Source organism: Ctenopharyngodon idella, chromosome 17 (assembly GCF_019924925.1).
Source record: "Ctenopharyngodon idella isolate HZGC_01 chromosome 17, HZGC01, whole genome shotgun sequence".
In the NCBI taxonomy this organism is placed as follows: Eukaryota; Metazoa; Chordata; class Actinopteri; order Cypriniformes; family Xenocyprididae; genus Ctenopharyngodon; species Ctenopharyngodon idella.
This window is the reverse complement of record NC_067236.1, coordinates 9,616,719-9,760,897: the sequence shown is the minus strand read 5'-3', so window position 1 is coordinate 9,760,897 and position 144,179 is coordinate 9,616,719. Positions and strand designations below refer to the sequence as shown.

Below are 144,179 nucleotides of genomic sequence, written 5' to 3'. Positions count from 1 at the left end.
GTGTAAAACTGCTGAGTCAGTTAGTGGTTGTGATGATAATCACATGCTATACTTAGAGACTGTCACTAATAACTGGTCTACTCAGGTCTGTAATTGATTAAAGGTGAAGTGTGTCATTTTTAGTACTAAAGTGAATTGTAAAAATAATTGTTTCTTTACATGTCTACTATTAGTCAGACAGACACAGCATCATTCAAAGATTTGGAGTCTGAGAATTTACGTTTTTGAACGAAGTATCTTATGCTCACGTAGGCTGTATTTATTCAATCAAAAATTCAGTAAAAGCAGTAATATTGTGAAAAAAGTATTAAAACAGCTTTCTATTTTAATATATTTTAAAATATAATTTATTGCTGTGAGGGCAAAGCTAAATTTTCAGCATCATTTCTCCAGTCTTCAGTGTCACATGATCCTTCAGAAATCATTCTAATATGCTGATTTGGTGCTCAAGAAGTATTTATTTTTTTATCAATGCTACATTTCTAATTTTTGTCATTGTTGAATAGAGTTGTTCTGATTAATAATTTTGTGGAAACCAAGATATTTTTTTCATGATTCTTTGATGAATAAAAAGTAAAAAAAACAAAAAACAAAAAAACAGCATTTATTTGAAATATAAATCTTTAGTTAATTTTCTTTATAAAGCACATTGCTTCTGCCTCAAGTGCAGCCCAAAGTGCTGTACAAAGCAATCAGCCAATTATAAAAGTCTTTACTGTCACTTTTGATCAATTTAATGCATCTATGCTAAATATAAGTATTAATTTCTTTTAAAGGATTAGTTCACTTTCAAATGAAAATTAGCACAAGCTTTACTCACCCTCAAGCCATCCTAGGTGTATATGACTTTCTTCTTTCTGATGAACACAGTCTGAGAAATATTAATAAATATCCTGACGCGTCCAAGCTTTATAATGGCAGTGAACAGGTTTCATGAGTATGAGCTTAAGAAAGTGCATCCATCCACATCCATCCATCATAAACATATTCCACACGGCTCCGGGGTAATAAAGGCCTTCTGAAGCAAAGCAATGCGTTTGTGTAAGAAAAATATCCATATTTAACAAGTTATGAAGTAAAATATCTAGCTTCCACCAGAACACCTTCCATATTCCGCCAGAAGCGTACGAAGAAAGTGTAAAACTCTTGCAGTTCACAAAGCTTATGCTATGTCCTACGCCTTCCCTATTCAACTTACGGAAAAAGTGTAACTGATGCAACGCAGTTAACACTTTCTTTGTAAGCTGAATACGGAAGGCGGTAAAACCCCATGATGATGGCCGTTCAAAACCCCAAACTTTTGAATGGCCATCATCAATCGATAAAGACGTTTTGGTGTAGTTACTGCATCTGCCAGCAGGGGCAAACTGGACCATGCTAACCAGATAACCCTTGACCTCTTGTGACCACGTCTTGCATTGTTTTTAGTCAGACACTTTTTTCGCAACAGTGTGAATCTGAATAAAAAAATGTTTTCATCAGACATCACCTGTGAATTCTAGAAAATGTCTTGAATGAGTAGATATGTTTGTATGTGGACTGATGTTATGTCATTTATTGTCAGTTATATGTATGATTTTATTTTTAATAATGTTCCTGGATTCCGCTACATTACTTTTTGTTAGAGAACAGCTAAGTTTATTTGTCAGGTTTTTTTTTCTTGGACTATTAACATGCATCCATAAATAGCATGTACACACAGTCAAATAACAGTAATACATTATAGCACATGTTCTGATTAGTTAGCATCAACGAGGAGTCCCACTTAGAAAAGTAGCAGGGGTCTTCTTGAAATCTCTGCTTCATGTAAAGCCAGCAGACCAGAGTAAAACGGGTCAAATCATACTTTTTTTTTCTAACGAAGATAGGTAATTTTTGGAATTATTGAATTTAGTTAAAGTGTTAGTATTAATGATTGGACAAAACGTACTTGGGGAGTACATTTTGAGTTCTGAAAGTTGCTGTATATCATAATAGAATATCATTTCCATCTTTTATCTCAAAACATCAATGACAATTTGATTCCATGGTATGAGGAACCTGAACTCATGAACATTTGTTGTGTTCCTGTCGGGAAATAGATGTGTGAACATGTCTCATGTATCCAGCAAAACTATTATTCCGTCTCTGGATGTGTGTATGCGGTTTGTCGTCGGTAACCTTAGAGACTAAGCAAGCAGAGACAGTTCTGAAATGACTCATTCAGGAGCAGAATGCATGTAAGCGGATTTAATCTTAAAGGAATATAGTTCATCCAAAAATAAATATGGAGGTTCTTTCAAATTTCCTTTGTTTGCACAGATATAACAAATAAAATAAAACAGCTTACATGTTTGGAATGACATGATGGTGGGTAAACAATGACAGAATTTTAGTTTTAGGGTGAAAAAATTCCTGTAATCATTAGCACTCTTTGATTCTTTGTCTTAGTAACAGCTATAGATTTAGAGATTTAATGTGGTGTTGATGGAATAAAGCTTTTCTATATTGAGGCTTGTGAACAATTTTCAAAGTGAAAGCCTCAGTTGACAGAGGAAGGATAGAGCGGTTTGAAGACAAACTATGTGGTAGTTGTTTATATAGGATTAAAAATTCATACATTTTTATTCCCAACTATCTTTTTGGAAGTACAAAAATCTTTCTATACGAGTATGGCATATATAAGAGGCTTTTTATATAGACCTCAACCCTGACAGTTTATTTAAAATTTTACTGAATTTTCACATTTTTAGCCTTAGAGCTGACTATAAGCAGATTAATTTCAGCCTTAAAAACAATGAATGAATACATAAATAAATAACACAAAATAACTGAAAGTAATTAATCATGATTATGCAAGAATCCACAATATTCATATATTTTCAAATACTTTAATTGAGGTATTGTAGTAATAGTGACTCCATTTTGCCAAAATTAATAATATAACCCAAAGTCTGACGGCACACAAATTTCTTTGTAATTTCTCTTAATTTTATTAAGCAGATTTACTTAATTTATAACACAAATTCAAAAAGCACTGTGTAATTTTTAGATTAGTTTTGCAGTGACTTTTGAAGCTCACAATGATACTTTGCCACCTGTTAATATTTCTCTTTGATATTAAAATTTGACGGCCTAAATAAAAGAGGGAATTCCTTTTGATCATTTATTAATGATGTACTGAGAGACTGAGCTCCAGTCTGAGAGGATATCCTTATGACGCTAACAGAGAAAAATGAATAGCAAAGAAACATACTTTCCACAGCACAAAAAATACCTGGCAATCAATTATCAATAATAATGTCTCTTACCTTCATCAGACCTGTTGGGAAATGCTCTGCTAATTATGTCTTCATGATATTCACTAGTTGTTTTCTATTTATCTTGAAATACCACTGGTTGAATTTGTGTTGCAATTGCAAATAAATATTTCTATTCTGTTCAATTAAATTCTCTACAAGCAGTAAGCGATAACGATACCTTTGCTAAGGATTTTGAAAGCTTACAAGGATTTCGAAAGCTTTACGATGGCATTAGCTAAAGACCATTAGTGTCATTACACACACTTTGTCTTGCCAAAAGCTGTAATGATAGACGTTAAACTCAGACACTTTTGCATACATTTTAAGCTCGTGATTCCTTAAGATCCAATGGAAACATAAACTTGGTGGATGTCAAATCACTACCTGAAGAATCACACGTACATGAGAATGTGGAGCCAAAATCAATATTTAAATTTTGATTGCAGGTGTCTGTAGCTTCCAGATTTCCAAATTCCATCCCCGCTGCTGTTGAGATAACATATTATCACTTCTTTGTTGGCCAACACACTGTGATGAATGCACTTACAGATGTGACACAAGCTCTGGTGAGTGAAACTGTAGTTTCTGGAGAGAAATCTATTGCTGTCTGCACGTTTCTTGTACTGCCAATGCTTTTCAATTCTATGATTCAAATAGTCTTGTTTAAGAAATACAACCATGGAATATCAAAGCTTTTTTTTTTTTTTCTTAAAAAAAATTGCAGTTAAAGGGTTAAATCATTTTAAGTTGACATCAGGAGCATGAAGCACTTAAGACAGACAGACACTACAGAGGACAAGACAAAAAAATGTGCATGGCTATTTAGCAAGACTAATACGTCTCTTATGCTACACCTAAATCTTTTGAGAAAGACATGCAATAGTGAAAGCTAAAATCACTCTGGGTGAGTAATTTTGACACCCCCCTCATGGAGACTTTAAGGTCATCTGTGCACAACTCCCTAGAAGTCATCAGAGAAAAGACACATCAGGCAATCCTGTGATGAAGAGCCTCATGCAGTAAATTCCTCTGTGATGTCCAAAAGCTGATTCATTCTTCAAATCTTTGGACTACAGGTGAGCATCTTTTGCTCAGTTAGAATGAGAAATATTTACATGAAAGCATTTGTATGGATTGTGACTTGAGGATAGGACTGGGATGAGAAGGCTGTTAATGGAGGCTGTCAGGAAAATGGTTATGTTGTATGTGTAAGTGATCTGAGTCAGCATCAAAATAGAGAAGGTTTAACAAAAGAGAAATATGTGCACTCACACTGCCTCCTACATCAAAAAAATGACAGGGAAAACCACTTTCATGGACTTAAAATGGGATTGGTTAAAACAGCACAAAATGTAAGCTAAAGATTTTACTGGGATTTATTTTTTAAGACCGACTGTCAAGAAACCAGGAACTTAATCTGTAAAGATAAGAGTTAAGGTTAACTTTGAATTTATACTATACCATCCATAAATTATGTCTTGGAAGAGTTTCCTTCCAGCTGAGGCCAGGCTGAAAATGAATCACTGGATTTTGAACCAGCTCCTGGTGGTGTGGTTCTGAAAGTTTATATAAGGCCACATAATTCTATGTGTAAAAGACATGACATACTTTTACTCACCTGAATGTGTTGCTGTATACAAAAGTTACTTCCTACCGCGTTCCAAAAGTGCACTGCACTGTGACTTTCACTGTATAAATGACTCCGCTTGTCTGTGTTTCACATTTCAGGCAGACTCTTGCTTTTATGTCATGTTGGAATAACCATAATTATGACGACAAGTCAGAATATTCTCAGAAGATTCCAAATTCACAAGTTGTTAGAAACAAGTTGTACCAGGACATGTACGCTTTTTTTTTTTTACAAATCAGAATCTCGTAATAAAGGTAATTCTGAACATGTTGTGAATGCACCAAGTGTGAGTATTTGTTGGGGAGTATTTTATGATTCTTCCTGCTAGTTAGATTGAATGAACAGGTTAAAGAAAATCACTTTTTGTCGCCACCTACTGGCAATAACTTATTGTCTTTAACAGGTTTGTTCAAAAACGTGGATTAATGCTGCCTTTACACGCAGCGACATAGCCTGTATTTGACTGAAATTCCAGAATAATCAGCAAGCTGACTATCTAGATAGCGTGGTGAATGTTTATATGGCTGTCAACAAATGGGACACTAAATATCATTTTGCCATCATTTTAAGATTTCCCCAATAAATAGGAAAGAATAAACCTGGTGTCCTCCATGATTCCTGTTCTTTCCAACAACAAAGCACTTGAACGTGAAAGCTCGTAATTCAGAAGAAGGAAGTAGTACATTTCTGATAGCATATGAAGGCAGGAAATCAAGTAAGACACTCTACCGATTCACTCAATGGGTAGGGGGATGGGTAGATTTAGATCCAGGGGGCGGAGACGGGTAGGTTTACGGAAATGTAAAGTGGGATCTAGCCCCGCCCCCTGGATATCGTGTTCTGCAGTATGGACCATCTCGGAACGAGGGATGCGTCTTTGAATCATCACAAGTGAGTCATTGAATCATTCATTCAAACAATTTGTTTAAAAACTCTGAGTCATTAAGGAACAAACCGCTGTTGTGTGTTGCTCAGAGACGCGCAATGGTTTAATTTGTCTGTGGCTTTGTTTGGAACTATTTTCATTAGCTGTTTCATTACTGTGTTACTCAATATTACCTTCTTTTTTATTAAACTGTTTTATAAAAAATGACACGCTCTAAATCTTGTTGTTGGTGTGAATATTAGTGTGACTGTGATTACCTGCGGCCAAAATAATAATATAAACATACAGTAGACACATAGGACTGTCAATTGATACTTGGTTTATTCAGTAAGGTATAACTCACGACTTTATATATAGAATTTGAAAAACTTTTTTTGAGAGGGGGTTGTGTTGAGAGAGTGGGCTGTGTGTCACACTGCGTTTGAAAATCTCCACCCATGGGACATGTTATGTAGGTGGATTTATTTGTCGCAATCACACCTCAGATCTCAGCTGTCCCCAATCTGCAGTTAGCTTTGAATGAACATGAGGGAATCCCTCTTGCTCTAAGATCAAAGCAAAAGAGCACCAAGCTGCAAGGCAAATCAGACTGGGAAACCCTCAGTTTACTTTAGCCAGTCAGGTCTTTTGATGAAAATTGTGAAAGTGGTTTGCATTTAAGAGTTATATTCATTTGTTTTTCACTTGCAAGTATAGCCTAGTAGAAGTTTACACATTGTACATAATTGAAAACTTGGATCAGGTAGGATCACAAAAGAATGGCTTTTTTGCAGCTGTTTTATAGTTATTGTTCACTTTATCTTTATTACTTTTGTATTTAGAGTTTTTTTTTTTTTAACTTGTACTAGATGCATTATTACTGGTAAATAATGAAAAACAGCTTATAAAATGTGATTGCTTAAAATGCATACCCTGAAATCTTACCAAATCTACCTTGTCAATTATTATTGGTTTATGAGGATTATAAGGATTCAGTTTTCTGAATGTAACTGATGTAGCTGCCAATAGACCCTTGACCAGACCTTTCTCAGGCTCATCATTTGATGTTATGAAATCTTGAAAGAATTTTTGAAATCCAGATTTGGTGATTTATTTCTTTTTACCATATATGACTTACAAATAAATATTGGAGGTTTTGCAAGACATAATAACAGGGAGGGAATTCAGTCCTCCTCATTCTTGAGCCTCATTCTGAACCTCTGTGCCGTGAGAAACAAGCTGAAGACAAAAACATGTGAAAAAGAAATGTTGCTCAGAGGATGCTTTTTTTTAAAAAAAAACCAGGAGTCTTAATGGAGTTTATAGGTAATTTTCAATTAATTGTTAACTTCTCAGATGCTCCGCCTACAAACTGAGTGCATGTGAAACCTCTGACTATTAATAGCAGATTTCATTTCAAATGGCAAATCAGAGAAACAGGAAACAACCGAGATTAAACAGAGCTCCTTTATGATTTTCTTTCCTATGGGAAAACATTAGCAAATCAGCCAGAAAATGTTTAGAAAAACTTGAGTAAATCTAAACCAATGGTTTATTTCTCAAACTGAAGTTATTGAATTGCCCTGTTGTCTGTAGGAAGTCATGTTGTTATGCTCTAGCATGTGTTTATTGACCTTGGCAAGCTCTTGTTTGTGTTTCTCTAGCCTAATATAACCTCTGCGAACAGAATTGCACAATTCAGGATTCCACCTGGTCATCCAGGCCTGATGAATCCTTCTTGGGGAGTGTGTCTATAGTTTATAAGACAGACCCACATCTTGGCTGCTACTGCAGGTATTACTTACTGCCCCATATCATCACTTACCAGCTGCACAGATGGCAGGCTAAAACAAAGCCCAGCTTTTGAGTTGTGTGTAGTGTGTATTTGTATTTCTTTAACCCTCTCAAGTTTTCTCTCCAGCTTTAACAGCCCAATGCTACATATTTATCTAAGCAGCTGAGCGTGTAGGGTTCTGGCACTTTACGCATGTTTGCAACTGCTCCTGCCATGAACTAATGTACTATCCTATTTTGTTTTTTGTCTTCTGTCTTATCTATGCCTTCATCGGGAACAACTGAAAATGCCAATGGAGATTACTGGCAGGATGCACCGCTGCTTGTGTTACAATCTCTGTTCACAATAATCAAACGGCAAGTGCCTTATACGCTACCGTTCAAAACTTTGCGGTCATAAAGTTAAAAAAAAAAAAAAAAAAAAATGAATACTTTTATTTAGCAAGGTTGCATTAAATTGATCAAAAGTGACAATGAAGATTTTTACATCATATTTACAGAAGATTCCTATTTCAGATTCTTTCACAACCAAATTATCAGAGCTATGCTGTCCACATTTAATTATATAGCTTCATAGTCTTATTGTATCTCAACCCTTCGCTCATTATCTTTATTTCTCCTTAGGGATTTTGGGAGAAACATTTGAAACAACTTTGATACTTAGTTATAACTTGTTTTGAGTAACAAAATGTTCTTCATGGACAAGAAGTATTTACACTGTGTGAGGTGAGATCTGAAGAGTTTCTGCACACTTGAGTTTGTGGATGAACTAATCAAACTGACAACCCATAAAGGGAGTTCACAGCACTGAATCTGTGATGTCAAAATCTGCAGCCAGCAACTGATTCCTTGTGCTGACATTTGTGCACACGCAATGTACAAGAGAGTGAACGTGATTCAAGACCCTCGTATACTCACGGTAAAGTTGTTTTTCGTTCGCTTAGAAGTAAAAAGAAGTTGGAAATACCTTTGCAGCAATATACTTTTAACGTCCATCCCTATACGCCGTCCATGCTGCTGAGAGTGACGTTTAGATGTCGGCTATATGTAAATATGTGCTCCGTGTTTTCCTCTCAATAACAAAATAAACATAAAAATGACAGTGGTGAGAAAAGAGCAGTCAAGAAAGCATCTGAACATAGCGATGTGGATATGTTTGCACCAGCTTTGCAATTCATAAGCATTATGTCGACAGATAAGGTAATTAAAATTACACTGTTATGATAGTTTGGTTACAAAGTATATTTGAGACAATAGACCATATAGATCAGGCAGTGTAGTTTGAATTAATCCCTTTTCTTTGCATGACACACAAAAAATTACAGTAAAGAATAGCTCTTTCAGCATTATCCTGAAGAGAGGCTCTCGGAAGCACGCATAAATGTCACATGATTTTGATTTTCCCACCAAAAAATGCCTTCACATAAAATCAGTTCACAGGCTTTCATTAACAACCTAGGAAATCTGCGAATGTCCTGTTTTTCAAACTTTCATTACAAGATGTTCACACATTGGCAATAAAAAAAGGAAAAGAGAAATACTTACATATAGCTCCTTTAAGGCTTATCTGCTTAAAGGGTTAGTTCACCCAAAAATGAAAATAATGTAATTTATTACTCACCCTCATGTCGTTCTACACCCGTAAGGCCTTCATTCATCTTCGGAACACAAATTAAGATATTGTTGATTAAATCTGATGGCTCAGTGAGGCCTGCATTCAAAGCAATGACATTTCCTCTCTCAAGATCCATAAAGGTACTAAAAACATATTTAAAACAGTTCATGCGCGAGTTCAGTGGTTCTACCTTAATATTCTAAAGCGACGAGAACAGATCACGTATCGAATCGGTGACTTGGATCTCCTATCAATTGGCTAAACTGCTGAAATCACGTGACTTTGGCGCTCCGAGTCGATTCTGATTTGATTCGCAAAGCTCCGAAGCAGTGTTTTGAAATCAGCCCATCACTATATTGTTGAAAAGTCATTATTTTGTTTTTTTGGCGCACAAAAATATTCTCGTCGCTTTATAATATTAAGGTAGAACTACTGAACTCACATGAACTGTTTTATATGTTTTTAGTACCTTTATGGATCTTGAGAGAGGAAATGTCATTGCTGTGAATGCAGGCCTCACTGAGCCATCGGATTTAATCAAAAATATCTTAATTTGTGTTCTGAATTTTCATTTTTGGGTGAACTAACCCTTTAAAGGGGACCTATAATGCCCATTTTACAAGATGTAATATAAGTCTCTGGTGTCCCCAGAATGTGTTTTAGCTCAAAATACCCCAAAGATCATTTATTATTTATAACTTGTCAAATATGCCCATGGGTAAGCAAAAACAGGCTGTTTTTGTGTGTGTCCCTTTAAATGCAAATGAGCTGCTGCTCCTGGCCTGCTTTCCAAAAGAGGTAATTACGAGATGGCAACCCATGACGTTCAACCTGGAGCTGTTCACGTCCTCAGATTCGGATTTTTGCGTTTCTATGTCAAGGCTATCAACGCTGAAATGAATCTGCATCAGTCAGGTGGTACGCGTGGCTTTGAGACATGAGGTAATTCACCACCATCTCTCATGACGCTTTGCAGACTGCTGTGTGCGTTAATGTCTTTTGGAGGAGGTGTGGCTTTGGAGACACTCTGAAGAGAGGGTGGGTATTCATGTTTCAAAGCTAGCTTGCTATTAGATTCCTAATTCAGCCTATTTACAATTTTTACCGCTTTTGAGATTTAGGAATCTGTTTACAGTTTGTACTGAAAAAAATCTAACCATTCTTCAGCTAGACCCAGATGCACGTTCTTGGTCCTAAAGATTGCATTAAATCCTTATCAGATCCCAGTTATTTAGACATTAAGAAATAATTCACACCTGTATGCTGGCATACCTCACAGTTCGCTGAGCATCATCTAACATTCCTGAATTCATACGCAGTTTATGTAATTGACTTTCAAGCTGTAATGGTCCGCATGACCTGTCAACAAAAAGTATCTGTATAATATATACTTTCAAAAGTTTCAAAAGATTTCTATTTCAAATAAATCTTGTTAAATATATATTCATCAAGAATCCCTGAAAGAATCTATGTATCAGATTTCTACAAAAATATTAAGCAGCACAACTGTCTAAAAAAGAAATCTATCCTGAGCCCAAAATGATTTCTTAATCATGTGACACTGAAGACTGGAGTAATGGCTGCTGAAAATTCAGCTTTGCCATCACAGGAATAAATTACATTTTAAAATATATTAAAAAAGAAGTAGAAAACAGATATTTTAAACTGTAATAATATTATTTCACAATATTACAGTTTTACTGTATTTTTGATCAAATAAATGCAGTCTTGGTGAGCTTAAGAACAAAAACATTAAAGTCCTTAACTTTGAATGGTAGTGTGCCTTCCTGCTTTGAGGCAATGTTGGAACATGGATGAAACATTTGTCTTTTTGTTTTTTTTTTTGACTCCATAACTACATTTCAAACTCTGTATCAAAATCCTACCATCATATCCTAATGTGTCTTGTAAAGCACTTGCTGTTTTTCCATGGTCCCATTCTTCAGCAAAATGTATCATAGGCAATGGCCCAAACTCTGAGGTTAAATCGGGCTGGGTTAAAGAGCAGCCCTCTTGATTGGTGGCCGGATAGCTAAATGTCACTTGTAGAGAGTGATGGATCAGAGGGCTGGAGATAGTGTAGGCGTAGTTTGATTAATAAGGTGCCTGAAGCAGTGACTCAGCCATGCAGCCAGAGCAGAGACCTCCATGATAGGAGCCCCTGCATATCCACCCATAATCAATAAGGCAGTCCAAGAGCTTTCCAGGTGTATCATAACCAAAAAAAAAAATTAATTAATTGAAAACAGGTTTTTAAGGTCTGCGCTCTCTGTTAGTGTGGTAATGGTTCCTGTGAATTGTTTTTAATCATTCAGCATTATGATTAATATTGGTAAAATGGACATTTTTACAATAAAATGTTACTGTCACAGTTAAGCACTGTTTTGCTTTCATTTTCATTGTTCAGTTCCTGTTGTGTTTGAGTTAGTTTTTCTTTGTTCTCAGTTTCCCGCCACAAGTTATAGTATATTTTATTTCCAGTAGGTAAGTGAATTTAAGCTGTTTATTACAATAAAACCATGACATTATTGAAATCTTTTTTTACATTCTTAATATAATTATAATGTACATGGTGCTTGCCGTGGCAAAACTCAGCACTATGTTGTTGGTAGTTAGTTGCAAGGGTGTTTCTATGCAGTAGCTAGGGTGTTGTGATTGCTAAGGTGTTATCTGTGGTTAATAGACAGTTGCTAGGGTGTTGCTATTCAGTTGCTAAGGTGTTCTGGGTGGTTACTAGGGCATTGCTAGGCAATTGCTAGGGGTGTCCAAACTCAGTCCTAGAGGGCCACTGTCCTGCACAGTTTAGCTCCAACTTGCCTTAATACACCTATCTGGAAGTTTCTAGTAAGCCTAGTAAGACCTTGATTAGCTGGTTCAGGTGTGTTTAATTTGGGTTGGAGTTAAACTTTGCAGGACAGTGGCCCTCCAGGAGCAGGACTGGACACCCCAGTGCTAGGCAGTTGCCAGGGTGTACTGGGTGATTGCTAGGGTGTTCTGGGTGGTTGCTAGGGGGTTGCTATGTGATTGCTATGAAATTCCATTTTGCCAGTTATTTCCTGTTATCCAAACCAGGTTGTCTCAGACCTCTCAATAATTTTGAAAATATTTCAAGTTTCTATTTGAGGCAAAAGAGAATGTAAATATCATAACAACTGCTAATGCTTGTATTGACCTTCTGTGCATCTTCCAACAGCCTGCTGGTTCATGTTCTCCTTTGAAGGTCAGATGTTACTATTGGAACGGAGTCGGTCTGTCTGTGTTTGATTGTGACATTATGAAACACAATCTGTCAATGTCTTCAAGTGCTGGGAAGATTTTTGCTTGTAAATTTGCACCAGTGTATTTATTGACAAAGGCAGATTATTTAGATGATGAAGTCATTGCATCCTCTTGTGTGTTGCAACAAATGCATGACAGATATAAATCATATAAAGCCAAGCTGACCAGCTGAAGGGTGAACTTTGGGAAAACTGAATGACAGATTTTAATAATTGCCGCCGTCTGCTTCTCATTTCTCTGATGTCTTTTTTTATCAAAGAGCACGCTCATCATAGACCAGAAGACTTTGGTGTTTATCCCTAACAAAAACACCTTGCTTAAATTTATTAAACAATATAAATTGACAGTAATTGAAATTGAATATAGGGAGCTGGAGGTAAATACCACATTTATCAGACAATATCAGTGGCAAGATGTCTTTTAATTAGATTCAGCTTTCTAAATTCAGCTTTTGGGAGGTCTAATAAATAATGGCGAGACAACGGAACACTGTGTGTAATATTGGCTTTAAAAAAAACTTTGACTTGAATTAGTTTAATGTTCAAAGAGAAACTTGATAAGATCAAAGTGAAAAATTTTATTATAATCATAATTTCTTATAAGAAATCTGCCTTCAGTAAGTCGATTTGAGAACAACAACAGTCTTAACAGTTTTTATGTTTTTGTTGTGCTTTATTTTAAAACTTTATAGTCTACAATGTGCAAGTGTATGAAAAAGTATATAATGTAAAAGTATATAAAGTATAAATAATAAATATACAAGTATAAGTAAATACAGAAATCTTATAAAATAATAAAAATAGGTTTCTTGACTCAGTTTTACAGAAACCTCTATGCAGAAACGTTCTATATAAGGAGAAAAGGGTAACACTTTACAATAAGTTTCATTAGTTAACTACATTAGTTAACAGGAACTAATAATGAACTGCACTTATACAGCATTTATTAATCTTTGTTAATGTTAATTTCAACATTTACTAATACATTATTAAAAGCTTGTTAACATTAGTTGATGTACTGTGAATTAACATGAACAAATAATGAACAACTGTATTTTCATTAACTAACATTAACGAAGATTAGTAAATACAGTAACAAATGTACTGCTCATGGTTAGTTCATGTTAGTTAATACATTAACTAATGTTTAACTAATGAACCTTATTGTGAAGTGTTACCGAGAAAAGTCTTAAATCATGTTTAACAGGTTATTTTATTTTTTCTAGTGATAAAGTATGTTTATGAGCTGTTTAATTCATAAAATGTAATTAAAATTAATTAATTAAAACTAAATCTATAAAATGATCCCATGATGGGAACCCCTTAAAGGTTCTATATATGAAGTGCCTGACAGAACCCTTTAAGGTTTTATATAGAACCTTTTCCTCTAAGATATTGAAATATGCATTTAATATTTAGCACAAATTACTGCTGATATATATTCATGGTAGCCAATGGTTGTCTAAAATGCCATAAGTTTTAAAATATGAGTAGAGAAGATGAGAAGAGTACTTTTTTCTTCCTCAGACTTTTTTGTAGTTCTTTATTATGACTTTTAGATTAAGTGATGAGTGTATTATTGTTAAGTCTGTAGATAATAACATAAAATGCTAATTTAATTTGCTTCATGTACTTTAGAATGACCTGGCACCTGTTAAAAAGAGTGTTTTCTTATCTCGTAACAGTGATCACAGCCCACCTATTAAGTCAAGTTCTACCACAGCACCTGTAAGGAGGAGAGTGCCAGCTGAATACACCCATGAACCCTTAATCTCCTTTGGTCCATAGATCACATTTCAGCCATACAACCCTGTCCAACGCCCTCTGATAAATAAAAAAAAAAAAAGTGTATTTTAAGTCTCAAACATTCCTATCTTTGTAACAGCTGTTCCCCTCCTTGCTGATGGCCATCTTGTTGGCTGACTTTTAACATCCCTCCCTTTGTTAAGCAACAACAAAATTCACTTTACAAATGACTAAAACTTATCTGGTGGCTTTCCATGCATAGACTTACACTAGAGCACAACGGTATGTTGCTGTGAATGTATACACTGACTCTGTCACGCTCACTCCTTTCCATGCTGTGCCTGCTAACATAAAGGCAATGAGGTGTGTTGTGTAAGTGGTGAATCTGAGGTAATGATGAAATGACTGGAAATGAACCTGTGGGGAAATCCCTGGCATGGTGATGTGGATTAAATTAATTAATTAGTAAAAATGGAACAACCCAGAAAACATCAAACAAGAATATTGTGTGTGGGAAACCAAGTTACAAGACACTGTCTTGAGTACTCTGCATTATTATCTTGATTTGGTATCTGAATATTTACTTTAAACTTGATACCCAGAGCACACTTCAAATCAGTAATAATAATAAATCATTCAGGTGTTTATATAAGCAATTCATTTAAATACATCCTCCTAGTTCTATATGGGTTCTTGACTCAGTTTGAAAGAACCCTTTATGACAAAAATGTTCTGAGAAATGTCTTAAATTATTGCATAATACTTTCATGTTTAACAGGTTATCTCAATTTTTTTCTAGTGATCTAGTTTATGTGTTGTTTAATTTATGAAATTGGAGTCTTTTAGTCTTTTTATTTAAAGGGATTAAATGAGGATTAAAAGGATTTAAAGGGTTAGTTCACCCAAAAATGAAAATTCTGTCATTAATTACTCACCCTCTTGTCGTTCCACACCTGTAAGACCTTCGTTCATCTTCTGAACACAAATTAAGATATTTTTGATGAAATCCAAGAGGTCCTCAATAAACAGCAATTTAACCACCACTTTCAAGTTCCAGAAAGGTACTAAAGACGTTGTTAAAATAGTCGACGTGACTGCAGTGGTTCAACCTTAATTTCATGAAGCGATGAGAATACTTTTTGCGTGCAAAAATGAAATAAAAATAATGACTTTATTCACCAATATCTTCTCTTCTGTGTTATTCTTCTATGCTGTTTTTGTCAAGTGCTTCCAGGTTGTACGTCAGAACGGCGGCTCAGTATTGGCCAACGCTGTTCACGTGAGCAGCACGACGCATGCGTGTGATGCTGAAGCAGGAGCCGGCTAATAATGAGTCGGCATTCTGACATTGAACCTGGAAGCACTGGACACAAACAGCATATGAGAATGACACAGAAGAGAAGATATTGTTGAATAAAGTTATTTTTGTTTCATTTTTAACACTTTAACGGGTTAGTTCACCCAAAAATGAAAATTCTTTCATTTACTCACCCTCATGTCGTTCCAAAGACTTTTGTTAATCTTCGAAACACAAATGAAGATATTTTACAGGAACTCTCCACTTTATTTGAAAATAGGCTCATTTTCCAACTCCCCTAGAGTTAAATAGTTGAGTTTTACCGTTTTCGAATCCATTCAGCCGATCTCCGGGTCTGGCGGTACCACTTTTAGCATAGCTTAGCATAGTTCATTGAATCTGATTAGACCGTTAGCATCTCGTTAAAAAATGACTAAAGAGTTTCAATATTTTTCCTATTTAAAACTTGACACTTCTGTAGTTACTTCGTGTACTAAGACCGACGGAAAATGAAAAGTAATATCATTGCGCCTACTGCAGCCATGGTACGGCAGCAAAGTTCCTTGATTATTACGCCGGAATGACAGTATAGTTCCTAGTCATATCGGCCTAGAAAATCGCAACTTTTAATTTTTCGTCGGTCTTAGTACATGATGTAACTACAGAAGAGTCAAGTTTTAAATAGGAAAAATATTGAAACTCTTTGGTCATTTTTTAACGAGATGCTTACAGTCTAATCAGATTCAATGAACTATGCTAAGCTATGCTAAAAGTGGTACCGCCAGACCCGGAGATTGGCTGAATGGATTCGAAAACGGTAAAACTCAACTGTTTAACTCTAGGGGAGTTGGAAAATGAGCCTATTTTCAAAAAAAGTGGAGTGTTCCTTTAACTAAATCTGAGATTTCTGTCCCTCCATTGACAGTCCACGCAACTACCACTTTGACGCTTCAAAAATTTCATAAAGAGACCATAAAACTAATCCATATAAATCGAGTGGTTTAGTCCAAATTTTCTCAAGAGACACGATTGCTCTAGGCCTATATGATGAACAGATTTCATTTAGGCTTTTATGCTTGTTTGACATGCGAGAACTATTGAGGTTCATTCTTGTGTGTTACGCAGCATGTTTGAGCTTCCGTAAGAACCAATAATGTTTGTTCTCACGTCACGCCAAGCATGTACAGTTGAGCTTGTTTGTGTTCACTGATCAATGTTTATATGTAAATAAAAGTGTAAATTCAATCTGTTAATCATATGAGTCTCTTCAGAAAATTTGGACTAAACCGCTCGATTCATATGGATTCATTTTACAATCTCTTGATGAACTTTTTGAAGCGTCAAAGTGTAGTTGCGTGGACTATTAATGGAGAGACAGAAATCTCTCAGATTTCATTCAAAATATCTCTTTATTTGGAACAAAATGATGGTGAGTAATTGATGACATTTCTTTCATGTTTTTTTCCATCTGGGATTAAAGAAGATAAAAATTCTAGGTCTAACTTTAGTTGTGAACTGAAGTAATCAATTTAAACAATTTGCAAATATTTTATTTTAAAATATACACATTCACTCTTATTCATAGGCCTATGTTTAATATCTCAAAAATGGACAATTTGGCAATTTCTAATTATTGTCCCATTCAATGCCTATGGTGGTTATGGCCCATAGGCTATAGAACCTTTTTATAGTGTACATAGATAATATTCTGTCTGTCTACATCTATCTGTATCTATATGTATTCATTTCTGTTCTCTTCGACAATGCTGGCACCTATTGGTGAACAAGTGGAAGTTAATTTCAGGCTTGAAATAGTTTTAGCAATATTAGCAAGCATTTCAAGTCTAGTTTATTCTTATGCAATTCATTTGTACAAAATTGTGAATACACATTATTTTAATAACAATATTTTTGTTCAATTCAAAGTCTAAATCCTGTTTAAAAAAATTTCTTCACATTACAAAAAAAGTGCAGAATAGTACAAAAAGTGCTGTTGAATCACATTTATGCTTATACAATGTATTTGCAACTTTCAGAAAGAAGAATAATAATTAAATCTTGAGAAACAATACAACTTATGATAACAAACTTAACATACTTTGTTCCACCTGTTCAGCATCACTATTCAGTTCACATCTTGTCATTGAGAGCACTCCACTCCACTGGCATAACATCCACAATACCATTATTCTATACTTACTTTATCCACCATATCAAAGATCAAATTCAAGAACTTCTCTCTTTGGTAAACATGTTTGGCCTAAGCCTGTAGAGTTAAATATTTTAATCAGTTGTGCATTTTCAGAAAAATATATGTAATTATGTGTAAATAATCGTAGTCAATCACAGCATCTAGGCCGACTTCGTATTTTCTTGTCAAAGGCAAATTATCTCAAAAATGTCTCTTCCTTGCCATTCTCTTTTGATAACAGTGACATATAAATAAAAATACACCTTTTGCACTTATAGATCATAGTTCGACATCACTGATATGGAAGTGCCTGCAGTAAAAATAGGGGTCCAACATTGATCAGTGTGCTACTCATAGTGTAACCGCCTGATCTCGAGTCATGTGTTAGACGTGAGATCTCGTTCTTTGGATGTCTGGCACTATTGTGGCAGCGACACCCAGTGGCATAGAATAGGCTGTGCTCAAGTTCTGCAGTCCAACCACTAAACACTTCCAACTGTAACGAAGAGCTTTCCCCACATTCTGCAAAAAAAATAAAAAAATAAAATTAATTAATTAATTAAAAAAGGGTGGATGAACAAAGATGAATAAAACAATACAGTATTCAAAATCCCCCCTACTTCTATTTTAATGATGATAAAGCAGCTTGTTTTCAAACTTTTTATGAAGAGAAACTATATTGTCAATAGATTAAATTAACCACATTGAAGAACTGTTGTTCAATAAAAACAACAGTTGTTGAGAAGACCAATTAAAATAAGAAATGTCTGCTTACATGTTTTAGCCTACGTATTTTAGCATTTTAATTAAGTTTAGTTTTTAGATTGCTTAGCCTACTATGCCTATACCCTAACCTTGTAAAAGACAAATATAGCAGGCCTATGACAAATAGGCTATTTTTCAATCAATAGCATGCTTTTGATTTTTTTCAAACATATGAAATAATGTTTAATTAATTTGTTATTATAGGCTATAGCCTTTTTACCGTCATGTGTAAACAATCATGATCATCAGACAAACAAAGAACTTTAACAGTTAACCACGTACTTTTCTTAAACTTTTACATTTGTGTTGTTTTTTCTTGATATTGTCATCTCGTGGTTGGTCAACAACATCCTCCTCAACCAGCGGTTGGTATTTCTCCGATAGAAAAGCGATGTGCACTTGTTTGGCGGACTTTTCTTTCTTGCTCACGCACTTCGTTGAGTCCAGTATATGAGGCTCGTCCTGAGCCTTGATTCCTTCCTTAGCTGATTGAGCGTCGTTCATAGGAATAATTTTAGATTTGTCCTCCTTTCTGTGTTTTGATTTCCGCTTGAATTTGACACGTTTTCGAGACATTTTCTTCACATCAAAAATACACTGTCCATTGGAATTAGCTGAACTTGTCAGGTGCGAAGTTCACTGAACTTCGACCGGAATAGTTTAGCGCATGCGCTGTCGGCGAACCTGATGTTATGTGTCATTTAGACTGGTTTGAGTATCACTTTTCATTTTGAAGTTGGTATTCAGTAAGTGATTACTTCCACTTACTGCAGGCTAAGTGTTATAGCCTACACTACTCGAGAGCCTGCTGCAACTTGAAATATAATTACAACATTTTAAACTAAACAGGACTTAAAGTTCAGCTTGAGATATGGTATAGGCTATGTGTGAGAGTAAGTGGTGGATTGTTTGATTTTGTCAAACAATAATAATAAAAAAAAGTCTTTTCTTTTTACATGCACTCAAACATTACACCCCTTTGGACATTGCGATCACCCATTGATTTATGGAGTTTACAGGTAGGCCATATGCCAGTTTGAGAAAGGAAATATGATAATATAATAAATCTTAATTTAAAAGAATATAGGCCTACAATATTTTAGTCTGCCAGGCCAAGTATGTGGTTAGGTTATTTCATTTTAGGTTTTGGCATGAAAATCTTTACATTTTGTTGCATTATCAATAAATATTGCCCATATTGAAGTATCTATATAACTATATAAACTGATAAATGCATTTTATATACATTTATTTATTTTTGTTTTATTTCAGACACCTTCTAGACTAAAACAGACTTTGACCACAAGACATAGGCCTATTTTTCACGCCAACTACTGGTTTACTATACATGCAAATCCGCATATATATATATATATATATATATATATATATATATATATATATATATATTATTTACATTGTGCATTGTGACAAAAAAGTTGCTATTTGATTAGGGGGTTTTAGCTTGAAAAATACTATTTGTTTTGTTTTGTAACTTACAAAAAAGACAATTTTCTTCTTTGTTGTCAAGAAGTTGAGTGTGAATATTATGCAACCCTCTTATGTTGTAACTTTGAAATTTACTTTACATGTTAACCTATCAGCTTGGACTCCTATACATTGTGCCTTATTTAACATATTGATTAGATTTGTGAATCTGGCCTTACGACATACTACCATTTAAAATAGGACAGTGGATAAATACAGTACAGTCAGAAAATTAAAATTTACTTGGCCATGAAACATCAGCTACTGAAACCTGTAAAATTTTCATTTTTACTCAAGTTTCATTTTGCAAGTGTATAATTGCAATTATACACTTGCAAAATTAAACATATGTAGGTGTATGCATGCTTGAAAGTGAAATGAAAATGAAAAAAAAGAAACATATATATGCTTGTGTTTTATGTTTTATTAGACAAAAATAGGTGCCCTGCAATTATTAACATATTTATTAATCATGTTTTTCTTGAGTTCTCCCTGTGTTCTCAAATAGAATATGTTCATGAACTTTGACAAGTCAGAGTTGTCATTTTGTGGTCTTTTGACTGATTGGAGGAGGTTTCAGTTGGAGGCTTAGGGGGTGGGGGTCATGCTATAAAGCTTCGGCTGGGTGGGAATATTTAAGAGAAGTTAGTGAAAAAACAGAAAGAAAGAGTTTTAAAATAAAGATGGACACTAAGTTGTGTCTATTACTCTTCCTCAGTGCACATTTATTTGCAGGTAAGATTATTTATATCATTTTTTTAAAAATTTTTTATAAAGTTCGTACTAAACATTTGTACTCAATATTTGTGCTATCTACATCTTCCCTTTTTACTATTACTCCTATTTGCCCAATTCACCCATTTTTCTTATTTTTCATCCTATTGTTATTCTTATTTGTATTATTAGTATATTTTTCTGTTACTCAAATGCCTTGTCTTATGAAAGTTTCTAGTATTTATTATGAAAACAAATGATAGAAATGTTAAGATATTGCAGTGCTTGAAATTAAAGTCTAGAGATTGTTCACTGTTTTTACATTTAAGTTTTATTTTCTGTCCTCCTTTCTTAAAACTGTGTAGTTATCATTTACTGAGATTTGCTGCGTTTTGCTAAACATAAAGTTGATTTAATTTATTGAGCTGCTACTTTTTCTCTGTCTCTGTAGAAGCATATGCTGAGGTAGTTGAGGAAGACAGTGGAGAAGGACAACCATCCATATGCCCGTGTAAGAAACCAATAAAAAAACATGTTGATTATCTTCTAACTAACCTTAGGTTAGTTGGTTGTGACATATTACTCTATCTTCAACCAATCAGGATGAGTTTCTTTAGTCTGGCCTGCCATGTTACTATCGGCTGCTGAAGATAGCAGCACTGAACCCTGGTACACGGTACATGTGTCTGTGTCAAGAATATTGAATCAGAGAGGTGCCACTCTGTCAACAAATGGTCCAAAGGTCTTCAGATCATCTGATTGCTTAGAACTGACTCTGAAATACTGCAGAAGTCATGAGAAACATTAAACAAGTGAAACCAAGCAATTGTGAAATAATTACAACAACAAATTTGTTATTTGTAATTGTCATTATTGTCAGTGATAAAATTATTATTATACAGTGACAATTATTGTCAGTAATAATAACAATTATTAAATGCTTTTTTCTTTTCAAGTGTCTGCAAGGTTCAAGAACCTCAGAAAATATGTTTATCAGTATACAGCCGAGAGCAAAAATGGGGTGACGGGTACAGCTAACCTCAGGAATGGGCCGAAGATCTCCTGTCAGGTAAAAAAAATCCTTAAAATGGCTTAACCTCTTTTTTATAAGCGTTCACTACCTTTTCTCCAAGACTGAATTTACATGATTAAAAACAGTAATATTGTGAATTATCATTACAATTTAAATGGCTATGTGTGTGTATATATATATATATTATGAGATATTATGATTATTATATTATTATACTGTGTGTACTGTATGTATATTCCCTGTCCACCATCAGGTTGAAATTGAGGTCCCACAGACCTGCAACTTTGTCCTTCACACAAAAGAATGTGTCCTGAGTGAGGTGTCAGTCATCGACGCACAGGGTCAACCTGTTTACAGACAGGCTGCTGGAGCAGAGGCCTTCCAGGTTGCTATGGAGAAGTATGTGGAACAGCCCTTAATATATGGGATATTCCTCCCCTTAAATAGAGGAAATACCCCCAGTTCCTTCAGTATTGATAATACAGTATCCTATTTCACTGAATAGTGATTTTTGATATCCCTTTCCAGGAACCCTCTGAATTTTGTGGTGGAGCAGGTAACCAGTGTTTCCATTTATCCAGAGAAGGATGAGCCAGATAACATTTTGAACATCAAAAGAGGAATCATCTCTGCTCTTCTTGTGCCAGTCCTGGAGGAAGAACACAATGAAAAAATGGTGAGATAAAAACAAAAATGTAGAGTAGACACACAAATGCTGTCGACACCATTCATTTTCCATGCGTTGTATTTCTGTCATATATAAAATAGACTTCTTTTATATACAGTGGTGTCCAAAAGTCTGAGACCAGTAGTGAAAATGCTTCTGCTTTGTGTTATTTTAAGTTAACATATTCATTGTCACAAATTTACTTTTGCGATTGATTAGTGACCTAGAAAATGTGCTGGATTTTTAATATTTTATTCATTTTACATCATAACTTTGTATATTTTTTTCATAATCCTAAAACTTTGTTTATCTCCAGGTTCAAATGGAAAAAATGCACATTTTAAAAGTGGTTTCAGACGTTTCAGACGATCCCGCTGTACACCTCTATAGATTTAATACAGATTTTCCCTATCTTCTTCAATGTTCTTAATTTTTAAGAGTACAGTCCACGGCATATGCAAGACTCGTGTCACAGTCAACTCACGGAAGGACATTGACACAGATGTCACTGTAGTCAGAGATCTGTCGGACTGCAGCCATTTCTCACCTCACAGTCTCCCAACCAGCCTCCTGTCTCTCTTGCCTGGCCTGGTAGGACACACATGACTTGTTTCTTTCAATATCCATTCTTTCATATACATCTCAGTCAAAAATGCTACTCATACAACTTAACTGAAATTTACTTTTGCAGAATGGTCCTATGTCCAAGCTAATTAGCAGTACTCAGACTTGCCACTATCAGTTTGACAACAGGAGAAAGCACATGACTGAAGCCCAGTGTACAGAGAAGCATCTCTTCATCCCGTTCTCACACGAGTGCGTATTCACTTCCCATAAAGGCTTTGTTTTGGATGCCTGGTTACTGACCTGATCAGAAATGGATACTCAAAAATTCTGTTAAACTCATCCTTGTGTCGTTTCAAATGTTGTTATGATTTCTTTTAACACAAAAGGTGATGTATCTAACTGTAGGCTGTTCACACTGTTCTTTTTCATACAATGAAATTGCCCAGCTAACAAATATGTTCTAAGAACAATTTGCTAATGTTCCCAATAAGTTATAAAAACATTTCTGAAAGTTCTCTGAATGTTCAAAATGTCCAGTTTTTCAAACGTACCAACATTAAGGGAACTTTAATTTATCATTTTGCAAACATTATGGGAATATTACTTTTGAGTATTCTCTGAACGCTATGAACATTAAAAAAAAACATTAGACAACTATCCAACTAAAACATTTCTAGAAAAGAAACAACGACAACAACAAAAAACATTTAAGAACATCACTAAAGACCAGATGACTCTGTTAATTTTACTGGAAGAATGTTTGCTCATGACTTTGAGAGAACCTTGTCAGAACTTCAGCCTAAGTTTTGAGAACGTTCCCTGTTAGCTGGGTGATTGGTGTAACTGTCAAGCTCCAAAAATGACAAAATAGCACTATAATTATAGTCCTATACTTGTTAAATGACTATATTGTGCTGTTGTATTATATTATTATTATATTATAGCTTTAAGAAAGTAAAATTAAGCCGTTATTTGCAGAAAGTCTTTCTCTACATCTTAGCTCTCTAAACTTTCAAATTTACGCATTGTGATTAGTTATTTAACACAAAAAAAATGAAGATGACATAATTGATGTCAAACCTGGTGTAACATAATCTTCATGAAAATCAATGTTATGATTTCTCCTACAGGGGGCAGTATGGTATCTCCTCAGAAGTAAAACAGAGTCTAACCCTACAGGATTCAGTGAAAATAAACAGCAGATATTTCAGCAAAGATGGTGAGTAGCCATCTACTTTGTATTTTGCTAGTTTTTGAGAGGTTTAGAGGTATGATAATATGAATAAATGAACAAATTTCCTCTGTCTTTGTCTTCTGAACAGACGCTCTTGAGAAGAAGCTCTTTTTAGAGGAGGTGGAGGACAAACTTCCTGTTCAGTCAAAGGATGATGTGCTTGCCACAATGAGAGAGCTGAATATGCTTAGCAGCTCAGGAAAGAGTCAACAGAGAGCCAGCCTCTTCCACAAGTTGGTGTCTGAAGTCCGTGGCTTGAAAAATGAAACGCTTTCTGGAGCTGTTGACGAGATGATGAAAATATCAGAGTGGCTTACATGGCAGACACTCTTCCAGTGTGGAACCAATGAATGTACCAGTGCCATCATGCAGATCCTCAGGACTTCTGATGAGTCAGCCAGAGAGGTGGATGCTATAGTTTATGCTTTGAGTCTCTTACCCCAGGCAAACCCTCAGAGGGTTAGAGATATGCTGAGCATGGCCCAAAACAAGCCCAGGAAAGCCATCATGTACGCTCTTGCCAACACTGTGAAACAGTAAGTGTCGGTGATGTTTACTCAGTTAGCTTCTCAGTTAGCATAGGTCAAGATTTCCTGTTTTTAAGTGAAATTTTAATGGATAATTCTATATTTTGCACCAGACTTCCTCAAGACCAAGCAACGTCAACACGTGAAGTGAAGGAAGTAGCTAAATTCATGGAGTTCATGCTAGGTGATTGCTCTGGAGATGAAGACAGCACTTTCCTTACATTAAGGGTATATGTCACATCTAACAAGACTCTTTATCCATCCAAGTGTCAATATATGATAAACATAAATTATTCATTATTAACCAGAGTATTTGTTGTACAGGTTATTGGTGTCATGGGAAAGTACATGGAGGGATTCCCATCTCTGAAGTCTTCTCTCCTAAATTGCATGGGCCAGACGTATGCTTCTCTGCCAGTACAAAAAGCAGCTATCCAGGCTTTCAGGCTCATGGAAAGGAATTCAGATGTAAATCAACTCTTGTTAAGATTTACAACATTTATATGATACTCATTCTAGTTCTCAAATGCATCGGTTACTCAAATAAAAGTTTAGTTCTTGAAAATAATTTAAAGTGAAAAACGGCATGATCTTGATTCATTTTAAAGCATTTGATATTATGATTTCTTGTTACTAGGTGAGAAGTGCCCTGATACAACAGTATGAGAATACAGAGGCACCTGCACAAAAACGCATCGCAGCATATCTGATGCTCATGAGGAACCCTGAGGTTGCAAACAAGGTGCTGAGGAAGCTTAAGAGTGAGCAAAACGAGCAGGTTAAGAGCTTTGTCTCCTCCCATATCGCCAACATATTGGAATCAGAAGATCCAAACCTGAGCACGTATGTACACTAATATTTCAAATACTAAATGTGTTTAATAATATGGCCTTGTAGTTCAGAATGATTTGTCTTGATGTTTTAGTTGGAAGCAGAAGCAGAAAATGTACTTATACAATGGATGTTGAAAAGTGTTCGAAGTTTTGGCCATGTTGTATTAAGATTGAAGATTTGTCTTAACAAATTAATCACAAAACACTCTAAACTAAAATTCTATAAGTAAATTTAGGCATCATAACATTATAAATTACATTAACAATGTTATTAAACCAAGGGTTTTTAATAAAGTGTTTAATAAAGCGTTTTTTAAAGTGTTAGATTATGGCAAATGTATCCACAATTGATATCCAATTAATCATCCACAATTGATATCCATTATAAGTATCTGATACTTATAACTTATAAAAAAAAAGAAGTCTAATATTAGCCTATGGCTGACATGGCACTGATATATTGTGTATCCATAATATTTTTTTGTTGTTATTTTTGTCTATGTTTAGAGCAAAGGACTACATTCTTAAAGCTGTACAGGGGGATGCAAGCTTTAACGCTATGGACTTCACTAAGTTCTCACGTAGCTACAAAATTGAAGTCCCTCTGGTTGGCTCAGTAGAAAGCAACATGATTTTTGACTCTGCCAATTACATGCCCAGAGAAGTCATGTTAGCCACCACACTTGACAATTTCAATGCAGAAATACTGGAGGTACTGTATAAGTTTATCATAAGGCTCTATATTTTTTGTGTCTATATTTTCTATTTTTATGAATGCATGTGATCACTTCTTTCTCAGATTGGTCTTGAAGGCGAAGGCTTTGAGCCGGCCATTGAAGTTTTCTTTGGTGAAAATGGTTTCTTCCCTGATACAATCTCGAAAGCTATGTACTGGGCCACTGACAAGATTCCACATCCCATCAAACGGGTTTTGGATAAGTGGATTTCCCCACTAAGAGGTGAAAGGATGAAAAGACAGGTAAATATTCTATTCTATCTTAAATCATTTGAGTGTATAATGATAATGCATCTAAATAAAAAATAATGCTTAAAAATATTCTCCCTTAAGGTCCCTCAGGACATTATGAGGAATATGGAAGAATACCTCTCAGAGTTCAAAAAACGCCTTGAACAGATTGAAGATGCTCCTAAAGGCTTGGCCTACCTACGGTTTATGGGAACAGAACTGGGATACTTGAAGACCAATGAGCTCAGTCTCATCATTCAGTACATTAAACTATACACAGAAACATTTAAGTCGATGTCTGTGAATGTAAGTGTTATTCATAGTGTTTGAAAGCATGGTATACTAATTGCATTTACCATAAAAATCTCAGTCTTCATCAACTAAATTTAACTGTAATTAAATTTAAGTGTGATATTCTCTTGTCATTGCAGTTAATGGGAAAGCTGATATCTAGCTTAGACAATGAGGTTTTCGTCCACTATATGTTCCTGGACAAGGCCTTTATACTACCTACAAGTGCTGGTTTTCCACTGAAGTTTTCCCTATCTGGAGTTCTGGCCCCTGGAGTCAAAGGAGGCATGACCATTGACCGCATGATGGTAATCCTTCTCACTAGTGTAAATTTTGTCATGTCACAAATAAGTAGCAAATTGTTAGTGTTTTTCTGTTTTATTCACAGCAACAGCTTTCATTCATGCCATCCGTAGGAGTGGAGTTTGTTACTCAAATGGGCGTTTATATCCCAGAATTTGTGGTAGCTGGGATTGAGACACACACAAACATGTACCATGAAAGCGCTGTTAATGCCAAAGTCACTGTAAGTGACAGTCAGATCAAGCTCTCTATCCCTGCACCACAGGGAAACATCCAGCTCTTCAGCATCAGGTAGGCCATCTAAACTCTCAGTATCCTCCATTTATTGTTTCTTGTCAGATGCTTTTTTATAATGCACTCATACTATTGCATACTCACAAGGGTCACTTTTTTTCTGTAGCATTGAATGAGATTAAAGATTTGAATGGAGCATAAAGAAAAATGTGTCTTCTTTCTCTTCCACAACAGTAACAAGTTGCTTTCAGTGACCTCCACTCAGACTAAGATTGTCCCCTCCATGGTAGAGGACAGGACTGACTCAACAGAGTGTAATCCCATCCTTCCTGGGATGAATTACTGCACCATTTTGCGCTATTCAAATGCTAGTTTAACCAATAATGCCCCGTACTATCCTCTCACAGGAGAGACAAGGTGAGAAACAGGTGGATGTACAGTATGCAAACAACTTATTTACTTCTATGGTGTATGCACTTAAAAACAATAATAGCAATAAATATTTTCTTTCCAGGCTTGCTCTGGAACTTCATCCTACAGGAGAAGTGCCTGAGTACACGGCAACCATTGCCTATGCATTACTCAGGGAGGGAAAGGAGGGGCGCCATAAAGTCGATTCTGTTAAAATTGTTCTCAAGGCTGAGAGTAAGTGTTCAAACAATTCTTTCTTATTTTATTTCTAACAGTTGCATTTAACATTTATGCTTTGAGGTCATCTACAGTATATGCTTGTGTTAAATGTTGTCAAAAGTTGTTTTTAACAGATCAAAAGATTTCGGTCAGTAAGATTTTTCTTGAAAGAAATTAATGCATATATTCAGTAAGAATGCATTAAATTGATCAAAAGTGACATTAGAGAGACATTTATAATGTTACAAAAGATTTCTATTTGAAATAAATCCTGTTCTTTTCTAAGTTTCTATTCATCAAAGAATCCTGGAAAAATGTATCACAGTTTCCCACAAAACTTCCAGCACAACTGGTTTCACTACTGATAATAATAAGAAAAAAAACAGCATATTAAAATTATTTCTGAAGGATCATGTGACACTGAAGACTGGAGTAATGGCTGATTCAGCTTTGCCATCACAGGAATAAATTACATTATAAAATATATTAAAATAGAAAATAGTTATTTTAAATTGTATTTAATAATATTTTATATATTTTACTACCACAGCTATTATTACTATTAATAAAAAAATTATAATATGTTTAATAGTAATAATGTTTCACAATATTACAGTTTTTACTGTATTTTTGATCAAATAAATGCAGACTTTTTTCAAAAACCTTTAAACTGTATGTTTAGTGTACATTCATTAAAAATGTACCACTCTACCTTTTGGGAAAATAGAGTAAAGATGCGAATGACTCATCTTGCACTACACAGATTTTGTCCAGTAAAATTCATCTGCGGTTTATAAAAATAACTTAATTATTCAGTCAAGATTGCTTGCATTTCAATGAATGAGTTGTCTAGTATATAAGAATGTGAAATCTGTCTAAAAATAAGTTCCTTTTATTTTAAGGTGCTGAACCAACTGAAGCCACAGCAGTTGTGAAATACAATCGCAATAAGAACGTCCTCACCACTGATTTTCAGATCCCTGATTATGACTTTGAAGCCGGCATCAAGTTGGCAGTTACAGATAGCAGTGCTAAAGGAAAAAAGATGCGTGGTATTACAATTGATGTAACTAACAAAGACATCCCACAGATTTCCCTAGTTGGGCATGCCAGGTACAGTATAAACAACTTTTTATTTTTTAAAAAATTATTTATTTAGTAAACACTCAGTACTAGTGGAGGAAAAATATAGGAACAATGCAGTCCCATCAGCGTTATGGCGACTTTTATTTTAACATGACATATACAGTACTTATATGGGCAGCGTCATATGATGCTAATCTGGATATGTTTGTGTTTCTGAGAAGGCTGGAGTCTATGAGGGATGGTCTGATTGAGCTTCAGTTGGCAGTGCCAGCACTACAGATGGACACCTCTGCCACTGCCACCTTAAAGAATAACAACGGGCTTGTCCTGCAGCTTGAAACAGCCTTTAACATGCCGGAGACAACATCTGTGCAGAAAGCCATACTCCGATATGGTAATGAAGCACACATTGCTAATGAAGCAAACATTCCTGAAATGAATTTGTCATTGAGTTTTTCATTATTTTCTCGGTGACTTTGCAGATAATAATAAAGTTGAACTTGAAATGAAGTCAGATTTAAACTCTGAAGTTGAGAAACTTTTTCCAAATATGGAGGAGTACCGTAGCCAGCTGCAGGCAAGTATTGATGATATCCTTGACCAGAAAGTCACCAAGACTGACATGAAACTTCGTCACATTGTTTCAAAAGGGTTAGAGGTAAGTGCATCAAATCAAACTTGAAATTTGTTTGAACTGCCTGTATTTTACCATTTGACTATTTTAATGGCTTTGTTGAAAATGAACATTTCATAATTAGTCCTTTTGTCCCTAGGCAGTGAATATTTGGCTGGAAAAATTAGCAGCAGGCAGTTCATTTGTGAACATACAGAGGAGCAAGAGAAGCACCCCAGAGCTCACCTTGCCATCTTTGCCGGAAAAAATATATCTTAAATCGTGAGTGACACTATTCGTTACTTTTTACATTAAAAAAAACGCTGATATAGGGGAGGCCGGGGCTAGTTGTCACATGAAGGGGTTTTCCCAAGGGTCTATATATAGACTACTATGGGGGCCTTTTGTCACAAAAGATCAATGTATTACATTAACATTAATATTTTATATAGTATAATGAAAATACAGTGATGTGTGTCCAAATTTTAGACTGGTAGTGTTTAAATGCAGGTATATTATATACGTTGATACTGAGCATAAACTTTTTTTCTCTTCGTGTTTTTTTTGTTATGTTCAGTGATGCACTGATGAGATACCAGTTCAACAAAGGCAGAATCTCCATTTCACTTCCTCTTCTCCTAGGAGGAAAGTCATCTGCTGAACTAAACATCCCTCCCACCCTCACACTCCCACAGATTCAAATTCCTCTCATTGGCCTGGATATTCCTGAGAACAACTATAAGATTCCATCATTCACAATTCCCCGCAGTTTAGACTTCTCCTTACCCATATTAGGTGTAGCAGAGGTGTCTGTCAAGATGAACAGCAACTTTTATGACTGGGAGGGTTCCATCTTAGGTGGAAACAACACTGTTGACGTTCCTAGTTACATTGCTAAGTACAAAGTGATGGCCAGCTGCCCTGTGACACCCCTGTCATACAAAATTGAAGGTATTTAAGTCATCAAAAATCACCACAAAGATGTCATAATGGCATCTTCTGTTTATTTGAATTTATTTTACTTCACTTAAATTTTTCTGTACATTAACACTTTGTTGTTATTATTATTATCACATTTTATTAAATTATTACTAATTATTATTATTCATTATTTATTAAATGTAATTTTTATTTTCTCTTCACATAGGTATGGGTATGATCACTGGTACAGTCGATGATACTCTGAAGTACATTGTAAATGGATCCTTCAGTCATTGTTTACTTGACGCCAGCCTGAGTATCTTTGAAACTATGAGTATGGCTGATAAAATCAGTGGTAGGACCAACTACAGGATTGAAGCATCTAGTCCACTTGGTCTAGACACCTCTGTGTATTATTCGGCTCAGTCAGCTTCCTCGAGTGATGAAGTCATTGGAGATGGAAACTTTGATGGATTTATCAGGATAGGCTCTCTCTATGCTAACTCCACCCTTAGCCAAACTTATATCTACAATATGCTCAAAAGAGAAGGAAAAGGAGAGTCCACATTGAAGTTCGACTCCTCAATTATCCAAGGTCAGAATGTGATCAAAGGATCCTACGTCAATGGAGAGCTGTCACTTTTGTCCAAAACAAATGCGCAAAATGATGTTCTGAAGCACGTGGCAGAGTTAAAGCACAAGAAAGGCCAGCTGTCTGTGAAGTCGGATGGTAGCACGACTGCACTTGGAAAAGCGCTCCGCTGTAAAGCTGAACTTGATGTCACGAGTGAGGAAGCCAGACTGAAAGTTGAATCCCAGGCAGATGATGCAACACATCATGCATACTCTCTCCTAACTGGATCCCTAAACAGTAACGGCCTTGAAATTAACACAGAAGGTTTGCTGAATTTTGAAGATGGACGTGGGACACACAAAGGCACACTTACTATTGGAGCAAATGGCTTGACGACCAGTTGCATGACAACCATTGATGGAGTCTCTTTGACTTTTGAAAATAACTTCAGTGGTGGTATTGATGGCGATGGAACCTCCATGTCCCTTGTATCAAAAGGATCAACACAGGATAACACAGTTGAGCTCAATGTGGAGGGAAAGATTTCACCCAAAGAAGTGTTTCTAACCAGTGTTTTTAAAGGGAATGCCTTTGATGGAACTGCAAGAAACACAATGAACTTTGGTATTAATAAGCAAGGACTGAGTCTGTCTAATACTATGATGGGTAACTTACAAAAAATGAGATCGGAGTGCACACATACCCTGACTATAACGTTATGGACCTTAGCTTTCCGCTCCAAAATGGACAGTTTCATCTGTGATGGAGCGTCCTACAATCACGACATTAAGATTAATATGAGGCCGTTTATCACATCGATAAGTGCCAATAACGAACTTGAGATTTTTGATTTTGGACTCAGTGGTGATGGTCACCTAAAGATGGAGCCATTTAAGATGGATGTAGCTGGAAGCCTCAGTGGGAAGTACGGGGAAGAGGATAATGTTAAGCACAGCTGTGAATTTACTTACGCAGATCTGGCTGGCACCATCAAATGCAATACAACAGCAAAAGTCTTTGATTCCCAGATAAGTAACAACTTCGACTTGGATTTTGCTGGACTGTCTTCTATTATGAACAGCAAGACACAAGTAAATTGCGAATCTTTACGTCTTGAAAATAACATTCGCACAATGGCCATGCCATTTAGCCTTACAATCGATGCCATTTTGAACAGTGATGGCAGTGTGAAGTTTTATGGTAAACACAGTGGTCAGCTCTACAGTAAGTTCCTCTTGAAAGCTGAACCATTGGCCATTGCTAAGTCCCATGAATGCAGAGCTTCTGCTGTACACATGTTGCCAAATGGAGAGTCACTTGAAACGCACATTGAAAACAAGTTTGACAGCATTCTGATACCTAATGAACAGTCTGTGGTATGGAAGGTTAAGTCAAAGCTAAACAATCATGCATACAACCAAGATGTCAATATTTACAACAAAGAAAATGAGATGGGGGTCCAGTTCTCTGGAGTGCTTCAAACAAATCTTTTGAACACTGAAACAATATCTAGTGATATTCCATTAGACAATCAAAAGTTTAGTGCTTCTGGGTTTGTCAAGTATGATAAGAACGGAGACTGTCACATTATTTATTTTCCATTCATCGAGAGCTTCCCTGCTGCCTTTGAAAGAATGAAAAATGCAATTCTTCATAAATTTGAATCCCTCCAAAACTACATCAACAGTTTAGATATCAATGGTTTGATAGGTCAGTTTAGAAACAAGTTGGATGAACTCCCACAAAAAGTGAATGACATCATAGTGGACATGGACCTAGAGAACAAAGTCAACAATGTCAAGAACCAGCTGATTTCCCTCATACATGACTACACTGTATCAATAGATGACCTTGATGCATATGCAGAGGAAATTAAGCAAGCTTCTGGAAAGAAAATTATTGATTTAGCAACAAGAATTAGGGATCTGATGATTCAAATCAAAGATGCCATTGAGAGTGGATCGTGGGCCAATTCTGTCTCTGACATTTTGATGCAGATTGGAGATGAACTTAAAGCTTTTGATGAGAAGTATGAAATAACCAAAACAATCATCAGAGGCATTGATGGTATTGAAGATATAATAAGACAGATTGATTTACAAAAGCTGCAGGACAGCAGTGCTGCTTGGTTGAAACAACTGGATGCAAAATATGAAATTAAAACCAAACTTCAGGAAAAGCTGAGCGAACTGAGGAAGATTGTTGAGACATTTGACATCAAGATGTTACTTGACGGTCTGAGAGACTATATAATCTCATTTGACTTGACTGAATATGTGGAAGAACTATCTGATCAAATCCCATATGAAGACATTGAGAGAGTGCTGGATTCTGCAAAGGATGTCATTGTCAACTGGATAGATGAATACGAAGTTCCACAGAAAATCAATAGAGTTTACTTAAATGCACAAGAGCTTATATTAAGGTATGAAATTGACAAGAAAATTGAAGTTTTTGTGCAGCAGGCCATTATATTAGTCAAGCAGTACAGAATCCAAGAGCTGGTGCAGGCTGTTGTGGATACTTTAAAATCTATCCAGTTTGAGTACATCTCGGATAAGGTTATGGAGGTCTTGGATAGAATTGTTGCTCTGTTAAAGATTATAGATTTCAAAAAGATTATAGATTATTTAAATGAGTACATTCTCTTGATTATAAAGACATTAAGAACCTTTGATTACAACACATTTGTTGATGAAGTAAATGAAAAAGTAAAGAACATAGTCAATTATATTAACAAGCAGATAAATGAAGTTTATGAAATCCCACAAAAAATAGAGGCATCCAGAGAGTTTATAAAAGAGATGCAGGTGACGGTTTTTGATTATTTGGAGAAAATGAAAAATACAAGGATAGCTGAAGTTTGCAAGAATATTATAGATGTAATTGACACTACTGCATATAAAGACATAAAACTGAAGATCCAAGACATTCTCGAGGATGCGAGGCAGAGAATCAGTGACATGGACATCAGAGATGAAATCTCACTTTACTTGGAAAGGGCAAGTGGTGCTTACGTCAACATGATTGAATACATCTCATCACATTTCATAAAACTCATTGATGAAATTAAGAAGATGGTTGAAGATAAGACGTTCCTCAATCAAATCACTCAAGCTGTGGAGGGAGTTCTCAACGCTCTAAAGATGGCAGAAATTGATGCGCCTACCTTTGTTCTTCCATTCACAACTCTTGAGGTTCCTGCCTTTAAGATTAAAATGGCAAGGATACATGATATTACAATTCCAGCAATGATAACAATACCAGAATTCACTATTCTGGACTTGTTCAGTCTTCCTTCCATCACAGTTGACTTTGAGAAAATCAAGCAGAGCATTATTGATTTCATTGACAAAGTTCGCCAGATAGAAATGCCAGAAGTGGTCCCTGAAGCCATCTTCGGGAACTTACGAGCTCTTTATCTTTCCGACTTGCCTGATTTTACTTTCTCAGAGATCACTCTATCAGAGATTAAATTCCCAGAGATCACTGTTCCAAAACTGAAACTGGATAGTTTTGTGATCACCATGTTGCCAATTCCTGATGTCAAAATACCTGAAATTCCTTTTGAACCATGCCTGCCAGCTTTCGGCAAACTTTATGGAGAATTCAAAGTAGATTCTCCTCATTATACAATGATGACATCAGCAGCTCTCGAGAACACAACCAGAACACCCAAATCTCCACAGTTTAAAGCTACTCTGAACTCAATGGGAAAGTCAAGCCTTGAATTTCTTAACTATACTCTGGATGCAATGCTTCAAATTGAAGCTCCAAAAATGAGAAAAATGGTTATTAGTGAGACTGTGAAAGTTAGTCACAAGGCCTTTGGAATTGACCATGAGGGTTCTGTTCTCTTAAGTGGTCCTTCAGCAGAAGCAACAGTCAAGACAGCTGCTAAAGTCATCACTCATATATACACAGTTGATTTGATTAACAATGTAGGCATAGCTTTAAAAAATGGAATATCTGCAAATATAGACACAACTTACACGCATAATCTGAACATACCCAACATAGATTTTTCCAGTCAGGCTATAATAACCAAAAGAGCAGAGGCTCGCTTTGAATCCGGGATTATATCCATGACCATTGGAACAGTGGGAAGTGGAAAATGGTCTCCATTAAGTCAATCAAGGACCATCAAGTCCATTGATGACTATTCTGATGAAATTACACACAAGAGCAATTTGGAGTTCACTGTCAACGCTGGTGCAGCAAGGCTCAATTTTGAAGGAGAAACAAATAGCAGAAACCTTAAGATGAAGCAGTCAGTTAATGCAGAGTCTGTCATCCTGAGCCACATTACTGTTGATGCCAGGGCTGAGACTGAGGCGCCTTTCATTAAGGGCAGTGTTTTGACGCTTAAAGGAAAGGCTCAAATGGAGGATGTCCGAATGGAAATAGGAATTTCACATAACGCTGAGCTCATTGGAAAAATGAGTGGAAGTATATCCAACGCATGTGAGTTCTTGGCTCAACCATTTGAGGTCACACTTGATTGCAGAAATAAAGGTAACTCTAAAATTCTCTTGCCTCTAAAGCTGACTGGAAAAATTGATCTCCAAGATGACTTTGGATTTACCTTGAACTCCAATAAGCAACATGCTTTTTGGGTAGGTCTGGCTCGCTTCAATCAGTACAAATACAAACACAACTTTACTTTGGATAACAGTGAAAATGAAGCTGGAATCTATGGTTTTGTTGATGGTGAAGCCAATCTTGACTTTTTGACTGTTCCACTCAGTATTCCAGAAATTATGATCCCATACCTGGGTATGAAAACACAAAAAATCAAAGAATTTTCTCTTTGGGAAGATTATGGTCTGAAAGATCTTCTGACCACTCCTCAGCAATCATTTGACATTGATTTCAAGCTCTTGTATCAGAAAAACCCAGACAAGCACATATTTGATCTAAACCTTGAGCCGATCTATGAAACCTTCAATGAAAATGCCAAGATCTTGAGTCTGCATTTTGAACTCGGACGAGACCACATTTTTGATGCCCTCACCAATTCCTACAACAAAGCCAGAATTCAGTATGAAAAGTACAAAATTGACACATCAAACCAGCCACCAAGATATTTCACTGTTCCTGGATACACCATACCCATACTAAACATTGAGGTTTCAGCCTTCCGAGCCGAATTGCCCGCATTTAGTTATTTCATACCCAAGGAGGTAAGCACACCAAGCTTTAAAGTTCCTTTGATGGGTTTTTCGGTGCCATCATACACCCTTGTGCTTCCATCTTTGGAGCTACCAGTCTTGTATGTGCCTGAGACGCTTCGAGACTTGACCCTACCCACATTTACAATACCAGAAATTCAGAATAACATCATGATACCTGCATTTGGAAATATGACATATGATTTCTCAATCAAATCTCCTGTAATATCTCTGAATGCCAATGGTGGCCTGTATAATCAGTCTGACATTGTCATCAAGTTTGATGTCTCGTCAACATCCGTGTTCGATGTCCTAAAAGCTAAACTTGATGGTAGTACCACCATCAATAAAAGGAGAGGTCTGAAGATGGCCACAAGTCTGTCCTTTGCACATATGAGTGCTGAATGTAGTCATGAAAGCACTGTGAGCCTCACCAAGAGGAATATGGAGGCTTCCTTAACAAACCTAGCAAAAATTAAGCTTCCAGTTTTTACGATGGACCTACATCAAGTGGTTCGTGGTAATACTAAGTCTAAACCAAATATAGCCTCTAATCTAATGTTTAAAATAATATATAATTTACCTGTAATCAAGATGGAAGGCACTGGAAGCATTGATCACAATTTTGCTCTCGAGGCGCTGTCATCCTATTTCTCTTTGGAGAGCACTTGGAACGGAAAAACAGATACAACCATCATGGAAAGTGCAAATCTTGCTGGATCTTTGGCCAATGAAGCAACTATTTATGTGAATGCCAATGGTCTTCGTTCCACACTGAAAACTGATGTAACATCTAAGATCTACCACCAAAAGGCTGGTTCCTTGAATATGGACATCACTAAGAACCTCGCTCTTGAGGCCTCTCTGCGGCGTATTTATGCTACGATGACTTACACAAGCACTAATGCAGTTAGTATTGCATCGTTTTCAACAAACGGAAAGCAAAATGTGAGGTTGACACTTGAGTTTGTTCCACTGACGACTTTGACAGCTAATCTTGATATTGACATATCACAGCCGAGTGACCTCGGTCATGCTGGTATGGTGCAGAATGCAGATCTTTCCATTACTTCAGACAAGCAAAAATTACTTTGGAGTGGCAAGGAACAACTAGCAACACTGATCCATTCCTCTGATCTGACACTATCAAACGATGAGTCTGAAATCCGCATGGAAATGTCTGAATCCATTGAGGGGGATGTTGCATTCCTGAAGTCCATCAAATTGCCAGTCTACCATAAGAGTCTATGGGACATATTTAAATTTGGTGAGGTCACCAAAACTGACCAATTACAGTTCCTCAATGTTTCAACTGTTGTGATATACACCAAGAGCATGGAGGGAACACTGTTTGCGCTACCAACAAGATTGTTTGAAAATGGCGTGACGTTTAATATCCCGCAAACAACAGTCAGCATTCCGAATTGGTTTAAAGAAATTCCGCAAATGATTAGGGAGGTTGATATGCGATTCGAAGAGCCTGACCTGCCTGATTATGTCTCAATACCACCAGTCATAGCTGTTCCGGAGTTTACTGTACCTTTCACTACTCTCCATGTACCGTCCTTTGTCATTGATTTGACAAATCTAGAAATCCCCAATGAGATCAGTACACCTAACTTTGATATAATTTTGCCTGGTTTACCAAAAGTGGAAATCCCTAGCATAAATGCTAAAACAAAATATCTGAAAGACAAGATGGCTCATTTGTTTGTAAGTTTGCCACAGTATGAAATTACCATCTCACCATTTAACCTTCCCAAAGCATTCGACATTGGCGAGTACCCAATACGTCTGGATGACATCACAAAAACACTATATCATTTTGAATTGCCAACTATTATCATCCCTGAACAAAAAATTGAAGTCCCAGAGATATCACTCCATCTCCCAGCTGGTGTGTTTATTCCAACCTTTGGTGCCCTGTCAGCCACTGTCAAAATGTCTTCCCCAGTTCACAACAATACATGGACTGGAAATATGGAAAACACAGAGTCAGGAATTGTTTGCACATTGAAGTCCACTTGCACGTCCACCATGGTTTTCCTGGAGTATAACTTGGATGGTAAGACTTTTGCTAGTTCATATGAATATTAGTGGCACTTTTTAATAACTTTAACAAACATAATATTACATTTATATAATTCTAAACAAACCAATAATTAAACATGGAGAGATATAATAATAAATAATATATATTGTGGATATATACAATTGATCTGTCAATATTTCTCAATTAATTTTATTAATTAATATTCATATTATATTTATTCCTTTTCACATTCCATTTTTAGTGATTGCCACCATCATTTTTGAGAATGGAGCTCTGGGTCTAGATGGAAAAAGCACCTTCACCCATCGTGATGTGAATATAAACTGGAAGCATGATCTCAGTCAGAATCTAAGGTAAGAACAACTCATCAGTTTCTCAAACCTACACATTTATAAAGTCTCCTGTCATAATTTCCTAATGATTTTTGTTGTTTCTCCAGAATGAAACGTGAAGAGTCTTCAGTTTCTAGGTAATCACTTGAATTTCTGTTTTACATACAGTAGGCCTTGTTTTGCTTTATGCATTGCAAAATTGCCATACTAATGTTACTGTGAATGTGTTTTTACACTACAGTCCTTCACGTCATACACTGGGCATTGATGTAGCAAGCCAGACCTTTGCTGACATGAGCTTTCGTTATGCATCGCACAACAATGGAATTACATCCTCGATATCCTCACCAGCAGCTGGCTTTATTGGGTTCCAGTTCACTAGGAGGTCACCATCTCAGTTTTATGCAAAACTGTTCAGCAGATATTTGGTAAGAGAGTGATAATCTTTTGTCAACAATTTATACAACTTGTTTAAATATCTTAACAAAATGTCTGCATTGTTTATCCAGTCAACCCCTGACAAGGACACAGACCTGATGAGTTTCAAGGTGACTTTGAAGAACTCTGAAAAGTTGAGCGTTCAGGTTGGCTATCATATCAATGGACTCTCAGACATGATTAATGGCCTTAAGGACAGACTTCCGTCTATCACAGCAGCTCTTCTCAAGTTTATCAACCAGTACCACATTGATCACTTTGGCATTGACCTGAACCGGGCTGTCCTAAAACTGAAGAACGCACTCTCCAATGGCATCGACAGAGCTTACCAGCAGATCCCGTCCTTGATTGATGCTCTGCAGACCTCAGTTGAGCAGCTCAGACAACATGGTAAAAATATGTGGAGGAGAACACTGGAGAACTTTCCCCAGATTGATCTTCAAGAGTTGAGCGGAAGGTTCTTCAGGAGTGCCAATGAACTCCTTCAGAAGTATGAGTCAAACATGCGGGTTCTCTTTAACGCTGCCATGAAGTTCTTGAGGGACACAAAATTCCATCTTCCAGGTCTGGAGGAGAAGCTTACCGGGCAGGAGTTGTACAATAGGATAAGGCAGTCCATTTCAAAGACGACTGATAGAATAACTACAGGGTTTTTTAGTCTCATGGAAACCATTGCTGACTACATTTCAAGTTACATCAACAAAGTAGAATTTACTCTTCCTGGTACCACTAAGGTTATTAGTGGGAAGAACATTTTGAAAGATCTAAGGTCTGCCATGAAATCAGCAAAGGATCAGATTATGCAGGCAATAGAGGGATGGGAAAACCTCAAATTGGAGACGGTGTTCCAAGACCTGTTAAACTCAGTCAGGGTTTACATCCAGAGAGCAGAAGAGTTCCTGAACTCTCTCAGGACTGAAAAACTGGAAGAAATTTCCTCACGTATCAATGGGTTTTACAAAGAGGCAGGGAACTTACAAGTTACACAGAAGATTCGTGAATGGATGCGGGAGGCTAAAAGAGGTTTATCTGAGCTCAGAGACTTTGCCAAAAGTAAAGTCCAAGAGCTGTACAATGAAATATCCATGGAGAAGCTCAACTCAAATCTGAATGATCTTCTCATGGTATTAGAATCGTATATCAATAGCCTGTTTAAGAGCTATCTTGCGTTTATGAAGTCATTGCCATCATATACAGAACCATACGTACGGGTTTCAAACAAAAAAACGGATGTAGATATTCCTCTTCCTTTCTATTGGAAATCTTTTAGCGAATGGCCCAGCATGGCGTAAAGCTTTTGTCTAAAAAGTCTTCATTAGAAACACTTTTTCTGTCTACTATTTTCTTCTGTCTGTTATTGTGTTCCTTTAAACACTGTATTATGAAGTTTGTATGTCATTTCTATATTTTAATCTTTAATTTAATTGTAGTAATTGTAATTGTAATATAGTAATGTAAGGAATGTTTGTCTCGGTGAACCATGTTTTAAGAATATAATTAAGCTAAAATGATTTTGGAAAATTGTATTTAAAGAAATATATAAATAAAAAAGCTGCAAGACATTACATAAATTGGAGTGAAAACCATATGCAATGTGCAAAGACTATTACAAAGAGGGAGTTTTTACATAAACTGATGACTTTGGAGTGCTTTTTCCACAAATCTTTAGAAATGTCCTTTACAGTTCTCCAAAGTTGGTAAAATACTGCATTGAATTTGTGATAGCGTTTACAGCTTTTGGTCAAAAGAGGGCGATGTCTTCATTGCTACAAACGACACACGGCTGTGGATTTCACTTCTTGCACCTTGTAAGATCATAAATGGTTAACCAGCCGTGCTGTTTCACTCCACTCAGTGCATGGCCACACCAGTCTAATATAGTAGGTTACATTCCCACCATATACTGCCCCTGGTTACCTGGTGGGGAACAGTTCCCTCCTGTTGTTATTTCATATAACCTCATCAAAAGAGCCCCAAAACAAATGTTGCTAAGCAGAGAGACTGCCACCTGTTTGGAATCTGGGCCTGTGCTGTGTTCAAGTGCGTGCTGCTTTTCCCACACCAGTCTTTTCAGACAAGGTTAGAGGTCATTAGCACTGGAGTGGGGGTGTAAGGGATAGGATGTAGGCCTCATCTGGCTCTTCTGCCACTTTTTTTTCCTTTTTTTTTGGTACCTGGATGAATGTAACTCATCCAGTACATCATTTTTTTTCTTCCAATTTGGCTGTCAGAACTCACAAATCCTTAGAATCACTCAAAACTAAGCATAGCCTGAGTGTATGGTGATGTTTAGACCCAAAACAGGTCTTATCACTCATCATGCATCAACACCTGTGTTCTTTAGGAACTTCCTGTTAATATTTATAACAGCTTTGCAGTGCAGTACACTGTATGGGACTAGATGATGCGTTTCTGTTCCAGAAACATTCAAATATTAATTTCTCCATCTAAATTTCATATAACATATGGATAACATATCTGCCATTGATAGCTGATGCAGAAATACTCTTTCTCTCACTCATGAATACTGAGAAAGCTGAAGTTTTCCAGTTAGGTACATGTGTAACAAAAGCATAAAAGCATTTCTATATCCAGTTCTTGATGTGACAATTAGTTTTATCTTGCCAAAAGAACTATCAGCATTACTGCATCTGCTCCTGGAATAAAGGGAATAAGGCAGTAGCCTGCTACCATATTCATGATGAAGTGCTTTCTTAGGAAAGACATTTTCCATTTCTCTTGGCATTCGTTCATTCACTTGTCAGAGGTTTAACGTAACACTCCGAAGAGTATGCCAGTTATTATTTAGCCATGGATACTTGGCAAAACAACTTAGGTGATGTTTCACAAGTAACTGAGTAGCACAGCATAGCTGTCTGCTGTTTTCCAAAGGATGTCCAAATGCAAGCAGCGAGCAAATTGGTCGCTGTCCATTTTCTCCCCTTACTGCTGGGGATTCCCAATCCCAAGATTCATATATAATATTTCTGCCTAAAGATTGGAAAAAGTATTGAAACAAATACAGTACACTGAAATATTGGCTGATGCTGTGAATGAAAGATAGTTTGTTGGTAGTTTTATTCATGGTTGTCCATCATTGTGGACCCCCGCCGTGTGAAGATGAACTTCAGGATATGGAGAATCAGCCTCCCAGTTGTGACCCCCAACATTTTTTTAGTGTGTGATCACCCAGACATAACATATTGCTTTTTCCTAAAAGACAGTGTTCATACATGGGGTTGGTTAAAAGTTCAGTGAAGATTCATTCTTTTTAAAGTGTGCATGAATTTGACCCTTAGGTAAATCACATTTTAAACAAACCTGAAAGAGCACAACATTTTAAAGGACATTGGTCTAAAACAACATCAGTAGTCATGTGCTATGTTAACTGATGATTCAGGAATAAATATTGAATTTACACTGATAAAAATTATTTAAAATTTTTGCATCAATGCTAAAAAAATCAATTTGTAATTAGTATTTTTTTTTCTTATTTTTCCATAAAAAATAAATAAATAAAAACATAAAATTTACCTGAAAAGCAAACTTGTGTATGATAATAAGAAAGTACCTTTAATTACATTATTTTTTTCTAATTGGCAAATAGTTTTGCCAACTTAATGGAGTTTATGCTTAAATAAATAAAATAACAATGAATTTTAAGAAATAAACTTAAAGGATTAGTTGACTTTAAAATGAAAATTACCCCAAGCTTTACTCACCCTCAAGCCATCCTAGGTGTATATGATTTTCTTCTTTCTGACGAACACAACCAGAGTTATATTAATAAGAAGTGTAAGCGTTTTGAACTGCGAGAAGCATTACACTTTCTTCGTAAGTTGAATACGGAAGGCAGTCTGGTGGAAGCTAGATATTTTACTTTATAACTTGTTAAATATGGATATTTTTCTTACACAAACACATTGCTTCACTTCAGAAGGCCTTTATTAACCCTCTGGAGCCGTGTGGAGTACGTTTATAATGGATGGATGCACTTTCTTCAGCTTCATACTCGTTGGTCCCGTTCACTGCCATTACAAAGCTTGGATGCATCAGGATATTTATTAATATATCTCCAATTGTGTTCCTCAGAAAGAAGAAAGTCATATACACCTAGGATGGCTTGAGGGTAAGTAAAACGGGGTAATTTTCATCTTAAAATGAACTAATCCTTTAATTCAAGATATATTCTCTGAAGTCTTCAAATAAGTCCTAATATCAACGCAACTCGTCATCTTGTTTTTAGGATATTTACATAAATATAAAAATACTGATATTTTGCAGTGAAAGGCTTGTTTGTGTTGCACATATAGCCAGATAAGTAGCAAAGTTATAAGCCTAAACAAGGCAGTGTGTTTGTCTGGTAGCTTCAGTAACTCAAGCACAGATGTTAACAAGACATATTTCATAACAGCATCCCTAATTGTCAAATATCCCTGAGCTGGTTCAGTGCCAGCCCTAAGTAATCTCATTTCTACACAGGAGAAGGCTAACAAGTGAAAACAAAATGTCAGTGATTTACAGGGTGCGTAAAAGGCAATAAAACACATGCTGCTCTACGCCGCTCCACCCCACTCCACCATCCAGACCTGCTACAGCTGGAAGAAGGCTGGAAACTGATAAAAATCACATGGACAGATGATTTCATACTCCTTAGCTGTTTTGCTTTTCACTTGACCTTCTTATAGATCAAATGCTGACAGTCTCTCCGCTATTCACTGGCATTTGGGTATCATCAGCTCCTCACACCAGCGTCATATTAATCAAAAGGTCATTCATTTTCTCCACTCCTCAGTGAACTTTTCATTCGATTGACAACAAACTAGAATTAAAGTTTTTGAAAGTTCCAAACCAGTTTACTTTCTTGTTTCAGCCAATCATGTGGCTTAAGGAGAAAGTTCACCCAAAAATGAAAAAATGCTGCCATCATTTACTCACCCTCAGATTGTTCCAAGCCTGTATGAATTTCATTCGTCTGCTGAACACAAAAGAAGATATTTTGAAGAATGTTGGTAACCAAACAGTTGATTGACCCCATTGACTTCCATAGCATGGGGGGGAAAATACAATGGAAGTCAATGGGGACCCATCAACTGTTTGGTTACCAACATTCTTCAAAATCTCTTTTTTTTTTTGTGTTCAGCAGAAGAAAGAAATTCATACAGGTTTGGAACAACTTGAGGGTGAATAAATGATGACAGGATTTCATTTTTGGGTGAACTATCCCTTTAAGAGTTAAACTTAATGTGAGTTAGAAGTAGAGTTCTGGGACAGAATCTTTTATTTATGTATTTTCCAATTTGCATGTCTTTTTCTGAGTCCACCAGAGAGTTTAAAAGCCTCTTTTATAATAATCTATGTTTTGTCTGTTCATAAATTAAAAAGGATTTGAGTCTTTTGAGGAAAGATCAGCAGGTGAGCAGTTTTCAAATTCCCCATCTGTACTATTTATCACATGCTCTCAACCTGAAGTTTTTTATTGCCTGTGTTTTGTGTCGATTTGTGTGAATGTCTACATTGCCTTGCATCAATTTGTAAACATTTTTTAAAAAAGCATTCATCTCAATACATCACCATTATGAGAGCATACAGGCCTGAATGACGTATTACCTTCCACACGTTGATGATTTTATGTGGCTCCTGACCATCTACTGACATTTCCAAGACATTTGGAAGCTAAAATAAGTAGCCTGTTTTACATTTCCTCTATATGGTGCTCAGTCAACTGATGAAAATTATACCATATAATATAAATACTCTCAAATTCAGAGTTTGAGAAGTTGGTCAGGGCTGAAAAACAAGCTGTTTTTATGGGCACTGAGGTTTTTAGAAATGAAACAATAAAAGTTATTTATTTATTTATTCATTCATTCATTTATGTTGCATAAAAAAAAATGCTTGAATGGAATGTTTTAAAATGTATAGATGATTTCAACACATCAAAAATTGAAATGGATGTATTATTATTTATATATTTGTTTAGATGTTGTTTTTAAAACAAATTAATATTTTTAATATGGACTTTTCTAGTTTAAGATTGAAAGTCTGGGTCTGGGACCAGGGTAAACAATGAAATCTACAATACATACAGTAATAGGCCTTTGAAAAGTAGAAAAAAAGTAAACGTTTTAATTCAAATCAACCCCTGAGACATAAAGAAAATACCCATGTGTCCTCATTGTTTTGGCTGCACGAGAATATTGTAATGGGCATCTCTATTTAGTTAACACATATTCAGATATATACAAAGGTTGGAAGGCGCATGCTGGCAGTGGTGTCAGTCTGTCAGTCATCTTGCAGCTGTGTGTTTAATTAATGGCAGCAGAAGGTGACCCTACACCAGTTTTCCACAACACCGACAGGGACCTGATGCTGGACAAGCCATGCCAGACAAAGAGCATTGCCAATGGTTTCTTTTTGAAATGTCAATAGTAATGAAATCTGGTCGGTGAATTTGTCACAAGTAACATGAAGGCAGGAAATGGCATAATTACAGCCCATAGACACACCGGTACAGAAAGTATGGCACTGTATATGGGCAGTGAACCAGACAGCAAATAATATTGTGATTTAACATTATTTAACATGATTTAAAGGTTACTTTTATTATTAAAGTTAAAGTTCTAGCTTATTCAGTTGTAATACTTTTGAGAATACCTATTGAATTATTAACATGCAAAGTGCTGCTTTGTCTGCAAGTGAGTATTTGCATGCATAAAAATATAAATGTCAATTCTTTAACAATAAATAGTTCCTTAACAAAAAATTCTGTATTATTCACTGAATAGAGGTACAGATGGTTGGATGGGGAATGTTTTTTCCTCAGATGTATTCAGACAGGATTTAGAGGTTGTAGTGATGACAAAGCTGTTTGATAAATGTCTCTTGAGTAGCAAAGAGAGAAAGAAGAAACTGATGTGATCAAATATGATGGGCCAGGTGCTAGAATGAACACCAGGCGCCCCCTCTTCCTTCTGACCCGTGCATGTGTAAATCACATCCTTCTCACTAATACACACACACACACAAACTCATGTTCTCAAGCACTAAAGGCCCCACAGGAGCAAGACACCATGGACTTTAACCGCACAGGGCACTTGAAGATTTGGGGTGCATCTGTTTCTAGCCATTTTGGCAACAGATTACGTGTGTGTGGGTTGTGTAGTGCCTCTAATGGACAGCAGTCTCCCCCATTTGAGAGCTCAGATTATGTACCTCAACCTGTTGGGTCTGTCATACATGTAAATCACTGCTGCAGGTTTCAAAGTGTCTCCCTAAATCTTGTGATGATTTACGACCAAGCTGGAGCATAAAACAACAGCTGGCCACTGACTGAGCAACATATTACAGATATGGCATACTTACGACAAAAGAGTTAATCCGTTCTGTGTGGTACTTGGAATTTTGAAACATTTCCTGGTGCTTTTGTGTGTCAAATTTGTGAAAGCCACTTTGAAATGAAGCAATGCCTTTCAGTGGTTAGCATTAGAAAAAAAGATAGCGTGCAAATAGAATTGAATTTCAATTCATTTCAGATTTATGTACTAATTTACAATTTTACCTATGACAACTAGTGGTGTGGATGCAGCATCGTAAAAGCAAATGTTTTCAGTCACAGATGGTCTATTTGCTGTGAACCATGATAAATTGATTTCACAAGCAAATTGCTTTATAACAGGGCAGTTACTGAGATAAATTGGTTAGTACTTGGTCTGTCATGGGATCCCAATATGGCCCCCATGAAGTGCTCCATGTAAAATCAAGCTGCTTTTATTAGGCTACTGATATTGTCCATTTTAAAAAGTAGTTTAATTTATTTATAAAAATTTAATGAGGAAATTGTTTCTTCCTAATTGTAAACTGAGAAACTGAGAACAAAGGAAACAGGTAACTAAAGAGAAACAAACTAAAAGTCCACGAAAATGAAACTAAACCGAGCATAACTGTGACAAAACACCCCCCTCCGGGAAAGGCATGACCTTGCGATAAAATGACGTGGTTCAGGAAGCGGACGAGGGCAGGCAAGAGGCCGGTGAAGGGCTGGAGACTAGAGATGATGGTGGCAGAAGAGATCAAGTTGCCGATGATGGTGGGTGGAGCCAGGAGCAGAGGTAGCCAGGTGGTGACCCAGAGAGCAGCCAGGACGATAACCCATGGTGTAGTTGATGGAGGGAGGAGCCATGGTGGAGACTTGGCTGACAACACCCTGGGATGACTGACAGAGATGAAGCCATTGAAAGTGGAGCCCTGGGCACAGATGGAGAGCAGATGGGCCCAAGCAACATTGATGATTCTGGAGACCAAGTCAGATCTGCAACGACAAGCATTCGATGTGGAGCCAGAGGAGGTGGAGCCATTGCGACTGAAGACCAAAGCGGGGCTGGAGGGAAGGCAGGGCCCGGTGAAGCTGAAGGGGTGTAGAGACAGAGCGCAGCGGATGACTTGTAAGGGACGAGGGAGCCTGGGGATCCGTAAGGACTGTGGTATTTGGTGGAGCCAAGGGAGGAAGGAGCCAAGGTGGAGCTGACAGATCAATGGACCAAGGTGGAGTGAAGGGATCATGAGGAGGAGCCGAGGGATCCACTTGCTTGGGGCCGTAAGACCAGAGGCTAATCCACACAGCATTGTGTTAGGAAAGATGAGGGGCTGAAGGGAACCAGCGAAGTCAGAGTTACCTGACTGGCTGAGTGAGGATGAGAAGGCGGGAGAGGGAGGCTGGGTGGGATTAACGATGACAACATAGACTCTGTACAGGGCGAAGAAACTGGCTTTATGCTGGGCAGGTCCAGTGGCGATGATAAAGGCACAGAAGATACAGTGCTGAACAGGGTGGGAAGCTCTACCTCCACTTCCCAGTCAATCAACCACCTCTCAGAGTCCATCTCCATTAATACTCCCACTGGCACAGATGTTGCCGGCTCATACACCTGGTCAGACTCATTTTGGCGCTCAGTCTCTAGGGCGATGGTAGGCACGGTCCTACTCTATGTCCAAAATGATAAGTTTCAACGGAAAATGTCATCTGAACAAGTAACATTTCTGACACTTTTGTTCTGACCAACTGAATAAGTTTTACAATAAATCTGCCAATGGTGATTAAATCTAACGATTGGAAAGTTAGCCCATATCATGTCAAACCTTGCAAATTATAACAATTATAACTACGTAGGCCAGTGAGATATCTGCAATGTGAATATAAATAATGAATTTTTAAATACTTGTTCAAAGTTATTTAATTCACTAATAAGAAGTAAGCCAAAGCCAAACACATTTAAATATGTGTTCTTGCATAAATTGCATAATTATCATTTCAATGGATATGAGAAGGAAACAATTTAAGGAAATGCTATTTAAATGCTATTTAATATTCTTTTATCTGTCTATGCTTTTAACCCTGGATAAAGCAGTGTTTCTCACCTGTAATTTATAAAACTTGGTTAGCACCAATAGCACCCTATACGCTCTCTTCTGGAGTTAGCAATGTTTTTATGTGGTTAACCCCGGATTGCAGGGTGTACAGAGTGAAATGATGCTGTGTTAGGGCCTGTTCACACAGAAGGATTTTTTACATTCCACAGCAATAATTTCATTATTACATGCGCTATATAGCAACATGGACGCATTTGACCGTCTCATTTCTTTTGCAGAGCATTCTATGTGAATGGCCAATCAAGCGAACAGAACTTGCCTAATATTCATGTTTCATATGTAAACTTCCACATGGTGTATTTTCTTTCCTTTCGTTTAAGGGAAAATCAATATTTCGTAGGCTAATTTAAGTGAAGAAGAGACCGCTTTGTTATAATGAGCTGAAAGGCCTATTCAAGACAGACAATACCATTATTTTAAAAAGTTGCGTGCTGTGTTTGTTCATTCAATGTTGGCACCACAAATATGCAAATACAAATGTTACATGAAACAAAAGTTGTGATCTTCTTTTCTTCTCTGTTGTGACGTATATGTGAAACAGGTGCTTGAATGAGAAAAAAGGTAGGACGGGTAAGAATTGATTGCATCACTGAATCATTGGAGGGAAAGCATTATTGTCCTGCCCTCACACCAGTGAAGACGTCATCAGAGAAGAGACATCTTGCAAGACGGAGGAGAAAATGATTAAAATTATTAGGGCACATCTAAAAAAAAATAATGATGTGCATTGATAAATCATTTATAATAAACATTGCAATACAAAAATGTCAACTTTCATGGTACCTTTAACCCAGGGTTTAGCTACAAATGTAAATAAGTTTGAAAAGCCTTTTAGAGTTTGTTTAAAACAGGAAGAAATAAGCTTAACTTTCGTATCTGGTGTTAAGATTGTCAGATCACCCCTGTTCCCCATTTTTGGTCCTGCCCATTCTTAAATGTATGCTTACGGCCTTGGTCTAAAGAGCATTGCTTATATACAAATGCCTGCGGTGAGTATGCCAAGAATTTCATGCTTGTGACCTGACATTCTCACATCTCAATCTAATCAATAATAATGATATTTTACTGGAAACACATGTAACATTTAACTAAACACACATACAATCAAACAAATTTTCACAGAGCTGTTTGAGGACAATAGGGAATATTTAGTGCACCTGTGAAAACACAGTATCAAAATATTGGTAGAGAGATCTGTTGTTTAAATATGAAAAAAAGAGAGATTATAATGTTAAGTATTTCCTGAATATAACTTGATGCATGACAATGTGAATATCATTCATTCATTAATAAATATATCTATTACACAGCTGTTTCTCTTGGTATTTTCCCTCTTTTTGCCTTTTTAACTAAAAGAATTAATCAAAAGCTTCACGAGCTTTTTTTCCCCAGATGTGTTCAGATGTTCAGTTCAGATGTAATTACAAGAAATCAACTCTATGTGGTTTTGATAATTAATTCATAAACAGAAAGAGGCAGAAACCTTGCTTTTGACCTTAGAAAGAAATGTCAGAAATGAATCAAGAGTTTCTAGATCCTATTGTAAACGTGATGTTTATCTAAGACAAGCTTTGATTGTGAAGGCCAAAACAATAACATTGATTTTATTGCAAAAAATATGAGCATGGAAGGCTTTTCATATTTAATTTGAGGGTGAATTTATTGATTTCAGGATAGAAGTGTTAAAGTAACACTGCTCAGTGTTCATATGGGAACCACCAGCAGAATGTTAAAAGTAATACTGAAACAGTGTTAGAGTGATTAACTGAGTAATGATTGTTCGATTATTGAAAACACCTGATGATAACAAGCAAAATCACTGAATTAAAGAGAAACACAAGAACTACAACTTTCAGCCACAGCCTTAGACAAAATCAACTGAAAAGATATTAAATCTCTCTCATTACAAACCAGACTGACTTTCTTTCTGTCATTCATCTACAGTTCTTTTTGAGAATTAACAGAGGTTTAAGTGTTGTTGTTTTATTGAAAATATTTGTCACTGTTATGACAATCAGTGTTTCATTTAGTTGGACAGTTTGACAGCAGAATCACAACAATGGTGACATTCTTCATGCATGATGAGAACCGCTTATACTGTGGTGGCTATCAGCATAAGACATGTCACCATTGTTGAGCTTCATATGCTGATTTTTAAAGTCTGTCTGAATGACGCATCAAAAAACCACCAAGAATCAGCACATGAATCTCAAAAATGATAATATGCCTCCTACTCCAACGTATAAAACTACCAGCTTGTGTTATAGTATGTAGTGTCACCATTGTTGAGATTCATATGCTGATTCTTGATGTTTGTGTGCCTGAATTTTTATTTTCTGCAATGTGTTTAAAAAAAATCAAAATCCAGAATGTTTGATCTGTGGCAAGAAAGTGTCATTGTTGAAAATCTATTAATATTTTTTTTTTGTTCATCATTGACCACTTTTCTGCAATGATGAGATTAGTCAATCATTTATTTTAAGATAAAGAAAACTCTATCACCTGATAGCCTTTATTTATAGCTTCTTTTACAACAAATTATGTGTTTTGGTTAACTCTGTTACAAAAACAACACACTGATGTAATAAAGCAAAGTGTCACCACTTAACTTAACACCTAAACCTCTATTAATTCTCAAAAAGAACTGTAGACAAATGACAGAAATAAAGGCAGTCTGGTCTGTAACAAGAGCGATTTAATATCTTTTCAGTTGATTTCATCTAAGGCAGTGGCTGGAAGTCAGTTGTAGTTCTTGTGTTTCCCTTTTCTTCAGTGATTGTGCTCGTTATCATCAGGTGTCTTCAATAATCAAACAATCATCACTCAGTTAATCACTTAAGTATCTAACTAACTCTAACACTGCTTTAGTGTTACTTTAACGTCCTGCTCGTGGTTTCCATATGAACACTGAGCGGTGTTATTATAACACCGGGGAATTTATTGTGTGAATGTAATGATAGACATAAGAAGGAAGTGAATGAAAATACAGAAAAACAGATGTATATTATTCAATTGAAATGTTTCATTGACATTGTCTCAACAGTCCGAGGATGTTAAAACAACTAATTAGTGATTAATGAATGCAATAGTTGCAATATAATCCCAGTGGTGAAAAATCACAATAGCTGAAGGTTCAGTCCAAAGATGGTTTGACAACCATAATTTCATTGTGCATTATGTATGTAAAAAAACAAAGTTAATTGATTGGAAACCAGGAAATATATAGCTTCTACCAACTTACCATTGATTACCATTCAAACATGTTTGTGCTACTACTCTTAGGGGGCGGTTTCCTGGACAGGGTTTAAATTAAGACAGGATAGGCCTTAATCTAGAATAGTTAATCGTGGTTTAAAAAATGGCTTTCTGAAACACAGATTAAGTACAGATTACTAAAACCTGGACTATGGAGCCCTGAATTAAAATAAACTAGATTAATTTAAAACCAACTGTGCTAATCTGAATTAGCATGAGAGAGATTGCCTAGAAAACATGGAATGAACCAACACTAAACAAAAGACAGTTCTTTTAAAGCAAGCAAAATATATCAGCTGTGAAAAAAAGAAATGCCTGGAAATCTGTCTGTAATGAATTCTATTTAAATAGATGAATTCTCTCTCTCTCTCTCTCTCTCTCTATATATATATATATATATACAATCCTATGATTATTAATGCTTTTGTTTTGTCCTTTAGCAACAAACTAAACATAACCATTTACACATGTGATAATCAGTGTTGGCAGTCTAGAAATGACACTGGTTTGATCCAAAGCACTATCATTAGTGGTTCATTACATTGCTTCATTACATTACATTACATTACATGACATGACATGACATGACATTACATTTACAAAAAAAAAAAAAAAAAAATCTTCTTAGCAGGTCCTCAACCCAAGCACAAGCTCAACACTTCACCACAACGGTAATCTCCAAAAAACACAAACATAACAAAAACTTTTACATAATAGAACATTAAACAGTAAGAAGTCTCTCCATATTCTCATCTTTCTAAAAAGTGCATAAAATAACACTTTTTCAACATTTACTCTCCCAATTCAGCCCGGTGCAAAGCATGATGGGAAGTGAAAGTCCTGTTTGATTAGGTTAGTTGACTGAAACATGTTATTTCAAAATGAAAACATCAAGTGAGTTCTAGTAACCATTTCAAGTCAATTTAACATAAAGCAATCACATTTGAAACAGAAAAAATGGTTTTAAATCAATATCAATATACACAGTGTATATCAATATCGATATATATCCAAGTAATACATGTGTCTTGTTTGAAACACAATGTTAATCTGAAGTTAAGCCTGCCTCCTGGTAGGTTTAATTTATGCCTCAATTTAGTCCTGGAGTAGCTCTAGTCTTCCTCCAGGAAATCAGTTTATTAAACTCTAGACTAGACTTAGTCTAGGACTATTTTAAACCATGACAGAGAAAGCAGATTTCTGTTAATCTGGTTTAAAGGGCCTTTTTATTCTAGGACTAGGCTTAATCTCTGTCTGGGAAACCGCCCCTTAGTTTGTTTCTCTTCAGTTACCTGTTTCCTTTATTCAAAGTTTCCCGCAACTAGTTAGTCTCCTTGGTTACACATTAATTAGATCCCAACTGTTTGTATTTAGTTTGTTATTCTCTGTATATATGCTCTCTGTTTCAGTTCCTCCTTTGTCTGGGGCTAAATGTGTTTGAGTGCACACTGTTTCGTTTATACACTTTTATGGATTACCTGATTGCCTTTTATTAGTCTGTAACTTTTTTTGGTTAAAAATGATCCAAATCATTTATTGAGCAAGTACATCAGCCAGTGTTCAAAACTATCTCCTTACCTTAGCCCAATTCACAATGGCAAGCTTGTAATAATGTTTTTTAATGTGAGAGGTACTGGTAGGTTTCCGCAGGAAATACGAGTTTGTCTTTGCATCATTACATCGGGTCTGTATACATAAAGAAAGAGTCTCGGACGCTGCGGGTGGTGGTCATTTGTAACCTCTTTTTACAGCAGCTGGAATAAATAAACTTGTCATTTTGATGGTGGATTGTAATGAAGAATGGTAAAAACAACCATCATCATTGACAACTGGTGAATCAACATTAGTAAAAAGAAAAAGACTTCGGACTGTGGAGTGGCCACAGCAAAAAAGGGAATGTGACCAGGCCCGTGCAAAAACAAGAATAAATATCGGCAGCCCAGTTGCAACTTTATGCTGGCCCAGATCCGGCCTAAATCTGCCACGCGTGGTATGATGATCTGGGCCACATGTGGCGTGGAATGAAGGCAGCTGGGCGGACTGCTCCTGTTTGCCCGATCTAAGCCACAAGCAGGCCATAGCAATGCCACATGTCAGCCAAGAGCAAAGAAATAAACCAGAACTGGACCTTATCTGAGCCACAAAATCTTTATATATTATTTATAGAATCATCTTAGCATTAACAAGCCTGTTAGCAAGCAGAATCACTGAAGGAAAGAAGAGAACAGAAAAAAGACTACAACTGACTTCAGCCACAGCCTTAATCGAATGAAATCAACTGAAGATAAAAAAAAGACATTAAATCTCTCCAGATCTCAGCAGAGGAGGATTAAACAACTCCACAAACAGCATTGCAGCTTCACATATTACTAATCAGACAATCAGATCAAATCTGGACAAAAAAAGCTACTAACAGCTACTTTGTTCAGTTACGAGATTTCTTTGTTTTGTTTAATTTCTAAATTTCAGTGACAGTCGTTTTGTTCCATTACGAGATTTAAATAACAGTTGGTTAAGTTCCTTTAGAAGATTTCAATGACAGTCGGTTTTCAGTGTCAGTCAAATTTTCATTTGTTCAGTTACAAGATCTGAATACAGTATGTTTTCTTCTTTTACGAGATTTTTCGATTATGAGATTTCAGTGATGGTCGGTTTTGTCCCATTACGAGATCTCAATGACGGTAGGTTTTTAGTGTCAATTGGCTTTGTTGTTATGAGATTTCAAAGACAGTCAGTTTTGTTCCTTTATTCTTTTATGAGATTTCAAAGACAGACGGTTTTGTTTCGATACGAGATTTCAATGATGGTCGGTCAGTTTTGAGATTTCAATACAGTATGTTTTGTTCTTTTACAAGATTTTTATGACAGTTGATTTCAATGATGGTCGGTTTTTCTTCCGTTACGAGATTTCAATGACGGTCAGATTTATTCGATTACGAGATTTCAATAATGGTCGGTTTTATTCAGTTATGAGATTTCAATGACGGTCGCTTTTGTTCTATTCTAAGATTTCAATGACAGTTGATTTTGTTCCTTTATGAGATTTCAAATAAAGGCCTTTTTTTTAATTACGAGATTTCAGTGCCACTTGGTTTTGTTCCCTAACATGATTTTAACAAAGGTCAGCTTTGTTCCCTAACAAGATTTTAATGACAGTTGCTTATGTTCCGTTACAAGATTTCAATGGCGGTCGGTTTTGTTCCTTTGTTCTTTTACGAGATTTCAAAGAAAGTTGGTTTTGTTCTGTTACGAGATTTCAATGATGGTCGGCTTTGTTTGTTTACGAGATTTCAATGACGGTAAGCTTTCAGTGTCAAATGTTTTTTTTTTTCTTTATACGATTTCAATGACGGACGGTTTTGTTTTATTACGAGGTTTCAATGACGACGATTTTGTTCGGTTACAAGATTTCAGTGACGGTCGGCTTTATTCGGTTATGACATGACTGTAGATTTTGTTCCTTTGTTCTTTTCCGAGATTTCAAGGAAAGTCGGTTTTGTTCTGTTATGAGATTTCAATGATATTCAGTTTTATTCTGTTATGAGATCTCAATGACGGTAGGTTTTCAGTGTCAAATGGGTTTTTTTCATTACGAGATTTCAATGACAGTTGGTTTTATTCGGTTATGAGATTTCAGTGATGACCAGTTTTATTTGGTTTCAAGATCTCAGTGGCGGTCAGTTTTGTTACTTTGTCTTTTTACAGAATTTCGAAGAAAGTCAGCTTTGTTCTGTTACGAGATTTCTATGATGGTCTGTTTTGTTCTGTTACAAGATTTCAGTGACGGTTGATTTTATTTGGTTATGACATCTCAATGATGGTAGGTTTTGTTCCTTTGTTCTGTTAAGAGATTTCAATGATTGACAGTTTTGTTTGTTTACGAGATCTCAATGATGGTAGGTTTTCAGCGTCAAATGGTTTTTTTTCATTACGAGATTTCAGTGATGGTTTTGTTCTGTTACAGGATTTCAATGACGGTCGGTTTTATTCGTTTATGACATCTCAATGACAGTAGGTTTTGTTCCTTTGTTCTGTTATGAGATTTCAATGATGGTCGATTTTGTTTGTTTACGACATCTCAATGACGGTAGGTTTTTAGTATCAAATGGGCTTTTTTCATTACGAGATTTCAGTGATGGTCGGTTTTGGTCTGTTATGAGATTTCAATCACGGTCGGTTTTATTTGGTTATGGGATTTCAGTAACGACCAGTTTTATTCGGTTACAAGATCTCAATGGTGGTCGGTTTTGCTCCTTTAAGAAATTTCAAGGAAAGACAGTTTTGTTCTGTTACGAGATGTCACTGACGGTTGGTTTTGTTCTGTTACGAAATTTCAATGACGGTCCGTTTTATTCAGTTATGAGATTTCAGTGACGACCAGTTTTGTTTGGTTACAAGATCTCAATGGTGGTCGGTTTTGATCCTGTGTTCATTTAAGGAATTTCAAAGAAAGTTGGTTTTGTTCTGTTACGTGATTTTTTTGATGGTCGGTTTTGTTCTGTTACAAGATTTCAATGACGGTCAGTTTTATTTAGTTATGACATCTCAATGATGGTAGGTTTTGTTCCTTTGTTCTGTTACAAGACTTCAATGACGGTTGGATTTATTCGGTTATGAGATTTCAGTAACGACCAGTTTTGTTTGGTTACAAGATCTCAATGGCTGTTGGTTTCGTTCCTTTGTTCTTTTAAGAGATTTCAAGGAAATTCAGTTTTGTTCTGTTACAAAATTTATATGATGGTCAGTTTTGTTATGTTACAATTTCAATGACGGTCGGTTTTATTCGGTTATGACATCTCAATGACGGTAGGTTTTGTTTCTTTGTTCTGTTACGAGATTTCAAGGAAAGTCGGTTTTGTTCTGTTACGAGATTTCTATGATGGTCGGTTTTATTCTGTTACGAGATTTCAATGACGGTCGGTTTTATTCGGTTATGACATCTCAATGACGATAGGTTTTGTTCCCTTGTTCTTTTTCGAGATTTCAAGGAATGTCGGTTTTGTTCTGTTGTGAGATTTCTATGATGGTCAGTTCAGTTCGGTTACGAGATTTTACTGACAGTCGGTTTTGTTTTGTTACAAGATTTCTATGATAGTCGGTTTTGTTCTGTTATGAGATTTCAATGAAGATCGGTTTTGTTTGTTTACGAGATTTCAATGACGGTCGGTTTCACTCAGTTATGACATCTCAATGAAGATAAGTTTTGTTCCTTTGTTTTTTTTTACGAGATTTCAAGGAAAGTCGGTTTTGTTCTGTTACGAGATTTCAATGATGATCGGATTTATTCGGTTATGAGATCTCAATGACGGTAGGTTTTCAGTGTCAAATGAGCTTTTCTTTACGAGATTTCAGTGTTGGTTGGTTTTGTTCTGTTAAGAGATTTCAATGACGGTCAGTTTTATTCGGTTATGAGATTTCAGTGATGACCAGTTTTGTTTGGTTACAAGATCTCAATGGCAGTCAGTTTTGTTCCTGTGTTCTTTTACGAGATTTCAAGAAAAGTTGGTTTTGTTCTGTTTCAAGATTTTTATGATGGTTGGTTTTGTTCTGTTAAGAGATTTCAATGACGGTCGGTTTTATTCGGTTATGACATCTCAATGACGGTAGGTTTTGTTTTTTTGTGCTGTTATGAGATTTCTATGATGGTCGGTTTTGTTCGGTTATGACATTTCAATGATGGTAGGTTTTGTTCCTTTGTTCTTTTACGAGATTTCAAGGAAAGACGGTCGGTTTTATTCGGTTATGACATTTCAATGACGGTAGGTTTTGTTCCTTTGTTCTTTTACGAGATTTCAAGGAATGTTGCTTTTGTTTGGTTACGACATTTCTATGATGATTGGTTTTGTTTTGTTAAGAAATTTCAGTGACGGTCGGTTTTATTCGGTTATGACATCTCAATGACGGTAGGTTTTGTTCCTTTGTTCTCTTACGAGATCTTAAGGAAAGTTGGTTTAGTTCTGTTACGAGATTTCTATGATGGCCGGTTTTGTTCTGTTACGAGATTTCAATGACGGTCGGTTCTATTCGGTTATGACACCTCAATGACGGTAGGTTTTCAGTGTCAAATGGGTTTTATTCATTACAAGATTTCAATGACGGTCAGTTTTATTCAGATATGACATCTCAATGACGGTAGGATTTGTTCCTTTGTTCTGTTACGAGATCTTAAGGAAAGTTGGTTTAGTTCTGTTACGAGATTTCTATGATAGCCGGTTTTGTTCTGTTACGAGATTTCAATGACGGTCGGTTCTATTCGGTTATGACACCTCAATGACGGTAGGTTTTCAGTGTCAAATGGGTTTTATTCATTACAAGATTTCAATGACGGTCAGTTTTATTCAGATATGACATCTCAATGACGGTAGGTTTTGTTCCTTTGTTCTGTTACGAGATTTCAAGGAAAGTCGGTTTTGTTCTGTTACGAGATTCCTATGATGGTCGGATTTGTTCTGTTACGAGATTTCAATGATGAACGGTTTTATTCGGTTATGAGATCTCAATGATGGTAGGTTTTCAGTGTCAAATGGGTTTTTTTCATTACGAGATTTCAGTGATGGTTAGTTTTGTTCTGTTATGAGATTTCAATGATGGTTGATTTTATTCGGTTATGAGATTTCAGTGCCAACCAGTTTTGTTCGGTTACAAGATTTCAATGATGGTCGGTTTTGTTCCTGTGTTCTTTTACGAGATTTCAGAAAAAGTCGTTTTTGTTCTCTTACGAGATTTCTATGATGGTTCGTTTTGTTCTGTCACGAGATTTCAAGGAAAGTCGGTTTTGTTCTGTTACGAGTTTTCTATGTTGTTTGGTTACAAGATCTCAATGGCGGTCGGTTTTGATCCTGTGTTCATTTAAGGAATTTCAAAGAAAGTCGGTTTTGTTCTGTTACGTGATTTTTTTGATGGTCGGTTTACGAGATTTCAGCGATGGTTGGTTTTGTTCTGTTACGAGATTGCAATGACGGTCCGTTTTATTCAGTTATGAGATTTCAGTGACGACCAGTTTTGTTTGGTTACAAGATCTCAATGACGGTCGGTTTTGTTCCTGTGTTATTTTACGGAATTTCAAGAAAAGTCATTTTTGTTTTGTTAAGAGATTTCTATGACGATTAGTTTTGTTCTGTTGTGAGCTTTCAATGAAGGTCGGTTTTATTCGGTTATGACATCTCAATGATGGTAGGTTTTGTTCCTTTGTTCTCTTACAAGATTTTAAGGAAAGTTGGTTTTGTTCTGTTACGAGATTTCTATGATGGTCGGTTTTATTCAGTTATGACATCTCAATGACGGTAGGTTTTGTTCCTTTGTTCTTTTTTTATTCGGTCGGTTTTATTCGGTTATGACATCTCAATGACAGTAGGTTTTGTTTCTTTGTTCTGTTACGAGATTTCAATGATGGTCGGTTTTGTTTGTTTATGAGATCTCAATGACGGTAGCTTTTCAGTGTCATATGGGTTTTTTTCATTACAAGATTTCAATGACGGTCGGTTATATTCGGTTATGATATCTCAATGATGGTAGGTTTTGTTCCTTTGTTTTTTATGAGATTTCAAGGAAAGTCAGTTTTGTTCTGTTACGAGATTTCTATGATGGTCGGTTTAGTTCTGTTGTGAGATTTCACTGACAGTTGGTTTTATTCGGTTATGACATCTCAATGACGGTAGGTTTTGTTCCTTTGTTCTGTTACGAGATTTCAAGGAAAGTCGGTTTTGTTCTGTAACGAGATTTCTATGATGGTCGGTTTTGTTCTGTTACGAGATTTCAATGACGGTCGGTTTTATTTGGTTATGACATCTCAATGACGGTAGGTTTTCAGTGTCAAATAGGTTTTTTTCATTACGAGATTTCAGTGATGGTTGGTTTTGATCTGTCACGAGATTTCAATGACGGTCGGTTTTGTTCGGTTACAAGACCTCAATGACGGTCGGTTTTGTTCCTGTGTTCTTTTAAAGAATTTTAAGAAAAGTCATTTTTGTTTTGTTACGAGATTTCTATGACGATCAGTTTTGTTCTGTTGTGAGCTTTCAATGACGGTCGGTTTTATTCGGTTATAACATCTCAATAACCGTAGGTTTTGTTTCTTTGTTCTTTTACGAGAATTCAAGGAAAGTCGGTTTTGTTCTGTTACGAGATTTCAATGATGATCGTTTTATTCGGTTATGAGATCTCAATGACGGTAAGTTTTCAGTGTCAAATGGTGTTTTTTCATTACGAGATTTCAGTGATGGTTGGTTTTGTTCTATTACGAGATTTCAATGACGGTCGGTTTTATTCGGTTATGAGATTTCAGTGACGACCAGTTTTGTTTGGTTACAAGATCTCAAAGACGGTCGGTTTTGTTCCTGTGTTCTTTTACGAGATTTCAAGAAAAGTCGGTTTTGTTTGTTTACGAGATCTCAATGACGGTAGGTTTTCAGTTTCATATGGGTTTTTTTCATGACAAGATTTCAATGACGGTAGGTTTTGTTTCTTTGTTCTGTTACGAGATTTCAAGGAAAGTCGGTTTTGTTCTGTTACGAGATTTTTATGATGGTCGGTTTTGTTGAAATCTGTTACGAGATTTCAATGATCGTCGGTTTTATTCAGTTATGACATCTCAATGACAGTAGGTTTTGTTCCTTTGTTCTGTTACGAGATTTCAAGGAAAGTCGGTTTTGTTCTGTTACAAGATTCCTATGATGGTCGGATTTGTTCTGTTACGAGATTTCAATGATGAACGGTTTTATTCGGTTATGAGATCTCAATGATGGTAGGTTTTCAGTGTCAAATGGGATTTTTTCATTACGAGATTTCAGTGATGGTTAGTTTTGTTCTGTTATGAGATTTCAATGATGGTTGATTTTATTCGGTTATGAGATTTCAGTGCCAACCAGTTTTGTTCGGTTACAAGATTTCAATGATGGTCGGTTTTGTTCCTGTGTTCTTTTACGAGATTTCAGAAAAAGTCGTTTTTGTTCTGTTACGAGATTTCTATGATGGTTGGTTTTGTTCTGTCATGAGATTTCAAGGAAAGTCGGTTTTGTTCTGTTACGAGTTTTCTATGTTGGTCGGTTACAAGATCTCAATGGCGGTCGGTTTTGATCCTGTGTTCATTTAAGGAATTTCAAAGAAAGTCGGTTTTGTTCTGTTACGTGATTTTTTTGATGGTCGGTTTACGAGATTTCAGCGATGGTTGGTTTTGTTCTGTTACGAGATTGCAATGACGGTCCGTTTTATTCAGTTATGAGATTTCAGTGACGACCAGTTTTGTTTGGTTACAAGATCTCAATGACGGTCGGTTTTGTTCCTGTGTTATTTTACGGAATTTCAAGAAAAGTCATTTTTGTTTTGTTAAGAGATTTCTATGACGATTAGTTTTGTTCTGTTGTGAGCTTTCAATGAAGGTCGGTTTTATTCGGTTATGACATCTCAATGATGGTAGGTTTTGTTCCTTTGTTCTCTTACAAGATTTTAAGGAAAGTTGGTTTTGTTCTGTTACGAGATTTCGATGATGGTCGGTTTTATTCGGTTATGACATCTCAATGACGGTAGGTTTTGTTCCTTTGTTCTTTTTTTATTCGGTCGGTTTTATTCGGTTATGACATCTCAATGACGGTAGGTTTTGTTTCTTTGTTCTGTTACGAGATTTCAATGATGGTCGGTTTTGTTTGTTTATGAGATCTCAATGACGGTAGCTTTTCAGTGTCATATGGGTTTTTTTCATTACAAGATTTCAATGACGGTCGGTTATATTCGGTTATGATATCTCAATGATGGTAGGTTTTGTTCTTTTGTTTTTTATGAGATTTCAAGGAAAGTCAGTTTTGTTCTGTTACGAGATTTCTATGATGGTCGGTTTAGTTCTGTTGTGAGATTTCACTGACAGTTGGTTTTATTCGGTTATGACATCTCAATGACGGTAGGTTTTGTTCCTTTGTTCTGTTACGAGATTTCAAAGAAAGTCAGTTTTGTTCTGTAACGAGATTTCTATGATGGTCGGTTTTGTTCTGTTACGAGATTTCAATGACGGTCGGTTTTATTCGGTTATGACATCTCAATGACGGTAGGTTTTCAGTGTCAAATAGGTTTTTTTCATTACGAGATTTCAGTGATGGTTGGTTTTGATCTGTCACGAGATTTCAATGACGGTCGGTTTTGTTCGGTTACAAGACCTCAATGACGGTCGGTTTTGTTCCTGTGTTCTTTTAAAGAATTTTAAGAAAAGTCATTTTTGTTTTGTTACGAGATTTCTATGACGATCAGTTTTGTTCTGTTGTGAGCTTTCAATGACGGTCGGTTTTATTCGGTTATAACATCTAAATAACCGTAGGTTTTGTTTCTTTGTTCTTTTACGAGAATTCAAGGAAAGTCGGTTTTGTTCTGTTACGAGATTTCAATGATGATCGTTTTATTCGGTTATGAGATCTCAATGACGGTAAGTTTTCAGTGTCAAATGGTGTTTTTTCATTACGAGATTTCAGTGATGGTTGGTTTTGTTCTATTACGAGATTTCAATGACGGTCGGTTTTATTCGGTTATGAGATTTCAGTGACGACCAGTTTTGTTTGGTTACAAGATCTCAAAGATGGTCGGTTTTGTTCCTGTGTTCTTTTACGAGATTTCAAGAAAAGTCGGTTTTGTTTGTTTACGAGATCTCAATGACGGTAGGTTTTCAGTTTCATATGGGTTTTTTTCATTACAAGATTTCAATGACGGTAGGTTTTGTTTCTTTGTTCTGTTACGAGATTTCAAGGAAAGTTGGTTTTGTTCTGTTACGAGATTTTTATGATGGTCGGTTTTGTTGAAATCTGTTACGAGATTTCAATGATCGTCGGTTTTATTCAGTTATGACATCTCAATGACAGTAGGTTTTGTTCCTTTGTTCTGTTACGAGATTTCAAGGAAAGTCGGTTTTGTTCTGTTACGAGATTCCTATGATGGTCGGATTTGTTCTGTTACGAGTTTTTAATGATGAACGGTTTTATTCTGTTATAAGATCTCAATGACGGTAGGTTTTCAGTGTCAAATGGGTTTTTTTCATTACGAGATTTCAGTGATGGTTAGTTTTGTTCTGTTATGAGATTTCAATGATGGTTGATTTTATTCGGTTATGAGATTTCAGTGCCAACCAGTTTTGTTCGGTTGCAAGATTTCAATGATGGTCGGTTTTGTTCCTGTGTTCTTTTACGAGATTTCAGAAAAAGTCGTTTTTGTTCTGTTACGAGATTTCTATGATGGTTGGTTTTGTTCTGTTACGAGATTTCAATGGTGGTCGGTTTTGTTTGTTTACGAGATCTCAATGACGGTAGGTTTTCAGTGTCATATGGGTTTTTTTCATTACAAGATTTCAATGACGGTCGGTTTTATTCGGTTATGATATCTCAATGACGGTAGGTTTTGTTCCTTTGTTTTTTATGAGATTTCAAGGAAAGTCAGTTTTGTTCTGTTACGAGATTTCTATGATGGTCGGTTTAGTTCTGTTGTGAGATTTCACTGACAGTTGGTTTTATTCGGTTATGAAATCTCAATGACGGTAGGTTTTGTTCCTTTGTTCTCTTACGAGATTTCAAGGAAAGTCGGTTTTGTTTTGTTACGAGATTTCTATGATGGTCGGTTTTGTTTTGTTACGAGATTTCAATGACGGTCGGTTTTATTCGGTTATGACATCTCAATGACAGTTGGTTTTGTTTCTTTGTTCTGTTACGAGATTTCAAGAAAAGTCGGTTTTGTTTGTTTACGAGATCTCAATGACGATCGGTTTTATTCAGTTATGAGATCTCAATGGCGGTAGGTTTACAGTGTCAAATAGGTCTTTTTCATTACGAGATTTCAGTGATGGTTACAAGACCTCAATGACGGTCGGTTTTGTTCCTGTGTTCTTTTACGGAATTTCAAGAAAAGTCATTTTTGTTTTGTTACGAGATTTCTGTGACGATCAGTTTTGTTCTGTTGTGAGCTTTCAATGACGGTCGGTTTTATTTGGTTATAACATCTCAATGACGGTAGGCTTTGTTCTTTTACGAGATTTCAAGGAAAGTCGGTTTTGATCTGTTACAAAATTTCTATGATGGTCGGTTCTGTTCTGATCTGTTTCAAGATTTAACTAATGGTCGGTTTTGTTCTGTTACAAGATTTCAATGATGATCGGTTTTATTCGGTTATGAGATCTCAATGACGGTAGGTTTTCAGTGTCAAATGTTTTTTTTTCATTACGAGATTTCAGTGATGGTTGGTTTTGTTCTATTACGAGATTTCAATGACGGTCGGTTTTATTCGATTATGAGATTTCAGTGACGACCAGTTTTGTTCGGTTACAAGATCTCAAAGACAGTCAGTTTGTTCTTGTGTTCTTTTACGAGATTTCAAGAAAAGTCATTTTTGTTTGTTCACAAGATCTCAATGACAGTATGTTTTCAGTTTCATATGGGTTTTTTTCATTACAAGATTTCAATGACGATAGGTTTTGTTTCTTTGTTCTGTTACGAGATTTCAAGGAAAGTCGGTTTTGTTCTGTTACGAGATTTCAATGACGGTCGTTTTTTTTCGGTTATGACATCTCAATGACGGTAGGTTTTGTTTCTTTACGAGATCTCAATGACGGTAGGTTTTCAGTGTCAAATGGGTTTTTTTCATTATGAGATTTCAATGACGGTAGGTTTTGTTTCTTTGTTCTGTTACGAGATTTCAATGACAGTCAGTTTTATTCGGTTATGATATCTCAATGACGGTAGGTTTTGTTTCTTTGTTCTTTTTTTATTCGGTCGGTTTTATTCGGTTATGATATCTCAATGATGGTAGGTTTTGTTCCTTTGTTCTTTTATGAGATTTCAAGGAAAGTCGGTTTTGTTCTGTTACGAGATTTCTATAATGGTCGGTTCTGTTCTGTTCTGTTACGAGATTTCAATGATGATCGGTTTTATTCGGTTATGAGATCTCAATGACGGTAGGTTTTCAGTGTCAAATGGGTTTTTTTCATTACGAGATTTAAGTGATGGTTGGTTTTCTCCTGTTACGAGATTTCAATGACGGTCGGTTTTATTCAGTTATGACATCTCAATGACGGTAGGTTTTGTTCCTTTGTTCTGTTATGAGATTTCAAGGAAAGTCGGTTTTGTTCTGTTACGAGATTTCTATGATGGTTGGTTTTGTTCTGTTACGAGATTTCAATGATGAACGGTTTTATTCGGTTATGAGATCTCAATGATGGTAGGTTTTCAGTGTTAAATGGTTTTTTTTCATTACGAGATTTCAGTGATGGTTAGTTTTGTTCTGTTACGAGATTTCAATGACGGTCGGTTTTAATTGGTTATGAGATTTCAGTGACAACCAGTTTTGTTCGGTTACAAGATCTCAATGATGGTCGGTTTTGTTCTTGTGTTCTTTTACGAGATTTCAAAAAAAGTCGGTTTTGTTCTGTTACGAGATTTTTTTTGTTCTGTAGGTTTTGTTCCTTTGTTCCGTTACGAAATTTCAAGGAAAGTCGGTTTTGTTCTGTTACGAGATTTCTATGATGGTCGGTTTTGTTCTGTTATGAGATTTCAATGACGGTCGGTTTTGTTTCTTTACGAGATCTCAATGACGGTAGGTTTTCAGTGTCAAATGGGCTTTTGTCATTACGAGAATTTCAATGATGGTCGGTTATATTCTGTTGCGAAATTTCTATGATGGTCGGTTCTGTTCTGTTACGAGATTCCACTAACGGTCGGTTTTGTTCTGTTACGAGATTTCAATGACGATCGGTTTTATTTTGTTACAAGATTTCAATGACGGTCGGTTTTATTCGGTTATGACATCTCAATGATGGTAGGTTTTGTTCCTTTGTTCTTTTTTTATTCGGTCGGTTTTATTCGATTATGACATCTCAATGACGGTAGGTTTTCAGCATCATATGGGTTTTTTTCATTACGAGATTTCAATGACGGTCAGTTTTATTCGGTTATGATATCTCAATGATGGTAGGTTTTGTTCCTTTGTTCTGTTACGAGATTTCTATGACGATCGGTTTTATTTTGTTACAAGATTTCAATGACGGGCGGTTTTATTCGGTTATGACATCTCAATGACGGTAGGTTTTGTTTCTTTGTTCTGTTACGAGATTTCAATGATGGTCGGTTTTGTTTGTTTATGAGATCTCAATGACGGTGGTTTTTCAGCATCATATGGGTTTTTTTCATTACGAGATTTCAATGACGGTCAGTTTTATTCGGTTATGATATCTCAATGATGGTAGGTTTTGTTCCTTTGTTCTTTTACGATATTTTAAGGAAACTCTGTTTTGTTCTGTTACGAGATTTCTATGATGGTCGGTTTTGTTTTGTCATGAGATTTCAATGACAGTTGTTTTTATTCGGTTATGACATTTCAATGACGGTAGGTTTTGTTCCTTTGTTCTGTTACGAGATTTCAAGGAAAGTCGGTTTTGTTCTGTTACGCGATTTCTATGATGGTCGGTTTTGTTCTGTTACGAGATTTCAATGACGGTCGGTTTTATTCGGTTATGACATCTCAATGACTGTAGGTTTTGTTTCTTTGTTCTGTTACAAGATTTCAATGATGGTCGGTTTTGTCTCTTTACGAGATCTCAATGACGGTAGGTTTTCAGTGTCAAAAGGTTTTTTTTCATTACGAGATTTCAATGACGGTCGGTTGTATTCTGTTGTGAAATTTCTATGATGGTCAGTTCTTTTATGAAATTTCAAGAAAAGTCAGCTTTGTTCTGTTACGAGATTTCTCTGATGGTCATTTTTGTTCTGTTAAGAGATTTCAATGATGGTTGGTTTTATTCAGTTCTGACATCTCAATGACGGTAGGTTTTGTTCCGTTTTTCTCTTTTGAGATTTTAAGGAAAGTTGGTTTTGTTCTGTTATGAGACTTCAATGACGATCAGTTTTATTCGGTTATGAGATCTCAATGACGGTAGGTTTTCAGTGTCAAATGGGTTTTTTTCATTACAAGATTTCAGTGATGGTTGGTTTTGTTCTGTTACGAGATTTCACTGACGGTCAATTTTATTCGGTTATGAGATTTTAGTGACGACCAGTTTTGTTCGGTTACTAGATCTCAATGACAGTCGGTTTTGCTCCTGCGTTCTTTTATGAGATTTCAAGAAAAGTCGGTTTTGTTCTGTTACGAGATTTCTATGATGGTCGGTTTTGTTCTGTTACGAGATTTCAATGACGGTCGGTTTTATTCGGTTATGACATCTCAATGATTGTAGGTTTTGTTTTTTTGCTCTGTTACGAGATTTCAAGGAAAGTCGGTTTCGTTCTGTTACAAGATTTCAATGATGGTCGGTTTTATTCGGTTATGACATCTCAATGATGGTAGGTTTTGTTTCTTTGTTATTATTTTATTTGGTCGGTTTTATTCGCTTATGACATCTCAATGACGGTAGGTTTTGTTTCTTTGTTCCGTAGGTTTGCAGTGTCAAATGTTTTTTTTTCGTTTCAAGATTTCAGTGACGGTCGGTTTTATTCAGATATGATATCTCAATGACGGTAGGTTTTGTTTCTTTGTTCTTTTACAAGATTTCAAGAAAAGTCGGTTTTGTTCTGTTAGGAAATTTCTATGATGGTCAGTTTCATTCTGTTAAAGGATTTCAATGACATTTTATTCGGTTATGACATCTCAATGACGGTAGGTTTTTAGTGTCAAATGGGTTTTTTTCATTACGAGATTTCACTGATGGTTGGTTTTGTTCTGTTGCGAGATTTCAATGACAATCGGTGTTATTCGGTTATGAGATCTCAGTGACGGTAGGTTTTGTTCCTTTGTTCTGTTACGAGATTTCAAGGAAAGTCGATTTTGTTCTGTTACGAGATTTCTATGAAGGTCGGTTTTGTTCTGTTTCGAGATTTCAATGACGGTCAGTTTTGTTTCTTTGTTCTGTTACGAGATTTCAATGATGGTCGGTTTTGTTTGTTTACGGCATCTCAAAGACGGTCGGTTTCAAGAAAAGTCGATTTTGTTCTGTTACGAGATTTCTATGAAGGTCGGTTTTGTTCTGTTTCGAGATTTCAATGATGACCAGTTTTGTTCGGTTACAAGATCTCAAAGACGGTCGGTTTCAAGAAAAGTCGGTTTTGTTCCTGTGTTCTTTTACAAGATTTCAAGAAAAGTCGCTTTTGTTCTGTTACAAGATTTTTATGATGGTCCGTTTTGTTCTGTTATGAGATTTCAATGACAGTTGGTTTTATTCGGTTATGACATCTCAGTGACGGTAGGTTTTGTTCCTTTGTTCTGTTACGAGATTTCAAGGAAAGTCGATTTTGTTCTGTTACGAGATTTCTATGAAGATCGGTTTTGTTCTGTTTCGAGATTTCAATGACGGTCAGTTTTATTCGGTTATGACATCTCAATGACGGTAGGTTTTGTTTCTTTGTTCTGTTACGAGATTTCAATGATGGTCGGTTTTGTTTGTTTACGGGATCTCAATGACGGTAGGTTTTCAGTATCAAATGGGTTTTTTTCATTACGAGATTTCAGTGATGGTTGGTTTTGTTCTGTTACGAGACTTCAATGACAGTTGGTTTTATTCGGTTATGAGATTTCAGTGATGACCAGTTTTGTTCGGTTACAAGATCTCAAAGACGGTCGGTTTTGTTACTGTGTTCTTTTACGAGATTTCAAGAAAAGTCGGTTTTGTTCTGTTACGAGATTTCTATGATGGTCGGTTTTGTTCTGTCACAAGATTTCAATGACGGTCAGTTTTATTCGGTTATGACATCTCAATGACGGTAGGTTTTGTTGTTTTGTTCTGTTACGAGATTTCAATGATGGTCGGTTTTGTTTGTTTATGAGATCTCAATGACGGTAGGTTTTGTTTCTTTGTTCTGCTACGAGATTTCAGGGTAAGTCGGTTTTGTTCTGTTACGAGATTTCTATGAAGATCGGTTTTGTTCTGTTTCGAGATTTCAATGACGGTCAGTTTTATTCGGTTATGACATCTCAATGACGGTAGGTTTTGTTTCTTTGTTCTGTTACGAGATTTCAATGATGGTCGGTTTTGTTTGTTTACGGGATCTCAATGACGGTAGGTTTTCAGTATCAAATGGGTTTTTTTCATTACGAGATTTCAGTGATGGTTGGTTTTGTTCTGTTACGAGACTTCAATGACAGTTGGTTTTATTCGGTTATGAGATTTCAGTGATGACCAGTTTTGTTCGGTTACAAGATCTCAAAGACGGTCGGTTTTGTTACTGTGTTCTTTTACGAGATTTCAAGAAAAGTCGGTTTTGTTCTGTTACGAGATTTCTATGATGGTCGGTTTTGTCTGTCACAAGATTTCAATGACGGTCAGTTTTATTCGGTTATGACATCTCAATGACGGTAGGTTTTGTTCTGTTACGAGATTTCAATGATGGTCGGTTTTGTTTGTTTATGAGATCTCAATGACGGTAGGTTTTGTTTCTTTGTTCTGCTACGAGATTTCAGGGTAAGTCGGTTTTGTTCCGTTATGAGATTTCTATGATGGTCGGGTTTACTTGTTTATGAGATTTCAATGACAACCAGTTTTGTTCGGTTACAAGATCTCAATGACGGTAGGTTTTGTCCCTGTGTTCTTTTACAAGATTTCAAGAAAAGCCGGTTTTGTTCTGTTAGGAAATTTCTATGATGGTCGGTTTCGTTCTGTTAAAGGATTTCAATGACGTTTTATTCGGTTATGACATCTCAATGACGGTAGGTTTTTAGTGTCAAATGGGTTTTTTTCATTACGAGATTTCACTGATGGTTGGTTTTGTTCTGTTGCGAGATTTCAATGACAATCGGTGTTATTCGGTTATGAGATCTCAATGACGGTAGGTTTTCAGTGTCAAATGGGTTTTTTTCATTACGAGATTTCACTGATGGTTGGTTTTGTTCTGTTACGAGATTTCAATGACGGTCCGTTTTATTTGGTTATGGGATTTCAGTGACGACCAGTTTTGTTCGGCTACAAGATCTCAATGTTGGTCAGTTTTGTTCCTGTGTTCTTTTACGAGATTTCAAGAAAAGTTGGTTTTGTTCTGTTCTGTTTTTTTAATTGTGAAATCTCAATGACTGTTCGTTTTTTTCAATTCTAACATATCAATAACAGTCGATTTTGTTCTTTTACAAGATTTCAATAACCAATGCCACTTGGTTTTGTTTCTTAACAAGAGTTTAGTGACTGTTGTTTTTTTTTCCATTATGAGATTTCTATGATGGTCTGTTTTGTTCGGTTATGACATCTCAATAATGGTCAGTTTTGTTCAATTGCGAGATCTCAGTGACAGCCGGGTTTGTTCAATTGCGAGATCTCAGTGACAGCCGGGTTTGTTCATTTGTGAGATCTCAATGACAGACAGTTTTGTTCCATTAAAATCGTTTGCGACAAGCCTCGAATCGGGCCATGCCCCTGATCATTTGGGGGTGCAGATCTTGCTTAAAATCAGGCTTAAAATCTTCAAGTGTGTGGCCAGCCTAAAGGAGCAAAACTGGCTGTCAATGAGATCAAGTAAAAGAACAAAACCAACCTGCTTGGAGCGGTTCAGACTGTTCAGAGAGGTTTTTAATCAAATAAATGCAGGCTTGATGAGCATATATGAGACTTCTTTCAAAAACATTAAAAAATAGTAATGAAAAAAAAAATAGAGTGCTTCCATATAAGTTGTAAGTACTAAATAAAGTATTATATCATTTGTGATGTGAAACTAACTAACTACCTGCATGGTATGTGATGTAATGTAGGGATTATTTTTGCCCCAGGGTTACACCCCTTATTTTCTGGGGTTTATTTTAACCCTTTATTCAGTACAGTTTATGGCGACTGTACTGGGGCGTTGGGCGGTATGTGATGTGATGTATGGACTATTTTATACCAGGGTTACACCCCTTATATTTTGGGGTTTATGTTAACCCTTTATACAGTACAGCTTATTGCGACTGTACTGGGGTGTTAGGACCCACTCAGGCCACGGGTTGATCAGACCTGCTGGCCTCTCTAACACCTCTTCCAGCAGCTACCCAGTCTCCCAGGAGGTCTCCCATCCAGATAGAAACCGGGCTCAACTCTGCTTAGCTTCAGTGGGTGTGCAGGTGAAAGCTTCAGGTTGACCGCTGCAGGCAGTCAACCTGGAGCATTTTTCCAACCATAGACCCTCTTGCGTAGCAAATATATATGGGAATATACTGCAGAATATAATGTGATATTTTACATAATACATTTCCATGTATGGGAAACAAGTGCTTGTATTTTTCAATGTACTGCAATATATACATTGACCATGTATGGCTATTGATACAATATTTAGACAAAGACAAAATAGCATTATATGTCAAATGTATAAAGTTTAATTTTGTTCAATGTTAATATAGGGGGAGATCTGTTAGTGTTTAATGTTCTATTATTTTGGAATTTAAAATGGTTTCTGGTATGTTTGAGTTTTTGGGGTTACCATTGTGCTGAAGAGTAGAGCCTGTGGTTAGGTTGAAATACTTACGAGCATATGTTATTTATGTAACATGAAAGATTATGATTGACTTTTTGGTGAATGGTTTTGTACATGCAGGTGTGTTTGTGCTATTGTTAACTAAATGTGTAAAACATATGTAATGTTAAAATTCACAACATATAAAAGATATAGTGCCATATGTGTATATACTGCTTATATCAGTGTTTTCAAACTCAATTCCTGGAGAGCCACAGCTCTGCACAGTTTTGTTCCAACCTGACTCAAACTCACCTGATACAGCTAATCAAGGTCTTTAGGATTACTAGAAACTTCCAGTAAGTGTGAATTGATTTTTAGACCAGACACAAGACAAAAAATACTAAATAAGAACAGCATTTTTTGCAGTGTAATACATTTGCATTACAAACCCTGTGTTACTATGAGATCTCTCTATATTGCAGAAATTATTTAAAAAAAATAAATAAAAAATATATATACGCTGACACACAAAGACATCAAGAATCAGCACATGAATCTCAACAATGGTGAAAATCAAAAGTGTCATGCCACAATGCATGCTGGTAACAATAGTACAAAACTCCCAGCATGCATCACAGCAGGAATAAATTATGCAGCTGAATTGTCCTATGATTTTCTTTAATTCTAACTATTTGCTTTTATTTTTTGATGTGATTTTTGTTCTGTCTTTTAGTAGCTTTTTGTAATGCCCAGAGTTGATCTGATTGTCTGAATATTTTGTTGCCACCATTGTTGAGATTCATATGCTGATTGCTCATATTTGTGTTTGTCATCGTTGTTAACTGTTTTCTGCTCATAGTGTTTGTTTACAATTTTTTTTTTTTTTTTTTGTAAATGTTTTCTGCAATACAGTGACATTTCATGTTCCAGTAAAATAAGGTTTGTGTTTTAAGTGTCTTAATGGCATGATTGCTATGTTCAAATGACATCAGTGATTCAGGCATCTTCATGACAAGTACAAAAACATCAGTAGTTAAAAATCATCATCTGGTTTTATTTCAGTTTACTTTGTTACTGCAAATGTGTTTGGCAAACACACTATCACAGCAGCCAGAAAAGACTAACGTATTAAAAGAGTTAAGATCAAAACTAATGGAAACACCAAACCCCATTATGGTAACCTCAAATGAAACAAACATGAGCGTTAAACTTCTGTTAATTCTCAATAAGAACTTCTGTAGATGTATGACAGAAATAAAGTCAATCTGGGTAGCATTTCCCAAAAGCATTGTAAGCCTAAGTTGATCGTAGCTCCATTGGTGGCAATGGTTCTCCGATCAACTTAGGCTTACTATGCTTTTGGGAAGTGCTACCCTGGTTAGTAATATGTGAAGCTGTAATGCTGTTTGTGGAGTTGTTTAATCCCCCTCTGCTGAGATCTGGAGAGATTTAATGTCTTTTATCTTCAGTTGATTTCATCTAAGGCTGTGACTGAAGTCAGTTGTAGCTCTTGTGTTTCTGTTTGTCTCTTTTCTCTGTTCTCTTATTTCCTTCAGTGATTCTGCTTGTTAACAGTCTTGTTAATTCTAAGATGATTCTATAAATAATATACAAAGATTTTTTGGCTCAGATAAGGTCCAGTTCTGGTTTATTTCTTTGCTCCTGGCTGATATGTGGCATTGCTATGGCCTGCTTGTGGCTCAGATCTGGCAAAAAGGATCTATCTGGGACGCTATCTGGGACATCGAGCAGGTCAATTGGCAACACTTTCTCTACTTTTTATTACTAACCTATATTACTATATTTTGTCTGCAAACATTTATCATGTCTAAACATTATTTTAGACATTAATATACTTTCCAGATATTCTCTGAATACTTTTAAATTATGTTGCTAGCCGACAATTTCTTAGTCTACTTACATCTGCATTTGCGGTATTGGACCTAATACATCAAACATGGATCTGGCTGTTGATTACATATGGGTTTACTTTCAGGTGAAAACTCACAGGACACCTGATTCTGTATAAGAAATCTGCATCTAAGCCCATGTCACAATGTCTGTCCAACATGAGAAAACACAGGTACCAATGTTATAATGTCAGATTGCACGCTCTTTCCTGAAACTAATCTTGATCTAATAAAATGTGCGTGGAGCTTTTTTCCCCTTTTGGCTCTTAATACGTTATTTTTACCAGTTCTAATCAGTTCATTTTCTTTTAGTGATTGACTTGTGATTTTGTGATAGTGTGTTGAAAGAATACTGAGATTACTGCCTGAGCCAGTATTGGAGCCTTTTGTGCTTTACTTGGATTTAGTGCTGACATTTTACTGGCCGTTAGAACTGCGGCAGAAAATCAGATTCAACATATTTCTGTACGAGAGTGGATTATATCCAGATATCACTGTGGAACTCATGATGGTTAAAAGTGATATTTAAAACAGTTGCCGTTGAGACAGCTTATACGTAGGCTATACAACAGAGGGCAATTTGTTTATTACTATGCATTCGTCTTTATGAAAGCTCACAGCATGTGACTAGATAAAGATCCTATTTAATATCCATATGTAATTGTGTTTGCAGAGCACTGCTGTGTGTGGTCATTATGACCCACAGGTTTGAGTCCTCACATCGGGGTGATTCAGAACATCTGCTGAAGATGACTCTGGGAGGTCAATGTGAGTGTTTGTCATATAATGTCATGACAGTGGCATAATGTCACCATCGCTTGAATTCACAGGACTGAGGACAAATTATATGCAGTATAATGTCTATGTAGTGGGCCATTCCCAGTTGTCCAGTCCTGAATACGTCCTGTCTCCTATCAAACTGGCATATTCCGTCATCTTTTTCTGTGCCTTATCTTTTGTTTTCTTTAGTCCCCCAGACCAAAATTTCAAAGAAAACTATTTTGTGATCTCTCTCTCTCTCTCTCTCTCTCTCTCTCTCTCTCTCTCTCTCTCTCTCACACACACACACATACACACACACACCATACAGATGATCTAATGGAGGTAAAGGGGACTTTCCAGCATAGTTAAGCTGATGATGCAAACTACTGAAGTGTGCTATATGGATCTGACCTGTTTTATCAACAATCAATGCATTATCACACATTGGCAAAATTAATGTTAAATGGGGTTACATTTTATTTAATAAATGGGTGAGATGGTTATGGTTAAGAATTTATGGTTCACAACATGTAACCTGCTCAGTGAAAAATCAGTAATGGATATTTAAATAAGGTACAAAGGACAACAACTGATGTTTAAAGGAGGCTAAAGTCAATGTAGAGGTAAGATTTTTTATATAACACTAAATGCCACTAAATTAATTATGAATTAACTGTGATGTGGTGGCCCAGTGGGTCGCACTGTCGCCTCACAGCAAGGATCAAATAAATAAAGACAAAAGAAAATAGAGCAAAATTCTCAACCCTTATATTTTTGCTTTAAAAGGTTAAATATTTAAGTTAACCCTCCTCTCACCAGCTAATAAATAAGCCTAGTGTAGATTAATCCGTACATACAGTACATTAGGTGGCGATAAGCTTCCGTTGGTTCGCGGATTTTAAAATATCAAGAAGAAGAAACAGTAAGAAACGATTCGCTCCTTTCGGTTTAATGATATCTGCTTTGGGAAGATTGCCGGTAAATGTCATTACATCTCTTCTTACAAACTTTCTACGCTCACAAACACTCAAAAGAATATCATCTTTTGGTAAGAAATACAATGTAGTCCTTCAAATGTGACAAGCTTTGAACTTTGCGTGTAAAGTCATAGGTAAATTGAATGAATGAGCATTATAAGCTACTTTAGTAGTGATTATAGACAATAGGCTAATTAATCTAGAAAATAAATTTATAGTTAATTTAAGAAATTATACATTGACAAGCTTTGTTTTAAAATAGTCGAAAGCTGATGCCTGGATGTAAATAACCCGTATTCTATTTTATTCTACCCTATTCTACTGTTTTGCTGTTTCTCTATTCATGTTGAGCCTGAACTGAATGATCTGACCAGAGGACTAAACAAGATAACAGATTACAAACTCCAATGTGCAGTGTGTTGCAAGCTGTCATTCAGTCATTAGATGTCAGAGGTTGACTTTCATCAGAGAGCAGAACCGCTGCATTCCTGCTTTTGCTCCAGCTCTTGTGCTAAAGTCCTATACTCCAGCAAGACAGCATTTATTAATATCATGGACAAAAGTTAAAGACCACTTGAAGTGTTAAAATCGTTCATTGAGTCAACTGATTGTAGGATATCTGGGACAGAGTTCCACAGCTTGTGATCATAATCACTAAAGGCTGATTCAACATTTTTCAGCTGTCTTTTACTGTACATTCAGTCAGCAAGTTGTAGTTGGATGAGCTGAGTAATCTATCTTGAATATATGTTTTATATCTCAAGTACTTTTACTTATAAATTACTGATAAAATTTTTATTAGTAACCTTCCCTTTTCACATTTATCCCTTGTTGGTGTTTTGGCTGTATTGTGGTAAGCTATATAGCAAGCCTATATATTGACTCACTGGTTTCTTTACTTAGGCCCAGAACTTTGTGGAGCTGATCTGGTTGATGTGATGTGCAGTCCCGGATCCAAGGGGCCCAGAGAGGATGCCTCTGTGGAGTATGTCTACTGTAGAGGTGCAGTCACTGAACTGCTCAAGTATGGACCAACAGACCTACATGCTCTCAGCAAAGGCCCAAACCCTCCTAAAATGCTCATCCTTGTCATTCCAGGTAGGATAGGTCAAGGTTCCTCTTGGCAAAAACAAATGCTTTTATATGTATTTTAAAATATTTATATTTTAAAATAGATATATATATTTTCTGTTTTATCTATATTTATATATTATATAATAATATTATTATATATAATATATATTCCATTATATATTAGATTCAAAGTTATGTTTCAATATATATTAAATATGCAAAAAAGTATTTTAAAATATACAATATACTATATTCAAAATTGTATTTTAATATATGTTAAGATACAAATAAATATATTAAAATATGAAGAAATATGAATGTCTGTTTTCCTAAGTTAGTACATGCTAGTCAGGGACTTGTATATTTGACATATTCAATATTATAACCTGAACCTGGTGTGCATAAGTTAATTTTTACAAAAGAAACACTTGACCTGAGACAGACCCAATAAAATTAGAACTGAGTCCGACCCGACAGCAATTTTTTTTACCCTGCCTGACTCGAATGTAAAAAGCAGCGACGTCTGCACAGCCTGCAGCCCTGCACACCAGTGTTGAGTGGTGACTTTTTCAACCGGGTATGACACAGACCAAAATCAGAGACGACAAATAAGAAACACTGTAAATTGTAAAAGTATGCTCGTCTTCCTACCTTATTTGTAGATGAAATTCATTCTCTGATCCTTCTTTGTAACATCTACTTTTTTAATCCATATGTTGCCAGATAATGCAGTGTATACTTTGTGTGTGTTAAAAATGTAGAATAAAAAGTTTTCCATGGATTTTCACAAAAATATACAGCTATGGTTTCATTTTTGTTAATTTGATTTAGGTGATTAGTTTGGCATCAACTGCATTTAGACAGTACATTGTTTTTCTGCTTGTGCGAGCAATTCCAAGTAGATAAACCGCTCATAAGTTTTATGTTGCACCTAAAATGAAAAGGAAATTGATATTTACGTTAATATTAAGAAGTGATTTAAGTGACTCAAGTATTGCAGAGTGCAGTTTACCAGTATGCCGGTGGGTTTGGTAATTTACACATGTAAGCACGGATTGACACAGAAGAAGGGGGATCATAGAATTATTGGTATGTATTTGTTTTAAATGATAAAATATTATTCATTTCAATATATCTGAAATGAATAATGGAAGTTTATTTTAAGAGAATTCGGGTCTACTCTGGTCCATTTGGTAAAAGCATATTTATTTTAAATTACACGAGGCTACTAATATCAGACCCAACCAGTTGTCAAGGCACTAGTCAAAGTTTTGGACCCGAACACGGTCTCAGGTCAGACCTCGGGTTTTTGGATCCTGTGGTCCTGTGAAGACATCTATTTTAGAGTATCTCATTTTGCCATTGCTATGTACACAGCCTGTTTTATGGTTTCTTTTGCAGTTGCTATATATATTGTTCTTGACGGTTACATTTTGAATGTCAGACAATGTTTGAACGAACTTTAAGACTTCAGGTTTTGCTCAGCCTCAAAGCCAATGACTTCACTTCCATAATTAAGACCAAGCACTAAGTCTTGTCTTGAGGCAAAATGCATATCTTAAACCGAGCTGTGTTCAGTTTTGGTTGCCAAGGCATTTATAAACATAACTAATGTAACTTGTGTAGCAGTGATTGGTACACAGGTGGGTGAGTGCGTCACAGCTATCTGAAGCACTGGACATAACACAGTCCAACAGATGCAAGGGACATGAAGAAAAGTTCAGCGCAGTCGAGAATCTACCTTTTTTTACACTTGGCCTTGGGTCAAGAGGAAAACCCCAGTGGAAAATGGCTATATGGGCCACCACTCTTCCCCTGACAGCAGCTTCTAGTGCGTTGACTTAATGGAAAAGCCGTGTAGCTCAGGAGCAGATGTTAAGCATTAAAAATATTATTCAGATTATTACACCTAGTCAGAAAGACTATGCTAGACCCAGCACTTTAGATGCAATTTTCTTATTTCAACTTTTTTAGTTGCTTAATTTCACCTTTCATTGGCTAGATTTACATATACTTTGGCTGAAGCTCTTTGAATTTCGAGAATTATAGAGATCATTCACTAGCAATGTAAATTCTGTCATCATTTACTCGGCCTCATGCCGTTATAAACCAGTATGACTTTCTTCTGTGGAACACAAGAAGATATTTTGATGAATGTACTAATCTTTTTTTTTTTTTTTTTCCTGATGCAATGAATGAGACTGGAGCTTTCAAGTATAATAAAAGCATTTTATTTCATCAAAACAGTGGTCCACAAAACTCTTACAATATATTTTTTCAAGTCTTCGCCATCCATTTCATAATAATTTGAACACTTTTCACTTTTCAACATCACTTAGCAACATCTTATTCATAAACAAATCATTCAAGCCATTTTTGCAAGTCGAATTGACCAATTAAAAAAAAACTCAAAAGTACAATTTGTTCAACTCTCATGAGCACTGTGTGCCAAGGACAGAAGCAAGGGCAAAAGATAATCAGTGAATAATTATAACTTAAATTTTGGTCTGTTCCTCACACAAAGCTATCATATAATTTTAGAAGACTTGGAATAAAATGGTATGGACCTCTTCTATGATGATTTCCAGTCCCATTCATTGGAATGGTATGGAAAGAACATCCAGTAAAATAGTTCTAAACATCATCTTTTGTGTTCCATGAAGAAAGTGATGACAGAATTAGGGTTGAATCCATTTGTATATAAAAAGAAACTCTTGAATTAAGTCAAAGTTATATAACTTTGACTTTTACTTGTCTAATGAAGCCTCAGATCTCTGTCATCTCTCATGATTATTGCAGTTATAGAACACCGTTTTCCGCAGATATAGCTGTTTATAGATGTTCATTACAAAGACAGCTTAGTTTTTCAGAAAGACGTCATGTGTTCATGATGAACACATGATTCATGATTCATTGGATTACTGGATGGCTCACGCTCTTACACATGTTCACTATAGTTGTCTTCTCATACCAGTTTAGCTGTCGGTGAAGTGTCTCATGTTATGTCACCAGATCTAAGACTTATGACCCCTTCTGTCCCAATGACTCTCTGTTTATCTCCATAAATAGAAGGGTTTCACTCATAGTTTCACTCATCTAAAACAGTGTCTTTGTTCTCATTTTTATGATTTTACGATTTAAAATACACTACTGTTCAAAAGTTAAATGTTTTAGAAGTCTCTGTTTGATCTAAAATACAGAAAAACAGTAATATTGTGAAATATTATTACAATTTTAAATAACTTTTATATTTTAATTTATTTTAAAATATAATTTATTATAATTTGCGTCACACGATCCTTCAAAAATATTCTGATATGCTGATTTGCTGCTCAAGAAAACATTTCTTAATATTGTTGAAAACAGTGCTGCTTAATTGTATTTATTTGTTTTTTAAAAAAATAATAGAAAAAAAAAATAAAAAATAAACTTTTCTATTAAAAAAAAAATAGAAACATCACAAGAATAGTATTTATTTGAAATGGAAAGCTTTTGTAACATTATAAATGTCTTTACTATCCCTTTTGATTAATTTAATGCATCCTTGCTGAAAAAAAGTTTTTATTACTTTCTTTCAAAGCAAACAAAATATCTTACTGACCCCAAACTTTTAAATGGTAACATACATATAGCACTTTTTGAGTTCCTGACGTAAACTGTTGAAAAAAAGATAAACCCCAACTGCAGATGTCCTAGAGAGAGAGAGCACGGTCAAACTGATGACCTTAAAGAGGGCAGCTTTTCACTGGGCTCTGAATGTCACTGAGCATTGTGCTCAATAGACTCTTTATGGGAAATGGGGAGCCCATACGCCGGCACTGTTATTGTAGAACCTGTGCCCTTTTCTCCAGAGATAACGGCAATAATCTGCGGTCTGGCCAGAGGCTCCCTTGGCTCTTATATCTGCCAGGGCCGGCACAGGTGCTGCTGTTTTAATGGACTCAGGCGGTGTTGTATTATTGAGACAAGCACACTGACTGAGCAAATTAAAGGATATAAACACAAACCATATTTTATTTGACAGAGGTAGATTGTTAACTCTATATAGTCTTATTTCACTAGCTTAGTGTAAATGATTCAAAATTTAACCTTTTTCTTGCATGGTATAACCAAGCAATCTACTTATCATACTTCCCTAAGTTAATTTTTTGAAAGATCTCGATTTATTAATGATTTTTAGTCTCTAATAGTTCTCTGTTGTAAGTCGTATTGTTTAAAATGCCAATCGTTTAGTGTCTTTTTCATATTATTGAGGCAGATATCTCCTAAAAAGATCAATCGAGTCCCGTTAGAGACAGGCACATTGACATTTGTGTGTGATATAAATGCCAAATCACCTCGGTTCACATAGCACACTAACCGTGTTAACTGACTAAACCACTGGATGGCAGCAGGTTTGCTGTGTTATTGCTGATTTTGTATGTCCCCTGCCGAACATCAAGTGTCTCATGATGTTTCCTATTTTGAAAGATTTACAAGTAACTTGGTATAGTATAGCACTGAAAATAGTCATAACATATTAAATGGTTTAGCAGTCTAGTTCAGCAATTATTTATGTTGTTTACTGTCTACTTGAAATCTTTATGATAGCTTTTAAATCAATTTCTAAAGGATCTTTAAATGTTATCTACATTTTATTTAGTTTATCTACATCAAAGTGTTTTTATCTAAATTTTCCACAATATAAAGAAATTTGTCGCATTTTCAACTCAAGTGCAACAGACTTAATGGTGATCTTCTCTAACCTTAATGAAGGTGTAATGATGTATAAATGCAAGGAAGGGTATTTTATACAGTATATTATGTTGTAAAAGAAAATTGTTAAGCCCTTTATCATTTTAAAAGAAGAAAAATGAATTATGATGAGTCCTATTTAAAGCACAGAGATGTTCAGTGGGTCAGGGATAGCTATCCAGATGGTTTTGATTTATAGGAACCTGCTGTGCAAAGCACTCTGCTTGTCCCTCCAGCTGCATCCAATAGCCCACAGTATCACATTGTTTGATAATTCATAATAATCTTACAAAGATTCCTCTTTCCTTTGCCATCTTTAGACAGTGTGCTGGTTTCCACTTGAGGTTGAGGCACATTTTGTTCACTTTAATCAGTGTGGACTTTAACTTATTTTACTAATAACATGGTCTTTTTTATCACCAAATGTTTCCAAGGGGATTCCCTCTCTTTTTGGATATGGAAACTAATATTTATGTCAGTTTTCATGGCTCATGCAAGGAACAACCCCACTCCAGCCAACTTTGCTGTCCACCTTGCAACTATATAAAATTATATGGACGTTCTGCAATTATGATTCTCTTGCTAGCATTTGCTGAGCAGGTGGATCAGGAGTTACGATGGGCTTGCCAAGAGAGGTTATTATTTTTGCTTTTTCATGCATTTCTTGGATTTCAGGCATAATTCTTTCAGGAATGTTACCCTGAGGTTGTATTTGATTGCTGGTCCAGCACTGACCTTTTACCTCCCCTCTAGTCTCGCGGGTCCTTTAACTCTATGGCAAAAGCCCACATTGCTTGCAACTTCTTGTGGGCATGAACAACCCACTTAGACAGGATGAGATTGTAGGGCTGACATGTAAAATGATCAACAGTTTGTTTCATTTTTATGTGTTTTTTTAGGCTGGTTTATCAAAATAGAATACCACAATATTAGACCTGTGTGAATATTATTTAAATTTCATATTATTTTTGATTACAGAATCAAATAACTGCAGTCTCATGCTCACTAAGACTGCATTTATTTGATCAAAAATACAGTAATTTTGTAAAATATTATTTCAATTTAAGATAACTGTTTTCTATTTTAAGATAGTTTAAAATGTAATTTATTGCTGTGATGGCAAAGCTGAATTTTCATCATCATTACTCCAGACCTCAGTGTCACATGATCCTTCAGAAATCATTCTGATATGCTGATTTTCTGCTAAAGAAACATTTCTTATTATTATCATTTTTGAAAACATTGTGCTGCTTAATATTTTTGTGGAAAACATGATAGATTTTTTTCAGGAATCTTTGATGAATATTTTTTTTTTTTTTTTGTAATATTATAAATTGTCTTTACTGTCACTTTTGATCAATTTAATGCATCCTTAGTGAATAAAAACAATTATTTATTTCAAAAATTGAACAGATCCCTAAACTTTTGAACCATATAGTTTTTATTTTCCATTTATAACAGAATTTCCTCTGACTTTTCACATGAAAGATGTTTTTTTTTTTTTTTTTGAAGTGTAGCATCAGATGTTGCACTAAATAACCTCTCAGTCTCTGCACAAGTGCTGGTAAATTATCTTTATTAGTGCGCTAATAATGATTTTTTTTTTTTTTTTTTTTTAACAACAATATGTTTCCTTAAGCTTAAGTGAGTTTTTTTTTTTTTTGTACTGTTTTTTCTTGTTTGTTTAAAAAGTGTATTGTTCTTAACCTACAAAAATACATTAAGGTGCATTTACCAATTGAGTTTAAACTGACTTTTATATTAAAAATACCTGTTGCTGTATTCTCTATTGATTCGTAAATTGTTCTTCATCCATCTAAGCTTTTCCACCTCCTGAGGTTGACAACTCCCCTACTGCCTTTTATCCTGGATTACAATACCTCTTGAATAGATTGAAACAACCCTCGGAGGGCAATCTGTTAGGAGATCTGGCTATAGTCACTCTTGTGTCTGCATGTTTGCCAGAGTCAATAAGCATTTTCACTTGTTCCTCTCCCTCTGCAGACTGGATCAGCTTTATGGCATGTTGGACCTAATAAGTTAAAGACAACTTCACACACTGTCTGCATGAACGAATTCCAGCACTTGCTAATGCCTTCCTTACGGCAGGTCACTTTAACCTGTTTGACTTGATTCCTGTTTTTGCCTGCACTTTAGTGCTACTAAAGGTGGTATCTATCTATAGACATTTTCTATGAAAGATTTAACTCTAAAATGTTCAGTTTAATTCAGGATTATTATAGTTAAAACTAAAACTACAACAAAAAAAATACTTGAAATAAAATAAACTTTAACTTATTAAATAAAATATTAAAAATATAGTTTTATGTGCTAAAATAACTAAAAATTAATAAAAATTATTTTGCCAATTAAAAAAAAACCTAATAATAAATACGATAAAAACAGACAACAACATTGGTAAAACTAATATTAGATTAAAATGAAAATGATTTAAAATAATAATTCAAAACTAATTCAAAATATTAATGTAATCTATAATAGTATCTCAATAAGAAAACAACATGGGTTTGCAACATTCACAGACTACACCAGAATAAAACTCTTTATTTGAGTGACAAATTTAACTCGATATTTCATTTTTTGATATCCAGTAGAGTCCTACATCACTGCTGGTGTTTATGCATTGATTTAGTGACTTCCCTCTTGTGTAATTGTGAATCAGTGTGGTTGGTAAGCAAGCAGGACGGGGTGTGTGTGTGTGTGTGTGTGTGTGTGTGTGTGTCAGAGGGAGAGACAAAGTGAGAATGTGTCCTGCACCTGCAAGGCTACGTCAGTGGTGTGGTAGTCCAGGCAGCCTTAGGGTCAGAGACAGCAGGCAGGGTATCTGTTTAATGTCCTGGTGAGCAGCCCTGAATTTATGAACTTGGGGAGAGGGGGAAATGATAACGTGTGGGAGAGGAGAGGATAGCTCATGCTTCTGTCGTCTTTTTCTGGTAGGAATGCCTCCTTTGCATTCTTTCTCCCCACACAGAGGCAAAGCTTTTAGTTTGGCCTCCCTATTAGTTCTGTGATGTCCATATAGAGAGGCTGTTGTATAGTTTTAACACAAGGATGGAACAGACACAGTTACAAAGGGGAGGAGACCTTCTGCTTCCTTGGTGTAATAAACACACAAATAAGAGGTCATTAGTAGGTATGTTCAGTGTCTCATTTTAATGTATTCAACACCATGTCCTAACCCGGGGCCAATTGCATAACCATAGCCATTATGTTAAAGATCTTGTATGATCAAATAGCGGTTAGTCAAGGGGCAACCAGTCTTACTTTTTAGTATCAAATTAGACCAATCTACGTTTTTAAGTAACTGACTTAAAACAGTTGTGAACAGTCTTAAAGAAAAATTGTGATGACTAACTTGTAAGACTAATCTTAGCAGGTTACCAGCCCCTGGTGTGATGCAAAAAATGTTAAAGGGAACCCCTGGCATTAAGACTTGTATGGCTTAATATAATGTAATTGATGTCTCTTGCTGAAATATGTCTTAGAAAACCCATGAAAGATTTACGTTATTTAAAAAATCCATGACATATTTGGACCAATGGGGGTCGCCATTTTGATTAGGTGCACAATGCGTTCTACATTGATGACGTCAAATGGTTGCACTCGGTGAGCTTAGTTTAGTTTGAGTTCACCAAAAATTAATATTCTGTCATTATTTATTCACCATGAATTTTACTGCATGTGAAACAAAAAGGGAGTTATTTATAGTGGAGTTTCCAAGCTGCTCTTTTCCGTATAATGAAAGTGAATGGACCATGGCTGTCAAGCAAGATTTTCAGTGAATAATCAAAATGTCGGTCTGGTACTCATAGTGCCTTTTTTGTAGGGATGCATGATATATTAGTATTGGTTATCAGCAAGGAGTTTTTTGTTTATTTACTGGAAGTAGTCAATACCAGATTATTAATAGTGCATTCATTTCCCTATTTTTTTACATTTAGTTTACCCTTCTTCTCATTGTTTCAAGTTCATCTTTAAAAACACCATTTTTAATAACACTGTTAAATGTGATCTTTAGCAAATCTCCCAGCAATTTCAGAAAAAATAACTTTACAATGTCCAGAAATCAATTTCAATAGTACATTCAGTTGAATTTATTGACCTAGAAGTCATGTTTAACGTGATAGTTTCATGCTTACATCTACTATAACACAATGTGTTAGTCTCGAGATTCTTCACGTTAGTGGATAAATACATAGATTCGCAGAGAGTACTTGTCTTCCTTGATGGTCTAGTGGTAGAACTTTTGTTAAGCGTGTCAGAGAGGTTCTGGGTTCTAATCCGCCCTTGTATAGTTTTTTTTTTTTTTTTTTCCTTTAAAACCAAAGTTGTTCATCAGTGAATGTATATCAAGAGCATGCATTTTGTTTCATGATTTCAACGGATTGAATAGAGAGTATCCGCAACAGCATTAAAAGATTGAAGCGCTCATCTGTGTGAAGACTGCATGAGCCGATCACCAAGAGAACACTGTTGCGCCACTGATAACAGCGGCAAGGAGCACTCAGCATAATTTAAAAAAATGGCACATTTCAGCACCAGATCGCTTCTTATTTAACACAAATGAACAAATTGCTAATCAAATGGAAATGTTTCTTTTGTATTTGGTACATCTGTGCTGCGAGATGTTTCAAAAAGTGGTGGGGACAATATCGACCCTGGTAAAAACACACACCCCCGTCCCCTGCAAATTACACCTATGATGGTGAGCATCATTAATATTTAAATTTCGGTCTGTTCCCCACACAAACTGTATCAACTGCTTCAGAAGGAATATGGTACGAAAGTTATGATGTTTTTATGTACTTTTTCGTTGTTTGTTGAGCTTTAGAGAGCTCCTGGTCCCCATCCACTTTCATTGTATAGAAGAAAGTCATCTGGGTTTGAATCGACATGAGGCCAGATAAATGATTTCTGTTTCTGTCCTTAACAGCTGCGTCATGTCAAGAGACAAGACATTTTGTTGGTTGCTTGGTTTCTCTGTCTGTCACATTAAGCTGAGTAATCCTGCCCACAATGAAATCTTACTGGTCCAGAATTGAGTAGTTAAATTCAACATCAAATATCTTCTTTATTGCTTTCAGTTTTGTGCAGCATTTTCCCTTTCAGCGTGAACAGAAAAATTGGAAAGCGGTGTAATTATCAGCTAGATCAAGGGTAGAGCGATGTTTAAAGCTGTAGAGCACTTGTCTCCTCTTCCACCTCCCCTGCCCCTATAGATGAAATCTATCCGTGGGCCCATGTGTGACAGTGCATTCTTTGATTCCATCTGCCTTTATAGAGCGAGAGAGCCTGTGACTTTATTGTGGTGACTGGTTGGGAAAAACCTGCCATTTCTAATAACACTGTCTTGAAGCAGTTCGGACTCTGAGCATGTCAAGTCCCATCTGAAAGAGATTTGGGAATGCTCAGCATGAATAAAAACATACAAATGGATTTAATCAGTTTGAAAAGAGCTCGGAAGGGCTGCTGTTGGCCCTCGTCGCTCATATCTGTGCAGCGTATCTCAGCGTACACTGCTCCTGCTGTGAGGACTGGGACAGTTGGGAGCTTTGCTTCACCAGCCCTGCTTTAACTCTATAAAGCCTACTGTATCATATTTGATACATAAATTTCTAAAGCCTCTAAATTATCAACATGATCAAAACTTTGCCGAAAAATCTGTTTCACATTGCATCTACTATATGCCTTCTGCCCTCTGATTTATAGTTCATACTTTTTAACAAGCAAAAATCCTTCTTCAGTTCGTGGTACAAGTCTTATACTTTATAGAACAATTAAGTTTTATATTGTTGTTGTTATTATTATTTCAAGATGAACATTTACTGCACCAGGACAACTTGGGTTTACTTGATTATCCATACATTTAAAAAACAAAACAAAAAACATGTTAGTGTCTAATATGAAATAACCGGCTTTTGAAGAATGTTTATTTATATCTCTTAATCATCATTATATTACATTGCATTATATGTTTTGTACATGATGGAGTCGAAGGAGGGAGGAGCCATGGTGGAGACTTGGCCGGCAGACCCAGGGGGACGAAAGATGGAGATGGAGATGGAGCCGATGGAGGTGGAGACCCAGGCGGAGATGAAGAGCCAAAGAGACAATGCAACACTAATGGATCTGGAGATCAGGACGGAACCGCAGCTACAAGCATCCAAGGTGGAGCCAGGGTGCCAGAGGACTGATGGGGAGCTGGTGGGACTGAGGATCAAGGTGGAGCCGGAGGGAAGGTGGAGCCCGACAGAGCTGAAGGGGTGGAGGGACAAAGCTAAAGGCCCGGAAGTCTGTGGCGCAGGCAGAACGACGTCTGACCAAGGTGGAGCCGGAAGGACGAGGGAGCCCAGTAGAGCCGTAAAGGACGATGGCCCAAGTGGAGCTGAGGAAGGGAGCAGCCAAGGTGGAGTGACGGGATCAGTGGCTGGAGGCGGAGCCAGGGGATTTTCTAGACAAGGCAGAGCTGGAGACTGGAAGACCCAAGGCAGATCCACACAGAAGAGTGAAGTCAGGAGCAGCCGAGGGACTGAAGGGAACCAGCAGAGGCAGGGCCGAGGAACTGGCTGTAATGGGCAGAGGAGTTGGGAGAGGAAGGCTGGGCGGGATCCTTGGAGACACAGGAGACTTGGAGCTGGACAAGATTATTGGAGTCACAGGTGACATGGAGCTAGGTGGGAACAGTGGAGATACAGGATACTTGGAGCTGGGTGGTACCAGCGGGGATGGGAGACAGGGAAATATTCCTCCATAATAGTAAACAGAGGCCAGCTGCAGCTCACCCTCAGCAATGGGAGTGTGGGCGTGGCCCCACTCCATGCCCTCGAACTCCATGAGGACACCCACAGTGACGGATGGTGTAGCCGGCTTGCGCACCTGATCAGACAATCCGTTGGGCTCCGTGCAGTGTGTGGGAGGCACCTGGCATGGGCTCTGGGTCCGGAGTGGGGCTGGTGATGGCCTCCTCGGCGGGGCAGATGTTGAACAGAGGTCCGTTATTCACCAGCACCCACTCCACATAGGTGGCAAAATCTCCCCGAGGACCAACACTGGGCAGGCGTGCCTTGGATTGCTCACTGAGGCTGAAAAAGTAGAACACACAAAGCAAGTGATCTAGATAGTGTGTGAGGCATGCCAGATCTAAGAAGTCCTTGGTGTGGTCCTCTAGATTTTGCTCCTTCTGCTCTAGGCAAGTCCAAACCCCCCCCCCCCCAAAAAAACGGGGAAAAAAAGCAGCAAGTCAAATTCGAGGTTCAGTATTCTGCAAAGTGTTAGACATGCATGAACAAAGATGAATCAAAAATACTTATTTATTAAACAAAGCGAAAACACCAGGAGATAGATATAGCAATAACACATTCACATAAGCAATACCGAACATGGAACAGACTGAACAAAAGGCTTAAATACACAAGGGAGCAATCTACGGAAAACAGAACAGGTGTAGAGCTAATTAAAAACCATGGAAACAAACAAGGAACTAGAACTGGTTTGTATCAGAGTACATTGTGTTTTGCATGTTAATATGAATTAGAAAAGAAAAGTTTTGTCCATTTACATAACTCGCAATAGTCCCAAAATTAGTTTATCTCCAGTAACGGGTGATTCTTTAACACTTAGCCATCGGTGTTAAAATTCAAACATTATTAATTAGACATTAGTATGATGTGTTTTTGTATCTCACCTCAGAGACACACACAACGTTATGGTAAATGAATCCGCCTGTGAGGCTGCGGCCCGTCAATACTCTTTTGAGCGAGAGAGTGAATTCCCTGTGACCACACAGTGTGCCCATTGTTCTGCACTAGAGGCAGCTGGGTATCAAAAATGCCATTTATCTCCTTATCTCCCTTTACTCACAGTTAACCTCATCTGTGAAGACCAACAGAGCTACGTCAGCAACTCTGGAACAGAACCCTGCTCTTGTCTAAACCAGGATTTTAGAAAACTCTTCTAAAACCTGATCAAGTTGTTTAGAGTTGTGAACTTTTTTTGTTTTTGTTTTTTTTTCTTTCCAATTTTTAGGAGGACAACAGGGCCACACATAAAAATGTATTCATATTTATATTAGAATACAGTAATGAATACATTCTCTCACCATACTTATATATTGAAGTGAGAAATATAAACATTTGTCTAAATTACGTTTTTACCTTTCCGCAGGTAACCCAGGTGTGGTGGGCTTCTACAAGACATACATGTGGACATTGTATCAGACATTCCTCCGGAGATATCCAGTGTGGGCTGTGAGCCATGCTGGACATTGTATGCCTCCAGAAACCTTCGATATGATTGAAGGTGGGACATCTTCCTCTTTTTATACACTACATGGGCAAAAAGTATGTGGACGTCACTTTCCAATGATCTAGATTTGGCTACTTCAGCTATAATATTACTGACAGGAGCATAAAATCAAGTATGCAGTCCTTCTAAAGGTGTAAACGTGATCATGAGTGACCTACATTGAGGCAAAAGGAGTACAGTCATGCAATTGGTTGACATACCGTATATTCCAATTCTGTGGGTTGTTCATGGACTTCTAAGTAGTTTGTCTTTTTAAAGGTTGACACAGATGAGTGCCAGCCTTTTCAAATGTGGACTATATTACAAATATCTGTGTGCAGATGGTCAAAATGATGTTATTTTCTTCTCATGAGCTAACATTTAAGCCTGTATTAACTTTTTGTGTTTACATAAATGTCATCGTGAAAATGTGCAGAGTGACATCATAGATCATCTGTAGAAACCACTGTCTGTTTGCTCTCCTCTGACTCAGCATATCATCACCACTGTTATGAGTCAGTAGATGGCAGCAGATAATTAAGTGTCTTCAGTTATTCAGAAGAATAATTATTTATCATTCTTTGCTCACCCCGCAACCTTTGAAGACACTTTTTTAGATGGTTTTGCCCTTTATTGCCGTTAATATTATTAATAATAAATAAAATAATTCTTCTTCTTATTATTATTATTATTATTTTAATCAATAGACTATTCCTGTATACTAAATCCTATTTATAATAATGAATCTTATTTATATTTATATATATATATATATATATATATATATATATATATATATATAGATATAGATATAGATATATATATATAGATATAGATATAATATATTGTTTTTTTGTTTTCGATTTTACATTTTTTGCATGATTATTATCAGTGGGACTAGTGGTATGTTTCTTTTTCTCACAAAATTTCAATGATGCTTCAGGTCTTTGTATATTTACCTAGCCTTGGATATCTCTAAAGCTCAATTGAATTTGTTTTAATGGTACCTTGGAAGCCACTCTGAAACCAGTTTACTTTGGAGTTGCTGTACCTTCATGCACAAACAGTACCTGTGATAGTTACTGATATAACTGATCGTTATAGGCACAGCCGTACTCTTAAAGACTGTTTTGACTGATATGCTGGTTTGTAGTGTCTGTCAGAGTACGGGATGCTCCTCACGGAATCTTTTCACAGAGCACACAGTAAGGTGGAATGCATTCGGGACTGACGAACGAGCCAAGTTGTGTCTCCCTCCTCTGCCTGAACCAGTATATGACAGTCCGGCATGTTCATCCATAAAGCAGCATGGACGTTTTTATTGAGCTTGGTACGTGGGAAAGACATTACCAAGCCCTCACCTGTAATAAGACAAACCACATGCAGATGGCTAGGTTTTCCAAAAACAGCACTTCTACTGGCTTGCTTGATGGATAGGAAAGTCTAGGTGAACACTGGTCACGTTAGCTGTCCGGATAAACAAGCTGCAGGGACCTAGTATGTTTTGTTGTGGTCTGTTTGCCACCTGATCAGCAGAAATTACCATAATCAAATCAGTAGATCTGCCAGAACAAAACTTCCTGAAGAGCATCTGAAATTTCCAGCAATCTGAAATGATCTCGTAGCTCATCCAGTATAGATTAATATTGTTACAATCTTAAGTATCAAACAATTGCTTTTTATTGTGAACACATGGAATACTTTTATCGGAATTATAGTCTTAAAGTATTCAGTGACAGACAGCTGATCTCTGGCTCACACAAAAGACGATGACATCCATTGCTGTTCATATCATGTCGTGCAATCACAAGCTGGATGATTAAAAGTCAAAACTCAGCAACGGATTCAAATGTGCCAAGAGTTGACAAGCGGCAGGCGTTTGCCAAGGCAGCACAGATGAAAGCAGGGACACAATTAAAAGTTAAATTTCATTTCCCCAGTCTCGCTATTTGAGTGACATTCTTGATTACCATCAATGGCTGTCTTAAGCGGGGCGGTATCAAATATATTGGGCTTTTCTTTCCACGGCACATTGTCTTGTTCATCTCAATGATCCATCCCTCATCATGTTCTGCCATTTGGTTCGCAGATGCCCCTGTCTTAGAAAATAGCTGCTTGTGTTGCTCCTCATTGCTGAGGATGTAGTATATCAGACTGTAATCAGCTAAAAACTGCCAAAAAGGTCTTAGAAAGCTTTTTTTGTTTATTTAATCATTTTTTTTTATGTTAGATTAAACTGTTTTAGTGATTTATAGTTTGGATTTTCCTGTGTTTCCTTCAGTAAATACTTAGATACTTAAAGGCTGAAACAGCAATGTTGGCTCAACAAATGGCATGGGTTGAGGGCGGGAGTATCTGTTTTGCCACCCAATGACAGATAGGGGTAAGTTCAAGAAACCTAGGTTCATTTTACTATTCTGTTTATGGACAGTACTGGCAAAAAATTTTAATTAATTAATATGCAGTTTGAATGAGGGTTATTATCGTATACTAAAAACTATTAAAAACTATTTTGTCAATTTCAATAAAGCTGAAATAAAATAAACTATAAATATTAAATGAAAAAATTGAAATAAAAAATAAACCTAAATTTAAGTTAATAAAATATGAAAACTAATTATATTAAAGTAAAAATGAAAACTATAAAAATAAAAGATAATTTGAAATATTAATAAAAACTATAATAGTATATAAATAATAGTAAAATAACATTGTTTGAATAAAAAAAAGTTAATTATTTTCAATTTAAATAAATGTACATCTTTAAATTACATTAAAATATGCCATTCAAACCATTTGAAAACATTGTGATATTTTTATTATTCACTATTATCATGTTCCATATTTTAAAAACTAGCTGATTGTAGAATTCTACTTGATGTTTTCCTTAAAACCGTGGCGTCACTGACTTGGGTGTCAGATCTGGTTTGCGGTTTCTTCTTCAGATGACCCTTCAAACAACTTCAGGTTTTCAAATCCAACTTCCTTCTCCAGAAATCACTGGTGGCTTTCCTTGTGAATGCTGCCCATTGATTTAATGCTGTTCAAAGAGCACTTGGTCAGCCAGCGGTCAGCAGCAGGCACAGCCATTCGAACCCACAGAAACCTCATTTCGTCCAGTCCAGCACAGCCATAGAGAGACTTAGAGTTCATTGATGAGATCTTAAACTCCCAGTGCCAAACACTTCAGTCCCTTTGGCAATAGAGGGCTGGATTTATTTAATGGCATATATTAAGTAATATTACATCCCTGTGTCTTGGAAACATAAACAAAAGCAGGGGGAAACGGTAGTGGGGTAAACATGCCAAATCTCTGTGGAGGAACTGTTTCTGTGGTTGGCGATTTGTGATTGATGCCTTTTGATTACAGTAAAAATATCTGTTAATGCAAACACAGGGAACATTTTGGACTCTGCCAATGTCAATAATCCTGCCCTGGGTCAAGCCGTCCTTCAGACCTACATATCTCATTCATTTTGTCAGAGCGTGTTAAGAGAGCTACTAATCAAAATCTACTTTCCCTTCTCTGATATGACTAAATTACCCTCTATTTATGCTCAGGCTATTAAAGTAGGCATAAAATAGGAATTTCCCTCGTTCTTGTAAGATTGCCTGGGGTATAGTAAAAGGGAAATAGATTGTTCTAAGCGGTTTGGTTGATGTGACCCTTTGTGACCAGTTGTAGTCAGGTTAGGTTTCATGTTTGTCTTGCTGATTGGAGGCATAGGCATTGGTGGGAAATAAATTGGCCCTTTTTAAACATTGCATTCAAAACAAAAGTTATCTAATAACTCTTTGTAATGGTTGTAACCATTAGTTGTTTTTCATTTTCTATGTTAAACATGGCATTTTACATTAGCTGCTTTTTGGTTGTCTTTGGCCTTAGAGACTGATGTAGGTCTTACGCTCTTAAGCATACATGCAAACAACATTCTCCTGTGTTTCATATACTTACAGTCCTCTTTTTTTAAGATCCTCTGATCATACTTAAAACAGCAAAAGGACAAGCCCTCGGTATCAACCCATTTTAATCAGTTACACCACTCTGTTGTGGTTTCTTTTGACATAAATATTCAGTAACTTGATCCCAGGATGAAACATGCACCACACATTTATTGTACATTTTTGAGAGGGGGATATAATCATTTAACAGCCTGTTCCCTATACATCGCTTGCTCTTGCCAACAGTTCATTATTTTTATTTTTTTGAGGAATTTGTGTTTGCCATATGTTGCATAAATGCTTTTTTGGATCCATTACAGGTTGTTTTAATTTTGTTCCTGTTCCATATCCAGAAGGATGTCCAAACTGACCCTATAGTTTCTCTATGCATGTTATTGGTCTTATTATGCATAATTCAACAGTGCACATTATCTAAAATAAAATCAAAATGTTACAATTAGACATATAGTTATTTAGTCGTTATATGCTACTTTTGTAGATACTGTAAATCAGCATTTCTGAAATATAATGGTTAATGTTAATATAATTACGATAGTAATAACATATATCAGTTGATTTAAAAAGAAGCATTAACATTGCGATATGTTGAAATGCTTTTGAAGATGAACTGGATTTTTAGCATCCTTAGGAATATGTTGTTTCATGCTTGCTTTAAACTGTTCTGAGTGATACTGTATTTGTTATTTGATTTATTTCTTAACACAATACAGGCAGCTAACAAAAACAACTAAAAAGTATTATTAATATTATAAAGATAAAAAAGAAGATAAAGATAAAAAATATATAATATAATATCAGAAGAAGAATTTTTTTTTATAACCATCTTTCCAACAGTTCAAAATTGCTTTTAATGTAGGTGAATTTAGGTAGGTCGTTGTAGCTGGATGTAGGTTTTGTATATTTAACGTGTAGGATAGTCTTAAATGTTCATGAGGTAATCCTGAGAGGCCACTCATTGTGTGAACTGGTCTCATTGGTGTTTGGGCTCTGAGCTCATATAGTGCCCTTCTGTGCTGGTAGATAAACATGTCGGGCCCCTTTGTAGGCAAACTTCAGTGGGAACCTTCGGAAAAAAAATCAAGATCAGATTTGGAAAATGGGAAATGAGGGGTAAGGAGTGGTTGGGGAGAGCTAAATGTGTGTGCATGCACAGGTCACTGACTTCTCGGCTCAGTGTCTGATCTCTCGCTTATATTCATGAATGAAAATAGCCCTGGATTGAGAGCCTGTCAGTACTTTTAAAAAAATATTATTGGTTAAATAGTTTTTCCTAAAATTATGTGTATGCTGTAGAGTTGATCCCCTTTAAGGTCCTACTCAGTATCCTAAAACTGTTACAATAACCAATAAATAGTAAAGACATCTCTTATGCTCACCAAGGCTGCATTTATTTGTAATAATACTTCACATCATTTTACTGTATTTTTGATTAATTTAAAATAACTGTTTTCTATTTTAATATATTTTAAAATGTAATTTATTCCTGTGATGCAAAGCTGAATTTTCAGCATCCTTACTCCAGGCTTCAGTGTCCTCCAGAAATAATTCTAATGCACTGATTTGGTGCTCATTTCTTATTATTTTTAAACATCTTAAACATGTTATTATTAAAACGTTTCTTATTATTATCAATGCTGAAAACATTTATTGAGTGTTTATTTGAAAAAGAAGTGTCTTTACTGATCAATTGATTAATGTGCCCTTGCTGAATAAAATGATTAAAATCTTTATCTTATCTTATCTTGATCTCAAACTTTTGAATGGTTGTGTGTATAACATCAATATTTTAGGCAAAACAGCTTCTGTCAGACAGAATGCTAGATAGAGCAAATTCAGACAGTGGTTTGTGAAATCATCATAACTCATAATACGTCAGCTGATTTGTTTGGTTTGGTGAACCTTTCTCATGTCAAAAACGTATCCATGTTTATGTTTATAAATTGTTATATCTTGTTTATAGCCACAGAATCCATAATCAAGTCATATTTTCTCTCTTTTACGTCACATGTCATGTGACCTTGATATGTTGATGTTTGGCAGTGAATTTGGCCTAGCAATTTTCCATCAAACCCAAAAATTAGCTTTAAACCGCAATGCATATGGCACACAGAGTTTTGAATCTTGTCTCAAGCCCCTCTTAATGTCTATGTCTTTTTTTCACCCTGTCTTATCTTATCATTCTTGTACATCCACTGGTATTTTATGCAATGAAAATGATTTAACGTTTTGAACTTCTTGAATGGGTTTCATTGGTTCCTCCTCTCTTCGGCTTCCTTTTTATCTCTCCTGCATGTTTCTGTACCTTAAGGTCATATGCACTCCTTTTGGTCTTAGTGGTTCCCCTCCTGCTACTCCAGCCCTCCCTTCTGTTTTTTTTTTTTTTAACTCCATTTTTATCTTCTATAAAGATGTGCAGGTCAGTGAAGGTAGCAGATCTCTTTTACTCTATTGAACACTTCATGAAAGCAATGAAAAAAATTGATATTCTTGCAAAAAATATAATTAATTTCTAAAATCAAACACTTTTTTTATTTAAAAAAAATAATAATAATATTTGGGAGCGTCCTTTTTCAATATGTTGCCTGTACAGCAATTTATAAAAATATGTTAATTTGTCTTTCAACAAGAGTCCAATCCGAGGTAATCTAAGAGACCCTTAGGATTTGTTATTCCAGCACTTCTCATCATAAAACAAGTCTAAGTAATTAGCCATGTGCAACTACGTCAGTTGAGATATCTTTATTATTTTAGAAAGAGGAGAAGATGCAGTGTGCTCCAGAAACCATATATTGTGAGATGTCTCATGAAGGAGCACTTTGTCTATTTATGTCTTGAAGCTAATTTGAGTTATTTCTCTCTCCCCTCTGGTACTCCTCTCTCCCCTTGTCTCATCATTAACAGTTCTGCTCTCATAACTCATCACAGTGATAAATGGCTCAGCCTCACCCCACCTCAGTCCAGCTTCTTCTCTCTTCTTCTTTCGTTCTTTTGTTTCTGCGCAGTCCATTGTCTTTCTAATTCTTGCCCTTTCTCAGGTTCATATGGGTGAATTCAGCACCTGTAGGAAGATATTAATATCAAAGCCTGCCAAGCATTATCAGGATCTCCAGTTACTGCGATTGTTCAATAGAGTGTAATTTTACTCCTTTCCAAAGAAATAATGAAGAACAAGATCAAGATGATGAAAGAAAACTTCTTATATTGAGCGCTTAACAATTTAATGTGCCTTCTGGATCCTTTACAGTTCACATTCAGCTGTGATCGGAGCTCCACAATCGATCAAACTAAGCAGCTTTGTCTAATTATATTATTTGCTGTATTTACTAGTTCTAGGTCATGATGAAAGTACTGGCAACGGTCCTGGCCACCATGAGATGATGTACAACATTGGGTGTATTATGAAAGCTTTATTCTGTTTTTCCCTATTTTTTCTTCAAAGATGCATCTGTGACGGAGAAGGAGGATGTTTTTGGGCTAGACGGGCAGATTGAACACAAACTGGCCTTCCTTCGAAAGCATGTGCCTCGGGGCACCAACCTGCTGCTGATTGGCCACTCCATCGGTTGCTACATCATCTTGGAGATGATGAAGAGAGACCCAGAGCTCAAGGTATAAGCGCCTGGACGAGAAAGTATTCACTGAACTAAAATGCGGCTAATGTAGCACACACCCTACAAGTTGCTGGATATGGTCTGTTATTTTTTATAAATAATTTTATAGAAATTAAATGTTGTAACACAATAAATGCATTCATCTGATTTGGAACTTAAACTGTTTAACTTAAACGAATTTAGAAATTTCAGCACAATTGCGTGAAATTATATCTCAAAATTACATGCATATTTTCCCTCATCTTAAATTCCAAATTAGATTTAATTTCATAAATTAATATAATCGTGTCTCTTGTGTCCCCCCCCCCCAAAAAAAAAGATTTGTTGCGATTATTCACACTTATTTACATCCGTAATAAACTATATTTTTGCTTACTAAGGTATTGCTCATTGTGAATTGAAAAAAGAGGTCACCAATGACCACTGACCACCAACCACAACATCTTTCCTGTTTCAGTGCCCTGTCAAAAAACTATCCACTGATTCTGTTTGATATACTCCACATTAAACAGTATGAATAAGTAGAACCACCACAGACCACCTGAGCTTTTTGTAACTTGGTGTTGTCACCTCAGCAAGACATTGCCAATCAGCAGCATAATAAAACACTTCTGTTCCCTTTACTTGCTGTGAAAAGGTCAGAAGATTAAATAACATGGAAAAGAACCTTGATTTTCTTTCTTCCACTGGGGTTTTCCTGCTCTAAGATGTGCTCCTTGTCATTTTTATTTTCAAGCAATTTCTCTACCCAGAAATCTTTTCCTCCTTCTCTCTTAACCTCTTTTTTTTAGTAATTCCCCTCACTGGTGGGGTGTGTTTTCCTCCTGGCAAAAGGAAATGGATTTTAGCTACATTTAATGGGGCCAGTGAAGTTATGTACCCCTTTTTTGCAGTGCGATAAAAATATGTTCTGATAGTTTTGGAGACAATCCACATCCAAACCACTTTTAGTGATTTAGTTTAGACCTAAGGCTAGTCTTTTTTCTCTTTAATGGTAACACAACCTCCTAATCACACTCATCGATTCAAAGGTCCTCTTTCATAATCTATGAAAAATATGCTCATTCCTGGTCATTAAAACATTGCCAACCATGTAGACCTTTTGTCTCTTTTAAAATTAGAATCTGTTCTTTTTAAAATATGGCTAATTAAATCCCTTTTACAATGTACAGATATGGCATGGCTCAAAGCAAACATGGACTAAAGGAGAAAAAGATTTCCTCTCCTTCCAGATTGCAGGCTGCCAACCTGGTGATTATGCCTGGTAACATATGATGTGTGATAATCAGAAACTGTTACTATGGGCTCTAGATATTTATTTTGGAATAGAAGAGACCAGTCAGAGTAAATGATGGTAGGGGCTTCTTTAGTGCACTTCTGGAGGAGAAGGTTTGCAGATTTCAGCCTCAGACCAGAAGCAGCATGAGGTAGGTTGGAAAACCTCCCTAAAACTTGAAGAAGTGTTTGATTCACTGCACATTGAGGTGCTCAATTGTTTGTCTCTGTCATGAGTCCAGTTCAAAAGTCTTCCCTCTTGCCTTTAAAGTACTTACTTGTTGTAACAAAGTGACACCATATATGTGCCAGTTGTTGAATAGACAGTCTAAAGAGAGCAGTTGATTTGTTGCTTAGATGTGAGGCCGCAGCAGGGATTGGAAATCTACAGGCCTTTTTCCAGCCGACACCTCAGCTTGAGGTAGAGCACTGGGGGCCATTAGGTGAGGAAAGTGCTTTATAACTGCTCCTGCAGCAGCCATCGTGCCATGTGCCCTGGGAAGGTGATGTCATTTCCTATGTTGTTTGCATAGATTTATTATTTTGTGTGTTACAGAAGAAAGAAAATCATAGAGGGATGAGTTTCCCAAAAACATCAACTATGGTGACAATTCTGTCATTACCAAGATGCTTCAACGATTCTGTGTTTTCCAAACTAATCAACGAACATCTCCAACCAATCTTCAGCGAACATTGGTAAACAGCATTGCGAAGTTGTGTGGTTGGACCTTCAGCCCTCGACCTTTGCCCCAATCAAAGACACCTGAACCAGCTAATCAAGCTCTTTAGGATCACACAGGCAAGTTTGGAAATAGTCTTTGCAGGGCAGTGGGTGTCCAGGAGCAGGGTTGAAGACCTGTGGAAAATTTCATGATAATATTCTTTCTGGATAGGCAGCTTGCTAGGTTTTGAGGTGCACACATATTTCAAAATATGTTTGCACCTTGATTTTTTTTGGATCCTTTCAGTCCAACAACGTGCAATCACTGTGCTACACTGTGTTGATGAGATACACGTCGATTCAGTGAGTTGCTAAACAAAATACTGGCTCATCTGAACAAGACGCATTCTGTGTGAGAGCCGAAGGGATTCTTGAAAATGCTTGCTAGGAAGAATACTTGATGAGTCCTGTCATTCTCCTAAGTGGACTGATGGCATACTCTAGTTCCCCTGACACAACAATGTGTCTTTCTCTTCCTGGATGTGAGGACTTGGATGTGTGGGTTAACTTGTGGCGAGTGTGTTTTGCAGTGTTCTGGGTGGGCCTCCGTTCAGGGAGCAGAGGTCAGACCGACAGTCCTGAAGTATTGGTGTGATTTCATACTGTACTCGAATAAAACATCGTTACAGTCACAGCTTGAGCCAAACACAAGCGTAAACATTACAGCACACAGCCCTGGCTCAGATTACCCTCACAACATCTCCAGATTTTAAAGCTCTCAGACGTGACCACGGACTGTCCAGCCCATTGGAGTCACACGGTTGAGAAAACACAAGATCATTTTTTGCTGTTGTTCGGTCTGGCATGCAAGTTGTAGCGGTTTCCCTCATCCTGGCAGAGTTTGAAGGACATGATGGCCTGGCCTGGTGCATTCATTCATCAAAATTAAAGTGACATCATGGGATTTCCCTTCTGGGATCTATGAGAAACTGACCAGTCTTTTTCAGGATTGTAGTGACAAGGTGGACTTTTCACACACTTCCAACAGAGTTCATTACAACTCCTCTCCTCTACCATGCCCATTCCAGTTGGGAGCCTGGCTGCAAGGCAGCAATCGTAGGGACGGAGTAGTGCTGACGTGAGGGTTTGCATCACATTACCATTGAGATACTCACTTAGTGAGTTGAAAGAGATGTGGTCTGGACTGCCGTATGATCCATCATGCTGTCTGAAGCTCCAGTAGATCTGTGCATCATTAACATTCCTCCACTATCAGATCGCACCCTCACATCACAGATCCGTGGAAGTCAGATTGTGACGTTTAAACTCTCTTCGCCCCTTCTCCAGATGCAGAGTGCTCCTTCCCCCTTCCTGACCTCAGCAGTACCAGAGAAGAAACCTTCTAGAAGTAGAAGTGTGTGTGTGTGTGTATGACTGGCCGTCTGTCTCTCTGATTAAAGAGCCACTCCCAGAGACTCTGTCAGATTGTTCTGTGTTCTCTGTTACATTCCTGTGACCTCCAGGAAGAGGAACTGCTTCTTGTCAAAAGCACTACTTGCACATCAAAGATCACCTGCTCCGCACACACTCCCTCTTCTTCACCTTTCCCGCTCTCTTTCATTGCCTCTTTCCTCTCTCTCTCTTTGTCTGACAAATGATAAGCATCAGGATGACCAGTGCAATAGCAGATGAAAAGCATTATGTGAGAGGGTTGTATGCTTCCTGTAGCCATATTTGGACTAGATGGTTTCGTATAGATTTATTAGTGGCTACTATCACTAATACTATTACTCGTACCTTAGCAGCTGCATAGTACACCCTAAAACACCCTAGAAACTGCACAGCAACAAATCATCTTAGCAATTGAATAGCAACCTGCTAAAAACTGCTCAGAACATCTTACCAACTGGATAGTAGAGTCTTAGCAACCACCATGTTAGCAGATTTTACAAACACCATTCACATTCACTCCAGAAAATGTAGTTTATAGTTGGGTAAACTGTATAGATTTTTTTTCTTCACACATATAAACAGAGCATCTAATTTGATCTCCATTCTGAAATTATCTCTATTGTAATTGTTATGACAGAGGAACTCTGGGATGTGAATCGCTCATCCATTTGGATTTTGATATCTTTCCCACTGACAGCAATAGATATTTTGCAGTTCCTTAAGGCCCATTCAGATGATAAATTCAGCGGCAGCAGAACTTTGCCTGTTCGCCTGTTGCCGGGGCGTGATGAAACCAGCACTCTTTCAGGATTGCAGAACTAGCTGAGTTTGAAGTTTAGTGGTTTGAAGTTGAATAGATTGCATTTGGCACTGCTGACAAAGAATTGTGCTGGCTATCACATATTTTACACAAGAGAATTGAAGATATTGCACTGTTTAGTTTCATTGAAAAATACTTGGCTGCAACTGCAAAGGATTGTAGAGACAGATGAAGCACATCCACTCTGTCTTACTCACTGAATGAGTCTAGCTGCCTTCTACTCAATGGCCAAACAGAGGCAGGTGTTTCCTGTTTCTGGAAGTCTCTCTCTTTCCTCTCTGTTCCCTCCTTCCCTTGTCTCTCCTATCGATTTCATAATATAGCGAGAGCACAGACATGTCATTTTTCATAGCTTTATAACTCTTAAGCATTGAAATTAAGACATGTAATTTGTTACGATTATAAGTGCTTGCGATGCTGTCATAAATGTAATGCCTTACATCTCAGTATGTAATATTTTGTTTTGCTGGTCTTGTTTTTTGACAATTACTTAACTTGACCAAATGTAAATGTGCCTAGAGAAAGCGCAGGAATTGAAATAGTTTTCCTGACCCAGGTTCATCTCAAAAGTCTCCATATGTACTTCTCATCCTTAGGTTGTAAAGGCAGTGATGCTCTTCCCCACGATTGAGCGCATGGCCTGTAGCCCTCAAGGCAAGGTCATGACCCCTGTGCTCTGTCGACTACGGTACGCCTTCTATTTGCCCATTTTCCTGCTCTCCCTCCTTCCAGAGAGGCTGAAGTTCAGCATGGTGCGTCTGGCCCTGAAGAATTTATACGCCGTGGACACCTCCATCATCCCATCCACCGTCAGCCTGATCAATGTAGACACTGCTGGTGAGTTTCCTTGTGTTCTCAACTGTAAACTATATATATATTTCTGTCACGACAACTGTCTGAGTGTTTGGCATGGTAATGTGTATGACAATGTTGATATGTTTGGTCTTGGTGGAATAGATCTGCTACGCTGCTGCTGCTTTTATTGTTGCTGCTGCTGTTGATTATTGCGGCTGCTGCTGTAGAGCAAGTACGGGACTTGCTACTGCCAATACATACACAACATGCTGCTGTGAGCAAGTAAGACATGCTGCTGCTGTACAATATAGCGTACATGAATTACCCGTAGCAGATCTATACAGGTGGAGCTGGGGAAGGTGGAGGGTTTCTGAAAGTGTGCTGCACTGCTAAGGCAAATGCTACTCATGTATTTAAAGGTTGAGCATGCAAGCTCATTGGCTACTGATACAGCAGGAACCAATCAGCTGTGTCCTATAGATAATGATGTGATTACGAGCAGGTTGAGTTAAGGACCTATTAGCCTGCGCATCTAGAGTTTCATGACAGAACTTTGTATGTATGTATATATATATATATATATATATATATATACTGTACTGTACTGTACGGCTCATAGCTTGGTTTAACACATTTTACCATAATTTATCGTTTATTACATAATTTGAATCCATTTCACAAATTTTCTGCAGTTTGCCCCCCTTAATCAGGTTTTTTGGCTCAGAAATATCTACTGGCATAGGTCATTTTTTTTCTTGTTGGGATGCATCTCAGCGTGTGATAATCTTTTGCAGCATCTGTAATATTTTGAGCACTAATAGACACTGCTAAAGTGTAACTCTCACACAACCTTTCTGTTCACCTCAGTGATGTCCCCTCAGGTCTCCATTTCCATCTCTCAGTTTGGACTGTGCTCCAAAGATCTAATCCTTGTTTCAATGAGGTGCTGAAACCTTTCAGAAGTTCATATGTTGGCATCCCTCCAAACCTTGACTGTTCAGATGCGTTGCTCTCTCTTTTTATCAGGCGTATATCACCACTTCAAAGATGATTCGGCCGATTTAGTTCAGATAAAGTCGAGGCCGTAGAGAGGGAAAACGCAAATAATATTTGAGTGGCAGCCAAGAGAGCAGTATCTCACAATGTTTTGAATAAAGTTTTATTTATCATAACTCATTTTTGATCTCCAGGGCTTTCTGTAGATGAACTAATGGTGCAGATGAAGTGTTGTGAGTAGGAGTAATTAAGAGGCCTCTCCAGCGAGCAAGAGAGCGAACGGACCGCTAACGTAGTCTCTCTCTAGGTGAAAGGCTGAGTGTTTTCCCTGTCTGTCCTGGGAGGAGAGTGATGGATGTTGTGATGGCCAGAGAGTCTCTGCCAAAGAGGCCTCAGTAGAGCCCAGAGGCATTAGTGTGAGCTCCACTCTCTAGTCGCTCTGAAGAACCAGTTTTCTCGCTCTCTCGCCTTCTTTTCTCCTTTTTGTCTGTTTTTTTATGCTGTCAGCTCTACCTTTAGTTTCCTTCTCCCTGTGTTGCGCAGGGATTTGGAGTTTCGCTTCTGACAGTGCTTGTAAGCATGCTTTTAATCATTAGCACTTCTCATGTAGTGTCAATTGGAATGGATTTAGCTTTTTTTTCATCTGAACAAAATGTTCAAGTGCAACATTCTTCCCCTTATTAAAAACTAACAAATGTTGGAATACTGCTGCAAGGAAGTTTAATCTCTTGTTATTCATCGAGAAGGCCAGGTGGTCCTGTATGTACACATGTGCATGCGTGCGTTTTGTACCATTGAGTGCTGGCCCGTGGCTGCATACGAAAAGCTGCTCTGACTCTCTGTCTTGCATTACATCCGTAATTAATGGCGAGTTGACAGACTTAATTAAGAAAGCATGTTGCTATTAGCTGGAACTTCCTGGGCACATTTAAGGATTTATTTGCTCAGAAATCCCTTTCCTTGAAACTGAGAATGTTGATATTTTGATGTTAACTGCATGTGGAGCATGCACACAATGTCTGTCATGCAGACATCAAGGTTCTGCATCTAGGAGCGTAAACGTCAATGAGGCGTGCCTGCTCGCAGATCCGCAGGGAAAACGGCTATGTAACGCTCTCTAATATGCTTTATCCTTTCAGTAGTCTGCAACACTCCACTTCACTTCACACAGCTTCTGTTTTCACTCACCTAACCACTTATGCCAGTTCTCATGACATGGTTTTTATGATTGAACACTTTTGCACTCTTCTATCCAAGCTTCTGTTGGCCTAATTTATGAGAAGCAGGAGATTTGACCTACCATCTTTTGGAGATGCAGTTTGAACTCCTGTCTTCAGTTCCTTTTGCTGTTCAGATCATAATTTGACTCACCTGGGAAAGCGGGAAAACAGAGCGTGGCGGCAAGTAGCTCTCTTTCCTCTTAGAGCGGAACAAAGTTAACATCGACCTGATTTTGGAACCTAGAGGCTAAACTCATGAACTTCTTATCTGCCACCTTACTTTTGAGTCATATTCACTTCCTCCTCCGGCCACCTGTTTCAGCTTGAGAAGTTGGCTAATATGTGGAGCACCTTTTCATTGGTAGAATTATAACTGAACAAAACAAAATTACTTGGCTGTTGATCAATTGTTGTTTCTTCCTGCAGTTTCTGTTCATCATAGATTTAAAAACAATGGGAACATCTAGCAGTGCATAACTGTGACTTCCTTCTTGTTTTTTCCATTGTGTCTCAAAATCTTAAAGGGTTAGTTCACCCCAAAATGAGAATTCTGTCATTAATTACTTACCCTCATGTCGTTTCATACCCGTAAGACTTTGGAACACAAATTAAGATCTTTTTGATGACAGAATGCTGTCAGATTTCTTTCCATAGATAGGCAGTTTAAAATAGTTGACTTAGATTTAAAAATTCTGTCATCATTTACTCATTCTCATGTTGTTCCAAACATGTATGATATTCTTTTTTTTTTCTGTGGAACATAAAATAAGATATTTTAAGAAATCCATGCAATGGAAGTCAGTGGTCACCATAACAGTTTGGTTACCAACATTTTTCAAAATCTACTTTGTGTTCTTTAGAATAAAGAAGATCATACAGGTTTGGAACGACATGAGGGTGAATAAATGATGACAGAATTTTTATTATTGGTGAACCTTATGCATCCTGGCAGTAGCCATTTGATATTTATGAGATAAGGCATGATAACCATAATGCTCTTCCAAGTCTAGGCATGATCAGTCTATTTACTTGCAAATGTTCGTATCGTTCAAGACCTTGAGAATCAATCAAATGGTGCATTTTGCTTGAACAAACAAAAGTTGTACATCGTCCTTCAGCTTTATAAATGACTGAGGCAGCCATACCAAGAAGTAACCTTGAAACAGTTTAGTTACCATGTCATGGAAGCTACAGTATGCTCGTATTTGCCTGCACATCACCATTAGATGGAGCAGGACACAATAAAAAGATTCAGGGCTCAATGTGGCACCTAAAGAAGGGCATCTTTGAGATACTCACTGTAAGAGTTATCCAAAACAAACAGGATCATCTTTTGATGAGACATCTCTTGGAACAAATTCTGTCCTTTTTTTAATTACACTTATATAATCTTGTTGCATCTGTTTTCATTGTTAGAGTTAAATTGCAATATATTTGGTTTTGACATTTTTATAAAGGTCTAAATGTCATCTATTGTGTTATGTTGTTGTCTGTTATGATCATAGAACTGATGAGAACTTGATGTTTGATTTTATTATCTGTTAAAGGTTTGAAGGATGAGGATTTTCACATACAACATTTACTCCATTTGAAAATCATTATATAATAAAATCGAGTGTCGGGACTTGATCATCTCAAAGCTAAACACATAGATTCCTGATTTTCCACACTTCGTAGAATGTTGTGCTGCCTGATATTGAAGGTTTGTCATTTTATGACATTGTGTCCATGGGCTAGTCATTTATATTATCTTTATATTATTATTTTATTTGAGATCCAAGAACCACATCTGCAGCTCTTTTGCTGGCCTAGAGGGTTGTAAAAATCCCTCAAAAATGTGTTTTTTTTTTTTCTCATCCAGTATGTAACAACAGTCATTTTCTCATTGTGGTTTTTGATATGTTGCAGAAGGTTGACCTTCCCTAATAATAGGGCCATGCTGAAATTGTAATTTCTTTAGAACTTGTTTACACAGTCATAAATACAGTAGTTACTGTATAGTTAATTTCATGACCTAGGCATCAGGTGTGATCTGTCATGAAAAAAGAACACAAGCCACCCCAAGTGTCGAATAGGAATATCCTGTTCATTAGGGGTATGAATGAAAAAGTGATGACATGATAATGCAAGGTTTGTTTATCAGAGTAACTCCCCAAAATTTCTGCTCTCCGAACTGGCAAATGACTTTACTTGAGATGCAATGGATCATGGCCACCCACCTTGTGTTCTTTTCAAAGTAATGAAAAAGAAACCTGTATTGTATTTCAGTTGATGTGGCTTTCTATTACGACATGTGTTATTGAATTGGAAGGGAGAATATAATTGTCACATTCATTTAGCCCTTTTAAAGGGAAATAGAATAAAGAGAAGCACATTGTGACTCTGTGGTCTGTGCAAATGATGGAGAAACTGGATGATACGCTGTGTTTTCTGTGTCCCTGGACTTCAGACAGTTTTGCTGTCATGAACTTGTCTTGTTTGTGTTACTAATGCAAAGTGACTGGAGAAAAGTAGTAAATAGATGGTTTTTGAACCAATAGAAGAGTGTGTGGTGTAAAATAAATATCAACAGGACAATTGGGAAGTAAATGCAAAGAGTAAAGAGGCACATTAGGCACAGTGGAAGAAGAAAACTTTTTGTTCCCCATCTGCATCTTGAACTGAACAGGATGAAACATTTAAAAGCTATTGTTTGTTTGTGAGGCTCCTTCTGCTCCTTGAATCACTACAGTCTTTGGCAATTGATTTTTTTTTTTATAAATCTTTGAAGATTAGACATTACTTTGATTAGTTGTTGAACATTTGGCTCAATAATACATTTTCGTCACAGCTTGAGATTGCACTGTGCATATGGTTAGTTGACATTAAATACATAAGGGAAGTTGACAGTTTCAACATATACATTTACTATATGGCAGCTTTTTTCAAAATGAATAAATTCATAATAACTTATGTAGCATTTATGAGCTACATTAATTGAAATCTTGATGTTAATGAAGAAAGTCCATGGACACGTTATGTGTCACCTGCCCATCTTGATTTTGTGCCTTGCCACATTGAGGCACCCAGGATGCTCATAGGAGACACTGAAATATCTGCACGCGTTTGTCTGTTTGCGTCTTTGTGTGTCTGTGTCTGCGTTTTTGTGCACAGATCACTGGGCTCTACCTCTCCAGTCAGTTGTTAACTAGGTGCATGTGTGAGGATGTGTAAAATTGACTGGAATGCTGTGCCCTGCCAAACCCCCCAGCCCGATACCCCCGTGGAGATAAGTGAGATAGAACAGGGGATGTCTCGCAGATCACTGCCCCAAGACTGGCACACCCATCTCCCTCAACAGATCTCAACCTCTCCATCTATTTTCCCCTACCTTCTCATGGGTTTTTCCTGCTAGCTGTCATCCCTCCTTTTTCGATTTTTACAACACTTTAATTTACAGAGTGTATTAAAGGACTGTAATGATTATGATGGACTTTCTGTTGATTAACTGTCATACAAATAAGGTTAAAATGATCTATTTTGTTCATGTCACTTACATTGTATGTTTACACACAACTTAAGTGGAAGTCAATTATTTACATTAAATTAGGAGACATAAAATGTTTGATTTAAGTGGTTTTCTAAACTAATATTTCATAGGTTTGAAAAACATGAATATAGTATTTAAATGTTAAAATTAAATGTTAAGTCCACTCTCCATTCACACTCTTGATTTTTTTTTTTTTTAAGCCCAAACACCTGAATATTAATAATAGTAATGTTTGTTTATCTATCACAGAATGATTCTGTTCTAACTTTTTTAAAGCTGCAGTCTATGGACCAGATTTACTAATAGCTTGCGTCAGCGCAAACCCTCTTTTGCCGTTAAAAAACTACTGTCGGGATTTACTAAAGACACGCAGTGCAAAATTAGCGCTGAAAAGGTGTGGACTGAGTTGTTTTTGCGGCTGACCTTGTTGCACATGCATTTGTAGGAGTTTCCCTTTCAGACGCAAAATTTATGGGAGGAGAATATTTAAATGAATCACGCAACGCGATTTACTAATATTTGCGACATGGCTGCAATTGTTGGCTGCAATTGTTGCTGCTAGGAGGAGACACGCAGAGAACAGAAAGCGTGTGGTAGAAGGGAGAAAATATTTTCCATTTGTATTTATTTCTTTGGAATGCCAGAGGAAGACGTTATCCGAACACATATATATATATATATAATATATATATATATATATATATATATAATAAATATATATATATATATATATATATATATATATATATATATATATATATATATTGGCAAACGATATTATATAGGCTACGTGTACGTGTACATGTTTGTCAGATTACATGTAACAAGTTGCGTCGCACCTGATGAGAGCATCAGCGTCAGGCATCATCTCTGCTTATTTGTGACCTAATGCTAATTTGTGTTGCTCTTGTTAGATTGCGTTGGTCATTATGTAAATGATTTGACTGTGTCTGTGTTCTTTAATTTGTGTTTCAGCAGTAGATCACGCGCAAAACTTGCCACTCCCATCAGTGCATTTGTGGAATTGCCCTATTTAGTAAATCTGGTCCTATAAGTTTTGCCATCTCTGTTTGAAACCTGCAATTGCAGTTATTTGCGTAATCTTTACGTGCGTTGTGCGTCGGCATGGCTCCTCAGCGCGAATGAATCTAATGTTTGTTGTCAGTTACCACATCGGTGATACTGTACTTCGGAATCACAGATTCTATGTCTTGGAAGTATGACCAAAATAAGAATTTTCACTGGAAAATGTCATCTGAAGGAATAAGTAACAAATCTGCCACTTTTGTTCTGACCAACTGAGAAAAAAAGCATTACAATAAATCGTGCTGCCAATGGTGATTAAATCTAACGATCGCTTAGCTCGGATCACGTCAAACCATGCAAATTATTATTATTGTTATACTTTGTTCTCAAATTGTTAATGTTAACAACATCAGCATTGCGTGACTATGTGTAGTGTGTATTAGCGTTACCTGTAGATTTCAGTCTGTAGCCACTCCACAGTCCGAAGTCTTTTGCTTTTGACTACGGATTAATCTCCAGTTGTCACTGATGATTGTCATTTGGACCTTTCTGGATTACAATCCACCATCAAAATAAGTTTAATTATTCCAGCTGCTGTGAGAAAAGGCTATAAATGATCTGCTATCAGCAGCATCCTCACATGCCATATAGCCTACTAGCTAAGACTCCTTCTTCATGTAAACAGACGTGACTGAATGGCGCAAAGACGAACGGTTGCATGCTCAAATTTCCAGTGGAAACCCACTCGTACCGATTTAATTATAGAACATTATTACAAGCTTACCGTTGTGAATCGGGCTAAGGTAAGGAGATAGTTTTGAACACTGGCTGGTTATGTACTTGCTCAAAAATTGATACTGGATCATTTTTAACCAAAAAAAAGTTACGGACTGCAGCTTTAAGTATTTTCAGCAATTCAGCTTTTTTCTCTTATTTATAAAAAAAAAAAAAATGTGTTTTTAATATGTTCTTCATTCAAAATCTAAAGAAATGCTCCCATCTCCTTTTTGTTTTCATTGCAATTCATTAGATTGTTATTTAATATAAAACAGAATTGCTCTGCATTATGCTCTGCATATTGGATTGCTTTGCACTCACAGTCACAACCTGCATGATTGATTTAGAATGAATCACTCTAAAAGTACCAGAAATATGTTCAACTTAGAATGTTCTTATTATGCAGTTATCTCACATAATCATGATTTGATCGAATAACTGCAACAGGCCAACCTGATTATTTACTAACATACAAAGATTCTTGTGTTTGAATCATAGGGTAAAGGTAGTGAAAATGAAGTGAACTTTACTCTTCTGTTAAACCCTCTAGTTTCAACATCCTCTGATCCAGTTTACCTCAGTGGGTGGAGATGTTTGTGATGTGTTTAGTGTAATAAAATTAGATGCCTTAGTAAGTCTTCTATGTGTTCATTGTGTTCTATGGTAAATATTTGTTTGCACCTCATCTCAAATGACTTATGTCTCCCTTTAGTACACATCAAAATGCAAAGGAAAGCTTACATATAACTTTAACATTTATTTAGAAGCAAACAGCAGCCAACCCAAACACTTAAGTGACTCTGCAACCTCTCTGATGCTGGGAATAAAGAAGACATTCTACCATGAGTCCCTCTTACTCACTTCTTTGAAATTTGACTGGCACACTCTGTTTTCTTTTTTGTGCAAAGGCATGCATAAGGAAGTTACAGATCGGAACTAAAGCTAGATTGGTACACTTTAATGATCGGTTGTCATGGTCTTGCTAAGGAGTTTAGCAACACAAACCACACCTTAAGTTGTTGTTTGTTTGTTTTTTAGCATGTTGCTAGGCTGTTGCTAGGGTTCTGGGGAGTTGTTTTACTGACTCAAATAAAAATAACTCGCCTCCAAGTCTCTATGATATTCTGCATGTGTGTAGTATGAATACAATCTGGACATACTACATCCGCCATGTTGGCATTGTCATGTGACCTACGACATCAGATGCACACTTCAGAATCTCAATATAAGCAGTATGTCATCTGGGTATTTTCACGCTTTTATGAATACTTTGGATTCAGACATGGTACTAATTTGATTTTTTGCATACTATTTAGTAGGGAAATATTCATACCAAGGACTGTAATAATTCTTTTCACAACCACCACTAATGAAATGTGGAAAATCCCTTAGTTTGCACAGAAGGCTTTCATTCAGTTTTCCCCATTTCCAAAAATCATTTCCTCTGTAAAATATAGTGCTGAATTAAACTCTCCAGTCTGAAAGAGAAAACATTAAGAATGAACTTACTAATGAAACATGGCATAACTTTAAATTATTTTAAACATTTTTTTTTTTTCTGCTTTGAGAAAGGGATAAAATTGATTACTTGCCTTTTCCCCCCTTTTTAGTATGTGGCTCTCAGTCTTGTGAAATGTGTTAACAGTGCTGGATGATATAGTACACAGGCCATGATTAATATGATAGTGTTAGAGCTGTGCGGATGTGTGATCATACCCACACTTCCTCTTCACTCAGTGGAAGCAAGTCATTTGAGGAGATTTTCCTTACACACACACACACACACACACACACACACACACACATGCTTTCTTCATGCACCCACACACACACACATGTACACACACACACATGCTTTCTTCATGCACCCACACACACACACACGTACACACTTCCTCCATAGTCTAAGGGTGAACAATCATCAACGGAATGTCCTGATGAGAAAGGATATTAACACATCTCTTGACCAAATGTTTGGCCCGCACAAGATCAGGATCAGTCTCTTTGAATAGTTGCCAAGGGCATCAAGGTCAAGCAGCTCGTATTTGCTCATGAATTTTAAGATTTTGTGTATGAATGGGGGTATGTATGTGATCCTTGTAAACCATACATTATGGAGATGGATCCTTGTCTTCGTGGGGACATTTTTGGTGCCCATGACGAAAACAGCCCATAAATCATACAAAGTGATGTTTTTTGAAAATGTAAAAATGCAGAACGTTTTTTTTTTTTTGTGTGTGTGTGTGTTTGAATTTTGATTGATTTTAGTGAATCATTTTGTTTTTGCATTGAGCAAGTAAATGTACTGGTTAAAAAGCAAATTATTTACATATTCAAGCATGTTATGTAGATTAATATACAGTCAAAATAATGCAAAATAAACAGACAGAGTGATCAAACCTATGGAGACTGTGGATAAAGGACACAAGAGCACAGCTACGCATGTAGATTTCCTGGATGAGCAGTACTTCATACAGCAACCTTCATTATTCTGAAAAATTTGACCTCTGAATGTCACGATTGACCAATCAGAATCAAGTATTACATAGAGTCGTAATCAATTAATTTCTGCTGTTTATCACTGTAGTCTTGATTCAATTCATATTCTAGTTTTCTTTTTTAGTTTGTTTTTGTCTGTTCAAGTGTGATTCAAGTTTGATTCAAAACTCATATATACAGCATCTGTCAAAAGTTTGGATTTTTAAATGTTTTTGAAAGAAGTCTCTTATGCTCACCAAGGATGCATTTATTTAATCAAAAATAGTAAAAAAACAGTTATATTGCGAAATATTATTACTAATTTAAAAAAATGTTTGAATAGATCTAAAATCTATTTTAATATAGTAATTTATTTCTTTGATGTCAAAGCTGAATTTTCAGCATCATTACTCCAGTCTTCAGTGTCACATGACCCTTCAGAAATCATTCAAATGCGCTGATTTGGTGCTTAAACATTTCTTATTATTATCAATGTTGAAAACAGTTGTGCTGCTTAACATTTTTGTGGAAACTGTGATCATTTTTTCAAGATTCTTTGATGAATAGAAAGTTCAGTGAACAGTATTTATTCGCATTTATTAAATTTATTTATTAAATTTATTAAAAAGTTTTTATTAAATAGAAATCTTTTGTAACATTATGAATGTCTTTACTGTTACTTATCAATTTAATGCATCCTCGATGAATAAAAGTATTAATTTCTCTCTCTTTTTTTAATCTTACCACAAATATTTGAATGATATCATTATTTCCACAAAAATATTAAGCAGCAAGATCTGTTTCCAACATTGATAATAGATAATAATAAATGTTTCTTGAGCAGCAAATCAGCATATTAGAATGATTTCTGAAGGATCATGCAACAATAAAGACTAAATTAATGATGCTGAAAATTCAGCTTTGTCATCACAGGAATATTCATCATATGAAATATTCACAAAAGTCATAGGTCATTTCGGTGCACAGAGTCTGAACCCTAAAACAATGAAATCATTGTGCATCATTAAACTGTTAGTAGGAGTGTACATCCAGTAAATATGAATAGGAACAGATCTAATCTTCATGATCTGGTTGCTGTTTCCGTGTTTGTACGAGCACTGGCCTTTGAGGTTGTTCCATTTTTGGATGTGTATTTCATTTTGATACTCTACGTGTTTAGTAAACTCTGCAGTGGCTGATGTGTAATGCAAATGTTTACAAAGTTCTGTTTACACTACCTCATTTATTGAAATTTTGTAACATGCTAATCCACGTGTTTGTCTCTGTCTCTACAGCCAATGGTATGTACATGGGAAGCCAAGAAATGAGACTGGTTGTAGAAAGAGACAACGCAACCATACGCCAACACCTCAGCAAGGTAATGAACAGTAAATTAGAGTGATGTATCAAATAAAAGCAGAAACTAAAAATTCAGGACACATGGCCAAAAACCGAAAGCACTCATTTAAAATTAGCCTTGTTTGGAATAACTATCAATTCTATTAATGTTATTCAGATTTAGTCATTTATTTTAGATAATAAGGAAAGATGAAAGGAACAATATTTAAAATGATGTTTGAATAAAATGACAGTCTAGGCAAAATGGTTTAATTATGCACATGTCATAATTGATCAAGTTATTTTAAACAAACTCTATTCTAAACAGTCTCGAACTGATTTGTGGCTAATACAAGAACATCTGTATCTTACAATGTATCTTATGAGATGTTGTGTTAGTCTACCACTGTCTCTATAATACATGCTTTATTAATCAGTCAATATACACAATTCAGTGACTCTTCTAGAAATACAATAAAATATGCATTATATTTAATATAAATAAATATTACAGTTAAATAGGGATTTTCAGTTTCTCAAAAATTCTAATTCTGTAAGTGAAAAATAGCCAATAAATATACTATTTTGTCAGAATAAATTACGAAAATAAAAATAAAATATGTAATTTCAATTGCTATTGTTATCACAACATTATAATGTACAGTATGAAAATGGATGTTTATTTTGAGATTTGCCAATGATTGCATTTAACAAAGTTATTAAATTAATCATGTTTTTAAAAATTAACTTAAAATATTAAGTGAGCGTTACAGGATGGCAAAGGTAATCTAAATGTAAAAAAGTGGAAACGAGCATGCACAATTAAATATGGAATATCGACTGATATACCAATATTGACTGTTACTGAATTTAATATATATATATATATATATATATATATATATATATATATATATATATATATATATATATATATATATATAGTATGGATATGTTGTGCATCCCTAAAATTATTAATCTCATTAACTGTAATTGTTGAAAGTTTCTTTCTTTTTTTTTCTTTTTTTTTTTTTTGTTAAAGGGGTCCTATTATGCTTTTTCAACTTTAGTTAGTGTGTAATGTTGTTGTTTGAGCATAAAAAAGATGCATATTTACAAAGCTCAAAGTCTAAAGGGTGCTCCAAAATATCCCCAAAGGGACTTTCTAAGAACTACAACGACCGACTCGTTTGGACTACAATGCATTTTTTTCTGAGTTTTGTGAAGTCACCATTAATCACAGTTAATCACAGTTAATAATCTCTGCCCACAGAATATGCAAAAAAAGAGGGGAGGTTGAGCTGCATTAGAGAAGACAGTGTTGTCGCTATGTCAGAGAGATGCTGTTTTTTCCACCCCGTTTCCAAAACTCATTTGTTTGACCTTCCTAAGGCTGATGAACATAGAGTAGTTTAAATTTATTTTATAACCCCAGCGTTTATCTTTGTGCTGCACATTTCATGGAGAACAGATTCTAGAACCTAAGAGAGTACAATGCATGATACACACAAAAGCTTCTCCTGAAATGGAGCAGTTCCCACTTTGTCGGGACAATCTGTTGTTTGTGGATCACAACTTGTAAGTATGTCTTAATTTTAGTTGTGTTTTTGATTAACATTTCACTCGCCTGCAAGCCACCATTAGTGTTGATATAGTGCTTACTGTAGCTTTTGTAAGCTCTCACTTTCGTAAGACTGTTCACCGCCCCATAGGAAAATTAATCATGGTTTTGTGATCGATTACTGTTTGTATTACCATAGTTTTCCAACAAATATCGTGATTAAATGGTGTATAACATCATATCTAAAATGTCTAAGAAGATTACAACAAAAAAAAATACCACTCTGAAACATCCCGTGAAATCCATGCTTACAAAGTCCATTTATGAAATCCGTTCTGCACAATGTTTTGGTAACATTGTTAAGTCTGAGTCAGGCTCGAATTGGTTTGGAATTGACGCCATCCTTAATTATTTACACCTGAGCTGAACTCGCGATGATAAGGTGCGTGACATTTCCCGAAAACACGCCAAGCGGTGCCATTCACAACACACTGAGCCAGCTAATCAATCACAGCACATTTCGTGTTTCGGAAGGAGGGGCTTCATTGAAATAGGAACTATTCGTCGCGTTCAAGCCAGAATGGGGAGAGAGGTGCTGTAATAATGTAAAATATGTGAAAAGTAATGGGTTTTTTTTTTTGAACAATCAAGCATGAAAGCATATTCTAGTACACCCCAAAAACAAAATCCAGACTTCGTAAAAGGGCGTAATAGGACCCATTTAATTTTCTTTGTCTGTGGCCCAAATGTTGACGCATCACTAGTAGATGACTGTAATAAGTAATTTGTAGCCAACCGCATTGTTCCCCATGCATGGGTATTTGTTTTTACTGAAACAATCAGATGACACAGCTTTCCTTAATTTCCTACATATTAAAGGCATTGATCAAAGAGATTCTGGAAACCTCTAAACACATTAGACGCAGATGAAATCCATGCTGACTAACCCTCAGAGAGCTGATAACCAATCACACGATATCAGATCTCAAAGCACGTTCCTCCAACCCACCCTTCCGTTTTCTCAATGGAAGCATGGGCGGAAGAACCATGTGTACCTTTCAGTACTGTGGTGTGATGCAAAGCAGAGACTGCGTACACATGCAGAGAAGCTGCTGATGGTCTATATCCGTCATCAGTTAAAAAGGTGATATCTTCACTGCTCTTAAGAGTCACATACTCGAGGCCTGCATCTTATGGTTACACATAGCACCTCGACTCGAAGAAATTCTTTGTCAAAACTTCAGAAATTCCCTTGAGTCTAGAAACTGATCAAATGTTTTCCCGGTTTGATCTGTTTATCCCACCCATAATTCCATGGAGGAAGGAAGCTCTTACTTTTCTCTCCATGTCTCTGACTACCATTGTCTGTTTGTCCGTATGGGTGTCAGAGTATGTGGCATTCTTTGGTATCAGCTTCACAGTCAGTCTAGCTTGCCAATAGCGATGCTAGAATAATTTTCTTCCGAAAAAGCTGAAGGTGAAGACAGGAGGTCATATGTTTAAACCCCTCTCAGCCTTAAACCACATGCATCTGACTCCTCTATTAGATTTATGGGCTGTGGTGAAATCGATCAGGCCGACAGATGTAGAACCCATCACGATTAACTGGTACAGTCGGCAAAGGCTAAACATTATGCAGTTTGTCAGAGAAATCATGCAAAGCAGTTGACAAGAGAATTTGATCTTTCTATTGTGTACGGCTCTCGAGGTCTCACCAATAAATAGCCTTTAGAAATCTGCACGGGTGGTTTTTCCTTTCACATTGATGTTATTGGCATCATTCAGCCGAGGTTACGGCAGCCTAACTGAAGGAAATACCCTTCAAGTGTCCACACTGGTGTCCGAGGGGACGTGGTGGACGTAGCGGATTTAATGTCAATCTTTCTTAAATTTTGTTTTATTGAAATGCAATCTTGATTGTTTTCCCATTTGGATCCTATATGAAGTTCTCAGTGTGTTAAAGACTTTCTCCAAGATTTCTTAAAGGATTAGTTCACTTCAGAATTAAAATGTCCTGATTTACTCACCCCCATGTCATCCAAGATGTTTATGTCTTTCTTTCTTCAGTCGAAAAGAAATTAAGGTTTTTGAGCAAAAACATTCCAGGATTTTTCTTCATATAGTGGACTTCACTGGGGTACAACGGGCTGAAGGTCCAAATTGCAGTGATCCAGTGTCTACAAAGTGAACATGCAAAGACTAAGTCAAACGCCCTTTACAAAAAAAGGTAAAACAACGATGTTGGACGATTTTTAATTTGGAGGAGAAAATGAGATGGAGTTTTTTGCCCCTACTGTGGTACTTCCACCTACGTCACCAGGCGTGACCTTTCCAACATGATTACGTGCGTGGCACATCGCAGAGCTAGTACAAGACGAGCATTTGTGGTTAAAAAGTATATACATTTTTAAAATGACCGATTGTTTCGTTAGATAAGACCCTTATTCCTCAGCTGGGATCGTGTAGAGTCCTTTGAAGCTACATTGAAACTACAATTTGGACCTTCAACCCGTTGAACCCCACTGAAGTCCACTATATGGAGAAAAATCCAGGAATGTTTTCCTCAAAAACCTTAATTTCTTTTCAACTCAAGAAAGAAAGACATAAACATCTTGGATGACATGGGGGAGAGTAAATCAGGAAATTTTAATTCTGAAGTGAACTAATCCTTTAAGTTATTCTGTTTTATAGATTTATGACACATGACGAATAGTCTACTGTGGTGTTTCATCTGCCAAATTATATTTGACTGATCATATCTGGAATCAAAATGAGAGTTTTTGACTAGGGCTGTGAATTTGTCTTAATTAGTAAAATTATATATATAAACATTTACTCATTTTTAAACCGTTTACAAATTTTTATTTATTTTTCATATTGTAATATTATTTTATTATATTTTATGATTTATTTTATTACATTTTATTTTATCCTATTTTTAAATAAATTCTTTAAAAAGATCAATAAATGTAAATTATCTCTTATTAGGGGCTTTTCTCAACAAATATTGATTTATGCAATTACTTATCAGTGTATAATGCAATTAATTTGATTAAAACTTTAATCATTTGACAGCCCTAGTTAAATTCTTTTCACAAAGAAAAAAAGTTTTAGAGCTTCAAATTATGACACATGTAATTCATTGATAGTTGCTTCTGACATCTTGAGGTGTGCTGGGGAATATGAAGGAGCACATACTACAAACTCCAGTGGTGGACTCCTATATGAATCAAATGCGAGGGTTACTAATTTTGTTAGACTTACATCATAGATTGTGACTTTAAAATGAAAGACACACCGGTTAGTAGTAGGTAGTAGTAGTCTCTCTCAAATGACTGTCAGAAAAACAGAAAAGCCTTGTGTTTATTGTTGAAGTTCTGCTCTCATTATGATGCATGGTCATAGTGGTGAATCCCACATGCACGGGAACAAACCTAAATCATGTTAATGTCTTAATCGGCTCTGGGTGTTTATTTTTTTTTTTCCTCTGTCAGATTGTTTTTTACTATGGAGCCACGGACCACTGGTGCCCTGTGCAGTATTACCATGATATCAGAAAGGACTTCCCTGAAGGGGACATTCGTCTGTGTGAGAGAGGCATCCGGCATGCATTCGTCCTGGATTCAGGGGAGGAAATGGCTAACATGACAGCTGAGTGGATATTTGATGACTTGAGGATGCTCTGACTACCAGAATAACATTTGTTTAACTTTAAAGTCTATCAGACAAAAATTCTAACTGAGCCCCATGTGTGAGTTTTTTTTTAATACGGCCATTATTTTAGAATGTATTAAGGCTAGTTCACACTGCACCAACAGATGCCGACCAACGCAGACAATCACCAGATTACAGTACGTCACTTGTCAGGCATTCCATGACCCTTCCATGAAGATGTTCAAATGACGATAGATGACGAGAGGGGTAATACACTGATCCAACAAAACCCGAAGAAGTGTCTGTTGCCGTTGGTCGGCGTCTGTCAGTGTCACATGACACTTCAGTCACAATGGAGTTGTATGACTGATGTATTGGTGACATTTCAACATGTGAAATATATGACATTTTAATTCTCAAATATGTGTAAGTAAATGTATTTGTCCTTCAACTTTGCAGTGCATTGCATTAATTATTTATTTTAGTTGAACACTGTTATTTTTCAAAATTTACTTAAACAAACAAGTCACTTAAGAACAAGATTCTTATATACAACAACAGCCTGGCATGACGATATTGTCCTCTAAATGAGGATTTTTTTTAACATAAAAAAAAGATATAGTTATATATATATAATTACAAAGAAGTATGGTGTAATTAAAATAGTTAACAAAAACTGTTAATAGAACATTTGCAATTAAATCAATAAAAGCTTGTAAAGTTTAGCATTTTTGCTGTTGATTTCTGTCATTGGGACAGAAATTTAGAATTTAACATTTCTATGTATTGCTATAATTTAATATAGTTAAATTACAGTGTTGATTGTATGAAACGCTTTGAATATTCTGATATTCAGTATTTGAGGAGGGAGGTCTCTTGAATCTCTTGAACCTTTTCTTTTTGCTTTTTCAATGACATGTTTTACACTCAGAACATGTTACATGTGATTTGATTTCTGTCTGAAGAGAAATGTATTAATATGGCAGGAAATGCCTGTACTGCACGGACCACAAAATTATGAATTTTAATGAAACTCAGGCTGACCCTGGTTTAAAGCTGAAAAATTATGCATGTTTGAGCTGTCTCCACATAAATGGACCTCACAATTAACCCTGGATCATTTTTATTCTCCAGACTGCATCAGCAGGATTCTGGAATAGTGTTTTACCTGTAAAGCTGCTATTCTCTTAGCTTGAGATCTGTTTGGATTCTTTAGGCCCCAACTTGGCTCCTGAGACGTCCCAAGAGTTTGCTTTATGGTGAATGGGGGAGCCAAAGCGGGACCCCTTATAAGAAAACCCGGCTGTAGGTTTGTTCTCCACTTGCATGGTTTCCTGGGGGTTACCAAGTGAAATATTTTGACAGTTTACCTCAACAGCCCAGGGACCCGTAATATTATTCAGTCCTCTAACCACCTCAGTCAATGTAACGAAACATCAAATCTCTCATACGTATTTTACTCTGATGCTCAAAGTGATGTCATTTCAAACCTGTGTGACTTATTTTTTTAATTTCTGAAGAATATCCTGTCCATATTTTACCATACAATGAAGATGAATGAGAACTGGGACTGTCAAGCTTCAAAATTAAATAAAAGCAGCATAAAAGTATCACAAAATGGTCCATATGACTCGAATGCTATATTCCACGTCTTCTGAAGCCTTGTGATGGAACAGACCAAAATTTTGATCATTATTTACTGAAAATTGTGAGATCCTCTGTAGTTTTCTTTTCTGCTTTGCTGAGAGAAGTGATATCCAATTCCTGAACAAATCATTCTTTTGAGTCAGATCTTTTCATCAAATCAGTTGATTCAAAAACCAGTCTGAATGATTTGTTTGCAAATCAGATCTTCGAGTTTTCAAGTTCAACTCAATCTTGTTAAAACGGTTAACAGCCCACAAGATGGGATGGTTATGAGTCAAAAACAAAATTTCACACTGCTTCAAAACATTTGGAATATAGTGCATAAGTCATTTGGGCGATGTTTGTGATACTTTTAGGGGCTTTTCACACAGAATGCATTTTTGCATTTAATAATAGAATCCAACTGCAGAAGCGCACTGCTGATGAATAGAAAGAAGGCAGGGTTTCAATATTTGTTTTGAACTGGAGCTTCTTTTAAAGGGTTAGTTCACCCAAAAATGAAAATTCTGTCATTAATTACTCACCCTCATGTAGTTACACATCCGTCAGACCTTCGTTCATCTTCGGAACACAAATTAAGATATTTTTGATAAAATCCGATGGCTCAGTGAGGCCTGTATTGCCAGCAAGATAATTAACACTTTCAGATGCCCAGAAAGCTACTAAAGACATATTTAAAACAGTTCATGTGACTACAGTGGTTTAAACTTAATGTTTTGAGGCGACGAGAATACTTTTTGTGTGCCAAAAAAAAACAAAATAGCGACTTTATTCAACAATATCTAGTGATGGGCGATTTCAAAACACTGCTTCATGGAGCTTCGAAACTTTACGAATCTTTTGTTTCGAATCAGTGGTTCGGAGCACGTATCAAACTGCCAAAGTCATGTGATTTCAGTAAACGAGGCTTCGTTACATCATAAGTGTTTCGAAATTTCAATGGTTCACCACTGGGGGGGCGTGACTTTGGCAGTTTGATACACGCTCCGAACCACTGATTCGAAACAACAAAAGATTTGTATAGCACAAAAAGTATTCTCGTCGCTTCATAACATTAACTGTAGTCACATGAACTGTTATAAATATGTCTTTAGTAGCTTTCTGGGCATCTGAAAGTGTTAATTATCTTGCTGGCAATGGAGGCCTCACTGAGCCATCGGATTTTATCAAAAACATCTTAATATGTGTTCCAAAGATGAACGAAGGTCTTACGGATGTGTAACGACATGAGGGTGAGTAATTAATGACAGAATTTAAATTTTTCGTTGAACTAACCCTTTTTAAGTTGTGATAGTGTTTTCTTCCTTATTGTGACACATATTTGAGAGAGACGGCTTCTCAAACAAGTAAAATTGTAGGGCGGGACTTGATTTTGTCCATGGGGAATTGATTGGATTGTTGTGGTTTGCTATTGGTCGATCTCATTTGAGTGACAGGTTGTCCCGCCCTTTCACCAGTAAACGCATCATCAAAAAAAAAAAGAGATGTCGTTGTAAGAGGGTGGGGAAGTTACTTTGATTGGCACATGAATTTAAAAAAAAAACATAATGATGTGCAAGGATTGAGCATTTATAATAAATAGCCTTCTGCAATATTCCATAAAAAAAAATAAGAATTGTCCATTTTGATTTCCTGCAAAAAAGTAGTGGTGCAATGGTCAAAAATGACAGTTTAGCACATTAAAAACATTATGAAAAAGACAATGATGTGGAACACAAAGTAACATTCTGTGCATTCCAGCCCTTTTTTTGGCATCTTGGAGCTTTATTAAATGGAAAAAAGTGGCAAGGACGTTCTTCAAAAATTCACTCGTGGGTAACTAATTGATGACAGAAATTTTCATTTTTTTAGGTGAGATATTCCTTTAGAAAAGGGGAACAAGCTTTGGCACAACACCACACAGATCCTCATCGAGTGCTGACACATGGCCCATCCACACCAACTTGTTCAGTTGATTTGAAATCTGTCTTTCTCAGTACCAGGACGTCCTGTATGTGGACCATTCCGGCAGTAATTGGTGCATCTTGTTGCAGAGTGGCTCAGCAAACTGAGAGTAAATATTTCCAGCTGATCTGTTTCCCGTTCTCTCTGAGAGTCGGGACTCTCCGTGTAAGCCCAGGTCTCTTTAATCTTCCTTTCCAGGCTTCTCAAAAAGAATGACAAAGCCCCTTAATTTGCTTATCCTTGATTTAAACCAGGAGGCAGGGCTAGTTCATAGAAGGAAATGGAGTAATCCTGCCCGGGTGGATTGAATTGTGGCAAAGCAAACAAGCTTTACTGTTTTACGTCTCCAGAGTGGTTTGGGTTCTCTTGTGGTGATGAAGAATCGTTCCAAAGACACTCTGGTATTTTCCTGCCAAATATCATCTGCTATAGATCATTTTCTTTTTCCCTGGTCTTTGTTATGTTTTGTTTTGACATTGCAATAGTTGCTCTTTGTTCCCCTCTCTCCCAATTTTTGTACCAACTTAACATCATCTGATATACACTCTGATCCGGGGTTAAAATTGAAATAGATCTTTTCTACTATATGTAAACCTACTGAATTTGGTGCTGTTGTGAGATTTGTCTTCCAAAAAAATTTTTCTTATTATAGCAGCACAGATACTGTAGCTATTAACTATTCATATATATAATTCAGGTCCTACATTCTCCTTCAATGACACAAACTGTGAGTGTAGGAAAAGCAAACAGTGCATCCCATCCCACAAGCCCGCTCTCACGGGAGTATTGAAAATGTTTTTCAGGTTGTGTAACTTACAGAGAGCCAGAATTGTCCCCCACGGTGGCCCATCATTGCTATTGATTCGGTTTATAGGGGAATTAGATCAGTTTAAACACAGCATTTACATTAATATCAGAGTGTAATAGTGGAATCATGTGCTTTAAGAAGAAGTGAAGTGAAATACAATGAGCAGAAATGTATGAAAATCTTAATGGGAAAAACACACTATAAGTCAAGCCAGCCAACCCTGAGTTTGATGCAATGAAACCTGCCTTTGCATTCAGCTATATTAAACTGCTGATAACCATGTGCATGAAACCAGAACAGTTAGTACTTTATGAGTCTTTAGTATTTTGTGGGCACCAGTTTCGTAATTACGTTCGGTGTAATGCTGTATAATGCATATAGTACATTCAGAAGGGACACATGAAACAGGTGTGACAAATTTGGCAAGCCGATTCCCCGTGCTGGAAAAGCTTTATGAAATAGTAAATGGCCAATTCTTTTGAGAAAAGTCGTGGATTTTATTGTGCAGTTCTAGTTTAAGTGCAAACCAAAATGTAACCTATTAGAGAATTGTTAGATAAATGGACGCAATCCTACAACATTTATTTATTTAGTTATTTGTTTGATATGTACTGTTACAACATGCACTGGCCATACTTATACAATATTATAAACTATATTTTAAAAATATATTTCAATAAAAATAATAAAATATGTAGAAAAGGATAAATGACATATAGGAATGCTGTCACTTATTAGCTAACTAAAAAATGATATAAATGTCTTTTTTGTTTTAACATTTTTTTTGTATCATACTGTATTTTGTATACTTTACATTGTTTTTATAATTTTTTTTTTCAGTGTTTTATTTTTATATTTCAATAAAAAAATTACAAAAATAATGTTTTTATAATTTTGTTTTTATTTTTCATTGTTTTATTTTTATATTTCAATAAAAAATAGAAAATGTGTAGCAAAAGATTTATTAGATGACAAAAACAGTGTCTTTATTTATATTTATTTTATTAATAAATGTAGCATATTTTATTTATTTTTTTATAATTTTTAGTATAATTTTATGCATTCATCTTTAAAAATAGCATTGATACCCACTGTCAAGTGTCTACATGAAAGATTCAGGCCAGTTGTACTACAGTATCTGACTATATTTGTCCCAAGAAAACATTTGGATGACAGCCTCATCATTTCCTCCATCTCAAACTGTCTATCAAATTTTGACCTGAATGAGATTTTATATGGGCCAAAGTGGCTCTCAGGAAAAGACATCTGAACCGATGTCAAAGTCTGGACACTTCAGTGCTTTTTTTTTTTTTTTTTTTTTGGTCTCAGTTGTGATTCTTCGACATGATTCAATAAAAAAAGAAACAAGCGTGTTTAAAAAGATCTTTCCTCTCTTAAAGAAAAACTGTATCCCCTCTAGTCATTGACTCCAGGCAGTTGTTCAAATATGTGGGGGTCAGTGTTCATTTAAAACCATTCCTAAAATATGGACTTGGTGAGGGGCCACCTATTCTCTGTCTCTAATAATTGTTTGATATACTGTATTATTGCATTATCTGTAGACTCAACAAAGGAAATATTAGTGACCTTGATTCAGATTAGTTTTTTGGTATCCATCAAAAACAGATTAACAGACGGCATAAACGTCTTTGAATAAGTTATCTCTGTTACTCCTTTTTAAATATTGGAGGTATTGTAATAAAAGTGAGTGATGAGCCGTCTCCTCCAGTTGCTCTTGCATCATAACCTTCTCTGGACAAGTGCTCAATGGCAGGGCACAAAGTCATTCATTTCGTTAAAAAAAATACCTCCACAGGGACCCTCCACACATTAGCGTTTCCTGAAGTTCAGCACACAATGCCGCACGGCTCCCCTACCAGCTCCGGACAATAACGTATCCCCCTCTTCACCCTGTGTTGTGTGGAATTTAGAATCACCTGGAAACTTCCTGAATACTTTCTGGCAAAAAAATGAGACAAAATACAAACCCAATAATGATTCCGGAACCGTGGGTGAGTCAGACAGTCACCGAAGGTTCACTTTCATGTGGATGTCTGGGAAAGAAGATTTGCTGCGGGAGTGCGGGAGTTTTTTTTTTTTTTTTCCATCAATACTTTTTTTTTAATATATATATACACAGTATATAAAATCATCTATACAAAAATGACAATGCAATATAGAAGTATGAAAAGATGCTAAGTGTGTTTACTTTTGGCCTTTTAAATTTAAATTTGTTTATATATATATTATACATATACTAATAAACATTGTTCAAAAAAGAAAAAAAAGAAATCAATATATTGCAGATAATTTACAATTGAATTATGTACACTTCTTTATCTAACAGTATACATACTCTTACATACACAGTGCATTTACAATGGAAACTCAACAACAACAACAACAAAAAAAGACATTCTCCCTTTTTTAAAACAGTTTTGGACATTATTCTTGGTTTGTACTTTAAAATGATAAGTTTCGCAGCCAGTTAAATACATAACACTAAATGCATTAAATTAAGAAAAAAAGTTTTTGGCATGTGTACAATAATTTACACTTATATTTTAAGCCTTTGTTCTAGTAAAAAAAAAAAAAAAAAAAAAAATCAGTCACGGCTTATTGTTCCCTCCATTTTTTTTATTTTTTTTTTTTATTTTGAGCAACATATATTTTACCAGCTTACAGTAAAATAAAACATATCAGTGAAGGTAAGTTAACATTGCTTAGCACTGATCAGAAAGTATATTCGAGGGGTGCCAAACCCCTCTACTGAACCATGACAATCCTGCAGGCTTTGCATTCATTTCTCTGAGAGCACTTGGCATGCTGAATTGAAACTCCTTCTCTACTAAATGTCTCCTAAGGCTTTTCACTTTAGTAAAATAGCGAGGCACAGCTGAAGTAACCCATGCAGCGCTTAAGCTGATAACCTCCAGACCTCCGAACAACAGAAGAGGCAACGGCACTTTTCATGCCTCTTTATCTCCTTGAACCAAAGATGGCGTCCCGTAAAGTTCATCTGTTCCAGCTAGGTGTGCTATCACGATCGTGTCAATAGTGAAAGAAAGACTGCTTATAAAAAGAATCAAATTGTTTGGAGAAACTGCCTTGAGAGGAATTAGATTAAGGAGCAAGCACATACAGTTGGGAATGTTTACAATGAAAGGACTTCGAAAGAAATTGCTTGAACTATCCTTGACTGGCCAGATGAAATTAATTTGTTTTTATAGGTTTGAAATAGATTTTGCTTTATCTTTTCAAACAGTCCTGAGTTCATTCCTGCAGTCTGCAGAACAAGATTTTGCCTCAGAACAAAAACAGATCAGTATGATTTGAATGGGAACTGAAGAAATATTGTGTGGGATGCAACTTTCTTCGACTTAATTTAACAAGTAATGGTAACGTAAAAGTTAAGAACATATTTCTGCCAAAGTACTAAAAAATAATCAAAACAACAAACTAGTACACCAACAGTCACGACAATAATGTACCGTAAAACCACACAGGAAGTTTCCTTGAGAGTCGCACAGATTTCGTGCCGTTATATTGTTCTAAACTGCACAGATGCTCTGGCTAATTCTTCTGTGGTCCGTTGATTTAGGAATGTAACTTTCATAATGCCACCATGGACAATTTAGGTGATTATCATTCCCATACAGTGAGACCAACATTGATTGAGGGGAATTACCATGGAGAAATGTCAAAAAAAAAGAAAAACAGTTGCTGTTATGAATTAAAATCTGCTTTGTATTTCTTCATAGAGGAAACAGTTGTTATATAAACAGTAAGCAGGCAAATATTTCTGCCTTGACACTGAGATTAATGAACACTAGAAGCTTTATTTTGATTTTGTTCTTATGGATTGATGTCATTTAAAAGAGGTTCTATATAAAACTTTCATATAAACTAAACTAAAATGAGTTTACAGGAATAATTCACCCAAACTTACTTTCTTCTGTGAAACATAAAAGATATTTTTGGCCAAACAATGGATGTCAATGGTAACCAAAACTATTAGGTTACCAACATTCTTCAAAATATCTTCGTTTATGTTACGCTGAAGAAAGAAATTCATGCAGATTTGGAAAGACATGAGGGTGAGTAAATGATGATAGAATTTTTAGGTGAACAATCCCTTTAAAGCTTTTAAGTTGGGCATAAATTAGGTCCTTTTTTTGTTATACTTATGGTGCAAGGCACTTTTTTACCTTGTGGCTTTCATTCATACATAAATGATTTAAATCAAACATTTGAGAAAATACTGCAGATTTGTATGATCATCCATAATAAGGCATGACATTAAAGCATAAAAGTAATCTAATCTCATTACCAGAGCAAGTAAACAAACCCTCTCAGTAAATGTAGGTGAACACTGAAAGTAGATCCTCAAACAGCCAAATCTAGTGTCAGGATAAAACAAAACAATCATTTTGATTTTGGCTCCACAGCGCCTTTCACAAAATAAGGTCTGAGGTCGCTCAAAGCAATGAAGTCATTTATCTTGCACATATTGCACACATCATGTACTATACTGCAGCATTGTCATCTGACCGAAGTCAAATGTGGTGTCATCAACCTTTTTTGTATAAAACGCCTGGTTTCTCCTTCTCATTAGACAGCTTAGTATGTTATTTTAAGAATGTAAAATGATGTGCTAAACACAATGCTATCTCACAACCAATTTGTACGTATTTTACGAGGTGGCTAATTCGTACGAATTCATACGACCTCACTCGTACCAATTCATGCGATTTGTCTAAACCCCAGTGACGGGTATGTCATTCGTACGAATTTGGAAACTCGTAAAATATGTAAGATTTAGCAAAAAACATACAAATTTATATGAGTGAGGTTGTACGAATTCATACAAATTAGCCACCTCGTAAAATGTACGAAGTACGAATTGCCGTGAGATCGGGTTGGCTAAACAATGTTATGGGTTAATCCTTTTTTTTTTCATGTGTGTCAATGTTGAAAAAAAGAAGCCTGATTTCCACCTTTGTACATCAAATGTTGTGTTGATATAACATTCAGAACTGTCATGCTCAATTATTACATGTGTCTTTTGGTTCTAGAAGCATCTAAAGTTCAAAAAAGGAAAACCGTACTGTGTATATATGATTAAGGAGGTCTAGGTACTAGGAGAAAGCTGTCGGTTAGTATGAGAAGGACTCTTAGAAGTATGCAATTTTAAATCTGTCATCTTTATTCTGGACCCATAGTTTTTGAGCCATTCTCTTGAGCCATAAATGCCATGTGACTAATCACTCTAAAGCTGCAGGAAAATTATGTCATGACAATGCTGAGTGACTGATGGGATCACACATGCACAGTCCCAAATCCTTTACTAGTAACTATCCTGCGCTGTTATAAAAGACAGTGTAAAAAATGCCAGTTTTACACTTTAAAAAGTCTGGTAAAACACCTACTTTAATATAATGAAAGATCTGTCAATTAAATGTTGCTTTTAAAAATGTATTCCATTAGAATGTACAGCTTTTTTGAATGGCCGTCAATTGAGAAAGCTGTTTTTTCAGCCACATGGTGTAGTTATGACATCTACCAGCAGGAGCTAATGAGGCCATGCTAACCAGCAACACTTTGACCCCTTAGATTCAGAATGGAGTCAAAAGTGTTAACTTTCACTCAGTCAATGCCATATTTGATTAAGGCCACTAGACTCCTCAGAGTAATAATTTTCAGAGGTACTATCGAAATCTTCGGAGATATTTCATCTTGAATATAAGCTGACTGTCATGCAAAGCACCTTTACTGTTATACACGTTATAGTTGCGTGCTACCGCTGACAGATTCTCCGACTCTGAGTCTTAACTGGGCCAACATTTCTACGCCTGCTGCAAGGATACTTCAACACTCTATCTCTGAGTTTACATTAACAGGATGTAAAATAATTTCTGGAAAGCCTAGGTTTTCACTCATTTTCTGTTGACGAGTTGTTTATTTGGTGTTGTAAGGGAATTTGGAGCTGTTCAGCACACATGTCCTCTGCTCGCTTCTAAAACACAACTCAATGTCTTATCACCATCTGAACATACACACATGCTCGTTGTCACACATTTACACACTGTCCCTCTCACCAGCTCTGACTGCTTCATCTTGCCGACAATGCAGTGCTTGGCCTCTGCGTATGAGGCAGCGGCAGCTTTCGGATAGGGTCCAGGGGTAGCTCACCCCTCGCTCACATTGCTACCTGCAACCACAACTCTCCACCACCATGTCCTCATACTGTTTATAAACTACATTATTCCCAGAGTCAATGTACAGGATGCTGATGGGACTGAGTTTAGAAGGAACACAACAGCTTGGAGGGGTGGACTCTGGGTCCATGGAGTTCATGAGAGTCTGGATGATGGCGTGGTTGGTCGGTTCCAGGTGTGAGCGCAACGGGAAGTCACACAAACCCTCACAGTGATAAGCTTCATAATCTAGTGGCGCAATAATCCAGTCGTCCCAACCCAGTTCTTTGAAGTTCACGTGAAGCGGCTTCCGGCTGCAACGTGTTCTCCGTCTGCCACCTCCCTTTCCTCCGCCGCCGCCCCCAGTACCAGGTCCTACACCAGGACGACCTGCTAGTGCTGTCCGTCTCCTCCGCCGATGTCTTGGATGACTTTTAATATCATGCTCCGGTGCAGGAAATTTACGACTTTTCATGGCCCTTATCTTCTCACGGATCTCCCTAAAGAGGTTCTCCTTCCTCCGAGCTCGAGAAAAGGCTACCAGTAAGGCTCTTTCATGGGTCTGCTGATCCTCGTGGCTCAGACCCAGCATCCCGGGATGCACGACCTCGTTATTTGAATCAGAAACGGCGGATATGCTGAAACACAACGGCCTGCTGCCTTCCACGGTCCTGTGCAACTTCAGGTGGGTCTTCACGCTTGCACCGATGTCAAACACATCCCATGTGGCTGAAGCGGTATCTAGAAGATCAATGGTCCTGGAGGTGAGGAGCAGAGGTTTGTGAGAGGATCCCGGGAGGGAGCAGGTGTGAAGGAGAAGTCGGTACAGGTTCCCACCACGGGAGAGTAAACTTAAGACATCAGGCGGTGGCCTCCTCAGAACCCGCAGCTCCACCTCCATCAGTTCGTCCAGTCTTGAGAGACCAGACAGGTCGAATGTGTACTGCTGATGGAACTTTAGGGAAGGCTCGTCTGAAGGTATAAGACAAAGAATGGATTAGCATTGAAATATGAAATATAAGTAGGAATTAATGCAGCAAGCTTACATGAGGCAAACACTAATGCATTTCCTCACCTTACTATGAACAATCTTACATATGGCTTTTGTGAAAATGGCATAGACAAACTGTCATTCCTTCAACTCAATGAGAATAACATTCAAGGGCCTGAATGACTTCTCCAAACACGAGGTGCAGCATGCTCACGGAGACCAGGTGGAGAGCATTTGGCTGACCTGTCAGACTGTGAAGGCCTTTGGCAACATCTGCTAATTACACTGATTGAGTGAGAAGAAGGTTTGGCAGGACATTGGAAATGCTCAGCTCTCAGAGAAGCCCTCCTCCTTCCCCTATATGTCCTCAGGAGGATGTAGTAAATTTGAAAGGTGGGTGGCTTAAGGGTGTAATTAAATGTTAGGTAACATTTCAAGCCGAGGTGGACCTCAGTTTTCTGTGGCCACCATGAACTGGAACTGGTCTTTCATTATTCGCACAGCTAACCTAAAATCGCTGCGGGGAAGAAAATCTCTGTCTGCAAGATGTTGTCCTCTCTTTTTCTTTGTTTGGAGGAAGAAATTAGCTAAAAGAATACAGCCAATACTCAGTCTCATCCGTGACTGAGATGATGCAGAACCAACCTTTGCTAAGAGAGACCAGACTTTGCGCTCAGAGTAAAACAAGCTTCGATGTTGACGTCTTGACATACCATTCAAAAATGGAACCCAGAGTACCATGCAACCTGATACAGAGACCGCAGTTTCATGGGTTAAACATGAAGAGGATTCTTCCAATATGAGGTGGCTGCACAGAAACCCAAGGCCAGATTGGGACATTTCATATTGACGCTACACTATGAGAGAGGACTTCAGAATGATAATTGCAAACTGTTTAAAGCTAGCAGACTTTTGGGGACTGGCCACAAATAATGTACCTGCCCTATGGTGCTACATGAGTGCAAGAAAGAAAGGTGTTCTGAAAGAAAAGCACTATACATTTATCTCCTGTCTGAGACAAAGGAATGCTAAAAAAATGAAAGGTGAACAGAGGGGAGGGGTGTAGAGTAAAGCATCCTCCTCTAAGCTAATATCCGCTTGCCAGACTAAACAATGACATAACCTGGAAAATGAGCTGAGGCAGTCAGGGACTCAAGTTCTAGTACCTTGGGGTCTACAAATATTATCTGAATTATTTGCTCTTTTAAGTTTTTGGCTTCAGACAATGCACAGTCATATTTTGGTTATACCTTTAATACTTTTGGTTTCATTGCATTAATAATTTTGTTTGTTGGCATCATTTATGATGGGAACAGGTGGGACAATCTTCACAAAGAGGCATGCTGCACTCCCAGGCCAGATTTGAACCAGAAACTCCACATATTCAAAGCAAACACAATTGAACCAACACATCGCGGTTGATGATTAGAGCTGGTCTATGCACTTATACACACCAACAAAATTCCAAAAGCTTCAGATGTATATGTTATGTATATAGGTATAAGTTTAAATACGTAAGTTCATTTTAGCGCTTGAATTGGTCAGCAATGTGTAACTTAGTTTTATGTCCGAAAAAGCGCTATTGAAAATGTGGTTTAAATGACTTTTGAGCGTTACTGCTTAATAATTAATTATGATCTATGCATTCGCCATTTCGTGACGTCATCTCCACCACGGTCCCCCAATATATATTTTTATAAACCAAAGTGACGCCCATCGTTTTATTTACTTTGTAAGAACCCAGAGAGATCGTATCAAATTTCTTCACTCTTCATTTTTTTTTTTTTTTTTTTTACAAAATGTGGGAAAATATAAGGTGGAAACGTGATGCTTGGAATTCATGCAAATTGTTACCCTCAATACCCTTAAACAAATGTGACATTGGGCACTTTTTTATTATTCAAAGGCTGTGGCCTCAAATGTAATAACTAACCTGTCAATGTATGAATGTCAGTTCAATATACCGAACATTCAAGAACAGAAGAACCTATAGCTACTAAAAAGAAAATGTGTTTTCACGCATCTCCATATATTTGGTCGGGCGGATAGCTGACACACTGCATTTCACAAATTCTGTGTTTTACGTGACAATCTTTATTTGAACATAAGTTTTAAATTAAAATGTTTCTCTATCTTTATCAGCAACACCTGGAGGAGAGAACGCGTGCCCTGTTTTAGATACTTTAGCTTAAGGTGCTGCTGAAGTTTATTTGTCACAGATGTTGGAAATTTGAGACATTTGACTTCATATTTCTTTTTTGGTATTTTATGTATTTCGAAAATATTATCGGATTATCATAAACAAAAAAATTAACTTTTTCAAAAACATGGAATCACGCATGCGTAGGCTACACATGTATAGAAAAGCAATCCAATTCACATCACATTTAAAAGCGAATCCAAATCACTGTAGCAAGAGTATTTAATAAATTATTAATCTACTTTTCAAGTTTAATTTCGCGTAACTCTAATACACGCAGAATTGCGCATTTCTCGAATTAATTTATGCATAAACCAAATATATTTTAGTGCAAAAGTGTGCCATCAGTAATAGTAATGTTTGTGGTTCGTAATTATAATAATTAAAAAATATATATATTATTATTATTATTGTTAATCGGAAACAAATGATCTGACAATGATAATAGCTAATATGAGCCAAAGCATCAGATAATTTCAAGGCTATATATCACGGGTGAAATATACCATAGGCCTACTGTCTTAATATATAAACTCTCAGTCATAGACTAGTCACAGCGAGATCAATCATCTTACAGTGTCAGCTGTCATTTAGCCTATAAGCTACGGCATGATTTATTACTGCAGCGTGTACCTTATACAATTCATTACAATTTTATGTGCCAAGTATAATATATCATAATAAACAGACCAGGCTCAATCTGAATGTATGAAATCCGCACCAATGGCCTGAATGAGATCATCTTACACTCATCTATCTGTCAGTCTCCCCGGCTGATCAATCTCACTCACCTTGTCCCAGGTCCATGAAGCTGGTCACTGTATTGGCATATCTCCTGGAGCGCGTCTGGCTGCCGTTGCCTCCCCGTCGGTCCAGTTCTGATAGAGTCCTGTACAGAGAGATCATGTAAGACGGAACATGAACAGATGTGGAGTCGTTCCGGGAGCTTGTGCTGGCTTCTGCAGGACCGCGCGCATCCAGATGTGAGTGAAGCCCGTTATCAGAGGGGTACTCCACCGATCCCAGCACCACTGCCTCAATAATATTCCCAAAGCAAAAGGAAAACCATAGGAAGGGAGCGGCAGTCTTCTTGGGAGTCATTTTCAGTGGTCTCTGGCCGAAAATGGCAAAGTTGGATGGACTTGATGACTTTGGAAACTCCCCTTTGCTCTTTAGATAGCGTTAATATCTTGAATGTGAGTAACACTGAAAGCCTGTTGCTTAGTATTCAAAGAGCGCCCCCCGTTGGAAAGATATTTCGAAGCGGTAACGTTTTTTTCAAATCCCCAATACCATTGTCAGTGGACTAATATTATTGCCAGAATGCCAATTTAATATAAATAAATTATGCTAAACCGAATGAGCTTAACTAATAATAAACAATGAAAGGTGTCTACTTATTCTGTTTTGCTAAGAATTTTCTTAGTAAAATTGTATTGGTTTTTTATATAACATTGACAAATACTCTTCTTCTAAATAAGAATAATAACATAAATAGACGAATTGGAGTTCAAAAAAGTTTGAAGTTTGTTTTCATGCTGTACCATCTTTTGCACAATCGTCCCCATTTAATGCGCGCGCACTGCCATCTACTGTTGAAAAGACCTCAAATGCTGTTAATGCGATGTTTAAATTGCAACACAGTAGCCTACTTTAAAATGCTAACAGTAAAATTAATTTTCAGAAAGAGTAGTCCATGCAGTTTAGTACAAATACTGCCCTTTTTCTTATACATTTAGGGGAGACTGATGCTAGTTCTCTCCCATCTTACTCCAGTGAATAATTCTCAGTGTAGTTTTTGAAAGTGAACTTCTGTATAAACACAAAAATATCAAATAATTGTTTTGGCCAAAAATACAACCTACGAAATGATGACTATAAAGCTACTAAAGACATTCACTATGATATATGATAGTCCCTCAGCTGTGCAACCCATTAGTGAATGCATTCATGTAGATTATGGGATTTAGATCTGTTTCTTTCTTAATGCTATCCATTTTTCTACTAATTTACACCTTGTCAACTACCAAAAAATAAAGACTATCATATGCATCATCAGTCAAGCATATGGTTCTTTTCACTTGCCACTTACTGGAATCAAAGAGGGAACATAACAATCCATTATTATTTCATCACAGCTAACATATGCTCAAGTTCTTAAGCTGAAAATTGTATTTCAAAATGTCCAGCCTAAAATGTGGCATACCATGGAGATTCAATCTTGGATCACAATGTTGAGGTAAAAGCATATTTCCAATGTTACTTAATTTATATAACTTAACACTGCTGTACTGGGCCTAAAATAGATCATCCATGTCAACATGCAGCTGATTGTGTGTTGATTTGCTCTTCTGGATTAACCAACACTATGCTATAATATATAGGGGTATCAGATTAAACTCTGGAATTTTTGCCAGGAAGTACAATACTCCTGCTTTCTTTCTGACCTCATCCATGTCTGTCATACTAATAACTGAAGTTCAGTAGAGACAGCAAAGTAAACACATTCTAGTAGCCAAAGCAACATTTATTAAGCTCATGGTATGAGCTGTGTTGTCTTCATTCTGTATTTTGCACTCTTCTCATGACTGCTCAGTCAAAGCCGTCAGATATACAGATGTCATTCTATTAACGGCCTGAACAGTGAGCCATGCTATCAGAAAGAGGTGGACTGGAAAGTATCTTGGTGACAAAACCTTATTCTTACCCCTCAAAACAATGGAAATATGTCAACATCCATAGTATGTACAATACACTATTTTCCCACTCAATCATTTTGCTCTGCATTAGTTCACAGGGACTAGACACCAGTTACAGATCTTTTCTCATTTATGTCAACTAGCTGACAAGATTTTTCTGTGTAAATTTGTATTATAAGAAGGAATGGACATGCTACAATGAGTAAACACAATTAAAGCTCAAAACATGTAACTAAATCCTTGTGATTACATATTTTAAAGTTGTTATATATTTATACATTAAAGATTAATGTACATGTACACACACACACACACACACAGAGTAGATGATTATTATCCCCTCATAAGTAAATCAATTTCCATCAACCATTAACATCTATTAATGGGCAATATTTGCCCATGCATGGCATTATATGTTGATAAACAAACAAATATGGGCGTTACTCCTAAAATACAATTATTCAAAATAATAAGTCTGCTCTTTTTAAATGTATTTTTTTAAAAGGACAAGTAACCAACTTGAACGTCTAGGTCTGAACCGACAAGAAAATGAAGCAAATAACACGTAGTAATCACACTTACTTCACATTAACTTCCTCAATCAAAATAAAAGATCAGCTGATGGTCACGTGACTATCACATGATCAGCACATTTGGACACAGGCATTGGTGTGGTGGTGTTTTTCAGAATCAGACATCAAGGTGCATGAACGCGAAAACAATGCGGTGAGTACTTTGTTGTTTACCAAACGTTATTTTACCGTAGTCATAGTTTATTGATCGCATTTGCAGAGACTGTAAGTCTCACAGACTATGGTTCACCTCGACGAGGTCAGATGGTCAGTAAACGTGTTACCTTGTGTACTGTTGGTTTGCTTTCTAACGCTAATTGTTTAAGTTGACTATTGGATTTGAAAAGACAAAAGTCAGTAAAAGTAACCTCTTGCTCTTGTGCATTGGCCATAAATTAAGTGAATGTACTTCAGAGTGCGTTCTTAAAGTGACAGTGTTCTATTTTTACAGGATTGCTGTTTTTATGCTGAGCTTAACTTGGCTGGTCAATGGGGAGCTGCTTGAAGCTGACCAGGATGCTTCGTAAGTCCAAACTATGAACTATATTGGTCATTTTACGTGACTTTTAAGTGACCAATATAAATGCAATAATTACATATTGCTATTAGAAACAAGCCTTTAACAATAGCTATGTTTCCATCTACCTCAGGGGTGTCCAGTCCTGCTCCTGGAGGGCCACTGTCCTGCAGAGTTTAGCTCCAACCCCAATTAAACACACTTGAAGCAGCTAATCAAGGTCTACTAGGCATACTAGAAATGTCCAGTCAGGTGTATTGAAACAAGGTGGAGTTAAACTTTGCAGGACAGTAGCCCTCCAGGACTGAGTTTAGACGTCCCTGATCTACCTTTTTTTGAGTGCTTTTTGGGAAATCACATACAAAACGCCAGATAGAGATGCAAAGATGCACAAATTCTAAGAATGTGTTTTAAAAACTTGTGTGCTTTTTTTTTTTTTTTTTTTTTTTTATAAATCTGATTAGAAGGCATGCATAAACCATGATGGAAACATATTTGTCGAATATATCCCCCAATGCGCAACAAAAAACTCACTTGACTTTGCCTCAACAGTGGATGTGATTGGATAACTGGACTAACTAGCAGATCGATTTCTTTGCACATCATCTCAAATGTCGGTTTGGTCATTCTGAAGTGCCTAAGGCCCTAAGCCAAAGTCTGTCATCAGAGTCATTTGGTAAAATTGAGCTCCCATGATTGTGTTCCCAAACACCAGCATCCAAATGCAAGATAAAATGACAGCGTTTAGTGCGGTTAGTCTACGTGTTATAAGTCATTTATGATTTAGGAAAAAAGAGCCACAGTGACTTCCCTTTTTATTACAGATATTTTGCGCCAATTTCCCAGAAAGTGATAAATTTTTTTTCTCTTGAACACATGGGATGGAAGCAAATAACGCAGTGTTAATGTTATATGCGATATTTTGTGCACAAATTAAATTCAAAACTTTGGATGGAAACATGTTATTCCCAATGTTTTAGTGTGCCTGAGGACTGGATTCTAGTTGAACGGGTTGGACCTTTGGAGGAAGTGGAACTTACGTTTGCACTAAAGCAGCAGAATGTTAACCAGATGGAAGAGTTACTGAAACTAGTGTCGGACCCAGATTCGCATCAATATGGTATTGAGCCTCATTTGTTATAATGAAAAATTATCAAATAAAGAAATAAGTTCTCATTTTCTCATTTATATTTTAGGGAAGTATCTGAGTTTGGAAGAAGTAGCTGATCTTGTACAGCCATCCCAGCTGACCGAGAAAGTAGTGCAGAATTGGCTCCAGAGTCATGGGGTCAAAAACTGTCACACAGTTGTAACACGAGACTTTCTTCAGTGTGTCATGACTGTACAGTAAGCACAATTTGTGTGAACTTTACCATATTCATAGAGAAAAAAAAAAAAAAAAAATGTGTGTGTGTATATATATATATATATATATATATATATAGGTAAACATTATTTGATTTTTTTTCTTTAGAAATTGTAAAAATAAAATCTATTTTTTTGTTCTTCTTTTATATAAATCAGTTCTGCCATATATTTACTTTTGATCTCTCATCTATCTATCTGTCTATCTATCAATCTATCCTTCTTAGGGTGGCTGAAGCATTACTCCCCGGCTCTAAATTTCACCGCTACAGAAGAGATTCACAAACTCTGTTGAGGTCAACATCTCTATACTCCGTTCATGAAGATGTGCATCAGCATCTAGACTTTGGTGAGCAGCCGACACCATTCATCTCCATCTTCAGTCCCATAAGCCTACTGTATCATATTTGATCCATGAATTTCTAAGGCCTTTAAATTATGAACATTATTAAAACAAAAATCTCACTGCATGCCTTCTGCTGTCTGATGGGCCGTTTAGTGTAATTGTAAAGATGTCCTCCTTTAGGTTGTGGTACATGTCTTTTTGATGCAAAATTCTTAATGATTTTTAGTAAATTAAACATGAGAATAGCTTTTTTAAATTATTAATATTTCAACATAAACATTTATGGTACTGAAGCAACTTAGGTTTACTTTATTATCTATACGTCATTTTTTAGAAAAGTCATGATAAAATGTATGTATCAAATATGATACAACAGGCTTTTTTTTTTTAAGGAACGTTTGTACGTTTGTACAACTGTTTGTAGATTTGTACAGCGGCACCAAATTGCATATTTTTGGTCAGTGTGGGCAAAAAAAAATTTGTGTGGGTTTTTTTTTTTTTCTTCCTTAAGTGTGAGTTCCATATTATCATTATATTATACTATATGGTGTGTGAATTATGATACAAAACATAAAACACTGCAAACATAATTTTTTTTTTTTTTTTTTAATGTAGATTACTTTGTAATAATTTGTCCTAAAGGTTCAATAAACCGTTTCATTGCCCCCACCCCCACCCAGGATTATTTTATATGTCAGGCTTTACAGGGTTAAGGACTTAATAATAATCTGCATTCTGTTTTGCATTACTTTTTAGTGACATGCATTATTTTATCCTAATAAACATGCAGCTAGTATTAATGTTCCTAATGGAAAATCTTTGAAGTAATCACTCTCAAATCTACGAAATGAAACCTATGTATTATCTTTTTATTTTTTTTAGTGGGTGGTGTTCACCGTTTTCCACCAAAAGGAAAGGAAATCAGTAAAGGCTGGGAAGGAGCAAGACAATCAGCATTAGGCTTTCACTTGGGTGTCACCCCCTCAGTCATTAGGAGTCGTTACAACCTTACAGCAAAAGATGTGGGCACTGCCACTAACAATAGTCAGGCAGTGGCACAGGTACATTTCTCATACTCTCTACTTTACTGTGGAGATTTCACTGACTATGGTGCTAAAACTGTTAATTTCATCATGTGAATATTATTCTGCAATGTTCTTTATGGTTGTCAAGTATCTCCACTAACTTGAGACTGTAAACTGGTTAGTTCTTGGAGCAGTACTACCACCCCGCTGACTTGGCTGAGTTTATGAGTCTGTTTGCTGGAGGATTCACGCACATGTCAGCTGTTGAGCGGGTCGTGGGCACTCAGGGAGGTGGGAAAGCCGGCATTGAGGCCAGTCTGGATGTGGAGTACATCATGAGCAGTGGAGCAAACATTTCTACGTGGGTCTTCACAAATCCAGGTATGTGATCCTTGGCAGTGTTATTTCAGTATCCTTGAGGTCCTTATTAGTTACTTCTGTACATTAAAAATAATTTATATTCAGACTATTTTAGACCAGGCAGGGCAACAACCGCTGCGGAATAGCCCAGTACCTGCGTGACTCATCAAATAAACATAAACAGAGAAGTAGCTCTGGCTACAATGTTCTTCCACCAGATGTATGCAGTTTTATTTATTAACTGCTAGTGCAGCAAAAAATACATTGTGTACCTTTAACTATAATAACTGATTCATGAACATAATGTGCCTCAGTTCAGTTTGCTGTTTCATTAAAATCAGCATGAAACAGAAGTTATGATAGGTTTTTCTTCCCTGTTGTGATGTATATCTGATGAAATGGCTTCTCAAACTAGAAAAATGGAGGGTGTGACTTGATTTTGTCCATGAAGGATTGATTGGACGGTTGTGGATTGCTATTGCTGTGATCTCATGTGAGTGACAGGTTTTCCCGCCCTCACGCCGAAAAACACGTCATCAGAGAAGAGATGTCAATGCAAGAGGGAGGGGAAGTGATTGTGATTAAAGATTGCGTGAGCACATAAAAAAAAAAAAAAAAAAAACTATGTACATTGATAAATCATTTATAATAAATGCTGCAATATTCCATTTAAGAAAAAACAAGAAATGTCCATTTTTCATTTCATGGTGACTTCAAGGATCATGTCTGCTGGTTATCTCCTCAAATGATCTGATTTTAGGTGGTCTGTTTCCTATTTTATGCATTGTAAAGATCACAAACTTCATCATGGTCTCTGTTACAGGTCGTCATGAGTCCCAGGAGCCGTTCCTTCAGTGGATGCTGCTGCTCAGCAACATGTCTGCGGTTCCTTGGGTCCACACCATCAGCTATGGAGATGATGAGGACAGTCTTTCTGATGCCTATATGAACCGCATCAACAATGAGTTCATGAAGGCTGGCCTCAGAGGGATATCAATGCTCTTTGCGTCCGGTAAGATAACTAAAGTCAAGAAATATGATTAACTGTTGGTTCCATCTTAATGGTACAAGATCTCAAAGAAAGCAACACTCATAAATTAGATCTGTTTTTTTGTTTTTTTTAAATTCAGGTGACAGTGGAGCAGGCTGTAGACATTTGACCAAGGAAAGAAATACTTTTAGGCCAAGTTTTCCTGCTTCCAGGTAGACATTAATGCTCTCTGAATAATCTGTGTAGTACTAATATCTTTTAAATTGAAAGTAGTTGATGTGTAAATTTGTGAAATTAATCTCTTGCCTATCTAGTCCCTATGTGACCACTGTGGGTGGAACTTCTTTCCAGAACCCCTTCAAACTCAGCTATGAGGTCACTGATTACATCAGTGGAGGTGGCTTCAGCAATGTGTTTGCAATGCCAGATTATCAGGTAACAATCCAAAAGTCTGTATCTTTTGCTATGTTCTGAATGAAATACTGTCTTGCTGCTTAATGAAAACAGCTCAGAATATGCTGTATACTGTATTATTTGCTCCGGATTAATATTGTTGGTGTTACAGGGTTTGAATTTCAGCGTGTGATTGCACGTATTGCGCAAAATTTTACTCATTGCTGCAGATTTGGTGCTCATGCACATAAAGCCGCCTCTCAGTACTTAACTGAGTTTTTTTTTTTCGTTGCTTGCTTAAACAGTCAAATACACACAAAATAATGTCAAAATGCTGGTCTTGGCGAGTATTCACGTGTAAACAGTCAGTTATGTTTTAAGTAAACCAAAACAGAGAAAGAAAACGCATGTGTAACAGTATAATGGGTTTGTGCATCAGGTCTTAAAGTGACAGCAGCCTAATATAACTGCTGCCAAATTGAGATAATATCTATATGGCAGTTTTTCCCCATGGTATCGATATCAAAATTTAGGATGGTTTCTGCGCAACATTTTATAAATGAGGCCCCTGAAGTCTTTGCAATGATTTCAGTCAATGCAAAGACTGGATCCACACTGGAGCTGGTACAGTTTATAGTTACCTTGGGATGGGCAATTAGCATAAAATGAGAATTAGAGTAGCTGGTATTCATAACATTTTAGGCAAAAAATGCAATCATTTAGCATAATGATTTAAGAAAGATCATAGTTTAAAAAAAAAAAAATCACTGCTTCTTTTACACACGTCACATTGGAAACACATTTCCCACACAGTCTGCGGGATTCCGTATTCTGGGCAGTGCTGTTTGTCTTGACAATCAAGGCTGTTGTGTTTTGTTCTCTATAGGTTGGTGCTGTTGGAAAGTATTTGAAGAGTGTTCAGCCTCTGCCTCCTCAGACATATTTCAACAACACTGGAAGAGCTTACCCAGACTTGGCAGCACTGTCTGACAACTACTGGGTAGTCACCAACCGTGTGCCTGTACCATGGGTTTCTGGAACTTCGGTTAGTAAATAATACAGTTTCTGTTTACAAGTGCATTTATGATATTACAGGTTTGCTCATTTTTATGATTTAAATACAGAGAAACAGCAGTGTATAATACTAAGACTTTATATTGACTAAAAAAAACAATAGACTACACTACCATTCAAAAGTTTAGGATCAGCTAGATTTGTTTTTTTTTAAAGAAATTACTGTCATTTTTGATCAATTTAATATCCTTGCTGGAAAAAAAGTAATAGACATTTAGAAATTTACAGATGCTTTCTGTTTCAAATAAATGTTGTTTTGTGTTATTTTGAACTCTATTCAACAAAGAATCCTTAATGTAATGTAGTTTCCACAAAAATATTAAGCCGCTATTTACAACGTTTATATGTTAAGAAATGTTAGGATGATTTCTGAAGGATCAATTTTGTAGTAAGGTCTGCAATTACAGGAATAAATTGCATTTCAAAATATATAAAAACAGAATAAGGCTATTGTTAAATTAATATTTCACAATATTACTGTTTTTACTGTATTTTGTTCAAATAAATTCAGCCTGGGTGAGCATAACATTAAAAAATGTTACCAACCCCAAACTTTCAAACAGTAGTGTGTAGTAGAAAATGCAAAAAAAAAGTACAGTACCCAGTAAAGTTTGACATTTTGTAATCTGGATGTTTTTCCAAGGCATCAACCCCAGTAGTGGGTGGAATTCTCTCACTCATAAATGACAAGCGCTTCCTGAAGGGCCTTCCTTCCTTAGGATTCATCAACCCTCGCCTTTACAAACTGCAAGGCAAAGGTCTTTATGATGTAAGTTTTATGATTTTTTTTTTTTTTTGATGTTTGACAATAGTCAATCTCTTAGCCTTAGCCTGTGTTCAGCTCAGTTCTTTCTTCTAGTGGAAGTCTCAGATCTGAACTGAACTGAGGACACATTACGGTGTCAATGAAGTGATGCTTTAAAGTACAATATAGCGCTGTCCCGCATTAATAACTGAAAAGATCATTAAAAGCACTGTAGTGCCCCTTGTAATGCGACAAATGTGTGAAATTGGGCTTGTGTGTCTAGAAGGCATGACATAACCATATCCTCTAAGCAATTTGTTGATTTAATGGTGTCTTCTCCTCCCTGCTTTTAGGTGACAGAGGGATGTCATCTGAGTTGTCTGGATGATAAAGTTGAAGGGAAAGGGTTCTGTGCCTCTCCTTCATGGGATCCAGTAACAGGATGGGGAACACCTAACTATCCTGTTCTTCTTGCATCGCTCATGGATTGAGCTGCTGCTGCTGCTGCTTTTTATTCCGAGAAACGCACCGATAATGGTTTTTCATTATTTTGCTGAAGCCTTTAAATGACAATGCATTATATAATCATATCAAGATTTCATAGATGTCAATCATCTAAGAATCATTCTCACAAAGTCGTTTCAATGTAAACTGAACCTTTTGATGCCTGGTTGTTTAACCTGTCCAACAGGTCGTATCGCTTCAGTTCTTTCAGATGAGGTTGATTTGTCCCAGATGAGTTAAGGATCTGTGGATTCCAGGTATAGACCACAACCAAATGTTTAACAAGCCACTTTGATTTAAACAAAACAGAGTGACAGATAAAATATCTAATTTTATCTACTTCATATACCGAATGGATTCAATTTTTTTTTTCTAGAGATTGATCAATGTTCTGAAGTGCAATATTCTTTAATAGTACATGTCCTCTCTATGAATGCCAGTTCCTTTTAAAATGCAATTAAAACAGATCCTTTTATCATAAACATTAGGGTGTTTCAAGGTTTAAATGTAGCATGTAATGAAACCAGCCTAAATATTGAACACTTGAGAGCTGCATAAACCTGTTTTTGTCTTTTTTTTTTTTTAATGGGTTGATTTCAGTTATTGTTAATGAGGTCCTCAGGAATTAAATACTGAATAGATTTGTTGTTCTGGAATTACTTGGTCACTGGAGAGATTGAGAATGTTTTTCTTCTAGACATCTTGTGCACTGAATGTTGTTTGAGCAACTGGTCAAACTTGTTTTTGAAAGATGCACTGCTTCCAGGATTCCCTCTGAAAAGTACATGAAAATTTTGAAGATGTTTCTTTGCTGAAAAAATACAAATTAAAGGTTTTTATTTTGAAATAAATGCTACCCTTGTGTACTTAGTGTTGGATTTAAGTAAATTTAGATACTGTTCAAAAACATACACAAAAATATACATTTTTGAGAAGGAATTGCAAACGTTTCAACTATTGGAGTTTGCATTTTAAGTTGAGATTTCTCAGGTCAATTAGATGAGCTCACAAAATATACATGGGGAAAAAAACATTTATTCTGTTAAAATGCAATTTTTTTTTTTACATTGTTTAAATGCAAGAAAACATAAATTCAAAGGGATAGTTCACCCAAAAATAAAAATGGTCATAGCCTCACCCTCAAGTTGTTCCAAACCTCTATGAATTTCTTTCTTCTACTGAACACGAAAGAAGATCTTTTGAATAATTTCAGTAACCAAACAGTTGATTGGACCCCACTGACATCCATTTTTTTCCTTCTCCAAACTATAGAAGTCAATGGGGCTTATCAACTGTTTGGTTACCAACATTCTTCAAAATATCTTTTGTGTTCAACAGAAGAAATTCATACAGGTTTGGAACAACTTGAGAGTGAGTAAATGTCAATTTTCATTTTTGGGTGAACTATCCCTTTAAATCTATAGGGTGTAAGTGAGAAAATTTGTTCAGATTAATAGTTTAATGATTTTTAGGAATCGTTAGTCTGTGATGCACTGCAAGTATTGGCAAAAGCAAGCCGTCTTCATTGCCAATAGTATACTAGCACTTAAAATACTTAAAGCATACATGTGTAATTTCATACAATTTATAACTGAATATTGTGCATATTCATATACAAATTCCGAGTATGGGACATCATACTTAGCCTCACATTACTCACTCATATTCTAAGTTAGGATGTTTTAATATTAACTTGAA

General features: G+C 36.4%; 5 protein-coding genes across 9 annotated transcripts; 3 read left to right on the top strand and 2 right to left on the bottom strand.

Annotated features, from left to right (window-relative positions):
* Nucleotides 1–17,332: 17,332 nt before the first annotated feature.
* Nucleotides 17,333–19,126, bottom strand: c17h1orf115 (chromosome 17 C1orf115 homolog). Its single transcript, XM_051867111.1, has 2 exons — nt 18,745–19,126; nt 17,333–18,219 (listed from the first exon to the last, which is right to left on the bottom strand). Exons 1-2 carry the CDS (start codon nt 19,036–19,038, stop codon nt 18,082–18,084), a joined length of 432 nt encoding a protein of 143 aa, XP_051723071.1. The 5' UTR covers nt 19,039–19,126; the 3' UTR covers nt 17,333–18,081.
* A 1,425-nt stretch (nt 19,127–20,551) lies between these two features.
* apoba (apolipoprotein Ba) lies at nt 20,552–40,709 on the top strand. Of its 2 annotated transcripts, XM_051868507.1 has the most exons (29): nt 20,552–20,685; nt 21,116–21,175; nt 21,621–21,733; nt 21,951–22,096; nt 22,226–22,373; nt 22,803–22,955; nt 23,056–23,180; nt 24,062–24,150; nt 24,254–24,701; nt 24,806–24,920; nt 25,017–25,160; nt 25,330–25,535; nt 26,033–26,237; nt 26,325–26,504; nt 26,595–26,798; nt 26,924–27,091; nt 27,172–27,377; nt 27,555–27,737; nt 27,835–27,965; nt 28,853–29,063; nt 29,258–29,430; nt 29,519–29,694; nt 29,810–29,931; nt 30,227–30,600; nt 30,797–38,380; nt 38,610–38,721; nt 38,808–38,837; nt 38,942–39,128; nt 39,210–40,709. In XM_051868507.1, the coding sequence occupies exons 1-29, from the start codon at nt 20,634–20,636 to the stop codon at nt 40,428–40,430; spliced, it is 13,266 nt and encodes a 4,421-aa protein (XP_051724467.1). In that variant the 5' UTR covers nt 20,552–20,633; the 3' UTR covers nt 40,431–40,709. The 2 variants fall into 2 exon arrangements, with proteins under 2 accessions (XP_051724467.1, XP_051724468.1); XM_051868508.1 differs by lacking the exons at nt 20,552–20,685; nt 21,116–21,175; nt 21,621–21,733; nt 21,951–22,096 and having other exon boundaries at nt 22,240–22,373; nt 22,681–22,955.
* Nucleotides 40,710–74,738: 34,029 nt separating this feature from the next.
* On the top strand, nt 74,739–118,554 carry ldah (lipid droplet associated hydrolase). Of its 3 annotated transcripts, none has more exons than XM_051868761.1 (7): nt 74,739–74,906; nt 75,739–75,933; nt 88,828–88,962; nt 96,350–96,519; nt 101,326–101,566; nt 112,846–112,928; nt 117,944–118,554. In XM_051868761.1, exons 1-7 carry the CDS (start codon nt 74,810–74,812, stop codon nt 118,133–118,135), a joined length of 1,113 nt encoding a protein of 370 aa, XP_051724721.1. In that variant the 5' UTR covers nt 74,739–74,809; the 3' UTR covers nt 118,136–118,554. The 3 variants fall into 3 exon arrangements, with proteins under 3 accessions (XP_051724721.1, XP_051724723.1, XP_051724722.1); XM_051868762.1 differs by having other exon boundaries at nt 74,759–74,836; XM_051868763.1 differs by lacking the exon at nt 112,846–112,928.
* A 2,365-nt stretch (nt 118,555–120,919) lies between these two features.
* gdf7 (growth differentiation factor 7) lies at nt 120,920–134,938 on the bottom strand. The gene is made up of 2 exons (XM_051868760.1): nt 132,682–134,938; nt 120,920–129,671 (listed from the first exon to the last, which is right to left on the bottom strand). The coding sequence occupies exons 1-2, from the start codon at nt 132,989–132,991 to the stop codon at nt 128,710–128,712; spliced, it is 1,272 nt and encodes a 423-aa protein (XP_051724720.1). The 5' UTR covers nt 132,992–134,938; the 3' UTR covers nt 120,920–128,709.
* A 248-nt stretch (nt 134,939–135,186) lies between these two features.
* On the top strand, nt 135,187–143,332 carry tpp1 (tripeptidyl peptidase I). Of its 2 annotated transcripts, none has more exons than XM_051868758.1 (13): nt 135,187–135,315; nt 135,613–135,684; nt 136,659–136,798; nt 136,875–137,025; nt 137,271–137,392; nt 138,272–138,450; nt 138,597–138,795; nt 139,598–139,786; nt 139,905–139,977; nt 140,080–140,200; nt 141,045–141,203; nt 141,876–142,001; nt 142,331–143,332. In XM_051868758.1, the coding sequence occupies exons 1-13, from the start codon at nt 135,230–135,232 to the stop codon at nt 142,466–142,468; spliced, it is 1,755 nt and encodes a 584-aa protein (XP_051724718.1). In that variant the 5' UTR covers nt 135,187–135,229; the 3' UTR covers nt 142,469–143,332. The 2 variants fall into 2 exon arrangements, with proteins under 2 accessions (XP_051724718.1, XP_051724719.1); XM_051868759.1 differs by lacking the exon at nt 135,187–135,315 and adding an exon at nt 135,388–135,428.
* Nucleotides 143,333–144,179: the final 847 nt, after the last annotated feature.

Excerpts from the sequence above, each read along its gene's own strand:
- gdf7 (XM_051868760.1), bottom strand. The coding sequence starts at position 132,991 with ATGACTCCCAAGAAGACTGCCGCTCCCTTCCTATGGTTTTCCTTTTGC. Across the intron at positions 129,672-132,681 it reads CTTCATGGACCTGGGACAAG|ACGAGCCTTCCCTAAAGTTC; the intron begins GTGAGTGAGATT and ends TTATACCTTCAG.
- c17h1orf115 (XM_051867111.1), bottom strand. The coding sequence starts at position 19,038 with ATGTCTCGAAAACGTGTCAAATTCAAGCGGAAATCAAAACACAGAAAG. Across the intron at positions 18,220-18,744 it reads AATGTAAAAGTTTAAGAAAA|AATGTGGGGAAAGCTCTTCG; the intron begins GTACGTGGTTAA and ends TTTTTTTTGCAG.
- ldah (XM_051868761.1), top strand. The coding sequence starts at position 74,810 with ATGATATCTGCTTTGGGAAGATTGCCGGTAAATGTCATTACATCTCTT. Across the intron at positions 74,907-75,738 it reads CAAAAGAATATCATCTTTTG|GCCCAGAACTTTGTGGAGCT; the intron begins GTAAGAAATACA and ends TTCTTTACTTAG. Across the intron at positions 96,520-101,325 it reads AGAGAGACCCAGAGCTCAAG|GTTGTAAAGGCAGTGATGCT; the intron begins GTATAAGCGCCT and ends TCTCATCCTTAG.
- apoba (XM_051868507.1), top strand. The coding sequence starts at position 20,634 with ATGGACACTAAGTTGTGTCTATTACTCTTCCTCAGTGCACATTTATTT. Across the intron at positions 22,956-23,055 it reads TGTCTCTCTTGCCTGGCCTG|AATGGTCCTATGTCCAAGCT; the intron begins GTAGGACACACA and ends TTACTTTTGCAG. Across the intron at positions 26,505-26,594 it reads GTGAAAGGATGAAAAGACAG|GTCCCTCAGGACATTATGAG; the intron begins GTAAATATTCTA and ends TTCTCCCTTAAG.
- tpp1 (XM_051868758.1), top strand. The coding sequence starts at position 135,230 with ATGATCAGCACATTTGGACACAGGCATTGGTGTGGTGGTGTTTTTCAG. Across the intron at positions 135,685-136,658 it reads GAAGCTGACCAGGATGCTTC|TGTGCCTGAGGACTGGATTC; the intron begins GTAAGTCCAAAC and ends CCAATGTTTTAG. Across the intron at positions 142,002-142,330 it reads AAGGCAAAGGTCTTTATGAT|GTGACAGAGGGATGTCATCT; the intron begins GTAAGTTTTATG and ends CCCTGCTTTTAG.